The sequence below is a fragment of the Nipponia nippon genome, unplaced genomic scaffold, assembly GCF_047370975.1.
Source record: "Nipponia nippon isolate SJK-2023a ecotype South Korea unplaced genomic scaffold, ASM4737097v1 scaffold_26, whole genome shotgun sequence".
Classification (NCBI taxonomy): domain Eukaryota; kingdom Metazoa; phylum Chordata; class Aves; order Pelecaniformes; family Threskiornithidae; genus Nipponia; species Nipponia nippon.
In genome coordinates this window covers 7,080,107-7,224,285 of record NW_028262343.1, presented here as the reverse complement: position 1 = coordinate 7,224,285, position 144,179 = coordinate 7,080,107, and the positions used below count along the sequence as shown (strand labels likewise).

At 41.5% G+C, this 144,179-nt stretch overlaps 1 protein-coding gene and 1 pseudogene across 1 annotated transcript; both read left to right on the top strand.

Moving 5' to 3' along the window:
* Positions 1-42,806: 42,806 nt before the first annotated feature.
* On the top strand, positions 42,807-123,796 carry LOC148055214 (mitogen-activated protein kinase kinase kinase 1-like). Its single transcript, XM_087762408.1, has 20 exons — positions 42,807-43,307; positions 96,980-97,130; positions 99,815-100,018; positions 101,311-101,511; positions 102,472-102,588; positions 103,129-103,277; positions 105,700-105,821; positions 106,559-106,640; positions 106,772-106,952; positions 107,745-108,035; positions 108,465-108,586; positions 110,235-110,326; positions 110,584-110,773; positions 111,108-112,380; positions 113,433-113,585; positions 114,961-115,123; positions 118,033-118,164; positions 119,161-119,303; positions 119,765-119,896; positions 121,243-123,796. The coding sequence occupies exons 1-20, from the start codon at positions 42,856-42,858 to the stop codon at positions 121,390-121,392; spliced, it is 4,500 nt and encodes a 1,499-aa protein (XP_087618534.1). The 5' UTR covers positions 42,807-42,855; the 3' UTR covers positions 121,393-123,796.
* Positions 123,797-127,716: 3,920 nt separating this feature from the next.
* Positions 127,717-136,367, top strand: LOC104022045 (SET domain-containing protein 9-like; annotated as a pseudogene).
* The last annotated feature ends 7,812 nt before the right edge of the window (positions 136,368-144,179 follow it).

Below are 144,179 nucleotides of genomic sequence, written 5' to 3'. Positions count from 1 at the left end.
CAGGGGTCCATATTGGGACCAGTATTATTTAACATCTTTGTTGGGGACATGGACAGTGGGATTGAGTGCACCCTCAGCAAGTTTGCAGATGACACCAAGCTGAGAAGTGCAGTTGATACTCTAGAGGGAAGGGATGCCATCCAGAGGGATCTTGACAGGCTTGAGGAGTGGACCCGTGCAAACCTCATGAAGTTCAACAAGGCCAAGTGCAAGGTCCTGCACGTGGGTTGGGGCAATCCCTAATATCAATACAGACTGGCTGCTGAATTAATTGAGAGCAGCCCTGCGGAGAAGGACTTGGGGATATTAGTGGATGAAAAACTGAATATGACCCGGCAATGTGCTCTCACAGCCCAGAAAGCCAACCGTATCCTGGGCTGCATCAAAAGAAGCGTGGCCAGCAGGTCGAGGGAGGTGATTCTGCCCCTCTACCCTGCTCTTGTGAGACCCCACCTGGAGTACTGCGTTCAGCTCTGAGGCCCCCAGCATAAGAAAGACATGGACCTGTTGGAGTGAGTCCAGAGGAGGGCCACGAAGATGATCGGGGGCTGGAACACCTCCCCTATGAGGACAGGCTGAGAGAGTTGGGGTTGTTCAGCCTAGAGAAGAGAAGGCTGCAGGGAGACCTTATTGCAGCCTTCCAGTACTTAAAGGGGGCCTACAAGAAAGCTGGAGATGGACTTTTTACAAGGGCACATAGTGATAGGACAAAGGGTAATGGCTATAAACTGAAGATTTAGATTAGATATTAGGAAGAAGTAGATTTAGATTAGCTATTACTGTAGATTTAGATTAGATATTAGGAAGAAGTAGATTTAGATTAGATATTACTGTAGATTTAGATTAGATATTAGGAAGCTGTTCTTCACTATGAGGGTAGTGAGACACTGGAACAGGTTGCCCAGAGTAGTTGTGAATGCCTCCTCTCTGGAAGTGTTCAAGGCCAGGTTGGATGGGGCTTTGACCAACTTAATCTAGTGGAAGGTATCCCTGCCCATGGCAGGGGGGTTGGAACTAGATGATCTTTAAGGTCCTTTCCAACCCAAATCATTCTATGATTCTATGATTCTACGATTCTATGATTCTATGAATTAGCAATGTTTAAGGAGGCAAACCAGAGCCATTGCCCTTTTTAGCTGCTCACACTTGAAAAGGTGGTAGCGTACAAAGATGACATAAGGCAAAAATAGGAAATTTCAGAAAGCTAAATTCTCTTCTGCTTTAACCCTGCACAACCTTTTTCAATTTGAGGTGAGGAAGGCAGAGGTATATGAGATGTGTTCAGAGAATAATTTGGCCCACGACGTACAGTGCAATCTCATTTGGATTTGGATATCTGGGAATGCAAGACCACTATGTTGCCATGCAAAAAACCAGTGGCAACTCTTATCTTATGACACTTATCTGACATGAGTAGGATAAACACATGTCTGGAGTAGGAACCCAATAATTTGCTTTCCTGAAAAAGGAGTATTTTTTTAAACCACTGATATGCTCTGACATGGTATCAGATTGTATCAGGGCTTTTTCCATAAACCAATTTTGCATATGTGCAAGATGCTGTCCACAACAGGCTCACAACTGAACTAGATAAATATTTAAATTATTTACATATTTAATTTATGGGCTGTTCACAAATATCAATTTCAATTCTCTCATGTTTCCCAGGATAATCCAATGTGTCTCCTCCTCTTCCCCATGACTAAATATATAGAGAAGGTCTGTATTCTGTGCACTTACCTGCAAGGGCATTATCAACGAAGAAAGGTCTCCTGTATGGTTTTCACCAATGTTGCTCAACATGAAGACAGAGTACACTTTAAAATCATAGCCATGCTGTTGTTTGAAAAGTGATGTTAGAAAACCTAAACATAAAAAATGTATTCTCTCTCATCTAGGAGCTGATCTCAGTCCTACCTCAGGCAATGGAAAAACTTCTGTTAGCATAAGTGGGGCAGAATCAACACTTTTGGGAGAAATCTGGGCTTTTCTCCATCTCCAATTTCTGTCTGTATGGTGGGGGCTCCCCTTTTCTCCTGACTTCTGCTTAAGATAACAAGGGGCTCCTCTGAGTTTCACCCAATGAAATTTTAAACACCCCTTGTAACTGAGACATGAATATTGGTGTCAAATTCCCCCAAGAAAGCTGGGGGGAAAATTATCTGAACAAAATCCTTCATGGTATACAATAGTGTCTTTAAAACCACGTGTCATGAAGTTCGAACAAGATGTTGACAATGCTCAAATCAATGAGACATTTTACAATGGGCGCCAGGAATCATGAAAACTAGATAGGTCAAGAATCAACTGTGGTGAAAAAGTCTGCATATAGGTAAAGTAGCATGTTGTGCTAACAGTTCACAAGATTTCTGAGACTTATTTAGCTCTGCCCTTGTGAAAAGTGATGATCCCAATCCAGTCACAGCTGGCAACTGGACGAAGTGATGTAAGCCATAACAGCAGCAATTGCTTTATGAATCTGCAGGTGGGGATACCCGGTGCGCTGTGTCCTGCAGACATGGCCACACAAGGGTAGAGAGGGAGAGGATCAGGCCCAGAGAGGCTCAGTGCTGCTGCAAAACTTGTCATGGACATTTGGGAAATCCTACTTACTGCCCAATTCTGCAGCACGCACACCTGCTCTACCAATTCCCTCATGCCTTGTGAGGGACAAAACAGGTGCTAGTTTAATGCCACGATGGGAGACAAACTGCCAACATGCCAGGCCAGCGCTGCACGGGAAACACACTGCAAACAAAATTTCAAGCTAGATCTAAACATGAACCGATCAATCTGTTAAACAAAGATACCCAAACCAGACCCAAAATAGAGCTGAGGAGCTTCAGTGCTGCATACATGGGTTTCAGGTGCCTATCTGCAAGAAAACAATTTTTCAAAAAACCTGTCTAACCTGCTGAGGCACTTGAAATACCAAAAGCACTTGAAATACCAAAAGCACTTACAGTTTGTGGCGAAAACATCCTTAGGCAACAGTAGCTGTGCTATCTTGCATGCCCAATAGCACCACTCTCTTGGCTGGTGTGACTATCTAGGTACCTATCTCCTTGCCTATGGCTCTTTAGGATTCAGAAATTAAGTGCCCCTGTGCCTAAATCCCCTGAAGAGTATGATTTTTTATGCATACCAGAACACACCTAAGACAAATCAAGAGGCTACATCTATTCTAGTGAAGAAAATGGTTTCTCTAGCCCTCAGGGAAGCCAGCATGGCACAGCATGCACTCATACAGCTTCACCCTGCTTGCCTCCAAAGACGGGTGGCCACATTCAAGCTGCTCCCTGGGAAGGTGGCCAGCACAGGCTAACCCTGAGATGTGCCCCTCAGTCTGGGCAGAGATATGGAAATTCACCCTCTGCTTTCAGCCATTTGAGTTGAGGAGCAACAACAACGATATTTCAGCTGGGGAGGATTAAGGAGGGGGTGCAAGGATAAAACAAGAGAATGGGAACAAGAAGGAGGGAAAGTAACTTCCTCATGATTAGGAATAATTGGTGATGAGATGAAAAGTGGGCTTGAATATGGCTTCCTTTATGGGAACAGGGTGTGCAAGAGTGAGAAAGAAGACAGAGCCAAGTGGGTTTTCACATTTGTGAAGAAAAAGCTTCTCAGAAAGAAATAGGCTTGGAGATAGTGAAGAGAGAAGACAGATGAAGAAGGACGTGGGTAGGAGCTGATGAGTTTCTGCCAAGTCCTCTTAGTTTTATGTGCTATTTCATCATCTCTGTTGCAGGGGAGTCAAAGGCCAATATCAGTTACAGGACCCTACTGCAAAAAATGTTATGCTAGAAAACACAGATCTGTCACTTAAGGGGGACATGCCAGGCTGCCAAATCCCGAGGATGTGGGCCAGACCTATCTCCTGCCACCCTACCTTCCAGCCAGTAGCTTCCCCTTTGTGCAGCTGTCCATGAGCACGAGTTTCTTCTTGCTTCAGAGAGGACAGACTCTAGGACAGCCAATGTGGCCAAAGATGCATTTGGGGGGGGGGGGGGGGTAAAGGAAGAAGGAGGGAGTGAAGAAGGAGGAAGGGAAAAAGGAGAAAAGGAGGCAGCGGGAATGACAAAGAGGGTTGTAAAGGGAAAAGAAAATAAAAGAAGATATGGTAAGACTAAGAAGAGCAAAATCTGCTAAAAGTCAGTATAAGTGTGGGCACAGGGATAGCCACAGTGGCAATGATCAGAGAAGGTGAATTAATGGAGAATGGAGGTTGTTGGAAGGGCAAACACAGAACTCTGTTAGGTTTTTTATGCAAATATTATTATATTATTTTACTATTTAATGGCATGTTCTGCAGCTAGAACAGGCCATCGTTTGCCTTTTGCCAATGAAGTCCCACTCCTGGCTTGCAGCAAGAGTAGAGAGGCAACCTACCCCTTCCTAAAGGATGTACTTGATTACCTGGCTGAAAGAGATGGAAAGAGAGCAAAAAAAGTATGTTTTCAGAAGGACAGAATGAGCAAGGAAAGTCATCAGACAAATGGCAGACACAAACCAAAGAGTATGTGTCTTTGTTCTAAGATCCTGGCCAGGAGATAAGGTCGAAAAGCAGACAGAAAGGAAAGGTGTTTGAGGATGCTTAAGGTGAAAAAAAACCCACCTGCCAAAGGTGGAAAGCAGAAGAAGCAGAAGTGAAGAGAGGAAAGCAGAACTGGCCAGCTGGAAACATGAGAGGGAACAAATGTGAGTGACGCACCTGGGAAATTCATAGCACTCTTGCCAAACACTCAGCAGAGCAAGACTGTCAGTGAAGAGGGGATGGGGCTGAGGATGAAGGGGGAAAAGCAGTGATGGGTGAGCACAGCAAAACAGCTGAGCGTGGAGATCCTGGGGACAGAAGAGAGGCCAGTGCCCTCATACGCAGAAGAAAGCTTCACAAACAGGTGCAGAGACAAAACATGCTCGTGCGTGTGTACCTGTGTATTAGGCACGGCTCAAGCTCCGGCAGCCACATCTTCATGACAGCACCATTTATTCCTAGTTTCGAGATAAAAAGTGAGTTGTGCAAGGTCAGCACGGGCTGGTCTCCATATAAGGGTACCGGCACTGGCAGCCAGCGCGGTGGGGATGCCCACGGCACAGGTGCTGCCGCTGGCGGGCACGGTGCAAGGGTGGTTGCCGCTTCTCCCTGGGCTTAGCAGTTAAGCGGGGAAAGTCTCTGGAGACTGCCAAGTCTGAGGTTAAAACTGAAAGGAGGGTAGGTTGCCAAACCAAGAGCCTAAGTTGTTAGGGGGAAAAAGTCAGCAATTCTTAAACAAATATCTTTCATAAACATGATGCCCTTTGGACTGCATTGCTGGGAACATGCATGTGTGTTGCTGCGATTAACTCACGTATTTGCCTTTCAGAGATTCAGGGAGATTTGTGCTACATGGGCCTGAACTTGAAAGGTGGTAAACACTTTCATCTCGTGGTTGGCAGCTCCAGTAGGTACCACATCCTCCGCAGGCCGCTGCCTGGTACTGGCCTCACCAGAACTGGAGCCATACATTTTGAGAGTGATAAATGACACTCCCCCGAGAGCCATGTGCCTATGTGGCGAGTGAGCGATGTGGAGTTATTAAGAGTATTCACAAGTCATGTTTTTTTTATACAGAATTCTAAATCACAAAACAGGGACCCAAAATTTTAGGTGAATTAGGCCATGAAGTGGCCTGGCATTTCTAGAATAGCCTGCCTCCATTCCCTCACAAACTGAGTGTCTTACTCCCGAGGACTTACATACCCTCAAATGAATACATCTAGATATATAGGTGTCAGTATAGCCTCTGCTCTGAGATAGCCTTCAGAGCACGTTGTCACCAGACATACAATTTGAGCTACTCTAAAAATGACTCCCCTTTGTCAGCTAGCTCTACACTTTATTGATGTGTCTCATTATATATAAAAATGGAATGTAGTTAAGAGGGTTAATGAGAACAATCTTTTTTCTTCCATCCTTTGGGACATTCCACTGTTACAATCAGATTATCCCTGTTTGCCAGTCACCAAGTCCTCTGTATTGTGTGCTGCTGAACCTCATTTCCTCTTGTCTTGGCCACAGCCACGCATTCTAATTTGGTCACATCAAATCAGTGTTAACTCAGGTCAGCTGAGGTACCAGTGGCTCTGCACAGTGCAGCTCTCTGTGCTGCATTTCGGGGAGGCAGTGCCACCTCAGCACTCTGGGAGCCTCATTGAGGCAGGTGATCTGAGCACATTGCTTAAGAGCTATAGGTTCTTCTGGTGAACTAAGGCTTTTCCTGGAGGCTTTTATTACACAATCCGCAGTGATTAAGTCTTCCATGTTCTCAAAAGGAAATGAATATTTTGCAGACTACATAAAGAAGAATTTGGAAACTTAGAAAGCTAGGAGGGAAAGAATACACCAGAATGTAATTGGGTGAAAGATTAAACGCTTCAAAAATTGCTTCAAATGTAGGAGAATGAGAGTGGTGAAACAGTTTCAGTTAACAGCAAATTCACTGAAAGTTGTAGCATCAGGAAGAAAGAATTTGCAAATTTTAGCTGGATTCACCAATCATCACCTTCATTTAGAAAACAGAAGGGGATTTTATAAAAAGTTAAAATGTTTTGAATATTTTGAATTGCCATGATTCATTCTGAAAAAGTCAAGCACTGCTTGACTGGAAGCTTTGTTTTTCCATTTTTTATTTGGTAAAGGCCCTTTTAAAATAGACCTATGCATTAAGAAAAAGATCAAGGAAGAAATATGTAACTTGAAACTAAATGAAACATTTTGGGTGAAAAGAAACAAAGCATTTTGTGGAGATTATTTTTTTCAAGAAAAATGAAAAATTCCATTTCAAGTTCACCTGCCTTACATCTATTCCTCTCCATTTATCAGTATGATCGGCAAGGCAAAAAGTCATAATACACATAGCTCTAATGAGTTATTATAGTGAGCTCCAATTCCTTCTCAGGAATAACCTATATAAAAGATGGGTCTGTTGTGTGAAACCCTGTTACTGCTGTGAAGTGTGCTCAGTACCAAGGTATTTAGCATACCTTATTATCCTTGGCAGCTCTGGTGTACATTGTTGTGCCAATAACGTTATCAAAAAAAAGGGAAGGCAACTTGGCCAATTATTTGATAACCAAAACTAATTGCTAAGATTTGAGCCCAATAGCAGGGTATGGAAAAGCTTCCTATAACACTAATGCTTAAAAAAATGTTTATTTCATTGTTCATTTTTTTTACAAACTATAGTTGAAATATAGCTTAATTTCATAAGATTTTGAGAACATGTGCAGTGTTCACAATCTTTCAATAGGTCATTTGTCACATGTCACATTCAAAACATACTGAAAATCCTATTCTTCATCCTTTTACGCCCTTTGTAAATCAGTGGAGTCTAGATACACAACACATGTAATTCATATGAGGATTGGGCCTGTTATCCTCTTTCTGACTGTGCTGCAGAGGTAGTTTAGGCACAGTAACAGCTCTCTTAAAATAGTCCATAATACATTGGCTAGAAAGACCAAGGAGGAGGAGCTCAAGTATTTGCTTCACTGCTTCATAATAAGTACCATTGTACTGCTCAAAGTTTAATAAGCTTTAATAGTATCACTTGAAGGAAGGGCATTTCCTCCCTCCACAGAAATTGCCTTGTGAATCTGTACAAAAGTGTCCTATTCTTCATTCAGTGAACTAAGACTTTGGTTAAGATCAGTTTCAGTGGCAAATTTCAGGAATGAAAAATGTATATTTTTATGCTGCTGAACACCCTGGGAAAATTTTGCTGAAAGATCTCCTTCTGTGACGATACTTCTGGAGCTGCACATGAAAATCTTATTAAAATATGCTTTCTTTATTAACTCCTGTTTTGAAATAGATGAGATTTGGGACCAACAAAATCATTTAATAAATTATAAAGGGAGGGAGTACTTGGTCTTAGATAGTCTCATATTGCCTTTAATTTTGGTTATATGGTAAATAATGTAATCATGGGGGCAATATACATAATACAGTAATGGGTACACTGAAACTGCATTTAAATGAATATCTAATTCATCAGAAATATTAGTCAGAGAGAACAGAGACAGCGTATTGAAAACAAAAGAAATCTTCAAAGAAAGAGAAGTGGGAGTTTAAGGCATGTGAGACATCTGAAAGGTTACAGACAGTTAATTTAAAGGTGAGAAACTGGAAATGTATATAAATAGCTGCTTGTTGACATTTCTTATAATGGAAGTCATACCTAAGAAATGAAGAAATGGAAGGGCAACCAATTTTAAATGTAGGAATGGGAAATTGTCTTTTTCCTTAGTGTTATCCTGTGAAACTCACAGCTGGAAGATAATATTGTGGTCAAGAGCTAGCAGGAATTTAGTATTTCTTATTTATCTAGGAAAAAAAAAATATAAAGAGAGGCAAACTACCTAGCTTCATGGTATAAATCATCAGCTAAGAATACAAGGGGTGGTTAGTTCATAGACATATTTTTCATTTGCAAGGTTTCTTGCTCCTTCCTCTGAAGTACTTACCCTAGCCAATCTCAGAGGCAGGATGCTGGACATGAAAGAACGTCCAACTGACTCTGTGTCAGTTCCTATTGCCCTCCCCCCGGAAAGATCCAGAGGATACAGAGCACTTCTGGGTGGGAAAAAGAGCCTTCTCATGGCTGGAGGTTTGGGATGCCTCAGACTGATTGGAGACATCATGTTGTCACATGCCAGCCCGTTTGAAAACAGCTGGGAAGTCACCACAGAACAAATTACTATTCACGAGGCAAAACCCTAAAACAAAGCCTGTCCTTCAAATCCTGGTGGCCCAGTAGGATGCAGCACAGTTTAGGACACTGGGGCATCAGCTGCACAGCTGGAGGACCTCAGTGGTGTATTGCCAAGAGCATGATGGCTGTTCTCATTTGCATGTGCAGGGTCAGATTTTAAGCAGAGTTCAATGCACACAATTAGAGTCCTGCAAGTAAACACAGCACTCCTTCAAACGCATAGAGAGAAAGGGTGTGCACAGTGGTTTGAGAAGCAAGGGGACAAGATGTATCAAATGAGAGACAGGCATGGCATTCACTCTCTGAAGCCATGGCCATCTTTATTTCCGACACGATGCACGGTGGTTTCAAACTGTAGGGTGATTATCTTCCTTGGCCTTGTTCAGACCTGTAATAGAATCTAGAATCATTAAATCATTAAGGTTGGAAAGGACCTCTGAGATCGAGTCCAACTGTGAACCTAGCCTCTAAACCATGTCCCTAAGCATCACATCCACATGTTTTCTGAATACTTCCAGGGACTGTGATTGCACCACTTCCCTGGGAAGTCTGTTCCAATGCCTGACTACCCTTTCGGTGAAGAAGTTTTTCCAAATATCCAATCTAAATCTCCCCTGGCACAACTTGAGGCCATGTCCTCTTGTCCTATCGCTTGTTACTTGGGAGAAGAGACTGACCCCCACCTCGCTACAACCTCCTTTCAGGTAGTTGTAGAGAGCAATAAGGTCTCCCCTCAGCCTCCTTTTCTCCAGGCTAAACAGCCCCAGCTCCCTCAGCCACTCCTCATAAGACTTGTGCTCTAGACCCTTCACCAGCTTCGTTGCCCTTCTCTGAACACACGCCAGCACCTCAATGTCCTTCTTGTAGTGAGGGGCCCAAAACTGAACACAGTATTCAAGGTGCAGCCTCACCAGTGCCCAGTACAGGGGGACGATCACTTCCCTAGTCCTGCTGGCCACACTATTCCTGATGCAAGCCAGGATGCCATTGGCCCTCTTGGCCACCTGGGCACACTGATGGCTCATATTCAGGCAGCTGTCAACCAACACCCCCAGGTCCTTTTCTGCCAGGCAGCTCTCCAGCCGCTCCTCCCCCAGCCTGTAGCGTTGCATGGGGTTGTTGTCGCCCAAGTGCAGGACCCGGCCCTTAGCCTTGTTGAAGCTCATACAGTTGGCCTCGACCCATCGATCTAGCCTGTCCAGATCCCTCTGTAGCGCCTTCCTCCCTTCGGGCAGATCAATACTCCCGCCCAACTTGGTGTCATCTGCGAACTTACTGAGGGTGCACTCAATCCCCTCATCCAGATCAATGATAAAGATATGAAACAGGACTGGCCCCAACACTGAGCCCTGGGGAACACCACTTGTGACCGGCCGCCAACTGGATTTAACTCCATTTACAACAACTCTTTGGGACTGGTCATCGAGCCAGTTTTTAATCCAGCAAAGCGTACGCCCGTCCAAGCCATGAGCAGCCAGTTTCTCCGGGAGAATGCTGTGGGAGACAGTGTCAAAGGCCTTACTAAAGTCCAAGTAGACAACATCCACAGACTTCCCCTCATCCACTAAGCGGGTCACCTTGTCATAGAAGGAGATCAGGTTGGTCAAGCAGGACCTTCCCTTCATGAACCCATGCTGGCTGGGCCTGATCCCCTGGTTGTCCCGTACATGCCGCATGATGGCACTGTTGTGGTTTAACCCCAGCCAGCAACTAAGCATCACGCAGCCGCTCGCTCACTCCCCACCAGTGGGATGGGGGAGAGAATCAGAAGGGTAAAAGGGAGAAAACTCGTGGGTTGAGATAAGAACAGTTTAATACCTGAAGTAAAATAAATTAGAACAGTTTAATAGGCAAAGCAAAAACCGTGCACGCAAACAAAGCAAAGCAAGGAATTCATTCACTCCTTCCCATCGGCAGGCAGGTGTTCAGCCATCCCCAGGAAAGCAGGGCTCCATCACGCATAACAGTTACTCGGGAAGACAAACTCCATCACGCCCAATGTCCCCCCCTTCCTTCTTCTTCCCCCAGCTTATATACTGAGCATGACGTCACATGGTATGGAATAGCCCTTTGGCCAGCCTGGGTCAGCACCCCCCCGGCTGTCCCCCCTCCCAGCTTCTTGTGCACCCGGCAGAGCAGGGGAAGCTGAAAGGTCTTTGACCAGTGTGAGCGCCACTTAGCACCTATTTAGCAACAGCTTAGCACTACTTAGCAAGAACCAAAGCATCAGTGCATCATCGACATTGTTCTCATCCTAAACCCAAAACACGGCCCCATACCGGCTACCAAGACGAAAATTAACTCTGTCCCAGCTGAAACCAGGACTGCTGATAAAGGATTGAAAGTGGCTTGGTGAGCACTTCCGCCAGCTCCCTCAGTACCCTTGCGTGGATCCCATCCAGCCCCATAGACTTCTGTGTGTCTACATGGTGTAACAGGTCGCTAACCATTTCCCCTTGGATAATGGGGGCTTCATTCTGCTCCCCAGCCCTGTCTTCCAGCTCAGGGGGCTGGGTACTCTGAGAACAACTGGTCTGACTATTAAAGACTGAGGCAAAGAAGGCATTAAGTACCTCAACCTTTTCCTCAGCCTTTGTCACAATGTTTCCCCCCGCATCCAATGAAGGATGGAGATTCTCCTTAGCTCTCCTTTTGTTGCTAATGTATTTGTAGAAACATTTTTTATTTTCTTTTACGGCAGTAGCCAGATTAAGTTCTAGTTGGGCTTTGGCCTTTCTAATTTTCTCTCTGCATAACCTCATGACATCCTTGTAGTCCTCCTGAGTTGCCTGACCCTTCTTCCAAAGATCATAAAATCTCCTTTTTTTTTTTCCTGAGTTCCAGCCAAAGCTCTCTGTTCAGTCAGTCCAGTCTTCTCCCCTGCCAGCTCGTCTTTTGGCATATGGGGATGTCCTGCTCCTGCACCTTTAAGATTTCCTTCTTGAAGAATGTATGTCCAGCCTTCCTGGACTCCTTTGCCCTTCAGGACTGCCTCCCAAGGGACTCTGTCAACCAGTCTCCTAAACAGGACAAAGTCTCACAACATCTTTGTAGTCCTCCTGAGTTGCCTGAATGTACTTCAGCTTTTCTTTTAGGCTAACTGGAAAAAATGTTCCTAGTGAGATGATATATAATCAGTAATTTTGTCATACCAAAGAAAAGACAAATGACTGCTGTGTCTTAGCATGAGATCTGCTGTTGTTGTGAGATAATTATTGATTTGTTGCTCCAGTTTGGGACACTTTCTGACCTGCAGCAACTGATGTTTTATTTCATCCAATTTCCAAACATGAAACAATATGGTAATTTGCTGTTGCTGAAGGATGTTTGCTGGTTATCAATCTAAAAAAAAACACATAAGAGATATCATTGCCTTGAGTCTCATAGTTTTTCATTCTCATTGGTGGTTGATGCTATCTCCACTTGAAAACAAGACAACGATTTTCTTGACTGAATTTAATTTATGACCTAGCTATGCTCATTTATGCTCATTTTCTTGTTCGACTTCCTTCACGCAGTCACTTACCATTACTGTCACATGCAGCTGCTTCTTTCCTAAGTGGGTTCATTTGCAAGATTTTATGGAGAACTTTTTCCTACGTAATTTAAAATGCTTGAAAAATGAAAAGACATAGGCTAAAAAAAGAACATGGAAAGCTCAGAGAGCATTTCAGTACATAGAAAGCACTGGCGGAAGCTCCAAAATGCTGCAAGAGTTCTATGGTTAATGCAGAAACTTAATAAGGCCCTGAGCTGCATGGGAGTGGAGGGGACTCTTGGTCAGCTGGAAGAGTATGGCAGCAGCCTGTGGAAGCAAGGCTGCAGTGCAGAAAGCCTTAGAAAACCAAGATAATGTTCTGAAGTAGCACTTAAGGAGAACAGAGCTTCCAAAGGAGGATGAAGAAGGATGGACTAGAGACATGATCTCCTATTCAGTGACCTGGATGGAAGGAACACCTTGGGTCTTTCCCTGCGGAGCATCCTCTCTGGTCCTTAGTCACTCTCAGTGCTCTTTGAGTCACCTTCACTGCTTCAGCATCACTCTGGGTGTACAGCTATCCAAACACTCCAAGAAGAGATGCATGTGTACCAAATATGGACAGAGGCACAGTCTGCCTGGTGACAGAAGATGACAGTTTGGCACCTCCTCCCATGACCTCCTCCAGCCCTCACAAATGGCCTGTAGATGGGGTCTTCCCCTCTGCACAGCTGAGAGGGAAATGTGGCATTCCCGATGTGCTGGAAGAGGATGGGGAGACCTCGCTTGGCAGGGAGGTTGCCAATTTTGCTGTGCCCCCACAGTCTTTGGCCTTGACTACAGAACTTGTGGATCCTCTTGCTCTAATTGGAGAGGCCCCGTGTAGCTGATTATCTACCACACTTTCCAGCTCCTTTTTCCATTGATTGCTTTCCTGTCCTGTAAGCCTGGTTTGCATTTGTGCCCAGGAGTGTGATCTTACAGTTGGCTTTTCTGAAATGTGTGCTGCTTGCCCACTGCCAATGCCACGGAGCCCTCCAGAGCACTGTGTATCAGCAGCCTGTCCCTCTTCCATGTCTCAGTCTTAATGTCAATTGTAAATTCTGTTTGCAATGGTATTACATTTTTTTCAAGCCATTGATCAAATTATAAAATGGCACAAGCTGCAGTGGAAGTACATTTAACTGGCAAATACTCACACGGAATTACATTTGTGACATATTAAGTAGAGTATTTAATACATTGATGTGCTATTGATGCTTAAAGAAAAATATCATATAGAACCAAACAAAATGTCTTTTTATGTCAACACTTCTACTAAGAACACTCAACATACAATTTCAAAAAACCCAGTAGCCTACCTTGGGAAGACTGATTTACCACAACTCTGTGTATCTTGACTTAAATTATATTGCCATCTCTCTATTTTTTTGTTAATTGAAACCTATATCAACATTATGTTTCCTAAGATCAAGATCAGGATGAGCCCTAGACTTATTTGGTTGTTTACTCCTTTTAAGTATTAGCTCCAAAATAGCTGCCTCCCAGTTCTCTGGAACTTCTCCAGGGGTCCAGAAGGTATTAAAAATAAGCAGTGTTGATCCACAAGCTTTTTTTTAATGTTCAGATATGTTATCTTGATTTACTGATTTTACTTTTTCATAGCTTCAGTTTTGTATTATCCTTTAATATCTTTGCAATGAAGAGTGTTTCATTGTTATGAATATTTTAAAAAATGTACTGACCACTTGTGACATTCCATCATAATTATTGACAGTTCCTCTATTTCAATCCACAATTTTATGTGGTACTTTTGATCCTGAATATCTGCTGCTACCTGCATTAGATTCTTTCTTGTGTTCTTTTCCTTCCCCTATTAGTCTTTTACAGCATCTGGCTTCTTTATATTCATTGTTATCAACTTTCCCTGTTTCTTTTTATTTTGTATTTTCTTTTTTCTTTCTTTTTTTTTTTTTGCTCTTGCACTTTACTTTTGTAAAGCTATTTTTAAATCAATGTAAATTTATGTTCTGATTATAGGTTGTAATTTTAAGCTACATATATTTGTAAATAACTTGAAGTTGTTAGTCACAGTTTCTTATTTATATTTTTTCCTCTGATTGATTTGACTTATAATTATTTTCAAGTTTGAGAAATAGTCCCTTGAAAAGGTCATCTCTCTATACATTTATTTATATATGCAAAACATACTACATATGTATACATTTGTTTACACATAAAATGACAAAATCATGTGCCCTGATCACTTTTTTCTAAACAACCATTAACGTGTAATTTTATAAGCAGTTTTTCTTTATCTGATAATACAAAAGGTCTGATACAGAATTCCCTGGGTTGGATATAACCTGTTCTGAGGCATTCTTAAAATTCCAAGGACACTGAAACACTGACAGCATGAGACCACCAAAAAGTCAACAAGAGTTCACTGATCTCTATGACATGAGCTGAATGAAAAATTAATCATTGTCATTTTCCTTCTTTAGTGGAATTTGATTAATTCTGGAAATTATTCTGCTTAGAAAAGCTATTAGGCATATATTTAAAGCTTAGCACATGCTGAAGAACTTTACAGAATAAGACTGAATTTAAGCATATTTTTAAATGATTCCCTGGTACCTCTAACACCCATCTGAAAAAAAGTCACAAAAATACAGAAACAACAATTGCTGTTAGCAGATATTATTCAAATGTTTAAAATTAAGCATATGCTTATCACTGCTACACTGCAGCAGGTGTTCAGACTATAACTTGTTATACACTACAGTATAACATCTGTGGGTAATTAAGAGGTCAAATATATCTATATCTCACAGGGTTCACATATGTGAGCTTGCAGATGAAATGCTCATGTCCTGCTCTTCACAGCCTTCATCCAGCAAAGTACTCGAGGATCTTCATAAATGAGAGCGAATAAATGATCCCGCTAAATCATAGGGCTATTGCTATGTTTAAAGGCCTTACTGGTTTAGGACTGATTTAGCAGAGTAACACTATGAATACTAACCAACCAAATTTCCATCATTTAAACCTGCCATCACTTTTTTTGAAATAGCGTCTGTCAGAGCTCATCAGTGTCCTGGCTAGCATATCTACAACTGCTTAGCAGTCTTGCATTGAAACAGTTATTTGCTGAAAATGTGCCTTTGCTGAAATAAAAAATAGCAGCAAATCAAAACATCAGCTGCATCAGTAAATGCTCCTTGGCTCCTGGAAAGAGTTTCTGGACAAGGAGAATAACAGAGAGAGTATACATACAAGCCCTGCTGCAAATACGCTGATGTTCAGAGCTTCACTTCACCTGGAGAGGGAAAAGCCTCCTACTGTGAGTGATTTAGTGCCCAGGGCAAAACTCCTCTTTCTAGCCCAATGAAAATTTAATTACTTACACAGTGTGAATCAATGGCAGCAGGAGAAAGTGTCTCCTAAACAAATTCCCAGTATTAATCAGATGGAGCAAGGATTTGAACTTGTCTCCAATGCCCTAAAAGGGTGCCTTGACAAGCAAGTTATTATACCGGAGTTGGTAGGGATCAGAGAGAGGTTTTTGCCTTCCATTTCTGGATAAGGAAGGAAAAACAGTAAAAGGAGCATTAAGGTTAACATGTCAGAGTTAAAAAGGTATATGCTGCAGTGCCTCTGTTGCAGTATTATAGGGCAGGACTGAAAAGAAAGAGAAAAAAAAAAGGATTGTATCTCTATGTGTATCTGACCTCTTGAAGAATGTGGAAATAAAGAGCAGAATGGAGAAGGGCTGATTGCAAAGCAGAAGCAGATGTAGCCCTGACTGAAGTAATGAAACCATGAGTTTGCAACCACACCATGAGAAGTGAGAGAATGTGCAATACTACCTATGCTTTGAGGGAAGGGGCTGAAACCCCAGAGCTCTCCTCTTCCCCAGAGGAGCTGGATCCTTGCTCAAAACAAGAGGAGGGGAAAAAAGAGCTAGCAGTATTTTTCCTTTTCTCTTCTGTTCCTTTGCTTGTTTTAGATTGAAGAAAACAAACCAAAACCTGTGGAAGGAGTGGTGAGACGCTTGTGTTCCTGCTGGACTTGCTTGGCCTTAGAAAGCAAAATGAAAGCAAGGATCATCTAATCCATGAAGCATGAAGTTTAATGGAATGAGGGGCCAGGCCCAGCCTCCCAACCAGCCGCCTTGCAGAGTCAGTGTCTCACAGCTAGATCTGCTATAATAAGCCCTACAAGCCCTTCATTGTTGGAGGATGCTCTATATTTTTAAATCACTCGAGACTTCAGTCTAATTAAGGAATGTTCAGTGAAGACAATTAATTAGCTCCAAAAACATGTGAGGTGCAAACATATGGTGAGCCAAGCTGCTTATGCAGAAAATAGCAAAACCCTAAATAACGTTTAAAAGCAAGCATGAGTAAAACTGTTTTGGGGTTTCTCACTTTACAAAATGCAGACAGTAAAGACTAGTTAATGCAAGAATTAACCAATATATACTGTTGATTAAGGAAGGACAAAAGTCAAAAACTGATTTGCACTGGCCTGTTGAAAATACCTAGCAGTACCGGTGGACACCCCAAGTTAGCACTCCTTTGCTTGTAAGCCAGCTGGCCCTCTTTGAGCAGGGTTGTTCTCCCAAATGGTGTGCCAGGGAGCATCCGATGAGCAAGGTGCTACTGGCTCTGGAATGCCGCACTCCCGCTGCTCTGTTTTCCCAGTTGTCAGCTCTGTTTATAAATTGTCCATTTATAGCAAATCCAGCACCTGCTATGGACACCTCAAGCTGCCAAGTGCTTGAATATATCTCAAAGAGAACCACTCCATGCTTTAGCCCATTATGCTCAACCTTTTCTCAACTGTTTGGTTAAAGCAGCTTCTCAGTATTTCTGAGGGCAAGTTTAGGCTGTTGTGAACAAACTGGACAAGCCTTTAGAATTGTTTGTGGGTAGACCTAAGATGTACAGTATTCCCTTTCAGAATAAAATACCATATCCACTGGGCCTTGAACATACCACCCTCTGTAAGCATACTACTTTTATGCTTTACGTAGCACTTAAAGATGAATTCAGACTGATAATTCAAAAAACTTGAAATAAAAAATATCCTACTGAATCTTTTACTGTTTAGTTCAACTGATTTGCAATTTTGATATTACCAAAACATGATGATTATTCATTAATAACTCCCAGGTAGAAAATATCAGATGCCTGGCTTTGTTCAAACTCATTCACTTCTTCCTTTAACCAACCTCCCTCACCCTAAAGGTGCTCAAACAGCAAGGAGAAAACACAAAAAGGATGTGTCAGCCCCATTGCACGGCTGGCCCAAGCATAGCCCAAAACACAGCCTGTCTGTGCAGGGGCAAGCACGACCCAGCTCTTGCTACAAAAGTAAAGCAACCCCGAGGAAAACTCTAGCTGCCAATCTGCAAGGACAGAGATCCCAGAGCTTCTAATAACCAGCTGAGGGGGGAGTTGGGGCTGGTGCATCTTCAGCCGAAGGAGGGCTTTTGGGAGGCTGCATGATGCAAGGGCTCCTCGGTTTTGGAATTCATTCCTCCTCCCCTGTGGCCAGAAAGAGCTCAAAATTCTTGACCTTCAGGCATAGTATAATCAGCCCATTTATTAATCTGGGCTTTTAGGGAGGCTTCAGATGTACAAGGGGTGACTGGGCTCAGAGATTAATGATTTTTTGGGGGTGGTTGCTTTTCACTGGGGTTAGTGATTTGCTTCTGCATTTCTTGCATTTTATGGGGCGTAATTGGAATAACTTGAGGCTGTCAGAGTATGATATGGGCTTTCTTCATGTAGCCAAGTCAGAATTCATACAGAGGTGAATGAACATGTCCTCGAATGCCTTGAATGTTATAGATTTCTGATTCTCTCTGGACTTTTCATCTCATTTGCTCCAGTGCAAAGTTGGCACAAAATGCTACTGAATAAAAATTCTCCAACAATAGTAGCCTTTTACCCAGGTCAGGCTGACTGTACAACTCACCAGTGACCCTACAAGCACTGTGGTGCTGCCTTGCAGCTGGACTATGCTCACCTAAGAAGGGTCTTCCCACCATGAACAAGGTGGTCCTGGTGGTCTGTCTTCAGGGAAGCTGGCACCCAGTGATGCTGAAGAGTGACAGTCTAGAACCACTTCATTAATCTGTGAAGCTCACTGCCCCAAGATTAAAGGAGGTCAAGTGCTCAAGAGGACTCCAAATGGATTAGCTTTTGTACTGCTCCTGCAAACTTCTAATTGTACTTGACATTCACAGATGACAGCAGAGAAACCTTCACATTACAAGGCATTATCCAACCTTTCCTGGAGTTAAGGAAAAATAAAGACAAAAAAACATTATCCAAATAATTTCTCAGGAGCATCTGACAAGGCCTAGTAAAAGAGAAACAGTCTACCAGAGAGACACCACTGCCATATGACCATTCCTAAATGCCTCCCGGGTGCCTCCTAACTTGCTCAGGGGTGAGCACAGGGGCAGAAAACACCGCTGCAGCTAAATGGCAAGTCCTTACCACTGTTTGGTTGGCCCAGGAGATGCTGACCATGCAAATTATCAGCAAAATGTGAAGGTGGAGGTTTGGTGGGATGAGGCTCAGCACAGCGTGGATGCAGTAGGCTGGCACAACCAGCCACAGCAACCCTGACTACTTACACCTTGTGGGAGTGGTGGCAGCTTCCTGGGCCCTTTGCGCTGGTGCCAAGGGAAGGCAGGGAGCTGGGAGCTGCCTCCTGACTTGGTGCACATCTACCGTCAAATCCCTGCTCACAGCCCCAAGCTCAGGCACATACCTCAGAGGAGGCTTTGAATTTCCTCCAAAACACTGGTAGAATGATTTGAAATCCATTGGTGTGGACTATGTTATTACTGACTTGTTTCTCCCCTCTAAAATCAAATGGACTTGTACATATTATGGGGACAATATGCAAAGGAAACAATATTTGTCAGGTTTCCCAGATATTACTTAAAACACTGAAATAATATTGTTTTAAGCATATGACCCATACCTTAACACACAGTTTTGAAATATGCTTCTTTCCTCTATATTTATTATGCAGAAGAGATCTAAAAATAAATTCAGAGGCTCAAACTATACTTTTAGACCCTTGATGCTCTAAATTGACCCATGTCTAATTTTGTTCCAGTTAATCTGAAAAAGCTTTAAACTGAACACTTTGTCTCCAATTTTAATGTTACTCACTTTTGTGGTTATGTTTTCAAACCAAGGTATTGTAAGAATCATAACAAGTTCACTGTCAGACCAGTCTTTCACACCACAAATCTGCTTTTCAGACTTCAAAAATCATTTCTAAGCACTTAGACAGGTCTAAAAATGCATTACTTTTTCTGAGTATGGATTAGTAGTCCATAGAGATTATGCAGATCTAAATTCACACTCTGCTATCAAATATAGGAAAAGGGAACCTTTGAAGCCCAAGAAAAGCTAAGAATAATTGTCAGTAAAAAGATGGGGTCACATGGCTAGGAAGCAATACTCACGTTGCAGCTTTAGGCGACTATCAAACCGAAATAAGAAGCCAGAAAGTTTTCACTTCATCAGCAACACTTAGGTTTACTACCCTACTTACAGTACTCCCATGCCTGTGGATCATTTCAGATGAACTGCTTTCTCGTTTTAGCATTGGGGATTAAAATTCCTTTCTCAATGAAATCCTGAAATAATACTACATATAGACATACAATGGTATTAAATTCTAGTCATCAGTGAAGTAGTTCAGAAAATGCCCATTGAGGCGTATTAATACAGGTAAAAATGTTTACAAGAGCTTTGAAACCACAACTAAACCTATTTTCAAATTAGCTCTCAAATGCATGTTAGCATTTGCTCCCAGATCTTCAGGAGAGCTCAAAAAGTTGTGTGTCAGGAGAGTTTTTGGGATGTGGCCATCAGCTCCGCTATGAGAGTGGTTAGGTGTTGAGTGAGCACTTCTTGAAGTACTTTCCAGTTGTGTTTGAGGGCTGAGTATCAGAGAGCATGACTGACTTTAAAAATTTGGCCCACTGCATAGGGAGAACAGATAATATGGTGACTGTCAAAGAGTGCATGTAAGCATCAAGCAATACATCTTTACATAGAGTACTGTAAACATTCACTGTTCTGGAAGTCATTTCATTGGAATGGATTCATAACGGAAATATGTTGAGGAAATCATTATATCTACCTGGACATTGGTGAATCATGTCCAACGGGTATCCAGTGAAAGAGAAAAAGTAACTGTTGCAGACGAACACATTCACATTTTCAAGGTTAAGCTCCTCCAGTGTGCTTAGATATTTGAGAGGGCACAGTTTTACTTGTCACATTGTACTGACATGACACATACCTGTATTCATGCCACACAGCTTGTGCAGGTATGTAGTCCTTAAAAGAAGCTGCAGCTTTTGGCTCCAATCAATAGTATGTGCATCTTGACACATTACTTCTGTTTAGGATCTTTGGCTGAGAGCCTAACCTTTGGGTCACTGAGTTGATAATGCACAGAAGATATTTTCCTGTATTTGGTAACACCATTTTTTCTCACAAATAACGTCAGTAGTGCTAAGTGCACATTTCATGTTCGTATTCCATATTTTCATCTCAGTGGATGACATCATATATCATCTATGTATGCTGACTTGCAATGGCTCCCACTGACCTCTAATATTTCTTCAGTGCCAATTGCAAGGAATTTGCTGATGAATATCTACAACTGGCCCCTGATATGTACCTTCACTCAGTAAAGATATTTCTGTGCAATTGGTCACGCTCTGTTGCCGAGTGTGTTTCAGACCATGCTTTGGAATAGGTAGCCCCACTCCTCAATCTCCCCTGGATTCTACCTGACACATTTTTATCTGCAAGAATTAATATCCTCATTGTTGTAGCTTTGGTATCCTTTTCTCTTACTACAACTCAGTTCCATTCTGTGTGATATTTCTTCCCTCAGTCTATGTGGGAATACTGCTTCTAATGATATAAAACTTTCTTAACTTCAACTTTCCTTGAAAGCAACGGGAAAAGAATCAGGCCTGAGTAGCCCATACAGAACAGAGATAGCCAAACTGTGAGCAGTGTACCATGAGCGATACACAACACACCTCAAAATGCTGCACAAATGGTTCCCATGCAGCTAAATGCCTCTTTTTGAGAAACAGGAAAATTAACATTGCAGCACATGTACAAGACGGAAGTCTTCAGCAGCTTCCCTTCAGTGCAGTGCTCAGCTAGAAGACTGAAAGAAACATCACAAGAACATCACAAGAATCAGCTCTGGTCTGAGATCAGGGGATAGCTTGTGAGATCAAGTCCTTTGTAACAGGCTAAATCCTGCCATGTTAATTCACCTTTTGCACAGTCTGGTGTTGGGATGCAGCTCAAGAAACCTAAGCTTTCTTTGCAGCTAATTTGGCCAGCAGCCAGCTGGACCACCTCAGAAAAAGAACTTTACCTCCCCAGACTTCAGTTTCACCATCTCTGAAATAGGGATTGCAACGTTTCCTTGTGGTGCTTGAAGATCAGCTGCTGAGAAGAGGTATTTTATTATTATTTAAGTAAAATCATGTAGGACACTGTGGGAGCTTTGCACAAATAAGGACAAGATGGGTACTTTCCCTGAAGCGCCCATCATGGGACATGAATCTCTCTGAGATACGGAAATTCTATTGTCTTCCTATGACAGGCAGGGAACAGATCACAGGCTCCCAATGCTGCTTTGCATCCACATCTACCTCTCACTGCCTCCACACAGATGCATAAACCCAAACATCTCTGGACACCTCACCTCCCACCAGCACCCTGCTACTAAGCCTCACAACTGAGACCTTGATCAAGGTCTCAATGGTTATAGCAGTGGGTTGAGATGATAAGCACTGATGTTAGGGTCCCATCCCAAAAAGAACATTTTGTTTGCTATGCAAAGCAGTGCAGTTCAGAAGGATCCACCAGCCATGTTCAGTGTGCCAAACTAGGACATGGAAAATGGGAGGTCAGGTTATCCATCTGAATCAGCCAGTGAGAGGATTTGAACCAAAGTCTCTCATGTGAACAGCCTACAACTGGCTGTCACGTCTTGGCAGTGAGGCGGAATGACCCTTGAAAAACAGAAAAAGAAAGAAAGAAAATGTGAAACAAAGTGGCTGGTTTAGATACCTTCGGATAAGGAGTTTCAGATGGAAGACGATATTTCCCAGCAGATAACTGATGGTAGAAGCAATGATCCTCAGCTCTTCCCCCTAAGGGCTCACAAATACAGCATGCTGACCTTCACAGGTTTCATTTTGGGTGACTGCTTGTCCCTTGGGAAGAGCCTGGGTCAACTCTGGAGCAGTAAGTGCACTATCATTATTCATACACTGAAACTACTTACTACAACACCTGAGAGCTGCTTGCGAAGCTAACTTCCAGTTAGCTCGGATAGATTTTCCCATTACTTTGCATAGTACTTACTTGGATTTCCTGGTGCACCTAAGCAACATATTCAGCAGAAGGCTATGAAAATGGAAGAGATACAGAGAAGAATTTTTTTTCAAATTCTTCAGCTTTCTGCCTATTCACTAATGGTCAGAAGGCCCTCTTCTTAGAGTGAAGTATTATAGTTAAGTCCTCCACACAGCTCTAAAAGTGCTATAGCTATAAAATGGCTCTTAGTGAGTCCTAGTTACTTATTTGTGGGAAAAGGAAAACAGCGTTATGTCCCACAGCATGGTAAGCAAAACATATTTCATTTTAAAGTAGACTACTATAAAAGCAAATGCTAAAAATTTCTACATGAAAACCTCAAGGTTTTTTTAATAAAAATGGTTGTGTTTTTCTTCCCTTTATATATATAGAGGACACTTGTTTCCCAGGATGCCTTCCTGGGGGTGAGTCTTTGGGATTGGAGTAGAGTTTAAAATTAGGCTTATTTATTTATTTATTCTGGCTAGGTACATGACTGGTACTTGGTTGCATTGTTTCCTCTGATAGTAAGTAATCAACACTTTTCTTTCTTGTATAGCATTTCAATCTTTGTTTGACAGTAGATTGAACATATAAGTATTAGCAATTGTAAGCACACCCTGAAATAAACACACTGAAGTGCAACATACTTCTTGGTCTGCTTTTAATTCCAGTTAAAGGTTTAGTAGAAACTCTCCTAGAAGAAAACATAACCTCAAGCAAACTATTTTAATGCTGCAAGGACAAACAAACTCTCAGGCAAAGCTAAACACAGCTCACTGTAAATTATAGGGCAGTCTTTCCCAGAGTATGAAAGGATATAAGTAGACCAAACTGACTCTCTCCACTCTCACAAATGAGGAAAAACACATGGCAGAGAAAGAAGTCATTTGTCTAATCCTGAAATAAAGACCCAAGGTAATGTTGTTATGATTACAGTTGTGGATATCCTCTATAGTACTTCTCTGTTTTATGCATTAGCCTATGCCCATCCTTGCAGACAGATCTCAGATGTGCAAGCAAAGGGGATAGCAAGCTCCCTTATAAAAAGATCTGCCATAAAAGACTAGAAAATATGAAAAATTAGGGAGTGAGGAAAAGCCCACTTGTAACTTGTCTAACAGTAGGCAGGGATGTGATAGACCTGTAGCCTGACCAAGGCTAAAACTAGCAGAGAAAGCAGACCCTATAGGAGCATTGCTCTATGTTTCATATAAACAGCTACTCCAGTGTCCTGACCTCCGGGCCCAAGAAGATATTTTTGTTTAAGGTCACAAGGAAAATTGAAGAAATTAATAGGGCCTGGCAGGTTTTGAACGAGAAACTCATTAATTACATGGAGACAGACAGATTGTTTGCTTACCTGTGGAAAGCTAACTCTGCTAGCTAACTGGTTTCCTGGATTTTTTTAAATAAAGCTACCAAAAATAGTCTCAGACCACTGCCAAAAAGTTAATGCAGTACAAATCCTCATGGAAAGCATCAGCATGTGGTATTTTCTTCATCTGGTGTATAATTACTGCCCAAATGAAATGCCACGTATCTCACCTGGAGTCCAGGAGCCACTACCATGATCCATAAAAAGGAGGCTGTGTAGCATGCTATTCCTTTCTTCATATGGGTGTTGAAAGGAGAATGCTTATAATAATGAGGCATTTGAGGCAATGTTGTACTAAGAGGGTCGTATATAGATCAAATAGAAAATACATTCTGTTCTAAAAAAATCTGGCAATGGCTCTGTATCAAGACTAATAATGGTAGAAGGAGTACATATAGGAATCTGAAGGATGAGGGCCAAATCTTATGAGATGCTGAGTGGTCTCATCTTGCTCAGAGTATTAAGCATTGTTTAGTCTCTGTAACTAGCCCCAGTGACTCAATGTAATAACTCACCAGGTCAGAAAGACCAATATTGATTCACCTTAGCCCTTCACTAGAAAGAAGAAAGAAGAAAGAAGAAGAAAAAAAAAAAAACAGCAAAAAATCATGGTTTCTCATGTACTTTTAACTGACCCAGGTCCTTAGTTTACAGTTATGGGACACTACTCCTTTAACTGTGAAAATCCCTTCCCATTTGATTTGCAGTATAAGTCATCTTGGGTGCTCTGTATGAACCCAGATGGCTCTTGAGAACTGTTTTAAAAATCAGTACTTGTGGTTAAGTTTGTACATTCTGACATCTCTGTGAACTGTAGCAGCTTGTTAGTGTGATGGGCTGTGCTATTAGCTTTTAATTTCGGTATCTTTTATGAGCTTTGTGTGGAGCTCTGATCTGTGCTTTTCTTTGAAATAGGACAGGATCAATATTGTTTCAATTGTGATTTGATTCTTTTTGTGTGCAAGATATATAAGAAGCTCTCATCCTTAAAAGTATTTCCCTACAACACAACACTGTTCTGTTTGGAAGCCCCTAAAAATCTGCAAGTGGGTGCAAACGACTTTTCAGGGGAAAAAAAGTTACTTGCTAATGTACTTGTGTTTGGGTTGTCTTTCACAAACCCTTTAGAAGAGTAACTGACACTGGTATAGAGGTTCCTTCTTAAGAATCTGGGAAATGCCACAGGTTCTTTATGATGTCTTGTGGTGAGAACCTCAGTTACTAGGATTTTAACCACTGAAAAGACATTTCTTTCAGCAATAACATGCTCAAGCATCCTCCCCGTTTGAGCTGTTACAAAGAAAAGCCATATTGGTATCTTCTGACAGTTATTTGGATTTTTCTTAGCTAATTGCTATACAGCTTTAATAATACTTAATTTGAGATTTCCTGTGATCATGGACTGAGATGATATATTTCAGACAGAGTCATTCTTAATTCTCAGTATTAGCTAGCATTACTTCTGATGCTCAATGGTTACATAGCTATGACCTTGCTGAATGGTGTTGTATAATTTGACTGCATTTATTGAATAATTTATATCTTAGAATGTTTATTTGTTAATAATTTCAACTTCTATCTCCTTTTTTCCCTCTAACTTTATCTAGTAAAGGTCCTACCTACATTTCATCCTTCTGCATATCTGAAAACAAATATAAGTTCTCTCTGAGATATATGACATAGATGATAATCAAAGTATCACCTATGTATAATCATTCCCTACTCAAGGAAGAGCCTTGATCAGTTTGCATCTCTGCTCCTTTGTACTTAGAGGACTAGACTTCCAGGACTATTATCTCATATTTTTGAGGGATTTTAGACTCCAATACTATTTCTTATTCAAGCACAAGAAGCATCTACATTGTAGGCATTCTTTCTTTCATAAATATTCAGTAAAGATTTATGTGAGCTTTGAGAAATTGTGATTCCTTCCCAGGGTGAATCATTAAAAAAAGATTCTTGCTAGACTGAATTTCCACAAAAAAGCCTCTGGCCTTCAGCATTAGTAATCAAGCTTGGTTACTAAAATATTGGGTTATTTTTGGTTAATGAGAACTTTTGAAGTTACACTTGAATATAATTTTTTCCCTTTCCCTGTATCTTCATGTTCTTAGCATTTTTCATTAGCAGTCATGTCAACATTGCTTAGAGAAATTGAAAGGAAACAAGTTGGAAGGCTTTTAGCATATAGTCACTTTGCTGTATAAAGATACTTCTATGGATTTTTAAAAAAATTTAAACACCTGGTGTGGATAAAAGACACATGAATAGTTTCTGATGGTCCAAAATCTGCATCTACTAAGCAGCCATTGGGCTCTGTTTGGAAACTGAATTTGGTTATTTACTGTCATTTTCAATAGGAAACAGTAATTTAGTATTTCCTATTTAGCTTCTTTAGATAGCCTTAAAATTGTGATTTGATTCCTTTTGTGTGCAAGATACATAAGATGCTCTCATCGTTAAAAGTCTTTCCCTGCAACACAACACTGTTCATGGAAATTGGAGATTTGTGTGAAGAAATGAGAAGAGAGGAAACAAATTGGCATCACAAATTGGCAATTTTAAAAGAAATGTTACAACATAAAAACATTTTTATGATCAATAACATAGCCCCAGGTTTAAATGTGACTACACAGACCATACAGCTTTGTACTGGAATCAGGCTGTCACAGAAACTGTCCCGGAATTTCTCCCTACAGCCTGAGCACTCATCAGGGCTATAGGAAGTGATGACCAAGTGTTTTTCTGCTTTTGAGCACACACATAAGTATGTAGCTTGATAGCTTTAAATTTATTACAAAAAGATGCATTTTCACTTGCAGTCACTGTGGAGTTTGCATTTCCAGCATAATTTCAGTAGAATGATAATGTGCAATAGAGAGCTCCAAGGTAAAAGGGCAACGGGCTAGATTATTTATCGTAAAATAAGGTGTTCTCGTGTGAGCCCAGGTTGTGAAATGATGGGTTTTGTTCTGACAAGGAACTGCTAGAAGGCTTCTCTTGATTCATGATGTAGAGGCTTCAGTGTCCTGTGGATATGATCTAGGATATGAACTGAGTGGATATGTGCAAAGTGAGTAGTTAGGAGATTTTTCTTCACGTGGAAACATTCATTTAAAGAGATGGCTCCAGAAAAAAGAAGTCTAAATCTGAACTTCTTTGGAGAAGTAACTAACCAACAAAACAGCTGATGAAATTAATGAGTCATCTGAAGACTTAAGATAATGAAAGAAAGGTAATTTCTTAAAGGAAGAAAATATTAGAGAGATATCACACATTTTAGGAGATAAATTGTGTTCAGAAAGTCAATGAGAGAGAAGGGATCCCAAACTCTTTAGTCAGTAGAGATCCTGATCTCAGAGTGCTGAACCCAAAGTTGTAAAAATGTGAAAAAGTTGTTGTTTGATTTATGTATTTCTTGAGCTTTTTAATGTGCTATGTGAGTCAGCTATTGTTTGTCTGGAGAGAGAAAGCACTGAACTGAAGCATTCGCTTGGTCAGACTCCTAGAAAGCCTGGACTGCAGACATGAAGCATTAGCGTGGGCACCCAGACCACAGAGTCCTGTTAATCAGCTGGACAGTGAAGGACACCCAGGGAAACTCAGTGAATTTTCTGTGGCCTGACTTTGATGGGGGAAGAGAGACTCTAGACATTTTACAGATGCTTCCAATATTTTTTGCATTGGCAAAAAGTAAGTTCTAAGAGATAGAGGCTCTGTTAGGAGTTAACATTGTATAAAAAACACTTTAAAGTACACCAAATAATTATTATGTATTTTTTTCAAGTTGATTGTGATTACTATGAAATCACCAGTACATCATTACAAGGTTAGCAGAAATGTGATCCTCAAAGCATATTCATGGCAGGAAAACTTGGAAACCCCATGTGGCTTTGTGGCTGAAACACTGAATTGGGCAGACACAGGTTTTTATTCCCAGCTTTCTACTTGCTCACAGTAGGCAAATCATTTCATCTGTTCCCCATCTGCAAAACACAGTAAATGGCAGTGACCTACTTTATAAAGTACTTTGAGATCTATTGATGAAAAAAATGAAATGAGAGACTTTGCTGATATTAAATAAAAGGTCTTATCACTGGGAATTACTCAGGGTGCTCCAAATGTTCATTCAAGAGGATTGCTCTGATTTAAATATGTTCCTTCAGAAACTGATTCAGTTAAATCATTGCAACTCTGTAGTACAGACAAGACCAAAGACAAAGCCTGAAGCAATAAGTACAGGGGAAAGGGAATGTATTTGCAGGTCAAGCAGTGCAGAGCAAAATTCTCTGAAGTGAGCACTCCAGTCACAACCAGTTCTCATTGGCTTTCACCTCCTTCTGTTTTAACTCAGGATCATGCTATACAAATGAATGTAATAGCAAATGAGATCCAGCCTTTTAACCTGAAGTTCAACCACACGTTATTCTGTGCTGCAATATTAACCATACTTGCGACTTTCAAGTTTCAAGATCATGCAGCCATGGAGGACAATTAAAAAGAACTAAGGAACAAACTGTGTCAGACATGGACTTCCTAGTATATTTTAAAGTAGAGATGATTCATTTTGGCAACAGTCCAAAGCCTGGGGGGGGACTTAGCCTGAAGGATAGATGGTGTTGTCACTGACATCCTTCCTCATAGTTTTGTCTGGAAGAGCTTAAGAGCCTTTTCAGCAGAGCATGCTGAATCAACTCATTCTTGGCCAGCTCAGTTTGCTTTTTGCTGAGCCCAGCACAGGCAAAGAGGAGGGTGTGACCACTGCAGCCTCTTTATTCTGCAGACTTCCTAGCCCCTTTGTCATGGTTTCTGCTACCTGGACCTAGTGAAAATTGAATAGTGACCATTGTCCAATGTGTATTGCGACAGGAGTTGTAATTTTTGTGTGTGTTCTTGAAGTGCAAAAAAGCTATGTGATTCTCTATGACACTGTCACAAACCCCCTTATCTGACTCATGTTATCAAAAAATGGTTAGAGCTTAAAAACATTAATGTGCTTTTTTCTGACTGTAACAAGAAGAGGGAGTAAATGAAGTAGAATGCAATGGCCTAGATGAATTAATTTAATCCTGGATGATTTCTATTAATTTGGGGGGGAAGTATGTGTGTTTGCAGCAGAGTTAAACATATTCTGCTTTAGATGAGTCTGCAAGGATTCCAGTATGAGTATGTTGATGCTTGAATCCAAGAGAAACAGTATCTAGCCAACCTGCTATCTTAACTGCAGTCAATGGCGTTTCAACTAAGAAGCACTGAACAGAGCACTAGATCTCTCTCTTCAAAACACTCATTGCTGAGGCAGAGAGGCAGCCCAAGCCATGACATGGAAGCCCCATAATTCTTTTCTCTCTCCACAAGGAGATGAGCCTGTGCCTGGTGACCAGAGAAGATGGTCTCATTCAATTTAAGTTCCAGCTTAGGCCATGAGTTTTCTGTGTGATGGTAAGTTGTTTCACTTGTCTGTGCTTTAGGAATTGCTGTTGTACAAATAAGGTCCAGATATTCAGAGCATTAAAGGTGTGGGGCAACCTTAACACTTTTCCTTGCAATGAATGCTTTGCTTAAGTAGATCTTCATATCAGTATTAATACAATATGGCTCACACCTTTCATTAGACCCATGAGATGACACACAATATTTTGATTTATTTGCTTCATTTGGAAAAATACCTTCCATTTTTTAAGAGATTCTTCTAAGCTTGAACTTCTTATAGGGACAAGATCCAGAACCCTTAAAGTTGGGCTCTGGGCAAAAGAGGACTTTTGGCAGATATTGCCTTCACTGGGCCCAGAGACCTTAGCAGGAAAGGTAACAGGATCCTTCCCCGGTCACTGGAGTTGAACCATCTGGACCGTGACTGGTGCCCTACAAAGGCTTAGTTGAGATTGCAGTGCTAAAGAGAAGTGGACAGATTTTGTCTCTTCTCTGTAATTTCGGAGCCTCCATATATCCTCTTCTAGACCAATGAATGCCAAAATACTCAGTAAATCATATGGTAAGCTTGGACTTACTAGCAAAATTTTCATTCATACTTTCCCATCTTCTGCAGCAAGACTAGAATGCAAGAGATCAGTGGAATTCATACCTACGACCTGAATATTCATAATGAATCTGCTTTGAAAGCATCATACACTTCAGTCTCAGGACAGCTTTTGTTGTCTTTGGTGTGGTACAAGTACTAAAATAAGATGGTTGGAATGCCTTTCCATGTACCAACACAGACTACAAACACCCTCACACAGTTCTGTAACATGCATCTGACATCAAATCTACTTTTGGTTATGGTTTTAAACAAATTAATTTGCAGGCTTATAAAGCTAGTCTAGGTCTCATATATGAATATTGTTCCAAATAGTAGCTATTTATCTCATGCTTTGTTGGGGGCAGTGGAAATAGAAATGTTTTCTTTTTATAGCTACAACTTTGGCTTTCATGACATCATCAAAATGCATTGGAATTTAGCTTCTCTTCTTTCAGTACTTTAAAAAAAGAGGGAAGGAGGAAGGAGACAGGAGTTTATGTTACATACCTTTCTAATATGCTGTCATTAGTAATAGTTTCAGAATGAAAAATAAGAACAAAAGATAATTTTAAGGGGAAAAAAATTACGTACAAAGAATTTTGCATTTATTGACTGATTAACACACATGTTCACATGAGTTAGGGAAATACTCCTGATTTATTTCAGACATAAATAAGTTTTTTTATGCCACTCATATTAGGGGAAATGCTGGTTTTAAAAAATATGATTTTTGTCTTCCTGCAGCCATTTCCAATTGGCCACATTCTTCCTTCATAATTTTCTGAAGTGATACTTTTCTGATGCTTTTCAGCTTCCTTCAAACTTTGGATAATTTAGAATGGTGAAAAGATGAGCTGTGATGTTCTTTGATATCTAGACTCTCATATAGTAGTGTATATACTACCCCAAATCTTTCAAAATCTGAAAGAGAAGCTTCTGGTGAGTATGTATAGTGCTCTATAGAAGTATATATCTGACCATTGTGTTGAGACTGAAGATTCCCAAAAGCAAAGTTGAGTTTTAAAAATATGGGGGGATTTTGGGAAATGTGGAAAAGAACAGGGACTCTACTAGTCAGGGAGAGAAGAGGGCTATCTACTGATTAATGATGCAGTGAATGGCAATATCTACTCTATTAAAATCTAATTGGCAAGATAAAATAATAAAAGATTAACCTGAACTATGAAGCTGTTTTAATACATGAAGAGAAAAGTAGCTTTTCTTAGGGTTTAAGGAGTTTAATGTCTGCCTGTAACTTAACAGACATGGAGAACTGGGCTTTCCTCATATTTAAAATGTTGTTGCAATTATGTGTAAGTGCTTTCACTGAACTAAAAGCAAATAAATCTGAGTTCTCTGTGAAAAAGGAGAAGGAATATATATTGTCACCATTCATAGTAAACATGGGGAGTTAGAATATGCAAAGGAATTTGGGAATAACTCAGAAAGATTTGCTTTTAGGAACTTAAAAATAAGAGGAGGTGCTATTTTCTTTATTTAGCTTCTTCACCCCACATTTTATTTTTACATTTGGTATCTCTCCATACTTAAAATATACATGGGTATGATCCACAGGGTGCAAGAAGTTATTAGAAAGGGGCCTGCAGTAGTTCTTACTGTAGACTGAAAGGTATGTTACCGCCCTAAGAAGGATCCTTTGTTCTGGTTAAACAGAGCAAACAAATAGCTATAATCTCAAGACTTCTGTGCCTAATATGTAAATATGTCAATACACATTCTTATCTTGGATAGAAATTAAAAGATTGTTCTTTTCAACATAAAGCAGACAGTTCATGCAGCTTTATGATTAAGATGTTAGAGACTACCTAATGAAGGTATAATGAAATTGGTGTTAACTTTTGTAAATAAAATCACCTCCAAGAGAAAGAAATCCAAGAGAAAATAGTGACATGTATTTTCGAAGTGATCTGACTTGCACTGTTAGTACTGTGCACAAACTCAATTAAGGCACCGTCCTCAAAAAGCAGTTATGCAACTCACAGGAAGTGGTTTGCGTGGTCAATACTTTCAACAGTAAGTGGTCATTTAGGCTCTTGAGACTTGCAAGCCTTTGTTCAAAATATGAAAAGTTTTGGCTTAAACCACAAAGAATGAGGAAGATGACAGATAGGCAATCAGTCAAAATAAATTTTGTAACCTACCTTGGCAAGCATTACATTAATGCCCCCCCCCCAAATCCACACAAACGTTATCTATCAATCAAGGTCGTTCTTTGCTTCTCAAGTCCTTTCATAGACAAAACACGTAGAGCATGTGAAGTCAGTTCAGTTTTGTACCCTGGGAATGTTTTTAGGTTACATCAGCAGGATGAAATGAAATAATCAAAAAAAAATTGCAAAATATAAACCAAATCTATTAGAGAAGCAGCATATATATGTTATACATATATTTATAGTATATACGTGTATTTATATTACATGAAAATTAACTTTGCAGATGTCAAAGATGATACAACATCTATTTTCTGTGATTTCACTATCGAAGAGAAGGAATGTAAGTATGCAGAAATCAGAGGATTTATTTACTGATGATTTATTGATAGGTGAGATTCATTAATCTCTACAAACTTCATAAAAAAAGTAAATGAACTGGGTGTAGCAAAGGAAGCTATGATATAGAGCAGCAAGAGCCCTATGAACGATAAATAAACCCCAGGAGTAGCAACCAAGTTCAAGAAGTAGGTTTATACTGTGGAATAGATAGAATATTTATTGAATTATCTTTTTATCAGTAAATCAGATCTCAAGACAGGTAACAAATTTGTTTTGCAAAGATATATTTTATTTCATTGTGTTTCTTTTTGAGCCAGCTGCTCATAAAGGCAAGATGTTTGGTTTTAATACCAACCAAATGGTAACACTGAAAAGTTACTTTCCTCAGAATTCTCTGGTGCAACCTTTCTTCTTCCAGAAACTGCCTGGGAAATGTTTTTCATAGAATCATAGAATCGTTTAGGTTGGAAAAGACCCTTAAGATCATCAAGTCTAACCATTAACCTAGCACTGCCAAGTCCACCACTAAACCATGTCCCTAAGTGCCACATCTACACATCTTTTAAATACCTCCAGGGATGGGGACTCAACCACTTCCCCGGGCAGCCTGTTCCAATGCCTGACTACCCTTTCGGTGAAGAAGTTTTTCCTAATATCCAACCTAAACTTCCCCTGGCGCAGCTTGAGGACGTTTCCTCTCATCCTATCACTTGTTACTAGGGAGAAGAGACCGACCCCCACCTCGCTACAACCTCCTTTCAGGTAGTTGTAGAGAGCAATAAGGTCTCCCCTCAGCCTCCTTTTCCCCAGACTAAACAACCCCAGCTCCCTCAGCCACTCCTCATAAGACTTGTGCTCCAGACCCTTCACCAGCTTTGTTGCCCTTCTCTGGACACACTCCAGCACCTCGATATCCTTCTTGTAGTGAGGGGCCCAAAACTGAACACAGTACTCGAGGTGCAGCCTCACCAGTACCGAGTACAGGGGCACTATCACCTCCCTGGTCCTGCTGGCCACACTATTCCTGATACAAGCCAGGATGCTATTGGCCTTCTTGACCACCTGGGCACACTGATGGCTCATATCTAGCTGGCCGTTGACCAACACCCCCAGGTCCTTTTCCGCCAGGCAGCTCTCCAGCCACTCCTCCCCAAGCCTGTAGCATTGCATGGGGTTGTTGCAACCCAAGTGCAGGACCCGGCCCTTAGCCTTGTTGAATCGCATACAGTTGGCCTCGACCCATTGATCCAGCCTGTCCAGATCCCTCTGCAGGGCCTTCCTATCCTCCAGCAGATCGACACTTCCACCCAACTTGGTGTCATCTGCAAACTTACTGAGGGTGCACTCAATCCCCTCATCCAGATCATCGATAAAGATATTAAACAAGACCAGCCCCAATACTGAGCCCTGGGGAACACCACTTGTGACTGGCCACCAACTGGATTTGACTCCATTCACCACCACTCTCTGGGCTCGGCCATCCAGCCAGTTTTTAACCCAACGCAGAGTGCACTTATCCAAGCCATGAGCAGCCAGCTTCTCCAGGAGAATGCTGTGGGAGACAGTGTCAAAGGCCTTACTAAAGTCCAAGTAGACAACATCCACAGCCTTCCCCTCATCCACTAAGCGGGTCACCTTGTCATAGAAGGAGATCAGGTTAGTCAAGCAGGACCTTCCCTTCATGAACCCATGCTGGCTGGGCCTGATCCCCTGGTTGTCCCACACGTGCCATGTGATGGCACTCAGGATGATCTGCTCAATGATCTTCCCTGGCACCGAGGTCAGGCTGACAGGCCTGTAATTCCCGGGATCCTCCTTCCGACCCTTCTTGTAGATGGGTGTCACATTTGCTAGCTTCCAGTCAGCTGGGACCTCCCCGGTTGACCAGGACTGCTGATAAAGGATTGAAAGTGGCTTGGTGAGCACTTTCGCCAGCTCCCTCAGTACCCTTGGGTGGATCCCATCCAGCCCCATAGACTTCTGTGTGTCTACATGGTGTAGCAGGTTGCTAACCATTTCCCCTTGGATAATGGGGGCTTCATTCTGCTCCCCAGCCCTGTCTTCCAGCTCAGGGGGCTGGGTACCCCGAGAACAACTGGTCTGACTATTAAAGACTGAGGCAAAGAAGGCATTAAGTACCTCATCCTCCTCCTCAGCCTTTGTGGCGATGTTTCCCTCTGCATCCAACAAAGGAGGGAGATTCTCCTTGGCCCTCTTTCTGTTGCTGATATATTTGTGAAAACATTTTTTGTTATCTCTTTTCTTTTATGTTCTTTTTGTTATCTGCAGTGGCCAGTTTAAGTTCTAGCTGGGGCTTTTGCCTTTCTAATTTTCTCCCTGCATAACCTAACAATATCCTTGTGGTCTTCCTGAGTTGCCTGCCCCTTCTTCCAAACATGGTAAACTCTGGGGTTTTTTTTTGTTGGTGGTGGGTTTTTTTGTTTGTTTGTGTTTCTTCCCCCACCCCGAGTCCCAGCAAAACCTCCCTGTTCAGCCAGGCCGGTCTTCTTCCTCGCCTGCTCGTCTTTTGGCACATGGGGACAGCCTGCTTCTGTGCCTTTAAGGCTTCCTCCTTGAATAATGTCCAACCTTCCTGGACTCCTTTGCCCTTCAGGACTGCCTCCCAAGGGACTCTGTTAACCAGACTCCTAAACAGGGCAAAGGCTGCCTTTCTAAAGTCCAGAGTAGCGGTTTTGCTGACCCCCCTCCTTACTTCTCCTAGAATTGAAAACTCCATCATTTCATGATTGCTGTGCCCAAGATGGCCTCCGACCACCACATTGCCCACCAGGCCTTCTCTGTTCGTAAACAGCAGGTCCAGCGGGGCACCTCCCCTGGTTGGCTCACTTACCAGCTGTGTCAGGAAGTTATCTTCCACACACTCCAGGAACCTCCTGGACTGTTTCCTCTCCACTGTATTGTATTTCCAGCAGGCATCTGGTAAGTTGAAGTCTCCCATGAGAACAAGGGCTAGAGACTTCTCCCAGCTGCTTATGGAATATTTGATCTGCTTCTTCATCCTGGTTGGGTGGTCTGTAACAGACTCCCACCAGGATATCTGCCTTGTTGGCCTTCCCCCTGATTCTTACCCATAAACACTCAAGCGTATCGTCAGCATCATTAAGCTCTAGACAATCAGAACACTGCCTAACATACAGGGCTACCCCACCGCCTCTCCTTCCTTGCCTGTCCCTTCTAAAGAGTTTATAGCCATCCATTGCAGCATTCCAGTTGTGCCAGTCATCCCACCATGTTTCTGTTTTTAGGACTCGTGGGCTCTTATTACATGTACTTATGCATGCACAGAAGAGAAAACTGTTGAAGCAATACAATGTTGAAAACATTTTGTCTCAGGATAGGCAAATGCCTACTACTCATGTCCAGATCATCTGGCTTTGGAGGATGTTCAGTTTAGATGGTAGCTTGGGACACTGTGATTAAATGGCTTTGGAAACACCATTCTCATGGACTGTCACTGGTACACAAGCAATAAAGTAGTGTTGGACCTACTGTAATTGCTGGAGGGAATAATTTATATTTAAGAGCTTAGGAAAAATATGATGTGGACTTTTCTAAAAAGGTGGGTATAATAAAGATCTAGCTGTTTGGACGTAAAAGATCCCATAACTATTTTTAAGATCTGTGGACTCCTTGCCATCATTACAGAAAAAGCTATTTGATTTGCTTCTGCCATGGTGCCAGAAAACTGACAGTCTTGGCATAAAGGGATCACATGATGTACTAGGCACTAATGTTGCTGCTGAGTTTTCTTATTCTCTCTGACAACTGTGAGGGCCTTGGCAGGGTGTGCCTGCTGTATTTAAGAAGAGGAACAGCACTGCTACCACTGCTAGCCATCATGAATGAAACCATACAGACAATATTACTAGAGGGGGCAGGGTGGGATGAATAGAAATAAAAAGGAGGGAGAGAATGTGTCAGTCAGGATGCCATTACTGCACCCAGAAATGATTATTCAGATATGCACTGGCTCTGGAGAAAGCAAGAAGGGTACTCTTTGGAGGGCTTTCTTGCCAGTCCTTTGCTCATCTGGTGATTATTTAGGGAGGCAGTTATCCAGAGGTAGCTGTCAAACTGTGTCCCTCTTGTCTGCTCCTCTTCTACAGGATCCTCATACAGCTTGTGTGGTATGTGCTGAATATACCCATCACGTGAGACTGTTGGTTCACAGCCCACAGCCATGCTGAGACACGCCAACAAGACTTGGCCTCATTTTTGTGTTTGGTGATGGTTGGATGTTTATGCTGTTTTCATGTTACTGTCCTCTAATAACTGCAGTTTATTTTTGGCACTGCATGATTCTGCTGCTGGCAGAAGAAGGATGACAGAGAAGCAGGCAGAGGAAAAGAATAACTGCGGGGTCCTCTTTGGTGGGAGTGAGGAAGTGGTCCTTCTTCCATCGTGACCCTTCACGTTCCCTTTCAGTAGGTTGCTATATTGTCCTTAGAGACAAAAATAAGAGTGAAACTCTTGCATCTGTTCCCTTGTAATTTGGAAATCTATAGCTTCCAGTGGAGAAAAGCTTCCACAGTTTATTAACAGCTGCGCTTATTCCCCATGCCTTTGTCTCACAGAACAGAAGGAATAATAAGCGCCTATGCTGAAAGAGATGTAACAACCAGTGGTAGAGCAGTAAAGGAAAACTAAGTTATTGCTAGTCTCCTGAGTCTGAAATGGTACAGTTGCTTTCTCCTGGAGAGGGAACTGATAATGGTGCTTACAATAGATGTAACTGCTGATCTGGGTGAGAGCTATGTTGTCAATTTAGTCATCTGGAAGAATATAAGAAAAAGAGCTGATGGCTGCAATAATTTTGGTAGCTCTTCCCAAGTGATGTATGAGAAGAGGCTTAACAGGTCTTGCTCACTTCATTACTGTACTTCTTTTGAGCAAGGGATCACCTAGAAACTCAATAATATTAAATCCCTCAGCCTTTTGTCAGGCTTGAGGTAGGTAAATATATTTGTTACCCTGTTACAGTTGGGAAAAATTGAGCCACGAAAGGATAGTGACTTATTTGAGGTCAGAAAAATCCTCTATAGCATAGCCAGGAAGAATATCCAAATTAGACGTCAAATTATCGATATTTTAAAAACTATCTGAGGTCACAAATTGAACTGATTTTAGTAGTTAATGCAAGATGTACAAACTAGTGACAAAAAAAGTCAAGGCAGCAGATAGACTTCTGCTGTACAAGGACTGCAATCTAGCTTGCTGATTTCGCCGATCCTTGCCTGTCTTTCATACTTAAATTGCAAACTCTTTGGGAACAGATCCCCTTTTTACTTTGGACCATATGGTGGATAGACCAAAAGGTTCCCCAGTTCATGAACAGATGCTACAGGAAGAAAATCAATAACTGTGAAGAATGTGACTAGATGGTACAGGGCTGTTAGAAGAAACATCAGTATTAGTTCTTAAAAAGAAACAGAGAACTATGATTACGTGCTTTAGCAGAAAAAGGAGGCTTTACGTACAGCTCTTCTCCTATATAATGTGTCTGACACCTAGGTCAAGATGTAATCTTAAGTTTTGTGGATCCAAAATACATTTTTTAACAGGAGTTCAGTTCTGTGTGAACTGAAACGTGAGGGAAGAAATCTTTAATCACATTTTCCATGGAAATCAATGCTGAAATTAATGGGCAAACAAGTAAGAAAAATACTTAAATAACAGTAAGACTAGACATTCCCAGTGTCTGAACTAAACCCAGAGACTTCCCTGTAACAGATTCTGGTTTTACCTGGCTTTCTCTCTCCTGAAAAGTGATATAGGATCCTGACTATCTGAGGTGGAATTGCTTCTAAAAGGCACACCTGTTATGCTACAAAGTAAGAACTGAGCATCAGCAAGATGGCAAAGCATTTCTATAGGCAACAGAGATGCCAGCAGATTCACAGCAGGTCCTAGGAAACAAGAATGAAAAGGACCTCAGACTCTATGTCCTCATTTAGTTGCTTGACTTCTCCATTACACAGAGGAGTAAACAGGAAAGGATTATGGCTTAGGAGCAGGTTTGCTTTCCCTTTCTCACAATGGAAAGAATGAATGGAAGATCAAGGTGGGGATAAGTCTTTCTACACAGAAGAACAAGGCAGGGAGAATCTAGTTTGTATACAGTATTAAAGCACTTTTTGCATGTTTAGTGAAGAACAGAAGCTATGGACTGTGTGTGCTGGTTTTGGCTGGGATAGAGTTAATTTTCTTCATAGTAGCTAGTATGGGGCTGTTTTGGATTTGTGCTGAAAACACTCTTGGTAACACAGGGATGTTTTAGTTGTTGCTGAGCAGCGCTTACACAGAGTCAAGGCCTTTTCTGCTTCTCACACCACCCCACCAGCGAGTAGGCTGGGGGTGCACAAAAAGTTGGGAGGGGACACAGCTGGGACAGCTGACCCCAACTGACCAAAGGGATATCCCATACCATATGACGTCATGATCACCATATAAAGCTGGGGGAAGAAGGAGGAAGAAGGAGACGTTCGGAGTGATGGTGTTTGTCTTCCTAAGTAACTGTTATGTGTGATGGAGCCCTGCTTTCCTGGAAATGGCTCTAAACACCTGCCTGCCGATGGGAAGTAGTGAATGAATTCCTTAGTTTGCTTTGCTTGCATGCACAGCTTTTGCTTTCCCTATTAAACTGCCTTTATCTCAACCCATGAATTTTCTCACTTTTACCTTTCTGATTCTCTCCCCCATCCCACCAGAGGGGAGTGAGCGAGCGGCTGTGTGGCGCTTAGTTGTTGGCTGGGGTTAAACCACGACACTGTGTTATCTCTCATATTTATTCTGTTTGTGGATGATGATGCCTATGTTGTATATTCAGAGTCACTGCAGATTCCTATCTCTAGCATGTTGAAAATTGTTGGTTATTCATGATACTGTTACAGGTTTTGTGCAACAAGGAAACTCCTTGGCTTGCAAAAACTTAGTGTGTTTCCAAACAGAACTTTCTTTGTGTACAACAGCTGATGTTCCAAATGTTGCATGATGCTAATTTGAGGCCAAAGGCTTCTGTTTCATAAGAAACCCTGAGTGCCACTACTTATGACTTAGAGGAAACAGGCTCACTGAAAACTGCAAAAAGTTTCATGTTACCCTCCAGAGCTGCATTTTAAATTGGCCCATTGGAACTCAGCAGTTTGATAGACTGAGAAAGAATATGTGCAAGAGATAACTCAGTATCTTTCTGAGTTTTTCAGTAAGTTTTATGCTTTTTACAATTAGGTCAACTCATATTGATTAAGTGCAAAAGGATTTTTAAGAGCAGATCACAAGAAAACACAGACGTCAGTCAGCATGTTCAATTAATGATTTCAGAATTTAGTGCTTCTAGTAGAGCCTCTACTATACAGTGTCTCTGTATTGTTCATAAATCTATGTTGCATACAGGCATTGCATTACCTAGTGTTCTGGAGTGAGGCATGGCAGGTGTTTTCTCATTTGCCGCTGTACTCCCCTGGTCAAGGCAGAGTGGAGAAACATCCATTTGAAACAATAGGTTGAATATAAGGATCATAGGCAAAATGTAATTTATTAGTTGGATTTCAGCCAATAATCAGGGGATAAACAGCCCTTATAAGGCATGCCATGTATTCTTTAATGACTAAATAGTGAGGTTTTTCCACTTTCCATCTTATCCAAAAAGTAACTCAAAACCTTGATAGTGCCGGCCTTACTCAAACGGCAAAGTCGTGCCTTAACAGGGATGGTGACAGCACTTGTCTGTGCTTAATTATTTCTTACACTGGTGCCTCCCACTGTCCCTGGATTTCATGTTTTGCCCTGTTCTTAGCTGCTTTCCAGAAACCATTTCACCTCAGCGCACATGCACATTCCTCAGCACCCCATTGCCACTCTGACATTTTGCTTTGAATTTCCCAAGTTTCCCTCTCCTTTAAGCCTTGTTGGAGCCTTGGCACTCTGGGAGAGGTGTCCCCTAGGACTCTGTCAGACTGAAAGGACGTGTATGCACTCTTATTTCCAAGATTTAGTTTTATTAGAGATTTGTTCTTTTTCTTCTCTGTATCCCTTTCTAACCGATTGCTATTCAAAGCTGTATTCCTTCTCCATGTGACAAGTGTTTAGTAAATTCCTAAAGTTGGGTTTTTTTTTCTGTTCAGAATACTTTAAAAGCATAAGGTTTTTTTTCTGTGTATGGGATTTTATGGCAGAGAGGAATATTTGAAAAGGTATAATTGTGCAGTTTGGTTTTGGTTTTGGGTTTTTTTTTTCTATTGAAGACTAGATGATCCTGTGTACATGCAGGTTACACTGCCAACAACTGGTAATAATTTGAGTTCATTTCAACCATCTGCTTCAGAATTTGCATGCAGCTAATCTCATCCCACTTCTACAAAGCACATACTTTTCTCTGTTCTTCCCTGCATTTAGTAACATCCTCACTTTGACAATAAGGCTTGGTTTAGGAATCTTCCAGAAAACTGTCCCTAATTTACTATATAGTTGAGGCTTTAAATAAGAGAAGTGTCAAATACTGCATTTATGAAATTCAGAATTAATTTATCTTTAAATGTACATCCCTGAGTTGCACATTACAAGAGGATATTTAGATGACCTGCTTATCCCAAAGGTACCCTACTTACAAGATGACAATGAACGCAACTGACTTTCTCACAGCATCCTTCACTGAAAAACATTCATAAGGGTAGTTAGAACATGGCATCTTAACAGACCATTTAAGTGATTCACTTAGTGTGACCTTGAGGCCATGTGCATACTGATACTATTCTGCAATTATATGGAGTACCATTTGAAACAGTCTCCTCGAGCTTTTGCTCTTGCAAGTCTAGAGGAAAAGAACTCTTCTAATCTGCTTGTCATATCCTTCAGCAAAGACTCTACATTTAGGTTAGCATATGATCACATATGTAAGACAAGAAAGAATCTGCTTCTGTTAGGAAGTACTTCTCATCCAACTAGCGCTTCAGATCAAAGCAGCAATCCCAGCAAAGTGACCATACTAAAAATCATTGTCAAGATGCTTAGCTAATGTTACACCTGGGGGATACACAACAAATTCTGAGAAATAAGCTTAAGATATTCAGCTAAAAAAAAGTGCTTTGAACTGTGTGACTTCTACTGTATCAAAAATCACACCAACCTGAAAACAACCTGGTATGCATAGCGACATTCAGTTTTTCTTTTCTTGTCTCAGATTAAATCAGCATTCAAACAGGTAGACTTGTTTAATGGCAGCAAAACAGCACCTCTCTGACAACAATGTATGCCCTTCTGTTCTTGCAAAATTTTAAGTCCCTTCTCCACAGCTCAGAGGTTGAAAGCAAAACCACCCAATTGTGGTCGAGTGGAAATCTAGACCAAGAGTAAATTTTACTTGGACCTCCCCAAGGTTCTGGTCATGTGATGTCTCCTACCTTTCTTCTCTCTCTCCCAGTCTCTTGGGAAAAAGCCACAGCGGTAGGTATATGTGGCAGGCTATAATCTAAACTAGATGTGCATATATATGCACACATGGAAATGGGTGTACTCCGACAAGACATTAATGCTTCCAAGTAGTTACAGACATGGAAAAGTATCAGAGGACAGGTGAAGCAGCACCTGCCAATTCAGAGAAGGACACGTGAAAGCTGCAAACAAGGATATGCATTGAATTACATACTAATCCCAGAGACCAATGAGCAGGTAAGCTTGGGCACAGCAGCGATTTCCCAGCGGTTCGCTGCAGCACAGGAAGGCACCGCAGGCATCTTGCTCCTTCCTCACCTCTCGGCTGGCTCCCAGGGAGGACATCGCCTGGGGAAGTTTTGGGAGTGCTAGGGAGAGGGAGCACACAGACAGGGTGTTGTGAGCTGGGGCGCGGCGCCACCAGGAGCCAGCCCGTTTCGGGAAGGGCTTTCCCGCGCTGCCCCACAGCGCCGGCTCCTCACAGGGCGGCGGCTGGCCCACGCCTCGAGGCCGCAGGGGCACCCACCACTCTCCTGCACATGGGAAGGTCCGCGTGGGAACAGGGACACCCTCCCCATCCAACACCTCCGCCAGCTCTCAGGCCAGACCCTACCCCTGACGAGCGAACGCGACACCAACACCTGTGCGGGGGCGGGACGCCGCCGCGGGCCGCTGCACCTACAGGCGGCCGCCCCGCCCCGCCTGCTGCCACCAATCCGCGCCCGCTGCCTGCCTCCCACCCCCTCCCTACGCCGTTTCCGTAGTGGGTCGAGTACTATCTTCCCCCGAGCCTTGGGAGCCCTATATGACCTGCTAGAGAAAATGGCGGCGGCGGGGAATCGTACTTCGTTGTCGGGATTATCCTCGGGTAGTAGTGCGGAGGTGGCCGCTGCTGGGAGCCTGAAGGGCGACGCGGGGAGTGTCGCCGGGAGCGGTGGGGGGCTCCTGCGGGAGGCGGGCGGCGGCGGCGGCTGCCGGGAGCAGCGTTCTGACTGGAGACGGAAGCAGCTGCGCAAAGTGCGGAGTGTGGAGCTGGACCGGCTGCCTGAGGCGCCTCTCTTCCTCACCGCCGCCGCCTCCTCGTCCTCCTCCTCTTCGCTGGAGCCTCCCGAGACGCTGCTGCTTCACTACCTGCCTGGGCCGCGCTCCAGCCCCGCCAGCCCGGCTGCCTCCCCCAGCCGCTGCGCCGAGTTCCTGGAACCGCTGCCGGCGGAGAGTCCGGCGGGGACCGACCCCGCTGCGGAGCGGAGGATGGAGCCGTCTCCCCCCACGAGGTGAGGGGGAGGTGGGGGGGAGGGGACGACAGTGGAGGGACAGTGGAGGCGGCGGGGCTGTTCCCGTGGGGAGGGCTCGGGCGCCCCGTTTCCACTCCCCCGCGGGCGCCCGGCTGCCGCCTGGCCAGGAGCGGATGCGGGGGTGGCGGGAGCTGCCCGCGGATTGCAGGGCTGGGGTGCGGCGGGCAGCTCTCGTCCGCCGTCTTCTGGGGCGCGGAGGTACCTGGCGCGTGCTTGAGGGAGGGGTGGTCGCCGGGCTGCCCCGCGGGCCGCCCGCAGCTGTCAGCGGTGCGGGGCTGCGCGGGGCCCAGCAGCTGGCGCCGGAGGAGCGGGTCGGGGCGGCGCGTCCCTGCGCCGTGGGCGTAGCTGCGCCGGAGCCGAGCCGTGTGGGGGAGTGTTTCTGTGTTTAACTTCTGCCGGAGTCCCAAAAGGCTTTGAAGTTTGAGTTTGTGGTGGTGGCGGGGACCGAGGTCGGATGTGTCAGCCTTTGGATCTCGGTGCGAGTGGAGCCCGTTAACTCTTCTGCAGCTCTGTCGCCTCGGCGCCAGAGCAGGGCGCGAGGGTGCGGCGTGGTTCAAGCGGCAGCTGTGCTTCTGCTTCGGGTGCTCACTGAGTACCTAACTGCTTTCTGCACTTTCCTAGCAGTTTGCTGCACGAAATTGAGTAACTTTATTTCTTTTTTTTTTTTTTAAAAAAAAAAAAAAGGACTTCTCTGAAGTCTAATTCTAACTTGCAGCATCGTGGTATTGTGGAACTGATTTCTTTGATTTTTTTTTTTTTTTTTTTTTTAGTAAGGGAGGGGGAAGGAAGGCTTTCAAACATAAACGTCCCTTCTCTTATTCAGAGAGAAAGTAACTTTGTGGTGGTTCAGTCTAGGTGATACACTTGAGTGGTTTCATTTAGTGCCCTTGTGTTTGTAGTCCTTGTTTGCTTTCCGTGTGTTTTATTTGATAAGTCCAATTTCTTGAGGTTTTATAGGCATAGTATGGGCAGTTCTATTTGATATATGTGGAAGTATTCAGGGTGAAAGTGAACATGTCCATGGTGAAGCAGTTTAAGTACTTCAGAGCACATTTCAGCTTTAATATATACTTGCGAGGTCAAACTGGTATGTGTGTGGGAAGGCACTGCAGTAGCGATGGTGTAATTTTGATGTGAAGTTGATAATTTCATATGGATTTCTTGTAAGGTTTTACATGATATGGACTGTGTAGTTTAAGGACTTAGTATTAACATCAAAAAACCTATTTTAGTGCTGCCTTACAGTTTGCCTGGCTAATTATTTAAACCTCATAAGAAATCTAGTTCCAGTTTGAACAGATGGCTTTTAGTTTTATTCTTTTTAGTTGTTTCTTATGGCAGCTAACCCTCAAGGATATTTTTTTAAAGGTTGACTTATCTTGGGACTACCATAATAAAAACTGGTTTATAGACCAATGTCCTGTTTATATGAATTTTCAGCAATTCTGATGGATTTTGGCCTATTTCTAGGGCAGTGTAAAAATACTTGATATCATGTGGTCCTAACATATAAGAAATGCCTCTGTACTTAAAGAAGGATTAGTGGGAAATCTTAAATGTTTCAGGAGGGGAAAAAGAACATGTATGAATTTTAGCAAGTATCTTGGGCTTTTTTTTATGACTCTTAGCACTACTTTTGTCTATTGAGCCGTGAATTTATAATGTACTGTATCTCGTAATACAATTGTATCCAGTTTCGTGGCTTTCAAGGAAAATAGTCAGTGTCAGAACATGCTTATCACCAGGAGACTTTGAGTTGTTTTAATAAGTGGGAGTTACGCTTGATATTAGAGGTACAGGAAGGTCAATATATGTCGCATTGATGCTGAAACATTGAGTCCATCCTTGCTAGTCAGTCCCACAGCAGCAATGACAGAGTAGCTGTGGATTTTTTCCTTTCACATGGACAGTTTTGCTTACTTTTAAGTGCCTGCATTTGGACAAGTCAGTGCTTTGAGTGTGTGTATGAGTTAAAACCCTTCTCCCCAAATGCGCTCTCATGTTTGACTAGGCATTTAGCATTTTCTATGATTTGTTAATATTCCAAGTGCTTTTCCCTTTAGTATTTTAGTGAGATAGTCTACTTTTCAACTGTATTCACGGTAAATTTAAATACATGGCAACATTAATAGTGATTTTTCTTCAGAAATACTCTATATGAGCATTTATAGGATAATAATAATTCTGTTTACTGGTAACGCGGCATACAGATGTTGGACAAAGTACTACTTTGTCAGGCCGCATCAAGAATTTAAAACATCTTTCTGCCCTTATAGTAATATTAACTTGCTATAGCCGGAGGAGGGAGATAAATTTGTATGTGAGTAGCAGTTAGCGTATTACAGATTAAATTTGTGCATGCAGCTGTTGCCCAGACATTTAAGAAGTGAACTGAAGGGCATAATCAAAATAATGTTATGTGGAGGTTTTCTATTCTGTTTTTAAATACAGTAGTTGTACTTTCCTGTAAGGCTGTACTGTTTGTTAAAAGATACTGTACTTGCTCCAAAGTTGTCTTATCAGTCTCTGTTATTACAGTCACTTTCTTTTTAAATAGATTTTCTGTTTATGCTGGAAGACCTGCATGAGCCTCAGAATGAAGCTGAGAAGGAAAACTGACTCTGCTGTTAAGTCCTAAATGTAAATATTACCTTTTTTTCTTTAATCTCTCAAGCATTCTGCTTGTCAGGGCAGTAGAACAAATATTATCACTAAAAGCTGTGAATGTTATAAGCTATCTTTTTATATTGCTGTAAGAGGAGGAGGGAGTTGTTTTACTAGGAAATGCAGCTTCAAGATAAAGCACTTCAGACCTTTTATCCCATGTCTATACTGACAGTATATTGATTTGGTTTATAGAAAAAGATCCTAACGGTGAGTTCAGTGATAACTGTAATATGATTTCTTGTAACTTATCATGGACACATCATAACATGGAAGTTATAACTTCCAATTTGAGGCAAATCTATGTAGGCAAAATGCACCTCCTTCTCTGCGACCTTAACAATGTTCTCTTAAAACGTTCAAACCATTTAAGTGATGGTTTTTTGTCTGAAATTGGTGTAGGTGACTTACTACATCCCTGAGTACAGAATTAGTTATACTTCTATAACCCTGTGTTTATAAAAATGAAAAGTGGGAAATGTTGCAATTAGTCTCCTCTGAATATAGTAACCATGTACTGTGTGACTTGGGTGAAAACTAAGTGTTTGAATTTGAAAATGCATATGCTAGCTGTGGCAGACTTGTCAGATAGTTCAGCTGCAAGACAACCTTTGTAGATATTTATGCTATATTTTCTGCAATTGCTGTTTGCATTGATGTCTGCTAGAGATACCAAAGACACAGTGAAACTGAAGTTTTGACTATATGTACAAGTGTACTATTAAAAGCTTGTCAGTTTTAGCTCTGCTTATCAATTTGTAGCACCTTTGTTTGGTGACTTTCAAAGGAGGGCATGAACGTATTGAGAGCACTGGACTGGGCAGTGGAGTGAGAACAGAGGGAGAGTAACTACAGTGAAAGCACAGTGTGGCCAAGGTTTGACATGCTCTTTTTCTACTGAAATGATAATGTTCTCAGTTCATGTTGTCAGAATGTAGCTAAGGTAAAAAATATAGCTTATTTACCTTGGCTAAGAATAGCCAAGGTAAAATATAATTTTATGTGTTTTAACCAAGTCCATAATGCTGGATATTTTTCGCTGTCTGCTTAAATAAGCTGCCAAATTTTCTGCTTCCAGTTTAAGCTGAATACTACTGTGAGAGAAGTTTCACCTCCTACCTCTTTTGTGCTCTGTGGCTTGAGAGTGTTTTTGGAAGAGGGTCATCTTCTACCATGTCTGATTTTTATCGCTATTAGTTATTGCAAGTGGTAGGGTTCTGCTTAAATGATTTGATCTGGTATGGCAGTTTCTTTGTTCCTATGCAAAGTAAATAGATTGTAACTAACTAATCTGGAGCTTTGTCTCATTTGATTTAGTGATACTAAAGGTTAAGTCTTCACTGTCACTCAGTGGAGTCTAGGTACTGATCAGCGTGATACCTGTGTGTAGATGTGTGCAATTGTGCCTTATCCAAAGCTCAAACATGTAGACTACAAGATACTTTTGAAGATCAGTTTTTCCTTCTGTGTGATGGATTTGAACTTCATGAGTTTTTTGGGTTGGTTTTTTTTTTTTTTTTTTTACTGTGCTAATGCATTTGTTATTGTTTGAAGTTGGAGTAAAGGTAATGGTGCAGCTGTGCAGAAGTTTATCCCAGTGCAGGAGAGGATGAGGTGGCAGTGGAAACAAGTGGCTGGGGGTAGGGTGACTGTGGGAATGCTTTTACTGGCTTCCAGTATTGGTGAAAGTTGGCTTAAGGTTGTATAAAGTAGAAATTATATGTTGCCACATAGCTTTACGAGTTTGTTTAAAGAACAGCTAGTCTTTAGCAGCAGTGGTGATAAGAGAATGAATCTGGTCTGAGTTCTGGAGTTTCTAATGCTAATCTCTGTGTTCTTGGTGGATTCTCTGTGAGAGGGTTGTCTTATTTTACTTTTTATCTGCTCTGCTCTCACTTAAAACGATAGAATTACAGTTCATTCTTTTGTTCGAGGCAAAATGGACAGAAAGCTTTTAAGAGGGCTTCATAACTTGTCTCTAGGTGACTAGGAGAATGTGGTTAAGTGGAAAGTTGCTTTCTGTTGCTTCCCTCCCTTTTTATCTTTACCTGGAGGCTGAGTGTGTTGCCTGTAGGACACTTCTGATTTCCTGTCTCACCACCCTGCAGAACTGGAGAATCCTGCTTGGTGGTGAATAGTCTTGATTATTTTTTCACATAAGATAGGTTTGTGGGTTTGGGAGTGTGTGTTTTGGCTTTTTAGGGTTTTGTGTTTTTCATAGAATCGTCAAGGTTGGAAAAGACCCTTAAGATCATTGAGTCCAACCGTTAACCTATCACTGCCAAGTCCATCTATACCATGTCCTCGAGCACCACATCTATCCGTTCTTTAAATACCTCCAGGGATGGAGACTCAACCACTTCCCTGGGCAGCCTCTTCCAATGCTTGACCACCCTCTCAGTGAAGAAGTTTTTCCTAATATCTAACCTAAACCTCCCCTGGCACAGCTTGAGGCTGTTTCCTCTCGTCCTATCGCTTGTTACTAGGGAGAAGAGACTGACCCCCACCTCGCTACAACCTCCTTTCAGGTAGTTGTAGAGAGCAATAAGGTCTCCCCTCAGCCTCCTCTTCTCCAGACTAAACAGCCCCAGTTCCCTCAGCCTCTCCTCATAAGACTTGTGCTCCAGACCCTTCACCAGCTTCGTTGCCCTTCTCTGGACACGCTCCAGCACCTCGGTGTCCTTGTAGTGAGGGGCCCAAAACTGAACACAGTACTTGAGGTGCGGCCTCACCAGTACCGAGTACAGGGGCACTATCACCTCCCTGGTCCTGCTGGCCACACTATTCTTGATACAGGCCAGGATGCCATTGGCCCTCTTGGCCACCTGGGCACACTGCTGGCTCATGTTCAGGCGGCTGTCAACCAGCACCCCCAGGTCCTTTTCTGCCAGGCAGCTCTCCAGCCGCTCCTCCCCCAGCCTGTAGCATTGCATGGGGTTGTTGTGACCCAAGTGCAGGACCTGGCACTTAGCCTTGTTGAACCTCATACAGTTGGCCCCGGCCCATCGATCCAGCCTGTCCAGGTCCCTCTGCAGGGCCTTCCTACCCTCCAGCAGATCAACACTTCCACCCAACTTGGTGTCATCTGCAAACTTACTGAGGGTGCACTCAATCCCCTCATCCAGATCATCAATGAAGATGTTGAACAGGACTGGCCCCAACACTGAGCCCTGGGGAACACCACTTGTGACTGGCCACCAACTGGATTTGACTCCATTCACCACCACTCTCTGGGCTCGGCCATCCAGCCAGTTTTTAACCCAACGCAGAGTGCACTTATCCAAGCTGTGAGCAGCCAGCTTCTCCAGGAGAATGCTGTGGGAGACAGTGTCAAAGGCCTTACTAAAGTCCAAGTAGACAACATCCACAGCCTTTCCCTCATCCACTAAGCGGGTCACCTTGTCATAGAAGGAGACCAGGTTAGTGAAGCAGGATCTCCCTTTCATAAACCCATGCTGGCTGGGCCCGATCCCTCGGTTGTCCCACACGTGCTGTGTAATGGCACCCAGGATGATCTGCTCCATGACCTTCCCTGGCACTGAGGTCAGGCTGACAGGCCTGTAGTTCCCTGGATCCTCCTTCCGACCCTTCTTGTAGATGGGTGTCACATTTGCTAGCTTCCAGTCATCTGGGACCTCCCCGGTTGACCAGGACTGCTGATAAATGATGGAGAGTGGCTTGGCCAGCTCCTCCCTCAGTATCCTCAGGTGGATCCCATCTGGGCCCATGGACTTGTGGGCATCCAGGTGGAGGAGCAGGTCAGTGACTGCCACCTCTTCAACAACTGGGACTTCACTCTGCATCCTATCTCCATCTCCCAGCTCAGGGGCCTGAAAACCCCGAGGATGACCAGTCTGACTATTAAAGACTGAAGCAAAGAAGGCATTAAGTACCTCAGCCTTCGTGGCCAGGTTACCTTCTGCATCCAACAAAGGAGGGAGATTCTCCCTGGCCCTCCTTTTTGTCACTGATGTATTTATAAAAACTTTTTTTGTTGTCTTTAATGGCGGTGGCCAGTTTAAGTTCCAGCTGCACCTTCGTCTTTCTGATCTTCTCCCTGCATATCCTCACAACATCCTTGTAATCCCCCTGAGTCGCCTGCCCCTTCTTCCAAAGGTGGTAAGCTCTCCTTTTTTTCCTGAGTTCCAGCCAAAGCTCTCTGTTCAGCTAGGCCTGTCTTCTCCCCCGCCTGCTCGACTTGCGGTACATGGACATGGCCTGCTTCTGTGCCTTTGAGACTTCCATCTTGAATAACATCCAGCCTTCCTGGACTCCTTTGCCCTTCAGGACTGCCTCCCAAGGGACTCTGTTAACCAGACTCCTAAACAATCCAAAGTCTGCCCTTCTAAAGTTCAGGGTAGTGGTTTTGCTGACCCCCCTCCTTACTTCTCCTAGAATTGAAAACTCTATCATGTCATGGTCGCTGAGCCCAAGACAGCCTCCGACCACCACATTGCCCACCAGGCCTTCTCTGTTTGTAAACAGCAGGTCCAGTGGGGCACCTCCCCTGGTTGGCTCACTCACCAGCTGCATCACGAAGTTATCTATCTCCCACATGCTCCAGGAACCTCCTAGACTGCTTCCTCTCTGCTGTTTTGTATTTCCAGGAGATATCTGGTAAATTGAAGCTTGCTTTTTTGAAGATCAGTTTCATTGGATCTTGAATGGAAAATGTCCTGAAAAAACCCAGCAGCTCTATTTACTTGATAATTAAGAATCACTTGAAATTGGGAATCATTTACTTTCTGTCTGGAAACTGATGAAATACTTCTCAAATTGTCTTAACAAAAGCTGATACAGCCAACACTCCCTTATTAATTTTGCTCAGAAGTGTCCAATTTTTTTGATAGTGCCCAGCATCTGATGACTAAGGATTTGAAGGTGTTTGTAAAAAGCGGGTTTTTTTTCTTTTACACTTAAAACACTTTTCTTTTACACTTGTCATTGAATATTCTGGATTCTCTGCTATGAGATGAAACTGGAATTCAAGTCAGTCTACCCTTGTTTCACACTGAGACAGTGTATTTCTTTTGTATCCCTGAAGTGTAAACTAATCTCATATTACGTGGAAGTCTTACATAATACTGTTTCATAGAATCATTAAGCTTGGAAAAGACCTCTGAGATCATAGAGTCCAACCATTAACCTAACTGCCAGGTCCACCTCTAAACCATGTCCCTAAGCACCACATCCACATGTTTTTTGAATACTTCCAGGGATTGTGATTGCACCACTTCCCTGGGAAGTCTGTTCCAATGCCTAACCACTCTCTTGGTGAAGAAATTTTTCCTCATATCCAATCTAAACCTCCCCTGGCACAACTTGAGGCCTTTTCCTTTTGTCCTGTTACTTGGGAGAAGAGACCGACCCCCACCTCGCTACAACCTCCTTTCAGGTAGTTGTAGAGAGCAATAAGGTCTCCCCTCAGCCTCCTCTTCTCCAGACTAAACAACCCCAGCTCCCTCAGCTGCTCCTCATAAGACTTGTGCTCTAGACCTTTCACCAGCTTTGTTGCCCTTCTCTGGACACGCTCCAGCACCTCGATGTCTGTCTTGTAGTAGCCCAAAACTGAACACGGTATTCGAGGTGTGCCCTCATCCAGATCACTGATAAAGATATTGAACAGGACTGACCCCAATACTGAGCCCTGGGGAACACCACTTGTGACTGGCCACCAACTGGATTTGACTCCATTCACCACCACTCTCTGGGCTCGGCCATCCAGCCAGTTTTTTACCCAATGCAGAGTGCACTTATCCAAGCTGTGAGCAGCCATCTTCTCCAGGAGAATGCTGTGGGAGACAGTGTCAAAGGCCTTACTAAAGTCCAGGCAGACAACATCCACAGCCTTTCCCTCATCCACTAAGCGTGTCACCTTGTCATAGAAGGAGACCAGGTTAGTCAAGCAGGACCTTCCCTTCATGAACCCATGCTGGCTGGGCCTGATCCCCTGGTTGTCCCACACGTGCCATGTGATGGCACTCAGGATGATCTGCTCAATGATCTTCCCTGGCACCGAGGTCAGGCTGACAGGCCTGTAATTCCCGGGATCCTCCTTCCGACCCTTCTTGTAGATGGGTGTCACATTTGCTAGCTTCCAGTCAGCTGGGACCTCCCCGGTTGACCAGGACTGCTGATAAAGGATTGAAAGTGGCTTGGTGAGCACTTTCGCCAGCTCCCTCAGTACCCTTGGGTGGATCCCATCCAGCCCCATAGACTTCTGTGTGTCTACATGGTGTAGCAGGTTGCTAACCATTTCCCCTTGGATAATGGGGGCTTCATTCTGCTCCCCAGCCCTGTCTTCCAGCTCAGGGGGCTGGGTACCCTGAGAACAACTGGTCTGACTATTAAAGACTGAGGCAAAGAAGGCATTAAGTACCTCATCCTCCTCCTCAGCCTTTGTGGCGATGTTTCCCTCTGCATCCAACAAAGGAGGGAGATTCTCCTTGGCCCTCTTTCTGTTGCTGATATATTTGTGAAAACGTTTTTTGTTATCTCTTTTCTTTTATGTTCTTTTTGTTATCTGCAGTGGCCAGTTTAAGTTCTAGCTGGGGCTTTTGCCTTTCTAATTTTCTCCCTGCATAACCTAACAATATCCTTGTGGTCTTCCTGAGTTGCCTGCCCCTTCTTCCAAACATGGTAAACTCTGGTGGTTTTTTTTTTTGGTGGTGTTTTTTTTGTTTGTTTGTGTTTCGTCTCCCCCCCCCCCCCCCGCCAAGTCCCAGCAAAACCTCCCTGTTCAGCCAGGCCGGTCTTCTTCCTCGCCTGCTCGTCTTTTGGCACATGGGGACAGCCTGCTTCTGTGCCTTTAAGGCTTCCTCCTTGAATAATGTCCAACCTTCCTGGACTCCTTTGCCCTTCAGGACTGCCTCCCAAGGGACTCTGTTAACCAGACTCCTAAACAATCCAAAGTCTGCCCTTCTAAAGTTCAGGGTAGCGGTTTTGCTGACCCCCCTCCTTACTTCTCCTAGAATTGAAAACTCTATCATGTCATGGTCGCTGAGCCCAAGACAGCCTCCGACCACCACATTGCCCACCAGGCCTTCTCTGTTCGTAAACAGCAGGTCCAGTGGGGCACCTCCCCTGGTTGGCTCACTTACCAGCTGCGTCAGGAAGTTATCTATCTCCCACACGCTCCAGGAACCTCCTGGACTGTTTCCTCTCCACTGTATTGTATTTCCTGCAGGCATCTGGTAAGTTGAAGTCTGCCATGAGAACAAGGAGGGCTAGGGATTGCGAGACTTCAGCCAACCGCTTATGGAATATTTGATCTGCTGCTTCATCCTGGTTGGGTGGTCTGTAACAGACTCCCACCAGGATATCTGCTTTATTAGCCTTCCCTCTGATCTTTACCCATAAGCGCTCAACCTTATCATTACCTTTGTTGAGCTCTAGACAGTCAAAACACTCCCTAACATACAGGGCTACCCCTCCACCTCTCCTTCTTAGCCTGTCCCTTCTAAAGAGCTTGTAGCCATCCATTGCAGCACTGCAGTTGCGTGAGTCATCCCACCATGTTTCCGTGATGGCGACCACATCGTAGTTTTCGTGCCGCACAATGGCTTCCAGCTCCTCCTGTTTATTGCCCATGCTGCGCGCGTTGGTGTAAATGCACTTCAGTTGGGCTATAGATCTCTTCACCAATACGAGGCGTGCCACCCCTAGGCTCATCCCTGGCAAGCCTGGTTTTATCCCCTTCCCCCTTCGCATCTAGTTTAAAGCGCTCTCAATGAGGCCTGCTAGCTCCTGAGCCAGGATCCTTTTCCCCCTTTGTGACAGGTGAACCCCATCTGTCTCCAGCAGGCCTGGTGCCATGTAAACTGCCTCATGGTCAAAAACCCCAAAATTCCACCTCTGGCACCAGCCTCTGAGCCACGTGTTGATGAGGTGGGTCTTCCTGTTCCTTTCTGTATGCCTCCCGGCTACTGAAGGGATGGAGGAAAACACTACCTGTGCTCCTGATCCTTCAAGTAATCGTCCCAGTTCTCTAAAGTCCCTTTTGATCGTCTTTGTACTTCTCTCGGCTACCTCATCACTGCCGACCTGAACAACCAATAGTGGATAATAATCGGATGCTTTTACCAGCCTAGGGAGCTTCCTGGTAATGTCTCTTATCCTTGCCCCAGGGAGGCAACAGACTTCCCTATGGGATAGGTCCGGTCAGTATATCGGGCCCTCTGTTCCCCTCAGAAGGGAGTCACCTATGACAATTACCCTTCTTTTTTTCTTACCAGTGGCCGTTGTAATGTGTGGGGCTGACTGGCTTACCCCAGTCAGCCCCTTGGATGGATCTTTGTCTGCATCATCATCATTTGTTCTCATCTCTCTTGTCCTAATATTCTAATTTGTAGTGGAATGGCTACTAATATACCTATTACACCAGGTGACTTCAGTTCTTCCCTAGTATTTCTCATCAATAGATTTCACAGTATTTATTGCTGACACACTGCTGTTGATACTGAACCTCCTTGTAACTTACCCAGGGTTACTCTGGAAAGTGGGAGTAGAGTGCTGGAGAAATGGATTCTGTCTGCTAGACCATGCTGACATCTGACCACATCTGACACTGTTTTCTGAGCTCTTTTCCATCCTCCTCTTGAGCATCCTGTCATCTTGCTTTTGAGCAAACTGAAATGAGTCTTTGCTCAGCTGTCGGCAATGGTGATCAGGTCCTTTTGTGAGCTGGTAGCTAACCCTCAAAGGTATGTAACTAATACTCCTCATTTTGACCCATGCATATGCATTTCATTTCACTAGTTATTTCTGTCAAATACCCTCTTATACTCTGAGGATTTTTTTATGACCATCATGCTTGTATCTTCAGAATTGTTCCTTTCAGCATCTGAAAGGGCTTGGCATTGAAGGAAAAAAATCTAATTTGTTATAATACCAATTTGAGAAACAGTTTTGTTTCTTAAACAAATCAGTGTTACCTCCCATTTTACTACCAATAAATGCTTGCGGAATTTTATTTTGGTAATCCTTTGTATTCTTTAAAAGGGAAGTGTCAAAGCTTAGTGGATAATAGGGTCTCCCAATTACCTTCAGGTAATATTTCCCTGTTCTGTATCTGAAGAGGCATACAAAATTAAAATATCTGAAATGTGTGGTGAAACTTGCAGTTACCTCCAGTTTGCAGTTCATGTAGAGTTTGACCTTGTCAGATTAATGTACTCTAGCAGGCAAGTGTTTGTCTGTTGTTATGGTTAAGACAATATTCTAATTGCTTTGATTTATGATAGTACTCTAATTTCTGGTTGCTGAATATGTATTTTGAAAATTCATGTGTAGTCAGTGACAGTTTTCTCAATTTATCAATATTTTACAGTTTTAAAACTTTTTTCATGTTTTTAGACTGCAGAGTTGCCAGGTATGATACTAACATTACTTTCACTTTTTTCCTCTTGTTGCAAGTTTTAACTTTATCACCACATATGTAATCAGTATCTTAAATGTTCCCATAAAATACATCTGAAACTTTTGTTTTTTCACTGAAGTAAATATCTTTAAGATGCCTAGCCTGTGACTAAAGGCTTGTTTGCTTAATGTAAGAAAATATTGCAGTTGTGATTAGTATGGAAGCTCACTGAAACAGTGTTAATATGTTCTTAAAAATTTGGAAAGGATCTCCCATATTAAGGATCCATATTGCTTATTAATTTTGTTGGATTATTTATTTATATAAAACATAGGTGATGGTTCCTATAGTTGTGAAATGCATTGTCAGGAAGTTCAAAGTTGAAATGGAAATGTGAATGGCTGGTTTTTAAACAGTGGGGCTGGATGGAGTTTCTCTTATGCATATTAATATAGTTTTAAGTTTATTTTTAAAAATAATTTCAATAATGTCTGCATATAGTTCTGGAAAACAATCTCTTCTGTAAATATAGAATAGACATGAATTTGTTGTATCTTTTAACTGTAAGTTCTCCTTTTATTTGTAATTAACAATTCAATACAGTAGGTTTTCTGTGCTCTGCAGGCACATTGGATGCCCCAGTCAGTAGGAAGCACAGGGGCACTTGGGTTTCTATTAGGTTTTCAGTCATAAGTGTGGATACTAGTTCTTCCATACTGCTAAGCAAACACAGCCACGCTCTTTGCTGCCTGCCCTGCAGTTGTGGCTGCTGGTTTCTGGCAAGGTTACTGTAACAAGCAGAACTAGCTTTCTCTTTGAACCCCCAAGGTTAGGGTTAGGATCTCCTGCACTGGTACCTTCTGATCCACAAAGGCTTGTTCACACCTTCTTCAAACATCTTCCTAAAAATAACTGAGAGTTTGTTTCTTCCCCTGACAAGAATTTGCTCTGAGCTGCAACTGCATGTTTCTTATCCTTCTCAGAGGCTCTTGGGAGGAAGAGCAGGGGTATGTCCGGAAGAGGTCTTGAAGACATGCAGATTGTTCTCTGTATTTGTTCTAAGCCAGTGCTACAGGAAGAGGGAGGAGAAGGAGCTTTCTCACCCCCCTGCCTAGTGTACAAGAAGGCATGAAATGAAACTCCTTAAGCTATGCAGATCTCTGGCAGAGAACAATGCAGATAGTCTTCAGGGTTGTCATTTTAGGAGTGCGTTGTGCCAAACTAATATAGAAAAGATTGGATGACTCATCTACTTGGTTTCTCTCACTGTGAAGACTGATGTGCAAACTGACACTCAAACTACCTTTTTCTTGTGGGAAGAAGGTAGGTAATCCCCATCAGGGAACTGAGTAATAAAATATTTTGCATTAAACTAAGAAGTTTTCCATATGTGCAAAGTAGGAAGGTTCTTTCATGTAAGGATGTGTTAAGTATTGTAAACTGATGTACACTGATTCTTCTCACTCAGCTTGCTGAGGGTAATATTAATGACTGGCAAAGTATTTGGTTTAGGTGATGATATGGGGCAATCTAGAATTGTTGTAGTGGGTTACAGTGGTGTAATGCCTGGCCATTGTTTTTGGCTTCTGCTGTGGGTCAGCATGCCTCCATTCAAAATGGTTGCTGTTGCCATTCATTTTGGCTTTATCGTTGGTAGTGGAAGGATTCAATTCTTAAAAGAAAGCTCTTTTTTTTTGTGTAGGTACTTCAAAGGCAGATGGGCCCAAGTGACTCTCTTGGGAAAACACGGGGGGAAAGCGATAGAAAGCAGCAGATCAGTAGAATAAGTATGAACTGTTTCCTTGTATCTGGGATGCACGTTTCAGCCCAAAGGAATTTCTCAGGCCAAGCTTTTTTCTGTCCAAGATAAGAGAAGTCAGGGCTTGCAGACTGCGGTCCTAGACTCTTCTACAATGGAAGCTGGACTTGCCTTTTTGAAGGGGAGAAAAAAAAAAAATTGCTGGAAGGCTTTGAGCTGAAAGTTGCCCTATGAGATGTCCATGAGAGAAGTCTTGATGACATCTCATTCAAATGTTTACTGTCTGTACCAAATGCATCAGTGTTGGTAGTTTTCCTTGGCTGTTGCTCTTGGGATATTCTATATAATGTAAGCTTACTAATAACATCATAAACCTTTGTGAAAACTCTGGCCTTTCTCAGAAAGGTACTGTCTTTAATATCACTAGAGAAAATGGGGGAAAGATTTAGTTAAACTACTGAAACTGTTTAATGTTCATCTTTCTAAACTCATTTGGAGTATACTTGGTCTTGAAACTGTTATTTATATTGAAAATTTTGAAGTATAGATCAGCTCTTTAGAAAGTTATGTGTAAATATGGTAAAGAGGAACAGTGCTACTTTATCTTCAGTTTTGTCTTTTAAGCATGTGGTTAAGTTCCAGCATGTTCAGGTACAATGGTAAACTATCTTGTCCTAGTAAATATGCTGAAGCATATAATTCCCCTTAGTACCTCAGCAGAAAATTAGTATGCTCTACTGTTTGCTTGTTCTGACCTGCTCAGAGTTGCATGTTTGTGACAGTATTTTACAGTTCTGCCACTAGTGAGAATGCCCAGTGAAGCCAAGTGGGGAAGGACAAGGACTTTGGTATTTTGAAATCGGCTATGTATGAATTACACTTCTATATTTTTAAAATTGACTGCAAATGGGAATAGAGGTCCAGTGCCAGGGCAGGCCACTTGTTAGACCCTGGGAATCAAGACTGCAAGGGAGAACACAGCCAGAACTTTTAGGCTTTTGACTTCCTTTCAGCCCACAGGGTGGACTGCTGAAGAGCTAGCAAGGGGAACTAGTAGGAAATCTGCCAGCTTCTACTGTGTAGACAAAGTTCCATAGGAGCTTCATTGAAATGGGTCTCTGACTTTTTCTGAGTTGACAAATAATTAAAAAAAATTTCTAGGCAGCAGCTTAGCTGTATGCATAAGTAGTTCCATTGTCTTTAACAATACTCACATATGCACAAATATTTGAGACCTAAATAACCATAAATAGCTGGGACCTAAACAAAAATACAGGTTTTAATCTTGTGAGTGAGCCTCTAGTAAAAACCTTATGCAATGGTGGAGCCTTATAGGTTTTACTGGTATTCTTTTGAGCAAGTGTTCACTTCTTGTGTATCTATACAATTTGTGGTATTGGTGCCTTAGGCTGAGATGAAGCAAGGTTTATCACTGAGTAGGTGAAACTTCTCTGATCTGGGTTTCATTCAAAACCTGAATCCCAATTCAGAGGAAAATCAGGACCCAAATTACCACTATGCCTGCCTTGGAGTTACATGTGACTGTTGCAAGGTTCTGATTGAAGCTTCTCTGCTTATCAACTCTATCGAACTACTGGCAGCAGGGCTATGCTGGCATGAAGCCTGTTGTGCTCGCAATGACTAGGTAAGTGCTGTGCATCCTATGGCCTTCAGCTACATAAAAACCTGCTATGGGGCTCATAAGAGTGGTCTGCCTCACTAATCTTAGGTTGCTTCTGCCTAGACCATGCTGATTTGTGAAATATCTAAAAAGAGTGAGTTTGTCATGATTAAAACCCTGATTCAAAAGATATAACAGTGAAAGTTGTCAAAAGTAAGAATATGATTGATTGTTTTTTTTTTTTCTTTAAGCCTAGGATCTTTTTAACTATAAATAATTATACTTAAGGAGCCATAAGATTTTGGGGAAAGAAAATACTGTTTGCTTGTTCCAGCTTATTGGGAAATAATTCAGCTCTGTTCCAATTAATGCTTGTAAGGGAAAGACTACTGAACAAATTAACCTTCTCCTGTTAACATTGGTACAAAATGTGCACAAAGTTTCTCTGATCTCAGAGCCAAAAGGTCTATACATCTCCCTGATTTGCACAACTAGTAAGTAGGTAAACTGGCTTGGAACAAAGCCAAAAACAGATGGAGGACTGATTTATGCAATTGCTGCATTTTCAGATCTGTGAAACATTATCATCTGCTAAAGAGCTCTACTAGTTATACTAGTTGGGACCAGCTGTGCTCTGTCTCCCCTCTGTGGGGAGAACACAGCTTGTGTTATGGGAGCTGGTACCTTAAGAAGGACAAGCTCTTTTTTTTGCCATTAAGTATTTTCAGTAAAACTTTGGGGGAGAAGACACAGTTGCCTCTGGATTTCAAAACACTTTCTTATGCAGCGAGCATGATGACAAATTTATGATTTGGTGGAGGCACAGAGCAGACCTATGGATTTTGCCCTAAAGAAATTAAGACTTTTTTTTCTTGAAACCACAAAAAATTAGTGGGTAAGCATAAATGCAGTTGATGTTTTCATTGTAGTTGTTATAATTGGCCAAGGTTTTTGGCATTTGTCAGTAACAGTCTATCTAATCTTTCAGGTTTCTTTACAATCAGTTTCAGAAAATAAGAAAAGATTACATAGCACTTGCCTCCCCCCCCCCCCCCCCCCCCCCCGTAAGCTCACTTTAGAGAACTAACATATCTCTCCAATGTCTCTTTCATTGTATTTCTGAACCTTTTTGTGGTAAGGTCTGCATTTTGATACCTAAAAGGAAACAGGAAATGAGACAATGTGGGTCTAGCACTGTTACTACCTTTCCATGTTCAAATAAATGGCATGTTTTTATAACTGTGAGGGGAAAAAGCTGGCTCTCATGAGGGAAGTGGTTAATGTAGCTAGTTTTTACCATGGCAACTTTTGATAAGGATTTGTTGGGTTACTGAAGACTTATCTGTAGTCACTAAAATAATATATACTTATAATGTATAGTATAAGTATAGTATAAGTATGTAGACTTATCTGTAGTCACTAAAATAATATATACGAGTTGAAAAGTTTAACTCTCTCAGTTTAACTACACTAGTCCTTCAGAAACTGTGAATGAGCAGTCAGTAGAAGTGTTGAGAATTGTGCTATTCCATAGTCATACAGCACCTTGCTTCTAACTTTGTGTAGATGTGTGGCTGGCTGGCTAATGCTTAACCCAGACATATTAAGCAAGTAGATGGGAAGGCTGTCTTGTGGAAGTGTTGACTTTTCCTATCTGCAGTGGTCAGAAATACTATTTGGGTCCTATATCTGAATGTTTGCATATTACATGTTGTTAGAAATATGACTGAAGCTGACTATGCAAGCACCTCTAGTTTTCCAGGATAGAATTATGTGGAAGTGTGTTCTTTACTTGTCCTGTGCAGTCTGGACTGAAGTCAGCTGTCCTGGTTTCAGCTGGGATAGAGTTAATTTTCTTCTTAGTAGCTGGTATAGTGCTGTGTTTTGGATTTAGTATGAGAATAATGTTGATAACACACTGATGTTTTAGTTGTTGCTAAGTAGTGGTTACACCAGTCAAGGACTTTTCAGCTTCCCATGCTCTGCATGGCGTACAAGAAGCTGGGAGGGGGCACAGCCAGGGGGCCTGACCCACATTGGCCACAGGGCTATTCCACACCATATGACGTCATGCTCAGTATATAACTGGGGCGAGTTGGCCGGGGGGGAAGGGATTGCTGCTCGGGAACAGGCTGGGCATCAGTCAGGGGGTGGTGAGCAATTGTGTCGTATATCACTTGCTTGGTACATTATTATTGTATTATATTATTATTATTATTATTATTATTACTACCACTACTACTATCATTCTATTTTATTTTACTTCAATTATTAAACTGTTCTTATCTCAACCCAGGAGTTGTCTGACTTTCACTCTTCCAATTCTCTCCCCCACCCCATTGGGGGGGAGTGAGTGAGCGGCTGTGTGGTTCATAGTTGCTGGCTGGGGTTAAACCACGACAGTCCTTTATGGCGCCCAACGTGGGGCTCGAGGGTTTGAGATAATAACAGATTAACCAGAGTGTATTAAGGAATTTGTATCTGTTAACAGTTGCTGGTCATAATATTGATTCATCTGCTCTCGGTATTAGTCTACCTGATCTGCACCATGCTCTTGCTTTTGCAGTACATGTTAAAGATTGGTGTTGGGTGTTGCAGTTTTCTGTGCTCTGCCATGATTAGTGATGTTTTGCCTGGGAGATTTGTTATTAAAACACTGACCTTGAGCGCTATCTGGTATTTGGGTTCTGTACTGAAGCCATTACTGTACTTCGGGTACCACCTCATGGAGACAATTAGCAATTATACTTCTTCCTCTGAGAGGCTTTTTATGGAGGAAATACAGAATAGCACCTTCACTGCCGCCTTCTATAATGTTTCCTCCTTCATTACAACAACTTTTTTGTATCTTGAACATCCTTGGGTAGTTAAGATACATCTATTGGTATTTCTTGGGTATATTGTTTCGGTTTTGTCTAGAGTTAATATGCATTTTAAGAATATCATCCAGAGATCTGCCCCAAGGCTGGATAATTATGAGTGGCAGGGTGTGTGGGAGAGTATGGGCAAATGCCTAGGACGGTGGGCCCCTCCAGTGTTTTGGAGTTTCACCCCTGAACAAGTGCAGAATCCTGAAAAATTAGTAGAACATTTGGAAAAAGTATGCTGTCATCCTGACAATTCTAGGGAGACACAAATCACTGCAATGTGCTGGGGCCTGGCCCATGCCTACCGAGCCGTATTAAACACTATTCAGAACCCTCAAGGGGAAGAGAAGGTCTCTGGATCTGACAACAAAACGACTGGCGTTGCAGCTATGCCAGCCTCGGCAACAGATACTACTGATACGCCAGCCCCTGTAACAGGTGCTGTGGCTACACCAGAGAACCAACCCGTGCCAGTATCAGTTGCCCCTATACAGAAGAAAAAATACACAAGAAAATCAACTCGTTTAGTAAGGGCTGATGATGAACCAGGGCCATCACAAGAACAGGAGGAGGAAGAGGCAGAACCCACAAATGAGATGGTAACAACCCGATCTCTGTCCCTGAGTGAGCTGCGAGATATGCGAAAAGATTTTAGTCGTCATCCAGGTGAGCACATCATCACTTGGCTGCTCCGATGCTGGGATAATGGGGCTAGTAGCCTGGAATTAGAGAGTAAGGAAGCCAAGCAGCTGGGATCCATTTCTAGGGAAGGGGGCATTGACAAAGCGATTGGAAAAGGGGCAAAAGTCCTCAGCCTCTGGAGGCGACTTCTGGCAGCTGTGAAGGAAAGGTATCCTTTCAAGGAAGATTTTTTATGTCAGCCAGGCAAGTGGACCACCATGGAGAGAGGTATCCAGTACCTGAGGGAATTAGCCGTGCTGGAGGTGATGCATAATGACTTGAACAATGAGCAGTTATCCAAAGATCCAGATGAAGTCCAGTGCACACGACCCATGTGGCGGAAGTTCGTGCGGAGTGCACCGTCATCATATGCAAACTCTTTGGCAACAATGACCTGGAAAGATGAAGAGGGACCAACGGTGGATGAATTGGCTGGCCAACTTCGACAATACGAAGAAAGTCTCTCTGCCTCCCTACGGGCCTGCGTCGCGGCTGTGGAGAAACTGCCTGATGTGCTAGCTGAGAAATTATCCCGGGAGTTCCAGCGATTCAAAGAGGACATGTCCTACTCCTCACCTGTACGGACCAGTATCTCAGCCATCAGGAGTAAGCATCCCTCTCTTCAAGAGAGAAGATATAGTGAATACACACCACGGGCCACCCTGTGGTTTTATCTGCGTGACCATGGAGAGGACATGAGGAAGTGGGATGGAAAATCTACCTCGACCCTAGAGGCACGAGTACGTGAGTTGCAAGGAAAAACAATTACAAAAGGTGGTTCTTCCAGGAAAATTGCTGCTCCAGTTTCCAGTGAGCAGTTCCCTAGACAGGATAAAAGGGCTGATTTTGCTTCCGATCTCAATAAAGGGGTTTTTGATTCGCATTTACAAGAAGTGAGTAACGAATGCTATGACCGGGACTAGAGGGGCCCTGCCTCCAGCCAGGTGGAGGAAAGGGACAACCGGGTGTACTGGACTGTGTGGATTCGATGGCCTGGCACATCAGACCCACAGGAGTATAAGGCTTTAGTAGACACCGGTGCACAGTGTACCCTAATGCCATCAAGCTATGAAGGGGCAGAACCCATCTGTATTTCTGGAGTGACAGGGGGATCCCAACAGCTGACTGTATTGGAGGCTGAAGTAAGCTTAACCGGGAAGGAGTGGCAGAAGCATCCCATTGTGACTGGCCCAGAGGCTCCATGCATCCTTGGTATAGATTACCTCAGGAGAGGGTATTTCAAGGACCCAAAAGGGTACCGGTGGGCTTTTGGTATAGCTGCCTTGGAGACGGAAGAAATTAAACAGCTGTCTACCCTGCCTGGTCTCTCGAAGGACCCCTCTGTTGTGGGGTTGCTGAGGGTCAAAGAACAACAGGTGCCAATCGCTACCACAACAGTGCACCGGCGGCAATATCGCACCAACAGAGACTCCCTGATTCCCATCCATAAGCTGATTCGTCAACTGGAGAGCCAAGGAGTGATCAGCAAGACTCGCTCACCCTTTAACAGTCCCATATGGCCAGTGCGAAAGTCTAATGGAGAGTGGAGACTAACAGTAGACTATCGGGGCCTGAATGAAGTCACGCCGCCACTGAGCGCTGCTGTGCCAGACATGCTAGAACTTCAATATGAACTGGAGTCAAAGGCAGCCAAATGGTATGCCACAATTGACATCGCTAATGCATTTTTCTCAATTCCTTTGGCGGCAGAGTGCAGGCCACAATTTGCTTTCACTTGGAGGGGGGTCCAGTACACCTGGAATCGACTGCCCCAGGGGTGGAAACACAGCCCCACCATTTGCCATGGACTGATCCAGACTACATTGGAACAGGGTGGGGCTCCGGAACACCTGCAATACATTGATGACATCATCGTGTGGGGCAACAAAGCAGAAGAAGTTTTTGAGAAAGGGAAGCAAATAGTCCAAATCCTTCTGGAGGCTGGCTTTGCCATAAAACAAAGTAAGGTCAAGGGACCTGCACAGGAGATCCAGTTTTTAGGAGTAAAATGGCAAGATGGACGTCGTCAGATCCCAATGGATGTGATCAACAAAATAACAGCCATGTCTCCACCAACCAGCAAAAAGGAAACACAGGCTTTCTTGGGCGTTGTGGGTTTTTGGAGAATGCATATTCCAAATTACAGTCTGATCGTAAGCCCTCTCTATCAAGTGACCCGGAAGAAGAATGATTTTAAATGGGGCCCTGAGCAACGACAGGCCTTTGAACAAATTAAACAGGAGATAGTCCATGCAGTAGCCCTTGGGCCAGTCCGGGCAGGACAAGATGTAAAAAATGTGCTCTACACTGCAGCCGGGGAGAATGGCCCTACCTGGAGCCTCTGGCAGAAAGCACCAGGGGAGATTCGAGGTCGACCCCTAGGGTTTTGGAGTCGGGGATACAGAGGATCTGAGGCTAGCTATACTCCAACTGAAAAAGAGATATTAGCAGCATATGAAGGGGTTCGAGCCGCTTCGGAAGTGGTTGGTACTGAAGCACAGCTCCTCTTGGCACCCCGACTGCCAGTGTTGGGCTGGATGTTCAAAGGGAGGGTCCCCTGTACACATCATGCAACTGATGCTACATGGAGTAAGTGGGTCGCACTGATCACACAACGGGCTCGAATAGGAAACCCCAGTCGCCCAGGAATCTTGGAAGTGATCATGGACTGGCCAGAAAGCAAAGATTTTGGAATATCACCAGAGGAGGAGGTGACGCGTGCTGAGGAGGCCCCACCATATAATAAACTATCAGAAAATGAGAAGCAATATGCCTTGTTCACTGATGGGTCCTGTCGCCTTGTGGGGAAACATCGGAGGTGGAAAGCTGCTGTATGGAGTCCTGTACGACAAGTTGCAGAAACTGCTGAAGGAGAAGGTGAATCGAGTCAGTTTGCAGAGGTGAAAGCCATCCAGCTGGCTTTAGATATGGCCGAACGAGAAAAGTGGCCAATGCTCTATCTCTTTACCGACTCATGGATGGTGGCAAATGCCCTGTGGGGCTGGTTACAGCAATGGAAGCAGAGCAACTGGCAGCGCAGAGGCAAACCCATCTGGGCTGCCACATTGTGGCAAGATATTGCTGCCCGGATAGAGAACCTGGTTGTAAAAGTACATCACATAGATGCTCACGTACCCAAGAGTCGGGCCACTGAAGAACATCAAAACAATCAGCAGGTGGATCAGGCTGCTAAGATTGAAGTGGCTCAAGTGGACCTGGACTGGCAACATAAGGGTGAATTATTTCTAGCTCGGTGGGCCCATGACACCTCAGGCCATCAAGGAAGAGATGCAACATATAGATGGGCTCGTGATCGAGGGGTGGATCTGACCATGGATACTATTGCACAGGTTATCCATGAATGCGAAACATGTGCTGCAATCAAGCAAGCCAAGCGCTTCAAGCCTCTCTGGTATGGAGGACGATGGCTGAAATATAAATACGGGGAGGCCTGGCAGATTGATTATATCACACTTCCACAAACCCGCCAAGGCAAGCGCCATGTGCTTACAATGGTGGAAGCAACCACCGGATGGCTGGAAACATATCCCGTGACCCATGCCACTGCCCGCAACACTATCCTGGGTCTTGAAAAGCAAGTCCTGTGGCGACATGGCACCCCAGAAAGAATTGAGTCAGATAACGGAACTCATTTCCGAAACAGCCTCATAGACACCTGGGCCAAAGAGCATGGCATTGAGTGGGTGTATCACATCCCCTATCATGCACCAGCCTCCGGGAAAATCGAACGATACAATGGACTGTTAAAGACTACACTAAAAGCAATGGGTGGTGGGACATTCAAACACTGGGATACACATTTAGCAAAGGCCACTTGGTTAGTCAACACTAGGGGATCTGCCAATCGAGCTGGCCCTGCCCAGTCAAGACTTCTACGTACTGCAGAGGGGGATAAAGTCCCTGTAGTGCACCTAAAAAATATGCTGGGGAAGACAGTCTGGGTTACTCCTGCTTCAGGCAGAGGTAAACCCATTCGTGGGATTGCTTTTGCTCAAGGCCCTGGATGCACTTGGTGGGTGATGCGGGAGGATGGGGAAGTCCGATGTGTACCTCAAGGAGATTTGATTTTGGGTGAAACTAGCCAATGAACTGAATTGTATAATGTTAGTTGCTATATAATACTAGATGTCATCAATTCAATGATCACTATGTGCCATATCAAGGGTATACAGTAAGAATCACCCAAATTAATGAAGAAAAACTTTGAGGAAACTGAACAAAGTGCAGTGGTGATGGAACCAGAACTGACTTCAGCATACAACAATCCAACACCACACACCATCTCTCCTGCCCTGAAAGACTGTTATAACAGATGGAGCCTAAAGTCATGAACTAAATGAACTCAACAAACATTTTAGAGGGATAGCCTATAGACTAGGGAAATTATATCTATATGTGTGTGTGTGTGTATATATATATATAAAATATATCAAAAGACTGGAAAAGTGGTAATGATTAATTGGAATGTATTTGAAAGACCTGGGCATGACGTATATGGTATGGAATAAGGGGTGGATACTGTCCTGGTTTCAGCTGGGATAGAGTTAATTTTCTTCTTAGTAGCTGGTATAGTGCTGTGTTTTGGATTTAGTATGAGAATAATGTTGATAACACACTGATGTTTTAGTTGTTGCTAAGTAGTGGTTACACCAGTCAAGGACTTTTCAGCTTCCCATGCTCTGCATGGCGTACAAGAAGCTGGGAGGGGGCACAGCCAGGGGGCCTGACCCACATTGGCCACAGGGCTATTCCACACCATATGACGTCATGCTCAGTATATAACTGGGGCGAGTTGGCCGGGGGGGAAGGGATTGCTGCTCGGGAACAGGCTGGGCATCAGTCAGGGGGTGGTGAGCAATTGTGTCGTATATCACTTGCTTGGTACATTATTATTGTATTATATTATTATTATTATTATTATTATTACTACCACTACTACTATCATTCTATTTTATTTTACTTCAATTATTAAACTGTTCTTATCTCAACCCAGGAGTTGTCTGACTTTCACTCTTCCAATTCTCTCCCCCACCCCATTGGGGGGGAGTGAGTGAGCGGCTGTGTGGTTCATAGTTGCTGGCTGGGGTTAAACCACGACGTTCCAATTCCATTTCAAAGGCGTGTCTTCCTTCTGATGTCTTCATGGACTTGGGGCTCAGTCACCCTAGTCACAGATTCTGCATCCTATTGCCTGTAAGTTTAGTGTAGCAATTAAGTCAGAGTGACATCAGCTTCTAGTTCACAGCTAGGCTGCTTCCAGTACCTAGTATGAGGTTAACCTGTTGAGAAAAGTATTTCCATAAACAGTCCATTAGTAAGACACAAGGGCATGACTTGTTTCATACACTGACTTTTTTCACCTATAGTTCCACCAGTGTTTCCTGGAAACTAGTTTTTAATTCTGGTTTCTTATATATGTGATGTAGTTTCATAGTGATTTGAAAAGCACTTTATGCACCTGTTTAAAGAAGTGAGACCGCTTTCTCAGTTACAAGTTATTCTCCCATTTTTGAGAGGCTGTTACTGTGATACAAGTCTTTATGGTAAGAAGTAAAATGAGTCTAAGCCATCTTTAGTGATCACAAATGTTTGCTTAATCTTTGAATATTTTATTAACTTAGGAACTTATCTGTGTGTTAAAGTAAATGCTTTTTACATCTTTTTTTGACACTTATCTCATCTGAAGGTCTTTCAGAATAGTATGCTTTTCATTGACCTTAAAATCTGCATATTTCAAATGTGTTTCAGTGTCAGTAGTTAAACTTCTAAGACATTATGATCATGCATTGATTTGACATAAGGTTCTTCTTGTAATCTCTTAATATGTGGCAATTCCATTAAACTGAAGCACCTTCCAGAGTTGTAAGAGGTGTGGATTTTTTCCACTTTTTTCATTCTTTCAGAGTAGAACTTGTATGAAATTGGATTATGAATTTGTAATAATCAGACAAATTATGGAATAGATTTCTAAGTTGTGTTAACACAAGTTGTTTCTAACTCTAAGGCTGAAAGTCCGTTCAGAAGAGTCATAACACAGCAGCATGGTCACAAATGGGGCTATAAAACAGTACAGCTGCCAAGCTGATCAGACTGCTTGGCAATCACCTGTTTAATTTGTTGCTGCTTTATCCTTTCTTATATTGAAGCACAGCTGATGAGCAAAAGCTTTCTTAGTGGCACCTCAGGGAATGACTTCAGATTCAGTTGTTATTGATTTCCTTTGGGTGAAAGAGACTTCCTCTGTAACAAGGGGTGTTATTTCCCCTTTCTTAAGCTGGTTTGGTTGAAACATTACGCTTTTATTTCCCACTTTCTTAATGACTCTCATATTACTGTAGTAGGTATTACTGCTTCAAGTCAGTCCTAGCTTGTAGAGAGTAAGGAATGTGACTAAAGGAGATTATCAGTAGTATCTATTTTACGTGTTTGTGTGTGCATGCATATATATACACTTATCTAAATTATATAAATATATACACAATCTTTTAAAAAAGGTAATAAAGATGTAATGGCAAAGATGGAACATCTGCATAACATCTCATAGGCTTTCATATTGTTTCAGCAGATAACTCTTCATGTTACAAATTTGGATTTTCTGACCTTAAATTTAAAATTTTAAGTAACTGTTTGAACCCTCACTGAAGTTATGCATTGTATGTGGTGGATAGTTTTATAACTCTTTTAAAATATTTTAACAAAATGCAAAGTTGTCTTGTATTCTATCAAAACCGAACTAGCTGATACTAATTAACACAGTTAAAGAGGCAAGATTTCTGAATGGAGAGAGCTCATAAAGGGTTTTGCCATAATTGTCAGTATTGCCAATGGTGGGTACCTCTTTCCTAGGCCATGTGCCTTTTTGAAGTATAATGAATACTACTGGTCATATACATATCACAGTTTGTCAACTTCTTGCCTGGAGTGTTTTGTGGGAGTTCTTCAGAAACCAGTAACATGACAGAACCTAAAATGCTCACATGAAGAGGTAAAAATTAACATTTCATGTAAGGAATTACTTAAGAGTGGTCAAAAGATTGTTGTAACAAAACACTCCTAACCTCAGAAGACTCTTTCCTGTCCTTTCCCATCCCCTACACAAATATTTTCTAATATTTTTGGTAGTGTCTTAATTGGATGCATCATTAGCTGAAGGCAGTAGAAGGCTTTCTTTTCAGGTGAGATTGTGTTGAACGAGAATATTTTGAGAAGTCATAACAGCTCTAGTTGTACCTTAATGAGAATGCTGTAACAGTCTGGAGTGCCACTTTTGTGAACATACAAACTACAGTAATTATCATGTGTTGCTTGGCTTTTTCAAAGGTGTGTGCCAAGTGTTGCTTGTTTTGGTAAGAGATATTTAGCTTCTCCTAGCTTTGTAAGAAGGTGGGAAGGAAGTGCAGGTTGAGAGTCTTCCATAAGCAGTTTGACCATAGATTAAATTCTCAGTTCAGTAGGGTAGATACCGATTGAAAGGTAGGCTAGAATATTGTACATTTTGATTCTGCTTCATTCTTGTATGTAATGATGTGTAAAAAGGTCAGAAAGTGAAAACAGTTGACCGTAGGACTGTTTTATGGCTATAGCCCTTTTTTTTTTTTTTCCTTTTTGCTAGGCTTTGGTGTCTCACTTTAAATTAGCAGATCTAGTTTAATATATGATTTGAATGACAGGAATAATCAGCCTTAATTTTGTTCTTTTTCGAAGTTCCAGTTCACTACATTGTAATGTAACAAAGCTACAGTAATCTAGTTAAGTATAATGTTTGAATATCGGCAGCTACAACACATTTCATCTGTTTTGTTTTCTTTCAGTATTGTTGTGCTGAAGTTAAATTCAGGTTTTAGTTGATATTTGTTAGAGGACATTTAGCAAATAACCACTTCAGCAGTCTTCTGTATTGTTGAAAAGTATATGCATATAAAGTGGTGTGTGTGGAATTTTCCTGTGTATTTCTTATCTTTAAATGTGTTGCTAAAAAAAAAAAAAAAACAAACAACCATCCTGCTCTAGGTTAATACTGATTTTTATATGGATTCTATTTTTAAATTCTGAAATAGATTGTGAAAGTGTGGATAACATGCAACTTATGCAGAAATAGTCATAAGAAATATTTCACTAAAACACCTATGAAACTTTTGGAAGAAAGCTTATAAGGCAGATGTGACAACTTGATCTTTCCAAATAAGAATGTGTGTTCTTTGTAACGTGAAGGCAGGGAGGGGAACAGTCCAGAACAGCAGCCACTGGTAGTCTTTCACCTCATCCAGAACTGTAATGGCCCCCCCCCCAGCTGGCAATGGGAACAAACTTACTGAGGACTATGTTTATCAGCCAGTTTGCTTGAAGTGATGTGGTTTATTCTGGCTTTTTTAGGATTGATTGCATAACATAGTGTTATTAGCATTATTAATTTGAAGTTGGAAGCGGTTAAGAATCTTCCAAGAATAATACCAAAATTTTACTTTTCTCAAAATACATAAATTGCTTGAAATGGTTTTTGTTAAATGTTTTTGAAGAGAGACTAGCTGGCTTTTATTCACCAATTTAAAAACCAATAAGGTTTTTTTAAGGTCATCACTTTAATGGACCAGAATTTGTTATTGCATTAAGAAATTGAGATGGTTTTGAACAGAAATATAAAATTCATTCAACATTAGTTTAACCTTCCCTTAGACCACTGAAATAAAATGACCTGGAAAAGCCCCAGAAAGCTAAGACACACTTGAAAGCACAGATTCACGTGGCGCCTTTCTTGTTTTAGGACATCATGGTGTTCAAAACTACTGGAGAATCTTCATGAGAAACTGGTAATAAATTGAAGTAAAAACTTCCTTCAGGAATGTATGTGTTATTTTCAGAAATTCCTGTTAAAACTGCAGGACAGAGTATCTCAATTAGTGAATTTAGTGTTGTGAAATGGCTGAGGAGTTTACTTCTAGGTTGGTCCCAAAGTGAAATGGCAAAACTTGCAAATGATCAGGCTTTTTGACTTTTTGCAAGAGAAAATGGTTTCTCAGTCAGCCTCAAAACTTGTAGTTTGTGTTGGTAGGGATTTGTTTCAGACAGTGGGATGTGGAGAGAAAGAGAGACAGGTTTCGGCTTTACTGAAACTCTGGAGCAGGTTCAGCATTGTCATTTATGGCCTATTCTTCTGGGTTTACCTTTGTTGTACGCATGTGTTTCAAGTATTTTCCATTCATTGTTCTTCACAGCAGTAAACAGTAGGGTAAAAGTTAAGGAAAAAAATTCTGTAGTTCGGATCTGTACTAGATCTTTTGGGAGGAGGGTTTCTGTTTTTAGCTTTTTTCCCCAAATGCACAGACCCTCAAGGAATGTTAAATTAAATAATGCTGTTCTTCTAAGACAAAGGATAATTAAATCTTATTTTCTGAATATAAGCAAAATTGACTGAAAATTTCCCTGAGATAAACGAGGCCGCTAGGTGCAAAATTATATAGATGAGTTTCAAACATAAGATTTAAAAATAAAGCATATATTCTTCCTTAATTGCACCCATCTCTAGGTCTAATACTGTTGTTTAAAAAATATAATATGAATTTAAGGGTTTTTAATATTGTCTACTACCAAGTAGGTCCTACAAAGTACTTAGTTTTATTCTTTTCTGGGATATTTTCTTAAGCTTTTAAAATCAGAGAAATTGTGGAATTATGGAGTTTGCTTTCATTGCAGATGCAGAAATCTTAACCTGCACACTGGTATGAAATTTTCCATCAGATAGCCATTTACATTACATTTCATACCTGAGTTAGAAAGGTGTACTAGATATACTGGCATAAAAACACATAGGATTTGCTATGAAGTGAGAAATCTGGAAGCTGCTTTTAAAGAGTAATGGTTTAAAAAAGTGGGAAACAAATATGGCTTATAATTTAAACCTGTTCCACAGGTTCAGCCTAGTATTTCCTCATTTTTTAATCTTTGAGGAGAATATTGTAATAATTATGATAGTATGGCATAATTGCCTGTATCAGGAATTACTTCACAGAAATGCCTAAGTAGTCTTGGAGTATCATTGTCATGGCTGGTTTTCAGCACTTTCTTAAAAAAATAAAAAGGTGCTTCAGTCTTCTTTCTCAATTTATTTCATTGCCTATTAATAAGCAAGGAGTTTACCAGCAAACTTGGGCACATACCTCTGGCACAAGTGACAGTTATGAGATATTTCAATAATCTGAATATGATTTCTTTTAACCTAATGTAATGTTAGCTAGAATATTTGGGAGTACTTTCATGGAATAAAGTGCAAGAAAAGAATATATAGATTGGGTTGGAGGGGGGAGAGCCAGGCCAGGTGCTGGACTGATTTATTTTAATTTTCTCTGATATTGTTTCAAGACTTCTTGTTTACATCTTTTTCCAGATTGTCAGTTTTCTGTTTGCTTGTTTAGATAGAATTGCTTGATTGATTTGTGGGGCTGCCATTAAGACCAGTGTAGCTCTAATGTCTTTTAATCTGATTGCAAGTTAACAGTATATTTTATACTAGAAGCCTTGCTTTTAATGATAAAATCAATTTGTGAAGCACTGAAGGGGTATACAGTGAAATATCATAGTTTGCTTTTAATTGTACTAATTGGTGAATATACAAATCATAGAATGCTTTGGGATGGAGGGGACCTTTTAAAGGTCATCTAGTCCATCCCCCCTGCAATTGGCAGGGACATCTTCAACTAGATCAGGTTGCCCAAAGCCCCATCCAGCCTGTCCTTGAATGTTTCCAAGGATGGGGCATCTACCACCTCTCTGGGCAACCTGTTCCAGTGTGTTACCACCCTCATCGTAAAAAATTTCTTCCTTATATCTAGTCTGAATCTACCCTCTTTTAATTTAAAACCATTACCCCTTGTCCTGTCGCTATTGGCCCTGCTAAAAAGTCTGTCCCCATCTTTCTTGTAGGCCCCCTTTTAAGTACTGAAAGGCTGCAATAAGGTCTCCCTGCAGCCTCCTCTTCTCCAGGCTGAACAACCCCAGCTCTTTCAGCCTTTCCTCATAAGAGAGGTGTTCCATCCCTCTGGACCCTCTCCAACAGGTCCATGTCTTTCCTGTACTGAGGGCTCCAGAGCTGGACACAGTACTCCAGGTAGGGTCTCACCAGAGCAGAACAGAGGGGCAGAATCACCTCCCTTGACCTGCTGGCCACACTTCTTTTGATGCAGCCCAGGATACGGTTGGCTTTCTGGGCTGCAAGCGCACATTGCTGGGTCATGTTGAGCTTCTCATCAACAAACACCCCCAAGTCCTTTTCCTCAGGGCTGCTCTCAATCCATTCTCCACCCAGTCTGTATTGATACCAGGGATTGCCCTGACCCATGTGCGGGACCTTGCACTTGGTCTTGTTGAACTTCATGACGTTCGCACGGGCCCACCTCTCCAGCCTGTCAAGGTCCCTCTGGATGGCATTCCTACCCTCCAGCGTGTCGACTGCACCACACAGCTTGGTGTCATCGGCAAACTTGCTGAGGGTGCACTCAATCCCACTGTCCATGTCACCGACAAAGATGTTAAACAGTGCTGGTCCCAATACCGACCCCTGAGGAATGCCACTCGTCACTGATCTCCACTTGGACATCGTGCTGTTGACTGCAACTCTTTGAGTGTGACCATCCAGCCAATTCCTTATCCACTGAGTGGTCCATCTGTCAAATACATGTGTCTCCATTTTAGAGACAAGGATGTTGTGTGGGACAGTATCAAATGCTTTGCACAAGTCCAGGTAGATGACATCTGTTGCTCTTCCCTTATCCACCAATGCTGTAAACCCATTGTAGAAGGCCACCAAGTTTGTCAGCACAATTTGCCTTTAGTGAAGCCATGTTGGCTCTCACCAATCACCTCCTTATTTTCCATGTGCCTTAGCATAGTTTCCAGGAGGATCTTCTCCATGATCTTGCCGGGCACAGAGGTGAGGCTGACTAGCCTGTAGTTCCCTGGGTCTTCCTTTTTTTCCCTTTTTTAAAAATGGGGGTTATGTTTCCCCTTTTCCAGTCAGCGGGAACTTCACCAGTCTGCCACAACTTTTCAAATATGATGGATAGTGGCTTGGCAACTTCATCTGCCAGTTCCCTCAGGACCCTCGGATGCATCTCATCAGGTCCCATGGACTTGTACACATTCAGGTTCCATAGATGGTCTTGAACCTGATCTTCTCCTACAGTGGGTGGTTCTTCATTCTCCCAGTCCCTGCCTTTATGTTCTGGGACTTGGGCGGTGTGCCTTGAGCACTTGCTGGTGAAGACAGAGGCAAAAAAGTCATTGAGTACCTCAGCCTTCTCCATGTCCCTGGTAACCATGTCTCCCGTTTCCTTCCAGAGAGGACCCACATTTTTCCCTAGTCTTCCTTTTATCACCAACATACCTATAGAAGCTTTTCTCGTTGCCCTTGACATCCCTGGCCAGATTTAATTCTGTCAGGGCTTTAGCTTTCCTAACCTGATCCCTGGCTGCTCGGACAATTTCTCTGTATTCCTCCCAGGCTACTTGTCCTTGCTTCCACCCTCTGTAGGCTTCCTTTTTGAGCTTGTCCAGGAGCTCCTTGTTCATCCATGCAGGCCTCCTGGTTTTTTTGCCTGACTTGGTCTTTGTTGGGATGCATCGCTCCTGAGCTTGGAGGAGGTGATCCTTGAATATTAACCAGCTTTCTTGGGCCCCTCTTCCCTCCAGGGCTTTAACCCATGGTACTCTACCGAGCAGATCCCTGAAGAGGCCAAAGACTGCTCTCCTGAAGTCCAGGGCAGTGAGCTTGCTGTGCACCCTCCTCGGTGCCCTAAGGATCTTGAACTCCACCATTTCGTGGTCACTGCAGCCAAGGCTGCCCTTGAGCTTCACATTCCCCACCAGCCCCTCCTTGTTGGTGAGAACAAGGTCCAGCATAGCACCTCTCCTTCCTGGCTGCTCTATCACTTGGAGAAGGAAGTTATCATCAACGCATTCCAGGAACCTCCTGGATTGCTTATGCCCTGCTGTGTTGTCCCTCTAACAGATGTCAGGGTAGTTGAAGTCCCCCATGAGGACCAGGGCTCATGAACGTGAGGCTGCTCCTATCTGTCTATAGAGGGCCTAATCCGCATGGTCTTCCTGGTCAGATGGCCTGTAGCAGACCCCCACTGTAATGTCACCTGTCCCTGGCCTCCCTTTAATCCTGACCCATAAGCTCTTGGTCAGCTCCTCATCCATCCCCAGGCAGAGCTCCATGCACTCCAGCTGGTCACTGACATAGAGGGCAACACCCCCTCATATCCCCTGCCTGTCATAGAATCATTAAGGTTGGAAAAGACCCTTAAGATCATTGAGTCCAACTGTTAACCTATCACTGCCAAGTCCACCACTAAACCATGTCCTTCAGCACCAGGTCTAACCTTCTTTTAAATACTTCCAGGGATGGAGACTCAACTACTTCCCTGGGCAGCCAGTTCCAGTGCCTGACTGCCCTTTTGGTGAAGACGTTTTTCCCAATATCTAACCTAAACCTCCCCTGGCGCAGCTTGAGGCCGTTTCCTCTCATCCTATCACTTGTTACTAGGGAGAAGAGACTGACCCCCACCTTGCTACACCATTGCCCCAGCTCCCTCAGCTGCTCCTCATAAGACTTGTGCTCTAGACCCTTCACCAACTTCATTGCCCTTCTCTGGAGATGCTCCAGCACCTCCATGTCCTTCTTGTAGTGAGGGGCCCAAAACTGAACACGGTATTCAAGGTGCGGCCTCACCAGTGCCGAGTACAGGGGCACTATCACCTCCCTGGTCCTGCTGGCCACGCTATTCCTGATACAAGCCAGGATGCCATTGGCCCTCTTGGCCACCTGAGCACACTACTGGGTCATGTTCAGGGGGCTGTCAACCAACACCCCCAGGTCCTTTTCCTCCAGACAGCTCTCCAGCCACTCCTCCCCCAGCCTGTAGCATTGCATGGGGTTGTTGTGACCCAAGTGCAGGACCCGGCCCTTAGCCTTGTTGAACCTCATACAGTTGGCCCCGGCCCAACGATCCAGCCTGTCCAGGTCCCTCTGCAGGGCCTTCCTACCCTCCAGCAGATCAACACTTCCACCCAACTTGGTGTCATCTGCAAACTTACTGAGGGTGCACTCAATCCCCTCATCCAGATCATCAATGAAGATGTTGAACAGGACCAGCCCCAACACTGAGCCCTGGGGAACACCACTTGTGACTGGCCGCCAACTGGATTTGACTCCATTCACCACCACTCTCTGGGCTCGGCCATCCAGCCAGTTTTTAACCCGACGCAGAGTGCACTTATCCAAGCTGTGAGCGGCCATCTTCTCCAGGAGAATGCTGTGGGAGACAGTGTCAAAGGCCTTACTAAAGTCCAAGTAGACAACATCCACAGCCTTTCCCTCATCCACTAAGCGGGTCACCTTGTCATAGAAGGAGACCAGGTTAGTGAAGCAGGACCTCCCTTTCATAAACCCATGCTGGCTGAGCCTGATCCCCCGGTTGTCCCGCACTTGCATAATGGCACTCAAGATGATCTGCTCAATGATCTTCCCTGGCACCGAGGTCAGGCTGACAGGCCTGTAATTCCCCGGATCCTCCTTCTGACCCTTCTTGTAGAGGGGTGTCACATTTGCTAGCTTCCAGTCAGCTGGGACCTCCCCGGTTGACCAGGACTGCTGATAAATGATGGAGAGTGGCTTGGCCAGCTCCTCTGCCAGCTCCCTCAGTATCCTCAGGTGGATCCCATCTGGGCCCATGGACTTGTGTGGGCATCCAGGTGGAGGAGCAGGTCAGTGACTGCCACCTCTTCAACAACTGGGACTTCACTCTGCATCCTATTTCCGTCTCCCAGCTCAGGGGCCTGAAAACCCCGAGGATGACCAGTCTGACTATTAAAGACTGAGGCAAAGAAGGCATTAAGTACCTCTGCCTTCTCCTCAGCCTTCGTGGCAAAGTTTCCCTCCGCATCTGTCCTGGTTTCAGCTGGGATAGAGTTAATTTTTGTCTTGGTAGCCGGTATGGGGCTGTGTTTTTGGTTTAGGGTGAGAACAATGTCCATGATAGGCTGATGCTTTGGTTCTTGCTAAGTAGTGCTAAGCTGTTGCTAAATAGTTGCTAAGTAGTGCTTACACTGGTCGAGGACTTTTCAGCTTCCCATGCTCTGCCGGGTGCGTGGGGGGGGAGGGGGCACAGCCAGGACAGCTGACCCAGACTGGCCAAAGGGCTATTCTATACCACATGACGTCATGCTCAGTATATAAGCTGGGGGAAGAAGAAGGAAGGGGGGGACATGTTAGGGGTGATGGTGTTTGTTTTCCCAAGTAACTGTTACATGTGATGGAGCCCCGCTTTCCTGGGGATGGCTCAACACCTGCCTGCCCATGGGAAGGAGCGAATGAATTCCTTGCTTTGCTTTGCTTGCGTGAGTGGCTTTTGCTTTGCCTGTTTAACTGTTCTATTTTATTTTACTTCAGTTATTAAACTGTCTATCTCAACCCATGAGTTTTCTGACTTTCACCCTTCTGATTTTCTCCCCCATCCTAACAAGGGGGGAGTGAGTGAGTGGCTGCGTGGTGCTTAGTTGCCAGCTGGCTGGGGTTAAACCATGACAGCATCCAACAAAGAGTCCTTCCTAAAGAGCCTGTATCCTTCCATTCCAACACTCCAGTCATAGGAGCCATCCCACCATGTCTCCATGATGCCAATAAGATCATAGCCCTGCAGGCATGCGCACGTCTCTAACTCCTCTTTTTTATTCCCCATGCTACCTGTGTTTGCATAGAGGCATTTAAGTTGGGTCCTTGATGATGCCAACTTACTGGTTGGAATTCCTTTGTGCTGCTCTTCAGGTGCTCTCCTGCTGACCTGTGATCCTTCTCCAGGCTCTGGGCATCTATTGCTGGCACTGGCATCAAACTGGTAGGAGTGGGATGGATTGAGGTTCCCCTCCCCTGGCAGCTTTAGTTTAAAGCCCTCTTCACCAGCTTGGCAAGCCTATGACCAAAGACACTCTTCCCTTTTGCTCACAGATGGACCCTATCAGCCCCCAGTAGACCAGGTTTCTCAAAGCAAGTTCCATGGTTTAAGTAGCCAAACCCCTGGCTGTGGCACCAGTCCTGTAACCAGTTCAAGAGTTTTCCACTGTCTCCTCTCCAACTTCGTTTCAAAATATGTTGTGTTTTTTTTGTGTGGGGTGGTCGCGGTATTTTTTTATCTATATTAGTGGGAAGATATATAAGTGAATAATTGAGGTAGGGAGTAGGAACTGCTTAAATTGATATTGCTGCTGGGAAGATGGTATATGGGACTGTTTCAATAGGTTACCTACCCAAGGATAGCTTCTGGCCCCTTCTTCCTCTGTAGTGGCATATATAGCTGTTTATTCAGAGTCTAGGTATTTAAATTACTTAAATGTGTTTCTGTGCTTGTTATTGCTCTAGTTCTAATAGTACTTGATCTAAGAGTATTTTATCAGCAAATTCAAGATCCTACTTGCATAAATATTTTATGGACTCTTTGCTGTTTGATTTTTTTTTTTAATATTCAGTGTATTTTTTTATGCTTAAAAGTATCTTAATCTATAGAACTTTTAAGTGTTTATGGCTGAGATTTAGATCCATAACCAAACTGAAAAACTTACCACAGCAACAGTAACTTGGCGTTTCCTTAATGGATATAGAATGGCAGATATGGCAGTGGTAAGAGATGAAATTTGGATGCCTTGCTTAAATGGGTTTGCATTCAAATGAATACTCTGAAAAATTGTTTTAATTTTTTTTATTCCTCTCAAATTTTTGAAAGCTGTTTAGTAAAGAAACTAAAACCTTGCAATGTTTACTCTTTGTGTTGTCCCATGGAATAGATTTTCAGTAACCATTCTGAACTTCCAGTTTTACAAATGTTATATGTGACCTTCAGTTTGATAGCATTCTCTGGGATTCAATTCAGCTTCTTTTAAAGACTACATTATTATGTTAAAATAACTTCTCTCTCACATACTGCTAGTAGATTGGAAGCTCTTAGAACTTCATTGCAGCCTGCTGTGAGCTGATTTATGTTGCAAAAAAAAAAAATCACAGTACTCCTGACTCTTCTGGCTTATGATCCAGTTCAACTCTGGCCTATAGAGTAGACTTTACATGTCCAATTTCGCTTTTGTTGTATGAATACATCCTTTAGTTGGAATATTAAAAATAAAATGGTCAGCTTTACTTGCTGTTTGAGTTAAATTCAACATTTCTATTTAATTGTTTTTTGTGTTTTAGAATGAGCAAACTAGGGAAAATGTTGCATCTTGTGTCTAACTACACGACGGGTTTTATTAAACAAATTACACAGGGATTTTTCTTAATAGCCTAATTTTTTTAATAAATTGAAATTTATGAAGTTTAATTTTTAAATTGCCATCAGGAAGTTGTTATTCTGGACTGAACTGCATAGAAAACAAAGTTTGCAGTTGAGGCTTCAGTTTGAAATCTGCTGCTTTTGTTTTTTGTGCCTTTCCCAAGGCACAAGTAGTTAGTAGTTTTGCTAATTGGAAAACTACATCAGCGACCAGTCAAACCAAGAGGAGTGATACCAGGACTGTCCCCCAGGCAGTAGGTGTGGGGGGGAATAAGACGCTTCACAGACCTCGGAGGATGGGGCCGAGGCAAGGCCGCCCTGTCTCCATGCGGCTCCCTCCCTCACCCTCACTCCAGGGTACTGTCCGGTCCTGGGTCCTAGCGACCGTCGCTCTGCATTGTGGTTTTAGCACCCAGGCTGTTTGAGACATCTTGTTGTTTTACACTAGCAATTCTCTACACCATTTCTGGCCATTTTCCCCCATCATCGAATTTATATATCGGCCACCATTGACTACAGTACTCTCTTAATTTTCTTTTTGTTAGGGGATCCCCACCAAACTTATCCCAGTGTTTCAGGATGCATCCTAATGGAGAGCAGAGGGGAGGTTCAGCAGACTGTCCTGCCCCTTGTCCCGCTCCCATATTTTTACCCAAAAAGAACGTTCTTACCCACGCTTTCATGCACTCCAGTCGTCACTGTCAAGCGTGCACGAAGCTCATAAAATACCTTTTTTACCTTTTATACAATCTTCCACCTATTGTACCCCCTTGCAACGTCTCTAATTTACGCGTTGCACCTTTGAGTTGCTTACCCGCTCCAGACAGGGAGAGCACTCACAGAGTCCCCGAACAAACAGGTCGGCGCGCGCCGGAATCCGAAGAGTAGGTTCTCCCCACCGGTAGCCGGCAAGTCGATCCGGGCAAGGCTTCACGGCAGTCCCATCTGGGTCGCCAGAAAACTGTTGTTCGAAAAGCGGATTCATTACCCAGTGTGCAATAAGCCAATCGTCACACACTCAGGAGAGACATTGCTTATTTATTTCAGGTTTGCGCAATCCTGGGTGCTCGGTGGTTTCCCACAAATCAAGCACACCTTGGTTAACATACAGCGACGTTTTATACATTCTAAGTATCTGTTATCAGTGTTTTACCATTCCGCGTATTCAGTCTTGCTTCTATTGGTTCTCACAAGTCTCGTCTCCTACTTAAAGGTACAGTGTGTGTTAAACTTCCAGAGCATGCTCAGTGGGTAGGGGTCTTTGCTTGGGCCGGGGGGCTTCATTGCTGGAGGTGTGGTTTTTACTATGTTAATTAGGATAGTTCACTCGTGGTTCAAGTGATTCTCACTTCGGCTTTATCAGTGGCCTTGTTTTCTCATGCTTATCTTGGTATTTCCTGGCTTGACTGTTTTGTGGTGTCCTCCTGTTTCTTCTCTCAGGCTAGGTGTCTCCAGCAATCTGTTGACTTAATTCTTGTGTGGCAACTTCTCAGTCCTGTGACCGGGAGACTCCTTTTTATCAGTCTTTTGTTTCTTCTTCAAAGTTAACTGTTCCTGATTAGAAGTTCCTCATTAAATCGCTTCTGTCAGTTCCAGGGTGCTGACTACACTTTCATGTAGTAGTTAGCTCTATGCTGACAATATCATCTCTTAACTGTGCCCCTTCCCTGAAAAGGGGAACAGAGCAGTTTTCATAAGTCTAAATGCCTGTCACGCTGCTGTAACTGCATTTTGTCATTAATACTTGAACTAAATTTAAGGAAGGCGTTTTACAGTACGTATTGGGTTTGTGTGGCAAGGTTTTGGTAGCAGGGGGGCTACAGGGGTGGCTTCTGTGAGAAGCTGCTAGAAGCTTCCCCTGTGTGTCCGATAGAGCCGATGCCAGCCGGCTCCAAGACGGACCCGCCGCTGGCCAAGGCCAAGCCAATCAGCGATGGTGGTAGCGTCTCTGTGATGACATGTTTAGGAAGGGTGATACAAAAATTCACGGATGCTTCTCCTCACAGTCCGAATCCCCCAAGGGAGAAACGGAATATTCAGAGAGTCCCTGAAATGAAACTCCATAGCAACGAAGTTACTGTTCAGCAGGTATTCTTTATTGCAGCGCTGAGCAGCACTGGGGATTCCCCACCATAAGTGCTCCACTGATTGGGTGGACTTTCAGAGATTATGTACTATGAAGTCCTACATATTCACGGGATTTCCGAGAAATCATTTACATAAACATGATATTTCCTGGAACTCATTAATATATGCAAATGTCCGATCCGCATGCGCAGTTGTCTCCCGTGGTGGTCTTCAGGTGGTCTTTGGGGGTCTTCAGATGAAGGCTCGTAGTCTTCTTCACTGTGCTCGCTGATTGACCTCTACTTCTGCGCAAACTCAGTCCCAGCATCACGTAAACTGTGTCCTTCAAGGCTGTCATCATCCTATTGTGACTTCCTATCTTCCATGCATTTGTTCTCCCAAGGCCCAGTTGTCTGAGATGGGATTATCCCGGAGCCCCCTTATCTTACAACCATTCTAACTACTCTCTAAATCCCAAAGGCCTTTCTTTTGTTTAGTTAAGTGACTAAGATATTTAAATATCCTCCTTGCCCCTAGGCTTTTCAGGAGGCATTTTAATGCAGTGGCTTTGTCTATCTTGGCTTTAACCCTTTCAAGGGGAAAAAACCTGCTGCACAATAGCAGCCGGGAGAGAGGAGTGAGAATATGTGAGAGAAGCAACTCTGCAGACACCAAGGTCAGTGAAGGAGAGGGAGGAGGTGCTCCAGGCACCGGAGCAGAGATTCCCCGCAACCCCCATTCCCTGTCCCCCTGTGCCGCTGGGGGGGAGGAGGTAGAGAAAATCGGGAGTGAAGTTGAGCCCGGGAAGAAAGGAAGGGGGGGGGGGGGGAAGGTGTTTTTAGGTTTAGCTTTATTTTTCATTACCCGCTTCTGATTGGCAATAAATTAATTTCCCCGAGTTGAGTCTGTTTTGCCCATGATGGTAATTGGTGAATGATCTCTCCCTGTCCTTATCTCGACCCACGAGCCTTTTGTTGTATTTTTCTTTCCCCTGTCCAATTGAGGAGGGGAGTGGTAGAGCAGCTTGATGGGCACCTGGTGTCCAGCCAAGGTCAACCCATCACACGTTAGCATGGACTCCTAGTCTAACTATGTGTTTACACATTCCTACCCAATGCTGAATTTTGTTATATTGATTGTGCTGACAGTGTTAGGTGGTAAGTTGAAAACTGGTTGCTCTGGGAGCAGGTCATACAGATGAGGGCTGCAATTTTGTATCCCTGTAGAGCAGGTAAGTGTGGCTGTAAGCAAGACAATATTTTCCTATCTTTTGTCATGGTATAGCTAGGTTTTAGTGTTGATTATGAATTAATTGTATTCAGACTATCTGAAATCCAACATTGTTGGGGTGAAGCGCTAAAGCTTAATATGTAGGCAGATACAGGTAATAGATAAAACACGTTTGTGCATTAAAGCAATATTAATGTCAAAGTTTCCTTGTAGGAGTGATAAATGTGATAAGATTGCGGCAGCATCTGAATTTCTTCTGTCTTGTTTGTGGGACTTGACAGAGCTATGGAAATATTATCCTGTACATAGGGTTTTGTATAGCAGGCTTTCTGTTTAATGTGTGGATTTTTAAAATTTTTCATGTATTGGTGGCAACAAAATTTAAGATTAAGTACGTTCACTTTATGTTCCCTTTATAAACGAGACGCTCCTCATACAGGGACTGACACAGTTTACATGCTTTCCCCATATAGCTTTAACTTGCCCTGCAAGATCTTTCTTAAAAAAAAAAAAAAAAAAACAAAAAAAAAAAAAACAAAAAAAAACCCAAAACAAAAAAACCTCCAAGGACAGTGCTAATATGTGTGAAACTAAAAATAAAAGCTCTGATACTTCTTCACTTTACAAAAATAAAAGTATGCAAGGATAATTAGAATAAAATCTCTGCTATTCAGGACTCAGGTTTGTCTTGTGCTGTTTTAAATAGAATACAAAAATGTTCTTAATTCTACTGCTGTCTGAATCATGCTCACTAATTCCTAATAATGATTGTTCTTGTTCATCAGGTTGATGTTTGACTCAACTGTTTTTGTCTTCTAGAACAGGTGTCCCTGAAACAGGGGCCTACACATTGCTTCAGGGTTTATAGCCTAGTTTTAAGGAATTTGTGAAATATAACTAAGAAAAGCCTTGCTTTTCTGTACAAAGGCATACTTTTACAATGAAAAATAAGGTCTGCAAATCAAGAAGTTTTTGAAAATTGTGCTGTAAATTTGGGGTTGGGAGGAAAGCCTTCTAAAGAAAACTTTAATTCCTTGCCATTTTAATTTCAATGTATCTTTATTTCTCATGCGTAACAGTGAGACGTCATCCTCCAGACAGATGATAGGAGGTGTCTCTGTCAGTACAATTTTCTCAATCACATATCATGAGAAGCTTGGGAAAACCGTGGAGCTTCTTTGTATATACGTGCAACTAAGTGACTGCTCAACCTAGCAAAAATATTTTTAATGGTTTTAATTTCAGCACATGGCTGAAGTTTACCTTTATGTATACCTTAATTTTTGTTGCGGAAGTTACTGTTTAAAAGCATTAGTACATTCTGGCTTTCTAGTCTCGGGGAAGCAGTACATTGCTTTCACTTCACTGTAAAGCTCAGGTAAGCATTAATGCTTCATTTTAGCCTGACCACATGTTTGATACCAGGTTTTTTAATTGGCTCCTTCTGGAGGGGGCAGGGATGAGGCAAGGAAACCTTGTCATTGCTGTAAATGAATACTTAAGCATTGTGAACTAAATGTAGGAGCATCTTGGCATTCTTTCTTAAATTAGGAATATTTGTAAAAGGGCCTTGCTAAAATTTCTTAATACAAAGTTACTGATAGTGTCATAATTCCAGAGAACTGCTCCATTAAATTTCAGAGTTAATCTGTAGAGGGGGAACACAATTGCAGACAGAAGATGGCGGTTTGAGGACTGTGTTGATGAGCTTACATGAGTAGCCCACAAAAGCCTAGTGTGTAGTATTGCAAAACAAACACAATCTTGTCTTTTGGGCTATGTGGGAGAGCAATTTAAAAATCTGAAAGCACGCTTGTGTATTCATGTTTCTTCTTTGAAACTGTGGACTTCACTGAGTGCTGCTATCTCAGCTGAAGCAATGTTTGAGGATACTGCACAAGTGGTTAATAACCACTTCCTATCTAGACCTTTCTGAGTCCTTTAGCATGGCTGGACTGTGTGGCAGTTCTTAAAACCAGATTTTCCTTGATGATTGCTGGTTCATAGTCTTTCTTGCAGTTCTGATTTGACTATCTTAATTGAAAAGTTTGAGTGGCCCCAGGCTTATTCTATCAGCTACCTGAAAGATGGTCTGAGTAGTTGTAGGTTGTATGTGATTAAAGACAAATTAATATTGCTGGTCTTAAATGGTAACTGATATCTTAAGTGATCAACAACATATAGGAAATCGGAACCTATTAGCTTGAATGCTGACAGTCAATTTCTGACAAAGTCTTAATTTTGCAATATGTTCTTTCAACATGAAAAAATTTCTCAATTCAGTGTGAAGCTTGGAGGGTATGTTTACGGAAGTAAACTGTTGAACTGTATGCATAAAGCCTGGGACACAATAAATCCACTGAATAACTGATAATATTGACAATATTTCAAAATGAGGAAAAAAAGATTCTGGAAAGAAGACTTGTACTGTAAATACGTAAACAATGATTTGAGAAACAGGCTTTGTGTTTTGATGCTGTATTAGAAGTCTGGGGTTTGCTCCTTTTTGTGTTTCTGTGGAAGTTTATATTGTTTGCCTATGGACTCTGTTAGGCAAAATCTTGTAGAGTTAGACTGCAGCATCTTAAAAAGTCACTGTCTGCATATATGTATTCTAGTGCTAGGAGCTGTCATCAACTGTGGCAGATTGGTGCAAAGGAAAGCATGTTTGCTTGGGTTGTCCCAGTTTAAATATACTACCTTTACCTGCTAGTTAAAATTGATTTGGTATCATTACTTGTCCAAAACCAAATAGGTGTTCTTTTGAAGTAACATGGCAGTATCATATATAATGGCAAATTATGTGAGGAGAGAAGGTAGTTGTAATGAAAAGCTGAAAAAGACAATTTTAAGGGAAGTATTGCTGCCTTTCAAGTGAAAACATGTCATGGTAGCTTATCTTACAAAAATAAACATTTGTAATAGTAGCTGACATTGTTAGAATGGGTGTAGTTGTATGCCTGGCCTGTGGCTAGACTAGTTGACAGACATCACCAAAAGGTCCCTCCTTGTTGCACAGGGAGGCTTGCTCTCCCTGCACAGCACAGAGCACTCTGTATAGCATGTGAGAGTTACTGAAGATCCTAAGTCTGGGTCTTCATGGTGAGAGCACAGTTCACCTGTGACTTTCTGCTGATAGAAAATATGCTGTCCACTATGGATTTACCGTGAGTGAGTGAAGGGGTCTAATGCGTTGCTATAGGGTGGTGTTATCTTCACCTAGCAGTTACTCAAAATAGGCTTGCAAGGAATTTTTTACTTTATTTCTGCACCCCAGGAAAGCTTTTTATGCTGGAGCCGGAAATATATGTGGAAATGTTTAGTCCCCTTTGGCTTTCGGAGCCAAGCTCAGCTTATGCATGAGTGTTTGCAGGACAAGGAGACATTTTGAATGGGTCTTTGAGTGTCAGTGAGCAAGACAGACATCTCTTTAGCAAGGTTTAGTGCTTATTTAATACAGTTTATTATTGGATTCCTAAATCATAAGAAATAAAATTAATAATACTAATTGCTAGTGTAACTCAAACTGATAAATATATGGACAAGCTTACATGAAAACAGAAGAAAACAAATTGGAGCATAAGCTTAAAGATGAATACTGAATAACAAAACCAGATACAGACAAGATACACAAATAAGAATATAAATTGGGATGATTAGCATATCAGGGTCCTGCTTCATGACTTCTAAATGCTACTTCAGTAAAACTAGTAGATGACAATAATAATTTGTTATAGTTGTTAGCAGTGTACACTAAGAAGCAAACATAATCCTGGTGAGAAATATGACTTACTGTGGAAATATGGTATTAAAATCATTCTTCAGAAAAAAAACAAGAGCAAACCTGTTAAACATCTTTCTGGGTCTCTAGTTTCATTCTGTAAGGCCAGAGATTGTTGGGTTTTATAACTTAAATTTAGCTTTAAATCTTTTTAAGACTTACTTGTTTTGAAAAGAGTAAGTTTGGTTCTACATTTGCATTACATACCATTTACTGCCTAACCAGTCATTAAGACTTAAAAATTTTAGACTGTTATGTTTCTTTGCTAGAAAGAACATATTTATAAGTCTTTATTTTCTTATTTGCTTTATGTGATTTATTTTTATGATCATCTTTTGCTGAGAGAACTTTAAAATTCTCTTTACAGCAGCAATCTTGGAACATTTGATATCTGCTGATAATTCTGCAGTTTTGAACAGTGCCAGAATGGTCTAAATTACCTTTCTTGTTCATAAATCCTCAAGAAATTATTTAATAGGTTGTAGCTTTGGAAAATCTACATAGCTAATCCTGTCCAAGTTACTTGTTTATATGCTAATCCCTTTCTCTAATACCTGTGCTTGTGATCCTATAACCTGGTGCAGGTGAAATAATCATAGTTAACTGTCAGTGAGCACTCTTATTGCTATATTTTTCTTTTTAATGACATTACTGCAGTTCTTGGAGTAATGCCCAGTAGTATGTCACACCGGGATGGGGGCAGGACATGCTTTTTCTCTTCAGTTGCCCAATGTGAACTGGGCATATTGGATTCTTTTCTCTGTTGGGATACTGAAGTTTGTCATACAGTAATAAATTTACTGAATCTTTGTGTAAGCTGTATTGTCACACTTTAGATATATTAGTCCAAATACATAGAGTTACGACAAGAATTAAGCTGCACAATTATTAGTGGCTTTGGGTCTCCATGTATCAATATAAATTATCTACTTCCTGTAATTTTTAAAACTTTGCTCAATAATGGAATAAACTTTTAGTTTTATAGAGATAAAATACCAGACTCCCTCTGCAAACCTTTTAGTATGAAAGTAAAGAGTTTGAGAGATCGTGTAATGAACTGCTATTTTTAAATCTTGAAAATACCACAGTATGTCTATACCTTGATGCATCTGAGTTGGTACTGGGAGACTAAATAACAGCAGGAAGGATTAGAGAGACCTAGGAGCTTTTGTAACATTTGCTTCAGATGTCTGATGGGTTTCTTTTCTGTATGCTTCCTAAGAAAGCTATTTCATTAGCTTTGTGGCAAGCATCTGTTGCAAATAGAGGCCAATTATTTCTTGGCTTGTTTTGTAGGAGGACTCCTTTTCAGTGGCTGCTGAATAGTGCCACAATCTCGAAGTATGATTAGGTGGCTTCAGAGCAAGCAATCCAACCATATTTTTTTTTTTTTTAACATATTTCAAATACGTACTAGGAGCTAGAAAATCCAGACAGGTAACTTACCTCTAACTTTAGACACTCATCTTTGAAGATCTGTGTCTTCATCACTGAGGAGATGATCCTTCTTGACCAGGGCCTGTGAGGTTCCGCTGAAGGTGATGGCTCAGTCTGTGGAGTTTAGTGCTTCAGTTGTGAATGTTGTCCTGTTAACAGTGAAATGTTCTTTTTGACAGGTCAAAAGACACTTTTGTCAGTCTTCCAGAGATATGCTTGATTGTTGTGGTCTTTGAGACTTTATAGGGAGAGAAGACAAGGGATGTATCAAACTGAGTAAATAACAATTACTACTAAACTAGTAGAGGTGTAGGCTCAGTAGCTTTGGCTTCAGAGACAAATAACAGAAAGGGTTTTTCCATGTTTTCACATTCTAAATAGATTTGTTAGCCTTTTATAGAAAAATGCTGGAAGAAATAGGATATGCTTTAGCTTTTAAAACTATTTTGTAAAGATGCAGTGGCTGTCACCTGATGGTGGTTTCCAGCAGGGATGCTTGCACTGCAGCCTGGGATCCTCAGGGCAGTGGAGGTTCCACAGAAACCTGTTAGGTGTTATGTTTCTGTTTCGTTATACCTGGGCACTGCTTATGCTTTTACTGTAGTTTTGTAACATATAAATGTATTTATATTTTATAAGTATGTTTCAAAATATACGTAGAAGATACAAGTTTATTTGAGGTAAATAGAAACACCTTTCAAATGCAAAATGCTTGTTAGTGATTCATAATGACATAAAGTGGCAGGTTTTTAATGTGAGTGAAAGGCAAACAGTGGGTGCAGAGTACCACTCAATACGTACTCTTTGTGAGCTTCAGTGGGAAGTGTATTGGCCAAATGAAGAGAGTCTGTTATTCTCAAGGGAAGATGATGAAGAGCTATTGGAGAAGCTGAGGCAGCTAGAAAAAAGAAATAAGACTTATTGTTTTCCCTTTTGTATTTGTCAGCTATGCTAACAGAAGAATAGAACTTGATTTCACACTTATAACATTTGGCTAAAATCCCTGTAACTATTTTGGGAAGCTAGATTCATTAGTCTCTATGAAGTAGTGTGTTCACTGCTGTCTTTAAGTGGCAGTTGCTACCAGGTTAGTACCAGGTTGAGAAAGTTGCCTGTTAAGTTTTTAATTTTAATGAAATGTGCCATACCTGATCTTTTGTTTTGTTAAGATGGACACAAATGGTTAGATGCCAGCAGTAGTGGATCAGGAAGAGAAGGAATGGGAGACTGGCAGGAGGACAGACCATACCTTGCCCATCTTGATCTGATTTTTTTTTTTTTTTTTTACTGATCTTGATATTATTGAAAATACTTAATGGCAAAAGAGAAACTGTGAGCACTACTGGAACTGTTAGTGGCAAGAAGTTATCTAAAACACTAATAGCTGACCTTCTCAATTCAGGGAATGGCTAACTCTTTTGCCCCTGCTCCCCACACTGAAAGCTGTTCCTAGCATGCCTCCAGGCCAGCTGATTAGCCCAGTGTTCTCAGGACCTGTTGAGGGTTGGGTTGCAGGTAGCTGGGTGCCCATATTCTTACTTCTTGCTTAAGGTCCCCAAAATGAGCTCTGTACTTCCCATCTAAGCTTGCCCCCAGTATTGATTGTCACCATATATGATATTTGCACTGAGCAGAATATATAATTTCTCCCATATTCCTTCCTTCTCATTCAGTGCTTTTCCATCAAACCCCGGGCTCTTCTCGCAACCTGTTGTTAAATGCATTGATTGTTCTGATAGAGCTGCTGTGTGACCACTTTTGTTCATGAGTGTTTTCTGTGGTCACCCATGATTTGACCACTACTGGTATGCAAGTTACCTTTGCTAACTTGCTTCAGACAAATGTTAAAAAACAAACAAACAAAAAAAAACAACGCCAAAAAACTCAGCAGCTAATAACTCTTTTCCTCCCTACGATTGAGTATTTGTGGATATGGCAGACGGAGCTTTCCTTTTCTTGGTGAATTGACTCTTTCCTATTTCAGAACTTGCTTCTTTCCTGTTTTCCTACTGCTAATAAAATCTGGTCCAGTGTGGCTATTGGATAAAGCTGTTTTCCCAAATAAGATAGCAGAGAAGCAGACATCTAACTGTTTCTAAACATTGAGAATCACAGGAAAATTGATTTGGAGTTACTATTCAGCTTTTATATACTGTTATATGCCCTTTGTGAGAAAAATACTTACAGAGAATTAGTATTAAATTCACTGAGCCATTCAGAAGTAAAACTTGTGTATTTCACAATAGTTTGCTAAATAACGTGTATTGCATACCTTGTTTTAAAATATTGAATCATTGATCCATAGAGAACCAGTTGTTAATAATCTAACTGTTCAATTACTGTTTGCAAGTCTTCAAAATTGAGACAGAAACAAAGGACAAAGTTTTGCCTTCTGTATTGTACAAGATGTTGCATTAGACTGTTTCCATGCAATACATTAATTCTAGTGTATTTAGTTTTATAGTTCATGAAGCAAATAATTCAAAGTGAACAATGCAATTATTAATGAGCAGACCACTAAGCTTATTCATTAAAAAACAGTCATCGCACTATTGAGCTTGCTCAGTACTTTAGAATTACAATTTGGATCAATTTCTTCAGAATTTCTCGACTAATAATCTGCTAATGTCTGATGGCTTAAAAGTAATAATAAAAAGAATTTAAAAGATTCTTAATGCTGCCTTGGGGGGGGGGGGAGGAGTTTAAAAGTTAAAATTTATCTGGAAAAAAGCCTTGTATCCTTTTTGCTTGATTCATGGAAAGCTGAAACATTTAAGAGCAAAATCCTTGCTTCCTGGTGAAGCAGAAGGGTGGGATGTTGAGAAATGTCAGACTCCCTGGTCCAAGCTAGCACATTCTGAGACTTATTTTTTTGCCTGCTCCTTAGCTGTGTTATTGCTGTTCAAATAAAGTACCACATGGCAGTCACTTAAGCACATCGTTACGTTGACTCGCGAATAGCTTTTGCTGTATGAAGATCAAGATCAGAGCAGGATCAAGTCCTCAGTGGAGTACACTCTGGGTTTTATTTTTTTGTACTGAGGTACAGTGATACGGGGAATGGCAACCCAGCTGTTGTCACATAGGCAAACTTCAGCTTGACTAGAATAGATGAGGGACTCTGCTTTAGATTAAAAAATAAACAAAACTTGTAGGTTTAGGCTACAAAAATGAGGATGTCCTGCAGTATGCAAGAAACTTTGTGCATTCACAAAAAAATATTTTTTTCCACAGATCCAGCAGTATAAGAATATTTAGTAAACTATAGTTTTAGCCAAGCTTGAGTTAAAATAGGAAGGTTTTTTGAACACTTCAGAAACTGTGTTCTATAAAAATACACACAATAATTTAAATTCTGCAAAAAGATAACTGGTTTACTGAGCAAAAGCTTTCAGACTCAGTTGGTTTTTCCCACCTGTGTGGAGGAAAAGCACAAGAGTTCTTTGTGCAGGCAAGAGTAGATCAGTTTAGCTGTCACATGACAGGAAGATAGTTGCTTCTGCTTTTTAAAGAACAAGCACAGATTGTGAAGCTTCCACTGTCATATTGCATTGTTCATGAATTCAAGTCCAAGGGCCTCTAAAAGACTTTTTTTAATATCAGTTGGGAAGTTAATCATGGTTATATGAACAAATGAAATACTGTGTCATTCTTTTGCTGCTGGAATAGTGTTTTCTGTTTTGTATACAAAGTATTCATGCAACTGAGATGGTTCATGCCATGGAATAACTAATATAAAAACCAGAGTAACTCTATATTTTTAACTTACACCTATAATATTTTGGAGCTGTACTGTTCTTATGCAGATGAAGATTTTTGGTTTTGAACTGATATTTTTTTGACTGAGGAAAAAAATGTAAAATCAGCCTTTTTTAAACAATAGTGTTTTTTCCCCTATTTTAAGCTTTTAGGCATGTTCTCTGTTTGGACTCTACCTGCTGTTTTTCATGATGTCTGTTTTTCATGAAGAATCGCTAGGTTTTGTCTCTTTCTAGAAAGCAATAGTATGAAATTCAGTGTTGGGACAAAAATAACTTGTCACTTGCATTAGTTTTGAAGTTAAGCAAGCATTAATGCTTAACCTCTGAAAAAACATTAATTTTAGGTGGATTGTTTTTCTATTTATTAATTATTTAATTGCTAGACATGGTTCCGAGAGTCTAAAATTGGTTGCTAACAGTAGGTTTAGATGTTGCTTGAAAGAAAATTAATTTTGTTTACAATATCCATCTGCTTATTACGTTTCAGCACTGAACAGGAATAGTTATTTCGTGTCTCAGAATACTTTTTCCTTTGTGTCTACAATGAGAGGAAAAAAAATAACATGATGACTCCTTCTGACCAGTGAAAACTTCTCATTTTTCTAAGTAGGGATTTATGATAAATTTAGTGATACATTGCTGATAGGCATTGTAATTTTGACATGTTATTGCAGTGAATGTTGTAGGGAATATGTTGTAGGTTGTCATACAGTACATAAATGTAGTTTCAACTGCATAGCTAAATGTTTTAAAAGTTGAATACTGCATGCATGAAAGCAGCGGATGTAAATATGCAACTGCTTCTCATTGTAACTAAATTATTATCTAGCCTTATCTTCTACTTTAAGTTGTGACTTTACTTTTGAAACAAAATTTTATTCTGAGGGCAGTCAAGCTTGCTTATTTTTAAAGACTGCTAACTTCAGGAAGATGGAAGGGGATCATGTACTGCTGCTTAAGAATGTGGTTTAGCAGATAGTTCAACAGAATCAGGAAATCTTCCAGACTGTTCGTATTTGTCTTTCAGTGTCTGACAGTATTTTTTGCTGCTTTGTAGTTGCCAGCAATCACAGGCAACTACTTTGCTGTAGTTCAAAAAAGCACAAGCCCAGATGGCTTATGCTTCCAATTTTACAGATATAATTATAGCTGACTCGTGAAGTGCTTTTGAGTCATCAGTCACTCAGAAACCAATTTTCAAGGACACTAGCCTTACTTACGTTATTTCTGTGTCTAGTTTAAACATACTGTGTATTAGTTTACAAGTCCTCTTTTTTGAGGAAGAGTTCATGTATAGGAAGAGGCACTACATACATAGTTTCATCCTTGTGCATCCTATCAAGATGGAAACTTTTCACCATTAATTTATACACACTTTGTAAATTGTTTTAAAATAGAGATTGCAAGCTTTGAATTGCCAACGCATGCATGAACCATCGCAACACTTCTGAAACTTTTGGTGAATGACATGACATACAGGGTAATTTTTGTATTGGTTTAATATTTGCCAAGACATTCCTCTTTACTGGGTGTCCAATGTTACAAGCAATACACACATTTTAAAGAAATAACCCTCAAAACAGGTATGTTGTGAACTGCAGAATAGCAAATTAGTTATAGAATCATAGAATCGTTAAGGTTGGAAAAGACCTTTAAGATCATTGAGTCCAACTGTTAACCCGTCACTGCCAAGTCCATCACTATACCATGTCCTCGAGCACCATGGCTATCCGTCCTTTGAATACCTCCAGGGATGGAGACTCAACCACTTCCCTGGGCAGCCTGTTCCAATGCTTGACCACGCTTTTGGTGAAGACGTTTTTCCTAATATCCAAACGAAACCTCCCCTGGCACAACTTGAGGCTGTTTCCTCTCATCCTGTCACTTGTTACTAGGGAGAAGAGACCAAACCCCACCTCGCTACAACCTCCTTTCAGGTAGTTACAGAGAGCCATAAGGTCTCCCCTCAGCCTCCTCTTCTCCAGGCTAAACAACCCCAGCTCCCTCAGCCACTCCTCATAAGACATGTTCTCTAGACCCTTCACCAGCTTCGTTGCCCTTCTTTGGACACACTCCAGCACCTCGATGTCCTTCTTGAAGTGAGGGGCCCAAAACTGAACACAGTACTCGAGGTGCGGCCTCACCAGTACCGAGTACAGGGGCACTATCACCTCCCTGGTCCTGCTGGCCACACTATTCTTGATACAAGCCAGGATGCCATTGGCCCTCTTGGCCACCTGGGCACACTGCTGGCTCATGTTCAGGCGGCTGTCAACCAACACCCCCAGGTCCTTTTCTGCCAGGCAGCTCTCCAGCCACTCCTCCCCCAGCCTGTAGCATTGCATGGGGTTGTTGTGACCCAAGTGCAGGACCCGGCCCTTAGCCTTGTTGAACCTCATACAGTTGGCCCCGGCCCAACGATCCAGCCTGTCCAGGTCCCTCTGCAGGGCCTTCCTACCCTCCAGCAGATCAATACTTCCACCCAACTTGGTGTCATCTGCAAACTTACTGAGGGTGCACTCAATCCCCTCATCCAGATCATCAATGAAGATGTTGAACAGGACCGGCCCCAACACTGAGCCCTGGGGAACACCACTTGTGACTGGCCGCCAACTGGATTTGACTCCATTCACCACCACTCTCTGGGCTCGGCCATCCAGCCAGTTTTTAACCCGACGCAGAGTGCACTTATCCAAGCTGTGAGCGGCCATCTTCTCCAGGAGAATGCTGTGGGAGACAGTGTCAAAGGCCTTACTAAAGTCCAAGTAGACAACATCCACAGCCTTTCCCTCATCCACTAAGCGGGTCACCTTGTCATAGAAGGAGACCAGGTTAGTGAAGCAGGACCTCCCTTTCATAAACCCATGCTGGCTGAGCCTGATCCCCCGGTTGTCCCGCACTTGCATAATGGCACTCAAGATGATCTGCTCAATGATCTTCCCTGGCACCGAGGTCAGGCTGACAGGCCTGTAATTCCCCGGATCCTCCTTCTGACCCTTCTTGTAGAGGGGTGTCACATTTGCTAGCTTCCAGTCAGCTGGGACCTCCCCGGTTGACCAGGACTGCTGATAAATGATGGAGAGTGGCTTGGCCAGCTCCTCTGCCAGCTCCCTCAGTATCCTCAGGTGGATCCCATCTGGGCCCATGGACTTGTGTGGGCATCCAGGTGGAGGAGCAGGTCAGTGACTGCCACCTCTTCAACAACTGGGACTTCACTCTGCATCCTATTTCCGTCTCCCAGCTCAGGGGCCTGAAAACCCCGAGGATGACTAGCTTGACTATTAAAGACTGAGGCAAAGAAGGCATTAAGTACCTCTGCCTTCTCCTCATCCTTCGTGGCCAGGTTACCTTCTGCATCCAACAAAGGAGGGAGATTCTCCTTGGTCCTCCTTTTTGTCACTAACATATTTATAAAAACGTTTTGTTGTCTTTAATGGCGGTGGCCAGTTTAAGTTCCAGCTGCACCTTCGTCTTTCTGATCTTCTCCCTGCATATCCTCACAACATCCTTGTAATCCCCCTGAGTCGCCTGCCCCTTCTTCCAAAGGTGGTAAGCTCTCCTTTTTTTTCCTGAGTTCCAGCCAAAGCTCTCTGTTCAGCCAGGCCGGTGGTCTTCCTCGCCTGCTCGTCTTTTGGCACATGGGGACAGCCTGCTTCTGTGCCTTTAAGGCTTCCTCCTTGAATAATGTCCAACCTTCCTGGACTCCTTTGCCCTTCAGGACTGCCTCCCAAGGGGCTCTGTTAACCAGACTCCTAAACAATCCAAAGTCCACCCTTCTAAAGTTCAGGGTAGCGGTTTTGCTGACCCCCCTCCTTACTTCTCCTAGAATTGAAAACTCTATCATGTCATGGTCGCTGAGCCCAAGACAGCCTCCGACCACCACATTGCCCACCAGGCCTTCTCTGTTCGTAAACAGCAGGTCCAGTGGGGCACCTCCCCTGGTTGGCTCACTTACCAGCTGCGTCAGGAAGTTATCTATCTCCCACACGCTCCAGGAACCTCCTGGACTGTTTCCTCTCCACTGTATTGTATTTCCTGCAGGCATCTGGTAAGTTGAAGTCTGCCATGAGAACAAGGAGGGCTAGGGATTGCGAGACTTCAGCCAACCGCTTATGGAATATTTGATCTGCTGCTTCATCCTGGTTGGGTGGTCTGTAACAGACTCCCACCAGGATATCTGCTTTATTAGCCTTCCCTCTGATCTTTACCCATAAGCGCTCAACCTTATCATTACCTTTGTTGAGCTCTAGACAGTCAAAACACTCCCTAACATACAGGGCTACCCCTCCACCTCTCCTTCTTAGCCTGTCCCTTCTAAAGAGCTTGTAGCCATCCATTGCAGCACTGCAGTTGCGTGAGTCATCCCACCATGTTTCCGTGATGGCGACCACATCGTAGTTTTCGTGCCGCACAATGGCTTCCAGCTCCTCCTGTTTATTGCCCATGCTGCGCGCGTTGGTGTAAATGCACTTCAGTTGGGCTATAGATCTCTTCACCAATACGAGGCGTGCCACCCCTAGGCTCATCCCTGGCAAGCCTGGTTTTATCCCCTTCCCCCTTCGCATCTAGTTTAAAGCGCTCTCAATGAGGCCTGCTAGCTCCTGAGCCAGGATCCTTTTCCCCCTTTGTGACAGGTGAACCCCATCTGTCTCCAGCAGGCCTGGTGCCATGTAAACTGCCTCATGGTCAAAAACCCCAAAATTCCACCTCTGGCACCAGCCTCTGAGCCACGTGTTGATGAAGTGGGTCTTCCTGTTCCTTTCTGTATGCCTCCCGGCTACTGAAGGGATGGAGGAAAACACTACCTGTGTTCCTGATCCTTCAAGCAGTCGCCCTAGTTCTCTAAAGGAATCGCCATAGTTCTCTAAAGTCCCTTTTGATTGTCTTGATACTACTTTCAGCTAACTCAAATTTTGTAACTCTTGAAAGGCTTGTTGCAGTCAGCTGGAAGTAATGTTTTAATAGCTGCGTTGTAAGGAGAGGGAGAACAGGATGGCATAAAGCTTAAGAATGCTATAGGTACAATTATTTTTAGTTATGGTATTATACTATGACTATAATCCCCCCCCCCCCCCCCCCCCCCCCGTAGGTGTGACATGGAGACTAGAGAAACCCTCAGGGGGTTGCAGAAGATGGATGACCGCCCAGAAGAGCGTATGATCAGGGAGAAACTCAAGGCAACGTGTATGCCAGCCTGGAAGCATGAATGGCTGGAAAGAAGAAGCAGGAGAGGCCCTGTGGTAAGTGGCACGGAAGTAAGGGTGATATCTGTGAGAACTATTACAAATAAAAATCCCTTAAATTTCTTTCTTTTAGGAACCTCTTTATTGTTAACAATTTGTGGACTCTTAATTGTGATCCTCTCATTATTTTTTTTTTTTAATGAGTTGTTTAACAGGAAACTGTGGCTGACTTTCTGAAGTGTACGCATTTCTTGAGCTTTATTTAAAAAAAAAAAAAAAGGCGCTGTTGATTGTGTAGTATAAAGTACTGCTGTGGCAACACTTTCCTCTAATGTTAAGTAGCTCTTGTTCACTAGATAAAAACTTATATTTGAGTGTAAAACTGCACTGTAGCACTTTGTACTCCCTTCATTCTTTAGGGTTTTGCGACTTTGCATTTCCTTAGTTTTGAAAATGTTAAATTTAAGTTTTCTGTTTACTGTGTGTGGATTTTCTTGCTAGATGAATATTGTCGTGGTTTAACCCAGCAGGCAGCTAAATACCATGCAACTGTTTGCTCACTCCCCCCCCAGTGAGATGGGGGAGAGAATTGGAAAAAAAGGTAAAACTCATGGGTTGAGATAAAGACAATTTAATAGGACAGAAAAGGAAGGGAAAATAATAATAATGATAAAAGGATATACAAAACAAGTGACACACAGTGCAATTGCTCACCACCTGCTGACTGATGCCTGGCCAGTTCCCGAGCAGTGGCTATGCCCCTCCCCAGTTTTTTGTTCAGCATGATGTCATGTGGTATTGAATATCCCTTTTGCTCAGTTGGGGTCAGCTGTCCTGGCTGTGTCCCCTCCCAGCTTCTTGCGCACCTCCAGCCTCCTCGCTGGCAGGGCAGTATGAGAAGCTGAAAAGTCCTTGACTTAGTGTAAGCACTGCTCAGCAACAACTAAAACATCAGTGTGTTATCAACATTATTCTTATACTAAATCTGGAACATGGTACTACACCAGCTACTAGGAAGAAAATTGACTCTATCCCAGCCAAAACCAGGACAAATATACAAACTGCAAGCTTATTACAACCAGACAAATAAAATCTGAGTAACTCCTTCACGTAAGTCTCAACTCTGCTAAAATTTGGATGCCAGAGTATTCCTATTAGCCTTTTTGTGTAATGCTTTTGTATAAATGGCTCAGAAGTAATTTTAAGAAATTTCAGACAGATCAAACTGAAAACTTATTAAACACAGTTATGATTCTAACACTAGCATATTCAGTATAATGCTGGTTAATTAATAGCAATTAGTTACGTATAAACGTAGTTGCATTGGTCAATGTGACTCCTGTGTAACACTTGATTGGGGTGCTAATTTAAAGCTAAGATCATCTGATGCAGTAAACAAATGTTTGAGGGCAGCTTTTCTAGAACAGAAATAAGTATACATTCAATATAGTGACTACTTAAAGTAAAACAAGCAGTGCTTGGATCAGGGCTGTAAATGCAGGTTTTTCCTTTCTTGGGCAGTGCCTAACTGCTAGGCTACAACCTTCTCATTATCCTCTTCTCCGTGTAGCCTGCTGAAACTGAAATGCATTTCTGGATAGTGGAACAGCTTCAGCTGGATGAGTTAAATGCTTCAGTTTAAAATAGCATTTGACCTTGTGGATGCAGTCCAAATCATCAGGTAGAAAGGCACTGAGGCTGGATGTCTCTTCCTCCTCATGCCCTGAGCAGGGAAAAGCCCACCCCCCCCCCTTTTTTTTTTTTTTTTTTTTTTTTTTTTTTACTAAATCAAAGAGACTTCTGCAACTTTCTAGGAGAGGTCTGCTCTGTTAATCTGAAGTGTTACTTGGAGTTTCCCTCTGGCTTTGAGTCAAGCCTCTAAGACATGGAGAAATGTAGAACTAAAACTGACTGCCTGCTGTGACTACTTTTAATTTGATTCCATGGGGCCTTACTCTTCTCATGCATTATGTAGGTTTGAGGGGCAGGCAGCTGAAAGTTGTCTTGAAATATTCCATATCTCAATGTCAAAATTCAGCATTTATGCAACAAATCACTGTATTAGAAGTGTATGTGCTCACTCTTCTTGAGCACATGTGTCTATTCAGGTAGTGCAGCACTATGCACAGTGATTAGCTTAGATACGAGATGCAGTGTAGCTGTTTTACTTGTATTGCAAGCAGAAAAGCTGGCTGTGGTTCTTATAGGGCACAGCACACCTTAATTTTGCTGAATTGCCTCCAGGTTTAAAGTAACTTTACTTTGCAGCAAGCGTTCATATTGTGCTGTAGAAATAGCAAACCTAGTATTTATCAACTGATACTTACTGTATGTAACAGATGGATCCAAGGTTATATCTCTTAAAAAAGCAGACAATGCCTGTAGAAGGAAAAAAAATCTTTTGGTTCTTACTATCCAAATGGGAGAATTGCTGTCCTCTGAGATACCATGAATGACAATTACAGAAGGACTTTGAGAAAATCAAATCAGTTGCTGCCACAACTCTAACATAAGTAGCATAAATGGACAGGAAAAAAGGTCCTTGCTTTTGTGTTGCATATAGATTAACAAGATAGCCCCTATTAATGTTAATATTAGAACCTGGGGAATATGCAAACTTCGGATGTCTAAATAATGGCTTAATTATTATAATGCTAGCAAAACAAGTTTTTATGAATTTGTTTTGCTTTAATGTAAAATGATCAATTCATAATTCTAACACATGGTTTAATTCCTGCAAGGTGGTGAAACCTATCCCTGGGAAAGGAGATGGATCGGAAATGAACAAAATCTCTCTAGAACCTCAGGCTGAAGGACAAAGCACTGCTTCTTCACCTACACAGAAAGGAAGACGTAGTCCTTCTCCTAGTAGCTCTTCATCATTCTCTAGGACAGTTACATCTGAATCACCAGGTGTTAGAAGAAAAAGGGTATCTCCAGTGCCTGTAAGTTGCAAGCTGTGATGTAACTTTTTGAATTTGGCTATATTCTGCAATCTTTTGCTTAGAGAGGCAATTGGTATCTAATCCTAATCCTGCAGAGCATATCTCATGTTACATTTCTCTTATGCGTGGAATTTTGTTCTCTGCTTGTATGTGTGTGTGTTCTTCTTAATTCAGTCCTGCTTTCAATTTTTATTTGTAGGAAATAAATTAAGAAATATAGGTACTCAGTTGTGAAGACAGGTATGTTCTCTTAGGTTGATTTGCATGAAGAGGTGCCAGGAGTTTTGTTTTTTGTTTTGGTTTTGTTATGTCTGTGTTGTCCTGTGTGTGTTGTAGTTGTGTCGTCTGGTCGTCCTAGTGTCGTGTCTGTGTGTCTGTGTCCGTCCCGTAGTTTTGCATGTCAGTTCTCCAGGCAGGTACATTCCCTTGGGGATAGGATTGTTGGCTGGATTAAGATTGCTGCAGAAAAGTGTTACTGGTATGCTATGGTATGCTATTTGTGATCCTCTGTTCAAGAACTGATTGTTATGTACAGATTAGGGAAGATTTAGTTATGTGCATTGTTAGAAGACTAAAATCTCTATTGTTACATTTGAGAAGATCTGGGATAGAATGTTTTGAGCAGTAGTAACTGGCTTTAATAAAGAAGATCAAGAACATAACGTTTTGAGCAATAGTATGTAACAAGTTTGTTATAAAAATGCTCATCCACAGTTAAGCTTCAGTTGACTTGCCTACAACTTCACAGTGCGATTAGAGTAAGAATAAGATCTGATTGCTTTTATTGTCCCATTGCTCTCTAAACAAGGTTTCCAAAATCAATTAAAATATGTACTGCCGTTCCTCTGAACTAGGGACAAATATCACAAATTACAGTGCTGTAGCACACTCCTTTCCTCTTGACAAAAGAAATTGAAATGTAAACCCACACACACACATACAATTTCACCTTTGATTTGTTTTTGCTCGATTGTTTTTCTTTGTATCCTTTTTCCTTTTCTTTGGAAACCCTTTGGAATTTCTTAAACTTTTATTCTTCATTGACCGTATATTCCCTTCTGTAAACCGTGGTCATAGGATTTCTTCATTTATGAAATAACCTTGGCTACAACTCTCTTCTGCTCTTGAGTTCTGGGCATGGAACAAAATTAATCATTTTAAATTCATATAGACTAAGCAGGTTATAGTTTCTTCAGGTTTTGGGGACTCTAATTCTATGTCATTTGGGGGAAAAATACATAGGTAAACTTACTGTTGTCCTGGAAATGCTCACGATGGAACTGCTTATGTAGTTTCAGAGTGGACGAATAACACCACCTCGAGGAGCCCCATCTCCAGATGGCTCCTCTCCATACAGCCCTGAGGAAACAAATCGTCGTGTCAACAAAGTTATGAGAGCCAGGCTGTACCTGCTGCAGCAGATAGGACCCAACTCTTTCTTAATTGGAGGAGACAGCCCTGATAATAAATACAGAGTGTTTATTGGGCCTCAGGTAGAGAACATTTGTGTTGTCTGTAGCTTTTACTAATTTATAGTTAATCTTGGAAAACTGTACAAAACCAAATTAGATCAAGTTAGTCGCCAACCCTTGCTAACGGTTCTATAAAGTAATGTTTAAAAGATGTAATTTGTGCTCATATAATATAATGATCAGCTTGTATTTTTTCAAATATGTAGCAAGTATTGGTTTTGTCTAGAGTTTATCTTAAAAAAAAAAAAAAAAAAAAAACCAAAAAACCCAAAAACCAAACAAACCAAAAAACAACAAAAAACCCCTCTGGGAAGTAATTGCTAATGTTCTGTATATTTCTCATTCCTATAAGTGTCTCCTAATTATATGTCGTAAGTATTTTTTGCTATAATTTGGCCACTTCATTTTTTCTAGTTTCTCACTCTGAAACACTATTTCCTCTATTCATGGGATATATAAATGATAAGCACATGACACAATTCCTTTAATGGTGTGATAATTTCATTAATACCCATAGTGAGGTTCTTTTCAGAGACTTGCATAGTACTGCTGTGATGCTGCGTTGGGGAATGTTTAGGTTTTTGAGTAAACAGAAGCATCTCATTTAAGTTTGATTGCTGTCATGTTATGGATATGTGATGATTATATGCCATAAATTCCTTCTAGTATGAAGCATAGCAATAGCTTCAGCTGATTTTTAAAAAATAAAAAAAGGGGGGAGGGGGAAGTCAAGAGAAAACTGGTGTTATAATTGTCTGCTTTTCCATACATATTCCTGAATAATGTTTTGGGGATTCACATTTTCTGTAAGGCCATGCAAGAAGATATTTATGTCTATGTATGAAATATTTTGCATTAACTACTCCTTTTTTTAAAGCGGGGGGAGGGGGGGAGGCAGACTAGTATATGTCTCCATGATGCACTTAATGATCTGTGTAATTATCAATCCAGTAGAGCCCTAGCATATAGTTTTCTTTGCAGACTTGTAGCTGTGGCCGTGGGACGTTTTGTATTCATCTGCTGTTTGTTATGTTGCGGGTCTTCCAGCTTGAACCCTCAGACCCAATGCTCTGGAGAAAGACACTGAAAAACTTTGAGGTAATAGATTTCTAATAGATCTAATGGCAGATCTAAAATACACTCCAGGTAAGTCTTTAGGGTATTATCTTAAAAATGCTGAGAACTGCTGCATTTCAAAGCAACAAGAATATATGGTTTTAATGATATCTTTAATTTGGGTCTCTGCAAGTAGAAAAAAAAAATCTGCAAATAAAAGGCATAACTAAAAGAATTAGTAGAGAGCTGTAGTTTAGCAAGTGATTCAAATCTTGGATTTTCTACTCAGATTTGTCTGTCTCGCTGATTAGCTGAAAGGTAAAGAGAACAAGGATCTTCAGAAGTAATCATGTGTATACTTAAAGCTATTATTTTTAATAAGCAAATAGGTTTTTGTTGTAAAGTTTCTTGTGATCTATTTATTAGTAAGACTTCTGAAATTCCTGCTGCTGCTACTGCTAATGCATTGTTGTGAAGGTGAATAGATTTTTCTTAGCAGTAGTTAAGCTTCAGTAATATTGCCTTTAAATACAAGCTATTCATAGCATAAATATGAGTGTTGCTATTTTTTTCTGATGTTAGGTTGAGAGTTTGTTCCAGAAATATCACAGTAGGCGTAGCTCGAGGATCAAAGCTCCATCTCGTAACACCATCCAGAAGTTTGTCTCACGCGTGTCAAATTCTCATACATTGTCATCATCTAGTACTTCTACATCTAGTTTAGAAAACAGGTTAGTATTTTTCTAAAGGAATTAAAAGCTTTATTCTGTAGTTTTTTCTAATTTCTGAGGTTTAGAATCACCTATGTTCTTTCTGTTCAAAGCTGCTTTAATTTCAAGCCATGTTAAGTCTCTGTATTTGCAAACAATCAAGTCATGCACACATTAGTTACAGTTATACCAAGTGGGCATATCTGCTTTATACCTTCTGTTTGAAAAAACGTTAGAGTTGTAAAAAGAATTTTTTTTGACTATGAATTTGGGAAACAAACTCTAGAAATGTAAGTGATCATCTGCAAGATTGAAGCATATATTAACTTTGGAAACCTGACTATTTGTGTGTATTTGTTCAAATACAGCACTTGTGCAAATGTTGACAAATGAAGAAACAGGATTTCTTTTTTTCTTTTTTTTTTTTTTTTCCCCTCTTGTCCTGATAACTTTGTACTATTTGGAGAAATGTTTGTGCCTGTGACAATATACTGAAAAAATTTCTGGGTAAATGTACTGTGTTTGTGTAAACATATATAATAAATATGTTTTTTATATATCTATATATATTTAAGTAAGCATATATTTTAAAAAACAGTTAATGCAAAATGAGTGGTTAAACTATTTTAAGGGAGTTATTAAACTATTATGATTTTTATAGTTTATACCATATTAGAAGATGCCTTATTTTAAGTGATGTTTGATTCTTTGATAGTTTTTTTCTGACTTCTACTTGAGTGCTTTTGCTTGTTCTTTTCCTTTATTTTGAAAAGATATTAGTTAACTTTTTAAACAAGTGATTTGTGCATGCATTAGTTAGTGGACTGAGTGAACTAGACATCCTATAGAGAGATCAAACCACAGAAGACAACCAAAACTGCGGCTTTCTTTTGTGTAAAGTGAAACTTAAGGAGTACCTTGATATATGTTACTTTGTGATAATAACCATATAGTTAGACGAATATATTCAGACAGGTTTATAATTCTGATATACAGATTGTGACCTTAATTTCTCATAGTCTTTTAATTATTTTTCTAAATTGTCAAATTGTGTCATTGTAAATAAATTACATAAATAGTTCCAGAGTATATTATGTATTTAACTGGTTGGTTTATTTGACAAGCCAGTTTCTTTAATTATATACCTTGCGTAGGAAGATATTTTCTTTTTCCATAGGAATGGCTTCATTGGACTGTGAACTTTGCTACATTAGTTCTCATTTTTGACAGGATGAAAGATTCTTTCAGTTGTTTGCCAGTACACCTGATGATTAGTTCCCAGCATTACTGGCTCAATGAGATAAGTTTTCATTCTGTGTGAGTCTAATCTTGCATGATATAAGTATTGGAGAACACTGAGCATCAGATTCATTTGAGATAAAAGTCTACTCAGTTCTGATAATTACTGTGACTTGCAGTTATTTTTGGTTTACTACTAATTCTTCAAAAATAAGTTTTAATTTAAAACTTGTGTTTCTATACATGCCGTGGAACTGAATTTTTCATCGTAAGCTTATTTTTGTGGATTTTTCAAGGACAAAGAAAACTAGTGTCAGCCATTTGCAGGAAAATAAAAGTGAATATATATGTATAGAAACAATGTATATAAAAATTATTTTTATTTTAAAAATATACTGTTGCTGAACAAATACAGGGTTCCTGCATATGTTTTGCACATGTAAACAATATTATGGAAGAATAAATCTGTGTTTTTCATTACATGTTGTTTAAGTTTAGAATAATTTTTCTGGTGAAATCTCTGGTTATATCCATTTAAAAATTAAGGTGGGGGTAAATAAAATGGAAGCAACATGTAAAACAGGGAAAATGGTGGGGTTTTTAAATCTACATGTGATATGTAGATATATTAGTGTTCATGTGAATTTATTACATCTGTTTCTCAGTGGCAGAAAATTCTTGAGTGGCTGTTATCTTTCGTTAATTTTTTGAGTTTTACATATGTTCATTAGATAGTCTTTAGACCATCACAGAAAACTGTAAATACTATCTTGTGACTCAGTACTCTGAAAGGAGTGTGGAAAAAAAATGTATGTAGCTTTCAAAATCTAAAAATGTCTTAGTTTTTCAAAACCAAAGGATAAGTAAAAAAGCAAAGATTGGTTTGTTTAAAGAAACTTTGGGGGGGGAATAAGTGCCCAAGGCTGGGCCTTTCAATCTCTAATTGGTATCTGACCTAGTTTGAAAAGATGTCATGCGTTTTGTGACGTTTCCTTTCATTTCAACAAAGTGTTGTCTGTACTCAGTGCTTCTAAAACTCTGGTTGCTCACTTATTCACACCAAGGTTTAGGAGAATGATTAATGAATAGAATATAGTTATTTGGAAGTGACTGTTCCAAACTGGAAGTTAATCTTTTTCACTGTTAAAGCCTGTTCTGAATTCTGATATGCCATTTTTAGAATCACAAATATTTATTTTTATAGTATGAAGGATGAAGAAGAACAGATGTGCCCCATTTGTTTGTTAGGCATGCTGGATGAAGAGAGCCTAACTGTGTGTGAAGATGGCTGCAGGAACAAATTACACCACCACTGCATGTCAATATGTATGTTGTCGTCTTTGTCTCGTTAAGTTCCGGTGACTCTAAATATGCAAAAGTATTATAAGTTAGTGTGTGTGTTGTAGGGTTTTTTGTTTGTTTTAAAAGTTAAACAGAAACCTGCTCTTAAGTGATGACTGTAGCTCTTTGAGAGTTTGGTGTCATTCAGGTACTATTGATACACCTTATTTATTAGTTATCAAATTAAAACTTGATTTGTGAATGCTTTGAGAAAGAAGTTAACTGCAGGGCTAGAGGTTTGAACCTCTTACCTGAGTGAGAAGATCATGTCCAATTAGAGCAAGGTTAGGAACAGACTTTTACCCCTCTGTGACTTGTCATTAGAATGCATGAAAGCCATCTACTCGGATTATATAGTGAATTATGGAGTATGTTTTTATATACTGCATTAAATAAAGTATATAAATAGTTTTCTTTAACAAATAAAATTCCATCTCCCATGTTTTAATACTTTTGAAAAAGCATTGCTTATGTTTGAGGCACAAAGAACTGCATTTCATTTCATAACTTTTAATATTAATTGTAGTGCTAAGCCTGAAGTGTTTCTGCATGCAAAAGTGTTTAAACACACGTATTTATCAGGCTTCTGCACATGGCTCAGTTCAGAAGTGTTTATCCTGAAACTGACATTCTTCAGTAAAACTTAAAAAATAATAATGGCATCTTCTGGTTTTATGCACTGTAAAACTTGAAATATGTATTATCCTGTTGCTATGTTCCAGGGGCAGAAGAATGCAGAAGAAACAGAGAGCCGCTTATATGTCCTCTTTGTAGATCTAAATGGAGATCTCATGATTTCTATAGGTAAAGATTCAGTCTAAGTATAACAAACTATCTGTTTCTGGATCCTTAGTTGATGTTCCTAAATATGCTAAAGTATTCACTTCGGTAAATGTTTAATTTGTTAATCCACGTTATTTGTTGTTAATCTATAGTCATGAATTGCCAAGCCCTGTGGATTCTTCTTCTGTTCTCCATGTGGTTCATCAACAAATTCAGCAGCAATCTAGAGTTGCATCACAGAGAAGAACCCAAGATAGCAATTTTAACCTTACTCATTATGGGGTCCAGCAGATCCCTTCTGCCTATAAAGATTTAGCTGAGCCATGGATTCAGGTAATTTTACTTTGTAAAAGAAGCTTCAGATGTAAAAACTGATATTTTTTAACTGTTTTGCTAGATTTGTCAAATCAACAATTCAAAAATTTGTTCTGAATCCTATCAGCTTTATGGTTGTTTATTATTGGAAAGAATTATATTTAACTTGCATCAGAAGAAAAGGTTTTCCAGTCTTTGTTTTCACTGGGGTTTTCAGTTTTGGACTTCATCTCGGGCCTCGTATTAAAGGTCCATGTAATAAAATGTAGTATTCTTAATTCTAGTTTTGGTTGTACAAGTGTCACATAAATACAAAGTTGGCACTTACTGTTACCCAAGTTGGGTTGCAGGAGCCAAATGACCTAAATAACCTCTAGAGTCTAGAGGTGGGTTCAACCGAGCAGGGATCACATACTTAAGAGTGGGAGAACTTGTATTGCCTATATGTCTGCTGTAACTTTTGTCTGGTATAGCCGGACCTTGGTTTCAGGGTTGTTTATATCAATGTCTAGAAATGAACTCCATACTGAATAATTAAAATTCAGAGTGAATGAAACCATCCATACAGTCATTCCCCCACCTTTCTTAGCAGAGGTTTTGGAGAAGCGATGACTTATCATTTATGATGTTTCATTTCTATCACAGAATCTTTTTTTAAGACACCACCTTCTGGCACATTTTTGCTGTCAGGCTTCTTAAGGTGATCTTTCACCAGAAACATTTCTTTGCTCTTTTTGATTGTTCTTCTGAAGTACTTAAGTTGCAGTATTATTCAATTTGACTCCTGTAATGTTGCTTTTTCCTTGGCAGGTATTTGGAATGGAGTTAGTTGGCTGCTTGTTTTCTCAAAACTGGAATATACGAGAGATGGCACTTAGGCGTCTTTCCCATGATGTTAGTGGTGCTCTATTACTGGCTAACGGGGAAAGCACTGGAAATTCTGGAAGTAGCAATGGAAACAACACAAGTGCTGGAGCTTTGGGAGCAGTTAGTGGGTCATCTCAGACCAGTATCTCAGGAGATGTGGTGGTAGAATCCTGCTGCAGTGTGCTGTCCATGGTCTGTGCTGACCCTGTCTACAAAGTGTATGTTGCTGCTTTAGTAAGTAGCTGTTTACTCGTTGTATTCTATTAATTTCCAAGTGACTTCATTTTTGAAAGGGAGGAAATATATGAAGTCAGGAATCCTAATAATTGTTCTTGAGCACCACTGATGACTTGACTTTTAACCATCATCTGAAAGCGAGTTGAATAAAACCCTCAGCAAGAGTGAAATGGCATGACTCCACTGGTCAAATATAAAGAAATGCTTGCTACAGTGCTAAGTATTAACAGTACTTATATGACCAGATTCTTTCCAATTTCAAAGAATACATGACTAATTCTAAAAGTGAATATATAGTAAGCTGTTTAACATTTCACTGATATTTTGAATGCAATTTATATAGAACTATTTACAACTTTTAAAAAAACAAAATAAATTTGTGTAGCTAATTTGATTTCATATGTATTGTTTTTTCCTTTCTCTTAGAAAACCTTAAGAGCCATGCTGGTATATACTCCTTGTCATACTTTAGCAGAGAGGACTAAACTACAGCAACTTCTCAAGCCAGTTCTAGAGACAATATTAGTTAAATGTGCAGATGCCAACAGGTATGGTGTCTCATGAACTTCAAATTCATTTTGGATTGTTACTGAAATGTCTTGAAGCTTCATTTGTTGCTATTTTATATGGAACTAGGAGACCATTTATAGGTGGCAGTGAAATAAAATGTGTAGATCATACGTATAAATGTTAAAGTCTAGTTGCTACCAACCAACTTCTACCTTGAAAGATGTAGGTTTTGAAAGTATCCGATGATATTTTTCCAGCACTTACAGATCTTAAATGATGCTTTGCTCATGTAAGGCCTTTTTTCCCCTTAAAATAAAAGAAGATATGTTGGGTGCAGTCATCAACCATCCCCTCCATCTCAGCTGATATTGGTCTAATTCTCATGACTCTCCTTTAAGCAGTCAGCAAGTACCAATCATGAAATTTTGTGTCTTTAATATATGTATGCTTCCTACTTCAACAAAAGCTGTTGTGCATCTATGTCATGAAGTGGTAGCAGAAGTCCACCAGATTGTTTGGTTTTTTTGTTTGGGTTTTAAGTTTTTTGTCCCTTTCAGTTTAGTTCCTAAGCAGCATTGCTTCTGAAACTGCAACTAGAGATGCACTGGCAATAGTTTAGCAATAGAAAATCTAAAATTAAAGGTATAAGTGAAATAGAACTGTTCCTTGTGGTGCTGGATTCCTGGATTTGACCTGTTTGTGCAAGAGGATGAGATCCTAATGTGCAGTTGAATTAATTTCTTTTAATAAAGAGATTATTGCCTGAAAGTCTCAAAGAATTTGAGAAATGGGGAAGCTGACTTCTATGTGGGTTTTTATTTATTAGTGATAGACATTATGTTTCTGGAAGTGTCCTTGTAAAAAAATGTCACAACTATTGTGTTGTGGTTTAACCCCACCCAGCAACTAAGCACCATGCAGCTGCTCACTCACTCCCCCCTTGGTGGGATGGGGGAGAGAATAAGAAGGGTAAAAGGAAGAAAACTCATAGGTTGAGATAAGAACAGTTTAATAATTGAAGTAAAATAAAAATAGAACAGTTAAATAGGCAAAGCAAAAACCGTGCACGCAAACAAAGCAAAGCAAGGAATTCATTCACTCCTTCCCATGGGCAGGCAGGTGTTCAGCCATCCCCAGGAAAGCAGGGCTCCATCACGCGTAATGGTTACTTGGGAAGACAAATGCCATCGCGCCCAATGTCCCCCCCTTCCTTCTTCCCCCAGCTTATATACTGAGCATGACATCATATGGTATGGAATAGCCCTTTGGCCAGTCTGGGTCAGCTGTCCTGGCTGTGCCCCCTCCCAGCTTCTTGTGCACCCGGCAGAGCAGGGGAAGCTGAAAAGTCTTTGACCAGTGTGAGTGCCACTTAGCTCCTATTTAGCAGCAGCTTAGCACTACTTCCCAAGAACCAAAGCATCAGTGTATCATGGACATTGTTCTCACCCTAAACCAAAAACACAGTCCCATACCGGCTACCAAGACAAAAATTAACTCTATCCCAGCTGAAACCAGGACATATTGGTAGCTTACAGATAATTATAAGTGTATTGGAATGAAGTGATGTGAAATAATTTTCCAAGCATAATTCTAAGCTAACGATTATTGAAATGTAATGATTAAAATGTTTTTTCTTGAAAGCATCTGCTAAAAGTTGTTTGGGTTTTTTGTCTTAATTTCTTATAGTCGAACAAGTCAACTTTCAGTCTCAACGCTATTGGAGATGTGTAAAGGCCAAGTGGGAGAGCTGGCAGTTGGGAGAGAAATACTTAAATCCGGTAATAATAGCTTTTCATATATAATTGAATTGTAATTACAAGCAAATATACTGAAGTGTTTTAAATTTAATACAGGGTTTATCCTGTATTTGCCAGCATGGCAAAGAGAACATTGTGGCTCTCAGCATTTTGGGGGGAGGGTGGTGTTAATTTGGGTGCACATTGTGTATTTCTGTATGATATAGTTCTGATCTTTATTTAGATCAGAATTTAGATTGTGAACATATCTAATCCTTATTTTATCAACTTTTTTATAGGGTCTGTTGGTATCGGTGGTGTTGATTATGTCTTAAACTGTATTCTTGGAACCCAAACCAAGTCTAGCAACTGGCAAGCACTACTGGGGCGACTTTGTCTAATAGACAGACTTCTGTTGGAATTTCCTGGTGAATTTTATCCCCACATTGTCTGTGGAGGTGTTTTACAGGCTGATACTATAGTAGACAGGTACTTACTTACACTATGTGACTGTTACTCTTTGTAGTTGAATGTGTTGTTGGTGATTTCTTCAAAAATTGGTTGTTTTAATTCCTGTAAACAAATAGTGTATATGCAAAAGTGCACCTACTTTACAGAGTAAATGTTTTTTGGTTTTGTTTTGTTTTTTTTTAAACTTCTGACCTGTGAAACAATTCTGAAGCACTAGTGCAGCAATAAGTCTCCTTTCTACTGCAGAACTGACAGCTAAATAGATTATCTTGAAATGGCTTTCTTGGCACTAGTTAACTAGAGCATATCAGTTTATAAGACACTTTTTTTTTTTTTCTTTTTTAACTTTCAGGTATAAGAAACTTCTCTCCCTCTTAAATTTCGCCTTGCAGTCAATTGACAATTCCCACTCAATGGTTGGAAAACTATCGCGGAGAGTATTTTTGAGCGCAGCAAGAATGGTGGCAAGAGTGCCCTATGTTTTTGTAAAACTGTTAGAAATGTTGAGTGTGACAAGCTCAACACATTACGCAAGGATGCGTCAACGTCTGATGGTAATAGCAGATGAAATGGAAATTGCAGATGCTATCCAGCTAGGCATGGAAGAAATGCACTCTGGGGAATGTCAACATGAAGACTTTTTGCAGCTACCTGTACCAGATAACTCTCCAGAAGCTACAGAAAGTAATACTCCTAGCAATACTGTCCAGTTATCAAGGAAAAGTGAGAAAAGTTTAAGTGATAAAAAACTGAGTGCTAGTCCAGAGGATGCTTCTGAGACGCTGGCTGGCCTTGCTGTGGGACTTCCTATTTCATCAGTAACCACTGAGCAACTAAAGCCAGCCGTTCAAACAAAAGGAAAAAACCCCAGTCAGTGTTTGAACTCTTCTCCCTCATCCAGTCATTCTCGGTCACTGTTCTCAATGCTTCTGTCTCCTTCAAACCCATCTGTACTAGCTGGCACTGTAACAGATGTCTCTAAACTCAGACCTCAGGGATTCATTCCCTGCAAAATCCCCTCACCTTCTCCTCAAACACAGCGGAAACTTTCTCTTAAGTTTCAGAGAAACTGTTCTGAAAATAAAGAACCAGAGAAACTTTCTCCTGTTTTTACCCAAGCCAGGCTATTGCCATCCAGTCACATACACAGGCCAAAGCCATCACGACCCACCCCAAGTGATGTGAACAAGCAGGGAGAAACCTCAAAAACCAGTATGATACTTGACCTGAATGATATTTTGCAGTGTGATGGGAATAGTAATAGCAGTGTGGTTATACTAAGTGAAGAGACAGTGTTCACACCAGTAGATGAGAAATGTCAATTGGATGTTAATGCAGAGCTCAATTCCAGTATTGAGGACCTGCTTGAGGCCTCCATGCCAACGAGTAATGGCACAGTTACGTTCAAGTCTGAAGTTGCAGTTCTTTCTCCTGAGCAGGCAGAAAATGATGATACTTACAAAGATGATGTAAATCATAATCAAAAATGCAAGGAAAAGATGGAAGCTGAAGAAGAGGAAGCTTTAGCTATTGCTATGGCAACGTCAGCATCTCAAGATGCCCTGCCAATAATTCCCCAACTACAGATTGAAAATGGTGAAGATATCGTAATCATTCAGCAGGATGTAAGTATACATATGGTAATTTAGCAGAAGTCTCAACTGAGGTTCACTGAATTTATAAGGCAGTGCTGTTGTATTTCCAAAGTTATATAAAACACAAAGGGTCTCAATACCCTCTCCTAGAAGTTGGAGTATAAACCAGTTGAGGATGCTAACAGAATCCTTCTATGGTTATTAACAAGTTTAGAAGACAGTATTTGGAAGAGAGACATCATATCATATACCAACCTTTAAAATGGTAAAGAAGAAAGTGTAAAAGTGGGGAAACGGGAAACGAGAACAAAGTTTTTAAGCAGGAGTAGAACTGTACTGGACCTTAATGCTGATTTACTTTGAAGGCAATTGTACAAAACCAAATTAGTTTCTGAAAGAAAAGGCAGATAGAGTAGGAAGAGATCTTGCTGTCAGCACATCTTGAGAGAGATGATGTGAGATACTTTAGAAATCGGAAAAAAGATGTTTGCAAATAGACAAAAGCATAAGAAAAAAGAATAGAGAAAGAAAGGAGTATTTTATAAAAGTTCACAAAATGGTTGAGTGTATTGACTTGAGAGTAAGACAGGTGCTGGAAGCTTGTGAGGCTGCGTGCATAGGAAAGGTAACAGACTTGGTAGAGTTACTGGAAAGAGGAATGAAATGTTGGGTTTTGCGATCCTTTGCATGAGGTAACAGCATGTGAAGCATAAAATGACAGAAATAAATTAAGTAAAAACATTATTTTGTTTGTGTTTACTATAGGTGCTGACTAAAACCTTGACTAGGCACGAGATCAGGAATAGAAAAAAGTCTTGCTCTTATTTGTGTCCTTACATCTTGCCTTTCACCTTCAGGTAGTAACATAGAGGAGGCTCTCTGTTCTTACATATAGTAGGAATATGTGGATTAAGGAATACACTGGTGTTCTGGTCTCAACTGAAACATGTATAACATGCAGTACAAATAACCGTAAGGGAGAGGAGAGGCATATAAACTTGGATATTTCTTAACCTTCCAGAATGTCTACATTTTAGATGCATGTTAGTAAACATGGGATTAATTTGGAATTTAATTTGCAGACACCAGAAACCTTGCCTGGACATACCAAAGCAAAACACCATTACAGAGAAGATGCAGAATGGCTTAAAGGTCAGCAAATTGGTCTTGGAGCTTTCTCTTCCTGTTACCAAGCTCAAGATGTAGGAACAGGGACATTAATGGCTGTAAAACAGGTAAATACTTCACTTTCTTGAATATATTGTGCTTGTTCTTCAATATTTCTTTGAAACATTAAATATAAAAGCTCTCTGCTCTCACAGACAACTTTTGTTCCCTACTTCCTCTTCTCCCTGTCATGTGTACTCACATGATACATAATACAAAGTCTTGTGCATGGAATTAACATAATGTTTTCAGTTTCTTTCACTTTTCCTTAAAAGGAAAAAAAGTACTTTTTTATATGCCCCTTTTCTTTCATAGTTCTTCAAATGCATTTTTGTTTTTATCAAGTTCACAAATCAGTGACAGAGATAGGAATGGAGTCCAGGTCTCTTGATTCCAAACTGATGCTCTATTTGAAAGATAGCTATTAAATGTAATTTCCCCTTGTCAAGATTTTTTTCCTAAAACAGTTTAAGCAGGGGAAATGTAGTTTAATGCTTTTTTTCTCCAATCCAACAGCCAACTTTGAAGCAAGTATTTTTAATATTTAAATTATTAGATAAAAAAATGTGACTGAGGAAAGAGGCCCAAATGCACATGCTTCGTTCAAGATTTTGGAAGGTTCTAGACACGAGTAAATCTTCCACACTTAAGGTGCCCTAGGTCTGAATCAGTGATACCAACATAGAGGGAATCTTAGTCCTAACATTTTCTTTATTAATTCTAGAATGAGCTTTTATATCTATGGAATTGAGCAGTTTCAAAACATTTAATCAGGGAAAGAATATCTGTCATCAGGTATTTCTCCTTTGAAACTCTCTTGCTTGTGAAAGTAGGACTGTCCATGTGGTCCCTGAGGCTCCTCCTGGAGAGATGACTATTCTGAAGCCCAGGGGAAATTCTCTGCAGCATACTATTATTTCAGATTTAGTATGGATCAGAGCTGGGGTTGGCTCCAGTTCCATTGCTGGACTTCTGATCAGCTTTTTTTTTTTTTTTTTGTCCATCTACTTTCTGGGATAAGAGGTTTAGTTATGAAACAGGTAGTATGGTTAAACTGGTAAAAAGTCTTACAAATAACATCACTGTCAGAATCCTGTTTCAGGCCTTATCTTTCTTCCTTTTCTTCAATATCTGAAAAAAAAAAATCAAAAAAAAAAAAATCCTAGTTTAAGCAGAGGAGAATGAAGAGGGAAGTTTCCCCATGCCACGCTTGGAGAGATTTTTGTTGGTATTTCTCCAGAAGATCACTCTTAATTTTCTGTGACTGTCTCACATGGAGATATACGGTCTCAGCTTGAAGGGATTTGAGATAAAAGAATACTTGCTATTTCCAGATGGTGAAAAGGGACAGAAAACCATTTGTTCTTGTTACTGTACTGAAGGGAGGTGGTTACAGGACTGGTAATTATGTAAGGTAAATCTGAATACCATATTTCAAAACAGGTGACGTATGTCAGGAACACATCATCTGAGCAAGAAGAGGTAGTTGAAGCGCTGAGAGAAGAAATAAGGATGATGAGTCATCTGAACCATCCTAACATTATTCGAATGTTGGGTGCTACATGTGAGAAGAGTAACTATAACCTCTTTATTGAATGGATGGCAGGTAAACAACTGCATGCCAAAGAAAATGAAAGTATCAGTTGAGTCTTGAACTATGTAGTTTCATACTGCAAAATATTCTATGCATCGCTTCAGTTTGCAAACTTATATTTTTATTGCTGTTGGTAACCAGTATAAAGGTTTACTTACAGAACAGTTTAAGCGGTATTCTTACTGGCATCCTTTTTTGAATTGGAATTTTCCATACCTAATCTGTCATACAATTAAAGTAATTGGAAGCCCTGAACAAAAATTCTACTACTACTACCTTTTTGAATTTAAATGAGGAGTTATGTATTGGGTTTGCATGGCAAGGTTTTGGTAGTGAGGGGGGCTGCAGGGGTGGCTTCTGTGAGAAGCTGCTAGAAGCTTCCCCTATGTCTGATAGAGCCAATGCCAGCCGGTTCCAAGATGGACCCGCCGCTGGCCAAAGCTTGAGCTAATCAGCGATGGCGGTAGTGCCTCTGTGATAACATATTTAAGAAGGGGAAAAAAACTGCTGCGCAACAGCAGCCAGAAGAGAGGAGGGAGAATATGTGAGAGAAACAACTATGTAGACACCAGTGAAGAAGGAGGGGGAGGAGGTGCTCCAGGCACCGGAGCAGAGATTCCCCTGCAGCCTGTGGTGAAGACCATGGTGAGGCAGGCTGTCCCCCTGCAGCCCATGGAGGTTAATGGTGGAGCAGATATCCACCTGCATCCTATGGAGGACCCCATGCTGGAGCAGGTGCATGTACCCTGAAGGAGGCTGTGACCCCATGGGAAGCCCACACTGGAGCAGGCTCCTGGCAGGACCTGTGGCCCCATGGAGACAGAGGAGCCCATGCTGGAGCATATTTGCTGGCAGGACTTGTGACCCCATGGGGGTCCTATGCTGGAGCAGTCCGTTCCTGAAGGACTGCACCCTGTGGAAAGGGCCCACGCTGGAGCAGTTCATGAAGAACTGCAGCCTGTGGGAAGGACTCACATTGGAGAAGCTCATTGAGGACTGTCTCCCGTGGGAGGGACCCCACGCTGGAGCAGGGAAAGAGTGTGAGGAGGAAGGAGTGGCAGAAAGAACATGTGATGAACTGACCGCAACCCCCATTCCCCATCCCCCTGTGCCGCTCAGGGGGAGGAGGTAGAGAAGCCGGGAGTGAAGTTGAGCTTGGGAAGAAGGGAGGGGGGTGGGGGGGGGAGGTGTTAAGATTTGTTTTTATTTCTCATTAATCCTACTTTGATTTGATTGGTAATAAATTAAACTAATTTCCCTAAGTTGAGTCTGTTTTGCCCATGACGGTAATTGCTGAGTGATATCTCTCCCTGTTCTTATCTCGACCCACGAGCCTTTTGTTATATTTTCTCTCCCATCTCCAGCTGAGGAGGGGGAGTGATAGAGCAGCTTGGTGGGCACCTGACATCCAGCCAAGGTCAACCCATCACAAGTTAGAAACTTTGAGACACAGACACTTCAGTTGGAAATATATCAAACTATTGCATTTTCAGTGTACCTGTGTAATTTTAAATTATTATTAAAAATAACTTTGCTAGAAAATTTGGAATACCTGTTACTTGGTTTTTGTCCCATGCATTTTCATAAAATTTGTGTGAGGTGACATGCAAACGCATTTGAGAAGTAAATTTCTAATAACAGGGAGTAAGCAGGATGCTTTGGGAAAAACATGTTCAAATCTTAAATATATGAAGTGGTAATTTTAGTAATAAACAGTGAAATCTCCTCATTATTTTACAGAGCGGGTACAAGAAAGTTTATATCCTTTTTTAAGAAGGAGCTTTATTAATTTTATGAATGGGATTATATGTTGTTGCAGTCCAGTTACCAAGACTAGATTTGGTGTTTTATACATCCTTGTTTCTTGTAAAAGAAAACATTGCACCTTAACTTACGTTCTTTGGCAGAAACCACTTGGCAATACGAAAGTGCTAACAAGCAAAGCCAAAGTATGTGTTGTTACAAGCAATAGTGCAGAAAATATTTTCTCAAAACTAAGGGTGTTTAACTCTTAAGTATAATTTTTCTGAAATAGTATTATTTAGATAATGAAATGTCAGGAATTGTCTTTACCTCATTCAAGCCCAAATTATATTAGAATACTTCGAGAGGCACAATGGAAATCAAAAATCTTGAGGATCTAGATACCACTTTTGGAAAACAGAGGAAGATACTGCTTTTCCTTGCTTGTATAGTTACTCCTTGCTTGTATAGTTACTTCTATATATTGGTACTTAGATGATAACAAAAGTAAATTAAGATTATCAGAGGGAACGCTTACTGGAGGCTGCACATACTTATTGCCCCAAAGAAAGCTAGTGTTCTACTACTTGAAAACCTTAGTGCAAAACGTAGATATAAATATATGTAGCTTTTTATCAGCAACAGTACTTTGTATGCTAAGGGATTTGTACATTCTTTTAAGGACAGATGAAAATATTAGGAAATATCTTTGTAATGTGTACAGTTCTAGGTAAAAAGTAATTAAGTAACCAAGTATATTACTTTTTGCCTATGGAACTTTTAATGTTTGAGGGGGGGAAATCTACTTATAAATTAGGAATATCAATACCAAGTTCCAATTTTAGGAGGCAGTGCTGCATTCTACTAATACGAACGAATAGGACGAGAGGAAACGGCCTCAAGCTGTGCCAGGGGAGGTTTAGGTTAGACATTAGGAAAAACTTCTTCACCGAAAGGGTGGTCAAGCATTGGAACAGGCTGCCCAGGGAAGTGGTTGAGTCTCCATCCCTGGAGGTATTCAAAGGACGGATAGCCATGGTGCTCGAGGACATGGTATAGTGATGGACTTGGCAGTGCTAGGTTAACGGTTGGACTCGATGATCTTAAGGATCTTTTCCAACCTTAATGATTCTATGATTCTATGTGTTGATAAATTGTATTTTTTTTTTATCTTCTAGGGGGTTCAGTTGGTCATTTGTTAAGTAAATATGGAGCCTTCAAAGAATCTGTTATTATTAATTATACCGATCAACTGTTACGTGGCCTTTCTTACCTCCATGAGAATCAGATAATCCACAGAGATGTTAAAGGTGATAATTATTTAGAATGTCTTTTAAAAAGGAATATTCCGAAAGCAGCACCTATTTTGGCTTGAGACCTATTGCTTCTCTTGGATACCGTCTCCAGAGTGTTATTTCTATTGGGTTTGTCTGATCATATTTAAGACTCTTTAATTACTGAAATTAATCAGAACATTCATAGTATGCTTGGGGATACTTGCTACCTGTGCTAATGGTTTAGAAAAATTGTTTTCTGAATTTGTTCAAATAAAATATGAAGTTGCCATATATATCTTTAATGATTTTTGGTTAAATTAATGTAAATACCCTGAAATCATAGTAAAATCTGTGAATAAGCCAAAATAAAGAGGTCAGGTTTCTAATGTATAGGAATATTATGATGGATTTTCTTCCTTCATCCTAATTGAACATAAGCACAGTTGTACTGTTTGATGAACAAAATGTGGACTTTATTGGGAAATACCAGTCTTACTAAACTTCTCCCTGTAATGTCACTATAGCTGTCCATAAACTGGAGAGATATCCAGATAAGTAGCAACATAGCTATGGCAAATATTTACCTTTTAATATTTCTCCTTAAAATAGGAAAACTTTCAGTTGCTCTGTAATTCTCTTCAAGACAACTCAAAGTTGCTTAAGGATGAAATAAGTTTAAATTTCACAGGGAGCTGCAGGCAACGAAAACCTCCAGGATTTTAGGTCACCATTTTCTTTCATTACTCCATCTCCAGGTATTGTCCCAGAATCCTGTGTTTGCCCTACTTTGAAAGTTCGATTGCTTCTCTAAATCTCTCAGACAGCCTCAAGCTGTGTGCAGTATCATTCAGGCATAACAGAAAAGTGACATTATTAGACTTTGTCCTTGATTTTTAGATCTCCTTGATATTGTGGATGGGGACTATCAACCTATTTATAGCTTTGAAACAGAGGGAGGAAGAGTGTCTGTTCATCCTTTTGCTTTTAATAAAAAGCCAACTAGCAGTATTTTTATTATGCTGTTGACAGGTGCCAATTTGCTAATTGACAGCACAGGTCATAGATTAAGAATTGCTGATTTTGGAGCTGCAGCCAGGTTGGCATCAAAAGGAACTGGTGCTGGGGAGTTTCAGGGACAGTTGTTGGGAACTATTGCATTTATGGCACCAGAGGTAAGAAACCAGTTTTGGAAGTTACTTCAAAAAGTTTGTTTGTACCCTTTAAGCTAATTCATACAGCCAAATAACAGAAAATTGCTGTAAATGCTTCAAATGTGTTTTAAATGTACTTGTTCTAAAAAATAGGAATGATTCCAACATGGTGATTAATGACATTTCTTTCTTGCTGTCAAAGTTGTTCTAAGTAGTTTTTTACAAGATACATAATAAGTATTGTTATTAAAGCTCAAATGACCATTTGGTCAAAAGCTGCTTTGCCCCTTGATCAGGCATTTTATTTACTAGCTCTTTACAGCTGTATAAATCTTATGGCATTTACATCACTGATCACTCTCAACCTGAAATGTTAATCAGAATGCGCTTGATTGATTTTTTTTTTTTTTTTTTTTTTTTTAATCTAAATTACTTAGATTATCCAAAGTCTCTTAACTCTGAGTTTTGATCTGTCTGTTCAGGTTCTGAGAGGTCAGCAGTATGGTAGGAGCTGTGATGTGTGGAGCGTTGGTTGTGTTGTTATAGAAATGGCTTGTGCTAAACCTCCCTGGAATGCAGAGAAACACTCCAATCATCTTGCTCTGATATTTAAGGTGAGGTACTTTGTTGCTACAAATATGTTACAAAAGACGCTGACTAATTTCATATACAACAATGTGAATTTTAGAAAAGTATACAAGTAGTAGGATTTGTTGCAATGGCTCTTCTTTATATTGGAGCTGTTAGTACAAAATCAATATTGATACCAACATAATAATCATACTTGCTTGTTTAAAAAAAAAAAAGGCTGCCAACACAATAATATGCAGAAAAAGCGCTGTTCTAAGATATAAATACATAATGTAACAGAGCTGATCTTGACTCTAGGCAGAAGATTGGTATTTGAACTCTTTCTTTACAGTCCTGTAAAATACAGGAGCAAAAGAAGTTTTACTACCGTAAAACATTTATGTGTGTATTCATATTTCATGGTGGGGAATGTCCTTTGGTAAAAACCTCATGTTCCATATTCAGATTTTGCTGAAAGATATTTACCTTTATGCCATGCTATATATGAATATTATCCCTCCCTCTTCTAGGTCATCTATTTTGGCATTCATATTTCTTGCTAAAATCAATTAGGTATATTTAATTCTAAAAATCTAGTTGAACTGTAGGCATGAATGAAGAAAATACTGCCACAAGTGAAGAAAGTGATTAGCATCTTCACTAGCATGAGCGAAGAAAGTTTTTCCACAAAACAGAACTAGCACAGTGGTATTCAAATGTTCTAATTAAGTATAAATCACTTATGATAAGAGATGTAATTGTCTTGGTTCTGTCTCTGTGTGAATCTGGTGGTGCCACCCTAGTGTTCTCAATCTTGCTTAATTTGATCTAGAGAAGATCAAAATTAATTTGGTTGGGAGTGATCTGCTTCTGTCTGAGAAAGATTGCCCTCTGGGGTGGTAGCAGAAATACAGTAAGACAATGCAAGAGAGCATATACCCAGCTTAATATATCATAATGTAACATCACTCAGCTTAATATATCTCAATGTTTGCTTATGCTATGCCAGTTAACAGTGATGGCAAGTATTAGACTAAAGAATACCCATAAGTGTGGCGTAAGAGCTTTTCTTATGGCCTGCTTAGTAGATGGTTACTGCAGAATCTTGCTGTAAGAAGAAAATTTAGAGAAAAGTGCAAGGAGAGAGGCAGACTGTGAAAAGCAATAGAGCATATGTTATTGGGGAAAGAAGCATAAAGGGAACTTAAGACCCATTTTATAAAATGGAAGCAGTAATGTAATCCTCAAACTTCAGTAGGAAATATAAGTGGATAAAAGCTCATAATATAACTAGTCAGCTGAAAATGATTAGCTTGTTGAAGGTTTTTGGGGTAGGAGAGGGGGTTTAAGAATCACTGACTTCTAAAAAAGATATTTTCCCTTTGTTCAGATTGCTAGTGCAACTACTGCTCCATCAATCCCTTCACATCTGTCTCCTGGTTTGAGAGATGTGACTCTTCGGTGTTTAGAACTTCAACCTCAGGACAGACCCTCATCAAGGGAGCTGCTGAAACACCCAGTCTTCCGTACTACATGGTAGCTACTTATGTGTAAGGCTGATTATACTGAAGAAGATGCTACTGAATATATGATAACTGTCTTGCAGTGCAATTAAGCACAGTAGCTTGTATTATTCTGCTGGCCTTAATGATTGGTACATCAAGGACATAAGGCCAGTGGAGGACCCTACCTAAGTATGTGATTGACAAATTTAGATCTTTAAGCTCAGTATGCAACATTTCACAACTCGTGCAGAGACTTGTAAACTGTGCCTTTTCAAACACCTGGCTCTATGTGAACACAAAAGCATTTTTCCTTAAATCTGCATGATTATTTAGCAGATAAATGATTTTTATTTTATTTGGAGCACTTTTTCAGCAATATTAGCAGCTGAGGGGCTCAGGATCTATTTTAATATCGCAATCATTGTTCCATTTCACATCATGTAGATGTAAGCAGAGGGTTCTGCAATTAGTCAGTTTTCAGCACTGGTTAAAAGGAAGTTCTGTATCTTTCTCTCTTAATTATACAAAGTTCTCTGAGTAACAAATCCAAACATTGATGGATACTTTAAAAAACATTTTGCCTTCCTTAAAGTAAGAGCAGGCAGTTGTAGTTCACTGTACATTTACTGCTGGTCATGTAATTTCTTTTGAAATTAAAGTTTGCTTTCATTGTATTTTTAACTTTCAGGGAAAGGTGATCTTTTAAAATAGTCTTTAGAAAAAGATGCAAACTGTGTCATGGAACATCTTGCTGACACGAGTTTTAAAAACAGATTTGCTGGAAATCTGGAATAAAATAAAATGCCACCTTCAAGTCAGTGTTTCAGCCTCTGAGTGTATAGGTTATTTAAAAAAAAATATTTTGCATAAAACAACTTAGTCTGAATCGTGCTAAAAAGTTGAGCCTTCTTTTCATATAGCAGTTCCTTCTGGCAAATTGTGTAGAGAAGTTTCACGTCAAAGGCCCCAGACCCAGCTCCCATTAAAGTTTATGGGAGGCTTTGTCCTGTACTTCAATGGGAGCAGATGCCAACTGTGAGCAAATCTCATTCTTTGTGTAACAAAACTGAGGTCACATTCTCCACTGATAACAAGTTTTACTTGCTGTTCCTTCTGCTGTACATCATCTACTTACTGTAGCCATTAGTGATAATTTAATTTGAAAATGTTAAAAATAATACCATAAGAAAGGTATTTATTTTAACAAACAAACTTGGACTTGAAAAACAAAGTTAAGTAAAATGTGAAGTAAAGCTTCACCTGTAGTGCAAAACTTGTGTTTTTAGCAGGTGTGTGTTTAAAATTACTTTAAAGGCAAGTTTTTAGATTCTGATGCATGTAATGCTGAAAGAAAATGGCAGCTTTTCTTTTGCCTTTTTAAGAGGGGGGATCTTTAAATCAAATACTCATTGTGTTTAATCAATTTGGGGAAAAAAAATATTTTTCATGTTTTAACTCTTCAGAAGCCAGTTGAATTGTTGGACTGAAATAGAATTGGTTATTTTCAAAGACTCGGGACAAACTAAATAAGCTATAGTACATTAAAAATGTACAGTACAAATTGGAAGTAAAACATCTTAAAGATTAAGTTTACAGGGATGATAGTGCTCATACTAATAAAAAGCAGTGTTGTTAGTTGTGAATGTGTTTCTTTTGGAAATTTTACATTCCTTTGTTTTGAAAGATTGACAGACTTTGAAGAGTTAAAAAGATAATACCGAAATGTGAAGTTTGGTAGTTCTAACTGTTTTGTACTTTTTTTGACCACTTTAGAATTTCTTATTCTAATAAAATTGTTTCCAAGTCTTTCTTATGTGCAGGCTTTAAAGGATGCCCTCTTGCCAATTCATGTATTGGAAGATCAGTTGTCAGATTAATACTGTTTCTGGCAGAAATGTAAACTGTATAAACTAATGAACCTCAGCTAATCAGTATTACTTTGTAGATCACCATGCCTACCACATTTCAAACTCAAACTGCCTCTTGGTGTCCAAATGTATTTGTTTGAGTTTGTTTGTGTTTCCCTCAGCTTGCTGGTAATTGTGGTGTTTTTAAAATGCAGATGTGATGCAATATTCTTATTTTTTTTGGATCAAAGCTGGACTGAAAATTGTATTGTGTAATGTTTTTTTTGTGTGTGTTCTTAATGTTATTTGGTACTTAAATTGTAAATAACATCTACTGCTGTTTGTTCCAGTTTGTACTACCTCAGGTGTCCTATAGAGTTTCTTCTACCAAAGTTCGCTTTCACAATGAAATTATATTTGCTATGTGATAGATTCCTAAGGCTTCCAGGGCTTAAGGGCTAACTTCTATTAGCACCTTACTGTACAAGCAAATTTTACAGAAATGTCTGGGTTAAGAAATTTGGCTTCATTGTATCCTTTGTTATTTTAAATATATCAAGATATTTTAATTAAGTTTTTACCCCATTGAACCAATTTTATATAGTATAATTTGTACCCATTTTGGTGTTTTTTTCTTTATAGTAAATAAAAGTTTTTGAACAAATTTTGTCCTTTGCTTATTTTAATGTAAATATGTTCAGTTTAACGATGTGAATAAAATATTTCTGGTACACTTCACTGTTTATACAGAATTTCATATGCAACACTTGATATAGTAAGACTTTGTTTCTAATATTAAATGACATACGGATATTGGCTGATATATGTATATCTTAGGTATATCAATGAAGAATGCTTAGATAAAGGGCAGCAACAAACACTAAATATTTTTTAATTGATAATAAAGGTAGGAACTGCTCTATGAACCTCATTTTGTTTATGCCCTTAGATCTAACATTAAATGTCTAAATTTCACATTACTACAGAAATGTAACTATTAATTGCCAAGTCAAGCGAGTTGATTTGGTTAGATAAGTTCTGGAGCCATTGAGGTGTATCTTGGAAGTTAATCTGCTATTTTATGGTTTTCAGTGAAATGATTCTGTTGCTTCTGATTTAAGTAGCAAACAAATCTTTCCTTATTCAGGCAATCCGAATATGTATTGCAAAACTAGGGCTTGTTTCAGTTGCTTGTCTTTCTCCTGATTTTTTTGGATATTTTTAAAATTAATTCATTTTTGCATAGTTGAAAATTAAGTTCAAGTGTTCTGTAGCCTCTTTTGTGACTACTAAATTCTACATTTTGAAGGATCAATCTTTATATTCTCCATTATTTGTGATTTTTTTTTTCTGCAAATAGATATGAACATATCAATTCACCAGCAAAACTTGGCAGCAGCAATATTCAGTTAAATTATAATATCTGATTTTTAAAATCAGAAAAATATATTAACTGAAATGTCAAGGAGAACATATGGTGAGGGTTAAATAAAAGATAAATTGAGTGTAAGGTATTTTTCCTTCATTTGATTTACTGTAAAACTCCTGAATTTTACAGTATTATGTGGTAGTTATAATGTTGCGGTCTCCTTTTTAGGAACAAGGGATGGCAAAGATCACCTGTCTCCAGCAGTTGGCAGTAAATGTCAAAGACACCTACTTATGGAACCAAATGTCTTCATTTGCAAAGGGCATATTCAGTTCTTCCCCAGGCAAATAGTAAGTTATGCCCATTTTGGTTTCTTTGATGGGAATAATATTGTGTTCTGTGTGACTGTCATAGGTTGAAGTCTGACAGTGTTTCATCTTTACAAGTTCTTGTTGAAAGGCAATGATTGCTTTCAGAGCATGTTGGAATGTCATGAGGATCATGTATTTCCTCTTCATCATGAGTGGGTAAACTCATGCATGGCTGTTCTGTCCTGACTGTGTCCACCTCCTGAGACACTGTTTCCCTTACTAACTTTTCTCTCATTGCTTAGTGTTCCTTGCTGAGCTGAATCACGAATGTGACAGTCTTGCTTTTAAGAGCTACAATATACATATACTGTGGCAAACATTCATGTTGTTTTCTCATTAAGGCACACAGCTGCTCAAATTCAGAATTTTACTTGTGAATTGCTACCTTTCTTCCATGTCATTACCAAGAAAGTCCAGAAGATGGCGGGAAAGCACTTTGAGACAGCCAAAGGCTGAGGCTTACCCTGATGTACTGTGCCATTTCCTTTTATTTCCCTCAGTTATTTCAGTTTGCAGTATATCAGTTCCTGTTCTTGGAAAAATGTGCAAGACCAACAATAGAATTAAAGTGAATATGGAGTAAATGAAGAGGCAATTTATAAATATTTGCAAGGCTCTGAGATGGGAAGTGAATTCTCCTGCTTGTTTCGTTGCTTTGGTGGGTCTGGCTCAAAATCCCAAACTCTTGGCAAGAGTTCAGACCCAGACTTAGGAGTTAAGCCTTGACAGTGACTTGAGGTTTGCTTTCTCTGTTCACCCGAAAACCAATTCCCAAACACTAGCTGCTTATGATTATTTTTTAAGCTGGTTTCATAAGAAATATGCTGTCATGTTCTGTCTTGTTTTCCCAGTAACTTATGGCTTCATTGGGAGATTTTAACTAAAATTACAGATCAGGAGCACCATTAAAGATACAAGTTTTATGAAAGTAGGTACCTAAGCAGAGAAGGGAGACTGAGACAGAACAGTGACCAAGGAGATCATAAGATTACTCTTATCTTGATATCTCTTAACAGGTTCTAAACTTATGATGTGAAAAGAATAATTTGGGGGCCTTTGTCAGAATAAAGTACCTTGCTCTTAAGAACACCAAGTAAGGCTTGGGTGGGTCATAGCATGTAGTCCAGGTTGTGTTAGCACTCTAGTCAAGGTTTATGAACAATGTCATATCACTTTTTTTAATTTCATTCTATGAAGTTGGTTGATAAATGGTTTTGTTATCACCCTCCCCAAATGTTACTCCATTTGCATATGGGCTGATTTATGTAAACTTACACCTAGGTACCAACACATAATGTAGTTAGTTAATTTTTGAAGATCAATTGTGGAATGATTTTTTTCTTTGCTAGATTTTTTTTTTTTGGTTCATTTTACAGACAAATGATGGTAGAATGTGGCACCAAAAGAGTTTTCGCCCTCACCCCACACATGCTTGAGTCCTAAATGCTCATAATTTGTAAATATATTCCTTTTGTTAGGTTAGTAAGTGGGCTGTATGTTTTAAGCTGCAGTTGCTTACGATGCTACAAAGTATAACTCATGTTTCCTTGTCACTAGGGCCAAATACTATTCAAAAGTGGACAGAAATGTTAACAGGTTTCAGCTCTGGGCTATTGATCTACTCCTATGAAGTGGATCATCTGAGGTGCTGACAGTCTTCAGTGTCAGTAGACCACAGGCACAGCATAATTTTGGAAAGGTGAGCTGATGATAGCGTTTGGACTGCTCCTGAATGTAGAATTGTCAAGGAGGTGGGGTTCAACTGCTGCTTCTAGCTCTTTTTTTTTTTTTTAACTCATTTTGGTATCAGATCTTGCCTTTTTTGATTGTTTAATAAAACACAGAAGGGGTATGTAATATCTTTTAGATATGTGTGTGTGTATTTACATATATAAATATGCACCCATGGGATACAAGTTTTCTTTTCCAGTGCCCACAACTCTCCCTTTTTTGGTGCAAATATATCATGACTTTATATATAGCATCCTATGGTTAACTAGCTCTTCATATGCTGTCAGCTGTTGAAGAACAGAGTCCCAGCTGCACGAGTCCAGTTTCATCAATGAACAACTCCATGTTGGCATTAAGAAGTTTCTCGTGGTCCTTGTGAGCTGCCTTCTTTCCTTAGCTGGGTGAAAGCTGCTCCCTGCCCAGCTGTTAGGTTGTGCAGGACAAGTCAATCCATCCATATTTCCCTGGGCATCCTTCCCTGGCTCTAGGGGGTGATGGGATTGTGCCTCAGATGCATAGTGGGCAGGGAGTGAGAGCGCCCTCTCGGTCAGTCAGTTCAGCGCTCTGATGGGCTGACTTGTATTTTGTTCTACTTTATTTAAATACCTATGTCAATTTTAATTTTAAAAATAAATTTTTAAAATTAAAAAAAATTTGATTGCAATTATGCCTTCATGTGTGTTAAGTGCACAGCAATGTTACATTAAGTAAAGTTGGTATCTGCTACTTAAAAATGTTCTTTTTTTATCTGTTCTCCTAAGTGACGTTTGATCTCATGCGTGGGGTACTGCTTGTTATTACAGCCCGCGGAGCTCCAAGCTCCGGCCGGGCCCTGGGTTTTGGCCACTCGAAGCCTGGGTCCCGGCTGAAGCTTGGAGCCCCGGAGCCTGCTCCCCCTGCACGCCCTACCGGCTAACGGCAGCTCCGCACGCAAATACGGCCGCGCGTCCGTAGCAGAGATTAGCTGGGCCGGCTGCGCGGGCGCGAATCGAGAGAGCGCGTTGCCCAGGACGGCCCTGAGGGAGCGGGCGCAGCTTGCCCGGCGCCATGCTGCGCGTCCTGCGGCGGCGCTGGGGTGCCTACACGTACCGTTTCGTGCCCTGGCTGGACCTCAACTTCTGCCGCAAGCGCAGGTGAGGCGGAGGGGCAGGCTCTAGGCAGGCGGCAGCTCCCCCAGGCAGTGGCGAGGCCGCTTGGGAGGAAGCCCGCCCCGCCGCCCTTTTTGCTTTCCAGTGGGGTGAGGCGGCGGCCGGCGCCGCCTGGTGGGTTCCCGCAGGGTTTTCCGGCCTTGAGTAGCAGCTGGAGGTGGGGGAGAGCTCCCCTCTGGGGGCGAGGGGCTGCCGTGGCTGAGACCCCGCTTCCCCCACCCTTCTCGGGAGTGATCGGGGGCACCGCAGGAGGTAACTCGGGTTTTTCCACTGTGACGTGGCTGCTTTGCAAAAGTGGTTCAGTCTTCTGTGTCACTTCAATGGCGTAAAACTCTAATACTTGGATACTTTAGAATGGTATTTAACATTAAAATCAGAGCTGGAAGTAGCCAGATGGAATTTATTTATTTATTCCCCCGATAAGATGTCTGCCATCTTTTCGAATGTAAAAGTAGTGCTTGAATTTAAATGAGTAGGACATCGCTGTAAGTAACGTAAATCAAAATGTCCTTAGTATAATATTTTTCCTCTCCTCATTTAAAGTGTAATGAACTTATATTTGATTATCAAAATTTATATAAAAATATATATATTTGATTTTTGGTACATTTGTCACTAAGAGCTCAGTGGGATTTAACCTACCTGTGTTGCTGTAAATACATCAGATGATGGGTTTGTAGTAGGACCGGTACGAAAGAATATTGTTTAGAGTTTGGGTTTGTTTAAAACAATAGTGCAGATAACTTGCTGCTGTAAAATGACTCTCCTGTATTTTATTTAGGAAAAATATAATCTTAAGATTTATTTTTTTTTCCAGGACCCTCTGATATGTTCCTGAAAGCTCCCAAGACAAAATTATCTTTGATGAAGATGTCCTTGAAACACTACTGAAAATATTTAAAGCTCTGTTCATAAATTATTTCAGTAGAGAAATGCATATCTTGGCCTTACTTTCAGAAATTAAATGTAAATATCTGGAATTACCGATTGTTGAGCGGAAGCAATCAAAAGTAAATTCATGTAACTATTAGAGTGTGCTGGTTTTGGCTGGGATAGAGTTAATTTTCTTCATAGTAGCTAGTATGGGACTATGTTTTGGATTTGTGCTGAAAACAGTCTTGGTAACACAGGGATGTTTTTGTTATTGCTGAGCAGTGCTTACACAGAGTCAAGGCCTTTTCTGCTTCTCACACCACCCCACCAGCGAGTAGGCTGGGGGTGCACAAGAAGTTGGGAGGGGACACAGCTGGGACAGCTGACCCCAACTGACCAAAGGGATATCCCATACCATATGACGTCATGCTGTGGCGGTGTGCTACACACCCACACCCCTACCCACCCACCCACCCTTTTCCCATAACCCTGCTCAAGCGATAATCACCAGTGGCAGTTGTGATGGATGCATCCAGCTCAAAGTGGATTCAGGGGAGACAGATAACAGCACAATAGCCAAGGGCTAATTTATGGTAATGTGAACACCTAACCACAGTGCTGGTCAACATCTGACTCAAGCCAAATTTGGAAGAAACTAATATATGCAGTCAATATGTAAATATGACTATGAGTCAATCATCTTACCCCCATAAATAGTGAGCAGCCCAAGAGCCCTTTGAGCTCTCCTGCATGGCAGTGGGCTGCATGTCAGGATCTCCCCTTGAGCAGGGACGCCTCTCAAGGTTACTTCTCAAGGTTGAGAGATTCCTTGCTGCAACAGATCCTCGGTAGGTGACTGATAGCATGCTAAACTTTGTAATCTTAGCTAAGTGATATAAAGGATTGATCGTGCGTATATAATCCTTTAGACATAAACTATTGACCAAGTCTGGGACTAGGATTGGATCCAGCCGCACCTAGGCTCCTCTCTGAGAAGGAGTTTAGAAAGCAAGGGGGTACATTCTGAACCTCATGACTCAAAGGGAGGGTCTCCCTGACAGTCTTGTCTGACCCTGTCTTCTATGCAGTAAACAATCAAGTGCACCTTGCCATCGAATCTTCCTAAACCACTGTCGCATTTACCATTGAGCTTTGTTAACTCACTGGTTTATAGCAATAAATTTTTTTTTTTTTTTTTTTGCTTCTCTCTTACAAGTGAAGTGCACTCTCACTCCCTCCGCGACGTGTGCTCAGCAATAAAAAGCTGTGGGAAGAAGAAGGAAGGGGGGGACATTCGGCGCGATGGCGTTTGTCTTCCCAAGTAACCGTTACGCGTGATGGAGCCCTGCTTTCCTGGGGATGGCTGAGCACCTGCCTGCTGATGGGAAGCAGTGAATGAATTCTTTGTTTTGCTTTGCTTGCGTGCGTGGCTTTTGCTTTACCTATTAAACTGTCTTTATCTCAACCCATGAGTTTTCTCCCTTTTACACTTCCGATTCTTTCCCCCATCCCACTGGGGGGTAGTGAGCAAAGTGGCTGTGTGGTGCTTAGTTGCCGGCTGGGGTTAAACCACGACACAGGGTCAACGCGTCCAGAGGAAGTTCTGTTTAATACACTATGGTTCAGTATTATTTGAGTCTGAAGTTCCCTGGTATCTGCTGGAACTGGAGTCTTTGTTACCAAAGGTTTTGTACCGAAAGGGATGGTTGTATCTATGTATCCTGGTAATGAAATGTTCTTATTTCTGGTTAAGTTAGATGTGATTTCTAGCCATCTATTTATAGAATGCCAAAATTCTACACTAATTTTTTTTTCCATGGGTTTTATTTCTGTCATTCCTTAACAAAATCACAAATTAGATTAATGAGAATATTTTTTGTATAAACTGACTAGAGTTATTTTGGAAATAAGCAAAGTAATATTTAGGGGGAGGGGGGTAATTTAATTTAAAAAAAAAACCTTTCCATACTCAATGTCTGATTTCTCAGCTGCTAGAAAAGTTGTTCCAGATTCTTTAAACACAAATGCATGGGAGCAATTTCAAGCAGGTGAGCAATCCTTTGGGGGATTTGTTTTGGATAAGGATATGAAAAATGGGGTTTTGAGGTCTCCACACAGATCAGCAGACAAGACTATGAATTTTTTCAAAGCACAAAAATACAAATTGGAGAATGAAAATAAACCCTTTACTTAGTGGAACTCTCTTCCAGTAAAGCATGTTTGGGAAATCAGCACTTCTCTGTTCTTCCTTCTCATTTCTTGGAACTGTGTTTGCTTACATTTCTTAAAAAGATTTGTAATTCTGTCAGTATGGCCAAGCTAGGACAGATCTGTTGAAATGCCTTGGATTTGATTCTGTCAACAGAATCATCCTCTGCATGTGGTCTCTAGCTTATGCTGGTGGTATGGGATTAGGACCAATCCAAGAACTGGGCAGCAGAGCATTTTTTGCCTGCTAAAGCAGGAGTATCTAGCTATTACCATTGACTGGTAAACTGAGCGATTGCCAAGTGAAAATCACAGGGAACAAGTCTGCAACCTTGCATCTCACTTCAAATTTCAGGCACATACTAAATGTGAGTGTAGGCTTATTGAGAGGGTCATCTAGCAGCTCATCTAGCAAAACAAGAGGATGAGCTGTTGAAATGCCTGCTGTTTTCAGGGATATGAAGGAAACCGCAGGACTGCTGGCTGGGGAAGGGATCCTGTGGAGAGAGCAGGTCAGTGCTCTCCTGCCTGTTGTTTGGCAGTGAGCGCAGCCTGCCGACAGGGCCTTCACCTAGCTCCTCGCGAGATTGCAATGAAAGTTTTATGCAGAGGGTTGCTGAAGATGTAGTGGGTGTGAGGGATGCAGGACTGCAATGTCATGAAAAATCGCAAGCTAGTCTGCTGTCACTTGTCTGCTTGGAACCCAAGGCAGGTTAAATCCTGCCCACAGATTTGGGGAATGTTCTGCTGAAATGATTTGTCTTTTCTTCTTGGTCTGGCATTTTCCCCCTCTTGTACCAAGCAAAAACCTCTGATTGGAGGGGGTGGGGTGTTTCAGGTTCTTTGCTGTCTCTGTGTGCTTTTCAGAGAGTCCTGGCACAGTAGTAACAAAGTAGCTGAATATCTTCAGCTGTGTTTTCCTGAACAAACATCACTTCATGTTTTCCTCTCTAAGGCAGGCTAGTTGACTGTGATGTTTTATCTACCTCTCACATAGGTACTGGACACAGACCTTCTGTTTAATGATTTCTTTCAGTGGCTTCTCTCTTTGGAATATCTCAGCTCATATAGATTTTTTTTTTTTGCATCACACAAAGATGTGTCTAAAAGCTTGCAGGTTTACAAGTGTTAATGTCATGAACTGAGAGAAGAGTTCTCCTACCCCCTCTGTCTCTTTTTGAGTTTCTGTGTGGAGGGGACTGGATGATATTGTAAACCCATTCTGACAGTTAACTTATTTTCTTCTGAAATAATCATATCTGTCTTGCAACAGATACAGTATACAGAAAGCACGAGCCCATCTTTTTCCAGTTCCTAGGCAATCCCTTTATTTTTAGGTGCATAGATGGCATCCTTATTGATGGGAACAATAAAGGACTATCAAGATCAGTGTACAGGTAAACAGTCAAAAGAAATAGGGGAATGTCACTCAACTGATATTTAAAATGGCGGTACTAGGTCTCAGTTCCCTGTTGACTTACCCTAAACTGAGTTATATTTGAATATCATCCACCTATGTGTATCTCTTACTGTAATACAAACAGTACAAGGGTAAGAGCTGCTGGATGCGATCTGTTATGTACTTGTGTCTATCTGTAACGCCAATGAGATGTGTTTTGATGTACAGAGACTGTTTCCTGTAAAGAAAATAGTTTTAATAGGAGCAGGACGTAGCATAAAATTTTTGAAATGCTTCTGAGCTGTTATTCAAATCTGCTTAGTGAATGAAAAACAAACAAACAAAAAAAGCCTGCATATGGATTTGCTAATACCAAAAGGGTGAAGCTGGTAACTCTAGCTCTGGTCTACAGATGAGCAGCACTTAAGAAGGGAGCAGTAACCCTTAATAGTAATCATGAGGCTGACATGAACTGGACTGTTTTAGCTTACCTTAAAATATAATTTATAGCAATTTCTGTGTTTAAACATGACATGAAAAGAAAATAAAATGAATAACAAGCAAAATGATCTAAAATAATACCTAATTTGAATACTAATACCTACTAATACCAGATTTGAATTCTGGGAATGAGTTTGAAGTTGATATTGTAATGAGCCTTCACATCTTTAGAGGTGAACAAGATCTATTGACACTTCTGTAATGGTAAAGTTTGATGTTGATTTCTGGAATTGTACATGGTGGTTCTGTATGGGTTCTTCCACTGGAGTCTGAAAGACACCACACACTGGTGGGAGGTTTAAATGTACTTTTTAAAGTATCATCAAGGTGTTGGTGGTGTCGTCTGTGTTGTGTTGTCCATTCCCCCCACCCCAATGTTGTCCTGTTGCCCAGGTAGGTTGGACAGCTGTAACTTTACCCAGCTACTGTGGGCATTTCTACAGGAGCATGTACAGATTGCCTGTTAAGTGAATGTCCTGGTTTTGGCTGGGATAGAGTTAATTTTCTTCCTGGTAGCTGGTATAGTGCTGTGTTTTGGATTTAGTGTGAGAATAATGTTGATAACATGTAGCGTTCGTTACATATCAAGGTTATACCGGCGGATCTCCAGCCGACCCGGGCTGGGGAAGGAACAGTCAGCACACACAGTGTGGGTGTTCAGCTTCCTCATTTATTGCGCAGTAGTTTACTTTTATGCTCTCAGCAGTAGGCGTGTCATGTTATAAGGGGTGGAGACAAGGGAGGGTTAACCCTTAACTCTTTCCGTACATCGTGTGATCTTCCGGTCACCAGGCCTTATCTTTACTACAATAACACACTGATGTTTTAGTTGTTGCTAAGTAGTGCTTACACTAAGTCAAGGACTTTTCAGCTTCCCATGCTCTGCCAGGTGCACAAGAAGCTGGGAGGGGGTACAGCCAAGACAGCTGGCCCAGACTGGCCAAAGGGCTATTCCATACCATGTGACATCATGCTCAGTATATAAACTGGGGGACTTGGCCGGGAGGGGGGCACCACTGCTTGGGGGCGTGCTGGGCATCAGTTGGCGGGTGGTGAGCAATTGTATAGTGTATCACTTGCTTTGTATATTATTATTATGATTACTACTACTATTATTACTGCTACTATTTTACTTTATTTCAATTATTAAACTGTTCTTATCTCAACCCACGAGTTTTCTCCCTTTTACCCTTCTGATTCTCTCCCCCATCCCACCGGGGAGGGGGGAGTGAGCAAGCGGCTGTGTGGTGCTTAGTTGCTGGCTGGGGTTAAACCACGACAGTGAAGGAGCAGTGATTCACATTAATGCTGTTGGTCATTTCAGGTCTTGCAGCAGGAGAGATCAACTTGGCCCATTTCAAACAAGCAATGTGAGCTGGCTCACAGCTGCCCTTCAAAACCTGCTGGCAGTGGGACAGTATGTCAACAGCTGCTCACATGGTAAGTTGCCAGGTAAATTTTCCATGCTTGAGTTTGTCTTTATGGATATAAATTATTTTGGAGGTGACAACAGAGAATCAGATACTGACCTTGGGGGGCAAAACTGTTGTTTAAAACAAGATAGGTTCTTACGGGATAAAGAGTTTCTGAGGCCTTTTGTGACAGCTAGGTGTTAGAATCCTTTAGCATAGCAATGCTTCAAATATCCTTGTGCTTTTCTCACTGATTCCCCAGATGTCTCCCTACTGGTATGTAGAATGAAAGGCGGCACACATCCCAAAATGTGAGACTGGGGGAAAGGATATCTAGCAAAGGACCACTGGACTGAGGCAGTACACAGAGTTGCAGATAGAGTTCCCCAGTATGGTTCCAGCAGGCTTCATGAGAAAACCATACACACAGTGACATGTACAATAAGATTTTCTTACTGCTCAGTTTGGACTATAATACTTTTTTAGACTTCCTTAAGTTTGTGTGCAAAATCTAGGAAACTGTTGGTATGATATAGCTGTTGGACATGGAGGGGAACTATTTATTTCTTCTACCTCACAATACGTGTTGGTCTTAAGGTTTGGGGGAATAACTAACTCATGAGAATGGTTGTGAGATACAGAAAGTTCAATTGCTACCATACCTAGCCTCTAAGTGGCTCTCAGAGCCTGCATTACACTAAAGATATCCTGCCTCCAAGTAGCATCCAGAAAGGTTGCTGGAGTAGCGAACCAGGTATTGACTGGCACAGAGACAAAACTCTGTCCCATGAAACTGTTTCTTCCAGGTCCAATGTCCATGTAAAGAAAATTCCCTTCTTTCTGCTGGACAGATGGTGATTTTCTCCCTGGTTGTATTTATGACACATCTTACCACCATGAAAACTTTTTTCAAGATTTTTATTTTAACTGTACAAGCAAATGTATGTTAGCAATGTTTAGCAATGCTCTAAGGTATCCCTGGTGCTATGCAAATTGTGCCCCTTCATATACACGTTGATAATCAGGTCACCCTGTTTAATGCAATAAGGATGATTTAAAGCTCCTGTAGTTGGCTGTGTATCTCTTGTGTAGATTCAAAATAGGACTTCAGAGGAGTGTAGTAGCTCACGACAGAGGCATGGTTTTCAGGCTTGATGAAGCATCTGGTCCTTTTGCAGGATTTTTCAGGACATTTAATACTTTTACACATCTCTAAACCCTATCTAAGAATTTATCTGTATCAGAGACACTTGGGTTTTTTTCTTATTTCTAGAAAAAGCAGCCAATGTGTGTTATCAGGAGTTTGATGTGCTGGGATATTTTTCAGCAGAAGTGAAACAGTATCTACCAAACATCATCTACAACCATAACATAGAGAGGTTATCAGTGAATCAAAGAGCTCATAACTTTGTATGATACAAAGCATACTGTATGTGTAAAAATGACAAACATGGTTGAAGAAGAATATTACTCCGTATGAAGATGTTACACAAAAGTGTGCACCTGTGTAGAAGAGTTAGCTTTTTTAATTGACTGATTTTAAGTGATTTACAAGACTATTTCTTTTTGTTCCCTTTTCCACATCTTCGCAAATGAGATCAGCGTAGCTCTGAAGATGCGGTTTTATAAGCAGTGGTTACACTACAGTGTAGTAGTTTTGTACTAGTAGTAGTTTTGTTTGGAAATGTGGGAAAAGTGTCCTGTACTGGTATGTAGTCAAGAATAACTTTGAAGCTGTGAGAAAGTAAGTTGTAATGTTGGTCCTGAATTTAACACACCAAAGAAATTGCACTTCTGGTCCAGTTGCTACCTTCAGGGACCAAATGAATCCTCTTCATTTAGAGGATGTATAAGGATTTTAGAGCAGATCATCTAGACTTGTAATGTAATTCTGGAGCTATTTTAAAACTCAGAGAGTTATGGTGTATATTGGAAAAACGGCTTTTCTGATTAACCTTAGACTTTGTTGAGGCAAGGTTAAAGATGCACTTATAAACTGCAGATAAATAAATAAATGCTAATAAAAGAAGAGGTAAGACTGAACTTTAGGAAGCCTGGATGCTGTACACTTGAGGTGTGTAGTGCTTGTCACTCTGATACATCAAGCAAGAAGAAGAACTTTTTTCTAATTACTACACTGCTGTTAACTGAATTAATAGATTCAAGACTGAAGAAATCTGTGTCGTTAAGATACTTATTGTGTGTGTACTTCAAGCTTCATGAGCATTTTTACACAATGGAGGGCTGTAGCTTTACCATTTAGAAAGCAAGCTGTAGGCTTGTATTTCCCTGAAAATACTCCACATTTGATGCAGAGGTGAAGGTTTAACTGTTTACATCATTAGCTTCTCAGCTATCTACTGTTGTTGATATTATTGTTTATTGGTGTTCAGCTGTCCATACAATATCTCATAAAATAAAAATGTAAGTTCTGGACATGTCATTTAATCTTCTAGTTTGCATAGTTGTCTATAACTGTGGCTCAGTTTTAATATTTTGCCATTTCACTTCTCATGCTTACAATGGACACAATTTGTAAAAATTACTTCCCTCTTGTGAAGTATTCCTCAGATGATCCTCAGTAGTTTACAGTAATTACTAGTTCTTGCTCTGGTTTTCTTGGAGTTGGTTCTATTCTCTTTGGTATATCTGCTTCCTTTTAGAAGGTATTTCAGTGTAGCCAGTTGTCCAAATCTCTTATGAAGCCTTTTGGACAGTGTTAATATGTAGTTCTGATGTGCCTGCATGATGCGCTGTCATCAAGAGGCCAACTTCAGCCACTTGCTTTAGCTATGCCTGTCTTTGGGTAGCAGGAAAGATGCTATGATATCTTGAGGCCCTGTCCAACCCTAGTTTTAGTGGTTCAGTGAAGGTTTCCTGGCATGTGGCAACTTTCATAGCTTTTATTCTCAGCGTAGCTGGAGGAAATAATGCCAACCAAGTGTGCTGTGTATTTTTTTTAATGAGTTACTGGCATAAACAGAGCCAGCCATCCCCATGTTAATTCTTGCTGCTGTCTGCCAACTGCCTTCAGAAAGTAAACAAGAGACAGCTTGTCAGTCTTTGGGTCTGGATAAACAGCTTTCTTGAGAAAGAAAAATCAGCCCAGTATTTTACTGCAAAAGTCCGAGCAACCCTCCCAATGAATTTGTGGTTGGCATAAGCTCATGATGTAAGGGACGAGCCCCTGTAATGTGAGCCCAGACCATGCCCCAAGAGAAAGGTCCAGGAAACAGAGTCAAGTTATGGGGAGGGGCCTGGTGTCTCTCCTCTTGACTGACAGATGTCTCAACCACTCCTGGAACTGGGCCGAGAGAAGGTTCCAGGGACTGAGACTGGACCCTCTAAATAGGGGCTCGCTCTCTCTTTTTTCTCCACGTGGAGCACCCCTGTTGGCAGGTCCAACGCTGGAGCCAGGACTGGTGATCTCTCTCTCTCTCTTTCTTTTTCCTCTCTCCTCTTGAAGTTGTTGCCTTACCCCAGTTTAAAGTCAGTGTTTATATAAAGCCGTATAGCTTGTGAGAGCGTCTTATTAGATATAATTATTAAAAGGGCCAACATATATTTTGTTTTAACATTGTAAGAACATTTAGATTTTGTAACGATTGACGCAAAGCTTGACTTAGAGACTGTAATTTGCTGTTGGGTCGTGCATCAAATAAATTGTGTGTGTTTACTACTTGGACCTTGTGTGTCGTTTCACCTTAACTCAGTCTCAAAGAATCTGCGAATCGGTTCCTTTCTAGTTTACTGGGACGGAACACATGAGAAAGGAGGAGCTGGGAAATGGTGTGCTCTAACAAATCTGGTAGTGATTGCGACAGCCAAGGTGCCCTGCTTAGCTGCAGAAGCATCTAGTCTCCTTTTCAGAATTCAAAACTTTTTGGTGTCTATGTTATTTAGTCCCCTTCCAAGCCTGATCCTTGTCTTTCATATTCATCTGGAAGTTCTTCTCAGATTTAAGATTTAAACATCAGAGCTATGAGACAGTGGCATGTGGCTCGGCATGGGTTGTACAACCTTCATGAAGATGCTGGGGACAACTTCTAGTGGCAGTCCTTGTTGTGTCTTCACTGTGGTAACAGATCAGAGCAGGCGGTGATCTCCAGTCTACTGAAGAGGATGCTTCTCCATCACTCTGAGGATCCCTTTTCTCATGAGCTAGGCCTTTTCCCCAGCTCTCTCTGGGAGGAGGTTATTGGGCATCTCTTGATCTCTGAAGAGGAAGCTGGTTGTCAGGGTGCCTGCAGCGTTGCTTAGCTCAACAGGTCAAGGTTTATGGGTAGGTGAGGAATACTAGTCTCAGCATGCCAGAAAAGGCAGGTGCTGTTCATGTTTCTCCAGGCTGAGATGCTGTCATGCAAGGGCATAGATTACTTCAGCTGTCTCATTATACATTTAATTATTAAATGACCGGATTTGGAAGTGTATTCCTGTCTGACAACTGTGGAAATTAGGTTTACAACTCATTTATTGAGAATGGTTTGCTTTACTGCACTTGCTGCCTCCTGGATGTGAATGTTGCACAGTAGTGGAGGATTGCAGTGCTGAAGTGCAGGCTGCATATCACTTAACAGGACACATGGGACTTGTTTCTCCTTGCTGAAATACTGAAACCTGACAGTGTTTCAGGGACTGCTCATACATGAGGGAAAGCAAGACCTGGCCTTCAACTGGCAGCAGCAATTGATTTTTTTGTCTGATGGTGGCTATAGAAAGCCAAAAACTGGCAGGAGGAGGAGGTGCAGTCATGTAGTACTTCTGAGCAAGAAGCAGCACATGGTGACTGAGCAGGAGAGAGGAAAATGGAAGAGTGGAAATAATGGTCCCGGTAAAGTGCTACAGCCTATGGAAATGGCTTCAGGTATATCAGACTTTTCCTTGTCTTTAGATTCCTGTTTCTTTGTTAAAGTTGAAAGTCATTCTAATTCCCTGTGTGTCCATTCCTTACCACCAAACAGACACCAACAGTGGCTAAGAGGAGGACACATTCTGATATTATTTCAGATGTAATGTACAATCTGATTAATATCTCAGTAAAATTCCCCATACAATCTATTTATTGTTTGTTAATAATAACAAATTATTCATTACAGTAAGTACAATCTCTCTCTTGAAAGATGATTTGCCTGGGTAATATTCATTTGAATTCCCTAAAAATAGGGACTTCATTGGCTAACTCTACCTCTATATGCCTGTACACTTAGTGGTAGAAGAAGGAAAGGAAAATCAAACTAAAATGTAAGGTAGTTTCAACTTATAGGCCAGGTCTGTAAAGTCCTTCTCCCAGATGCAGACCTATAGTCTGCACATGTAAATATTGTACTAATTCAGGAGATAATTCATATGTTTAAATCTGTTGCCAGCTGTGATGCACTGGCTTGGATCCTCAGTGAGGATCACCAACATAAGAACAAAACCGGGAGCGTGTGGGGAAAAGGGAAAGGCTCACTACTGCATGGAGAGTTTTAGGCTTATTTTTCCTGGATTTGTCCAAACTCACTCCTCACCCCTGTGGTAAATGTCCTGGCAGTCCTGGTGCTGCCAGTGAGGGAGTCCCCTGATTGCAGGTACCAGCGCTCAAATGCAGCTTGCCAACTTGTGGGGGTGTGAGAGGCTAAGTTTAGCAGGTTGGGCTGAATCCATGTGCCTCCTCAAGCAGGAGGATGGAGCCTTTGACACTACAGTATTGATTTGGAAACTGTGAGGGCCTGCTGCTGCTGTTCAGATGGTGAAATCAGATTTTGGAATAAATGAGATGATTGCATCAAGAGACACCCAGCTGCTCTCACCAGGCTCTTCTGAAGAAAATTGGTCTGCAAGGCTCCGACTTTTGACTTCTTAGCTCAAAAGGTGAAGCTGGTGGTAACAGTCAATTGTAATTCTCCAGGAGGTTGTTAACTGGAATCCCTGTTGATTTGGGATGGCAGGAAAACAGAGGTGCTTGAAAGATCAAGAGATGAGCTAAAAAACTTTGCAGAGGTGCTGCAGATTCCCAGAAAGAACTGAGAGATGACCCGCAGTAGGAGAGGGACATGTCTGCTGGGGGAAGGAGCTGCAAAGGGTTGTTGTCAGACAAGAATCAGAAGCTCACTTTAAAAAAGCAATTGTTAATCAAGCTACTGAAGTAAGCGAAGGGAGCAGCAGTATGACTGTCCTGCACCAAAAGGTTTACTTGGAACAGGTGAGACTGAGGACTGCTTGGTTGGCTTGCTGAGAACAATGATGAGGCACAGGGTGCATCATGTCTGAAAAGGCACCCCAGTTCCCAGAAGAGCTCATTCCCCGTTGTGGAGGGGCAGAGCAGCCAAGAAGCTTGCATAAGATTATGTGTTTGCAGTTTCTGTAATTCCCTTTGCAGCCTGCTTAGGTGCAGGGATAAAACAATTGTTGGCAAAGTGAGGCGAACAGGGATCAGTGTGCAAGGTAAGAAAGAGAAGCAGTTTAGTTAAACGCTGACATCAGTTGAATTGCCAACAGAAAGGATGGATGTTTAAAGCAAGGCAGAGCAGTACCTCTCAGTGTCTGAGGACAGTACCTCAAGGAGTTGGGAAGATGAGAAGATGCCACTGGGAGAGCCAGAGCAGAGAAGTACAGGTCAGCCCAGTACTAGGACTATTTAATTGGGGCTGCAGAACGGTAGTGGGATTTTTGCTTGCTGATGCACAACCACAAGTATGATTTAGAGTAGCTGGACAGCTTTCCTGACTAGCGCACTTGTGTTTGAAATCCCTGTCCGCGTGGGGGTCCACCAGGAACGACTGGGCTAGGGGGCGATTGGTGGCCGCTCAGAGGCAGCCACCTTCCCTCAGGGATTAATTCTTGGAGCTGTTTTATCTGTCACCGCTGCGTGTGGCCTCAGAGAGTGTGATCAGGGCAAATGTCTCCCTGCTGTGGCGCTTCAGATTTGGAAAGACTGAGAATGAGTGTCAGGCACTGAAAAAAATAATCTGTTAAACTACCGAAGGGTATATATGTGTGTGTATATACATGAATATATATATTCTCATATATATGTATATTCATGTGTGTATATATATTCATATATATACACAGGTGTGTTTCTATATAAATATACGTATATCTAACTGGGACTTGTGTAGTGGCTACCATTCCCCAGGCAACTCCTGTGGCACTCTGATAGGAGGAGAGGGGGGGAAGGTGTGTGTGTGTGTAAATGCTGCTGCTCATCCTTCCCTCCTCCCTTGTTCTCAAAGCCATCATTCCTTCCTGGCCACTGCTCATCAGACCCTACTGTGAGCTGATCTGACTTGCTAACAAAAACCCCAGGCTTTCTCACTTGTTTTGTTTTCTGCTATTGCAGTGAGTTGAAATAGCTCATAGAGGGGTCAGAGCAAGCGATCCAGCAGGAAGCCTATAGTTGGTGGCTGTGAGTTGCTAATTTGACTCACTGGATCTTGTGAAGCCATGCTTTAAGATGCTTTCATTTTGCATATAAAGGTGATGCTGTACTTAGGCAACAGGGAGCTGTTGCCTATCAGGCAGCTCTGCTCCCTAGCTGCATGTTCCTTTGCTGTGCTAGTTCTGGAACTCACCTGATGACACAGATAGCAGAGTCAATAACTTCACCAAAAGGAATTGACATTCTTCTGTCAAGTTAATGACTTGAGTTAAATCTGTTTGTGTAGCAGGCAGATGTGTGCCAGCACTAAGGCGCAAAGGGGGGGGGGAGAGAAGCAGCCACACCGCAGGGCAGGAAGAGGCCCGTAATTTCAGCATAGCACAAAAGCAGCAGGAGAGCACGATTTTGCTGAGGCATCCTGGCCTCCCTCCCCCCTTATTGGAAGGCGAAGATTTGCTAGAAGCTCTATATTACTTTTCCCTGCAGCGAGGGAAGAAAAAAATCCAAGAACTAGTAAAACGTATTTTAGCAAACTGGTCTCTGGGGTTTATGTTTCAAGTCTTTGCCACCTTGCATTTTGTGGACCTGTTATGCACCAAATAGCCAAGCACTATAAAGATTTTAGGGGCTGCTTATCTTTTTAGTGGCAGAAGTGGATGTGTCCTGAGATTACTTTAATGGAAATATAAGTAGCTAAGAAATCTTTCCTAATATCCACTCTAAACCTCCCCTGGCACAACTTGAGGCCGTTTCCTCTCGTCCTGTTGCTTGCTACCTGCGAGAAGAGACCGACCCCCACCTCGCTACAACCTCCTTTCAGGTAGTTGTAGAGAGCAATAAGGTCTCCCCTCAGCCTCCTCTTCTCCAGACTAAACAACCCCAGCTCCCTCAGCCACTCCTCATAAGACTTGTGCTCCAGACCCTTCACCAGCTTCGTTGCCCTTCTTTGGACACGCTCCAGCACCTCGATGTCCTTCTTGTAGTGAGGGGCCCAAAACTGAACACAGTACTCGAGGTGCGGCCTCACCAGTGCCGAGTACAGGGGCACTATCACCTCCCTGGTCCTGCTGGCCACACTATTCCTGATACAAGCCAGGATGCCATTGGCCTTCTTGGCCACCTGAGCACACTGCTGGCTCACGTTCAGGCGGCTGTCAACCAGCACCCCCAGGTCCTTTTCTGCCAGGCAGCTCTCCAGCCACTCCTCCCCCAGCCTGTAGCATTGCATGGGGTTGTTGTGACCCAAGTGCAGGACCCGGCCCTTAGCCTTGTTGAACCTCATACAGTTGGCCCCGGCCCATCGATCCAGCCTGTCCAGGTCCCTCTGCAGGGCCTTCCTACCCTCCAGCAGATCAACACTTCCACCCAACTTGGTGTCATCTGCAAACTTACTGAGGGTGCACTCAATCCCCTCATCCAGATCATCAATGAAGATGTTGAACAGGACCAGCCCCAACACTGAGCCCTGGGGAACACCACTCGTGACCGGCCGCCAACTGGATTTGACTCCATTCACCACCACTCTCTGGGCTTGGCCGTCCAGCCAGTTTTTTTACCCAGCAAAGAGTACGCCCGTCCAAGCCATGAGCAGCCATCTTCTCCAGGAGAATGCTGTGGGAAATGGTGTCAAAGGCTTTACTAAAGTCCAGGCAGACAACATCCACAGCCTTCCCCTCATCCACTAGGTGGGTCACCTTGTCATAGAAGGAGACCAGGTTAGTCAAGCAGGACCTGCCTTTCATAAACCCACGCTGACTGGGCCTGATCCCCTGGTTGTCCCGTACGTGCCACATGATGGCACTCAGGATGATCTGCTCTATGACCTTCCCTGGCACTGAGGTCAGGCTGACAGGCCTGTAGTTCCCCGGATCCTCCTTCCGACCCTTTTTGTAGATGGGTGTCACATTTGCTACCCTCCAGTTGACTGGGACCTCCCCGGTTAACCAGGACTGCTGATAGATGATGGAGAGTGGCTTGGTGAGCACTTCTGCCAGCTCCCTCAGTACCCTTGAGCGGATCCCATCCGGCCCCATAGACTTGTGTGTGTCTACATGGTGTAACAGGTCGCTAACCATTTCCCCTTGGATAATGGAGGCTTCATTCTGCCCCAACTGGTCTGGCTATTAAAGACTGAAACAAAGAAGGCATTATGTACCTCAGCCTTTGTGGTTTCCTCCCCCATCCAATGAAGGATGGAGATTCTCCTTAGCCCTCCTTTTGTTGTTAATGTATTTATAGAAACATTTGTTATTGTCTTTTACAGCAGTAGCCAGATTAAGTTCCAGCTGGGCTTTGGCCCTTCTAATTTTTTCCCTGTATAACCTCACAACATCCTTGTAGTCCTCCTGAGTTGCCTGCCCCTTCTTCCAAAGGTCAGAAACTTTTTTTTTTTTGTTGTTTTTTCCTGGGGACAGCCTGCTCCTGTGCCTGTAAGATTTCCTTCTTGAAAAACATCCAGCCTTCCTGGACTGCTTTACCTTCAGGACTGCCTCCCAAGGGACTCTGTCAACCAAACTCCTAAACAGGCCAAAGGCTGCCCTCTGGAAGTCCAAGGTAGCAGTTTTGCTGTCCCCCCTCCTTACTTCTCCAAGAATTGAAAA

Excerpts from the sequence above, each read along its gene's own strand:
- LOC148055214 (XM_087762408.1), top strand. The coding sequence starts at position 42,856 with ATGGCGGCGGCGGGGAATCGTACTTCGTTGTCGGGATTATCCTCGGGT. Across the intron at positions 106,953-107,744 it reads TAGCTGAGCCATGGATTCAG|GTATTTGGAATGGAGTTAGT; the intron begins GTAATTTTACTT and ends TTTCCTTGGCAG. Across the intron at positions 119,304-119,764 it reads TTGCATTTATGGCACCAGAG|GTTCTGAGAGGTCAGCAGTA; the intron begins GTAAGAAACCAG and ends CTGTCTGTTCAG.